The 144179-nt window shown below is 43.1% G+C and overlaps 4 protein-coding genes across 14 annotated transcripts; 2 read left to right on the forward strand and 2 right to left on the reverse strand.

The window, feature by feature from the left end:
* Positions 1-22712: 22712 nt before the first annotated feature.
* Positions 22713-53117, reverse strand: wdr43 (WD repeat domain 43). Its single transcript, XM_061843267.1, has 19 exons — positions 53005-53117; positions 52172-52469; positions 50816-50950; positions 50478-50599; positions 49462-49582; positions 49149-49267; positions 48947-49049; positions 47389-47453; positions 44220-44379; positions 42232-42318; positions 38368-38490; positions 38049-38201; positions 32448-32534; positions 32340-32371; positions 31596-31659; positions 31236-31349; positions 29864-29933; positions 23806-23864; positions 22713-23645 (listed from the first exon to the last, which is right to left on the reverse strand). The coding sequence occupies exons 1-19, from the start codon at positions 53115-53117 to the stop codon at positions 23505-23507; spliced, it is 2166 nt and encodes a 721-aa protein (XP_061699251.1). The 3' UTR covers positions 22713-23504.
* On the forward strand, positions 52486-64910 carry trmt61b (tRNA methyltransferase 61B). Of its 5 annotated transcripts, none has more exons than XM_061843271.1 (8): positions 52486-52652; positions 53381-54164; positions 55489-55591; positions 61375-61565; positions 61669-61760; positions 64386-64585; positions 64657-64722; positions 64799-64910. In XM_061843271.1, exons 1-8 carry the CDS (start codon positions 52600-52602, stop codon positions 64831-64833), a joined length of 1524 nt encoding a protein of 507 aa, XP_061699255.1. In that variant the 5' UTR covers positions 52486-52599; the 3' UTR covers positions 64834-64910. The 5 variants fall into 5 exon arrangements, with proteins under 5 accessions (XP_061699255.1, XP_061699254.1, XP_061699257.1 ...); XM_061843270.1 differs by having other exon boundaries at positions 52487-52652; positions 64654-64722; XM_061843273.1 differs by lacking the exon at positions 52486-52652 and adding an exon at positions 53107-53246 and having other exon boundaries at positions 64654-64722.
* Positions 64911-65261: 351 nt separating this feature from the next.
* On the reverse strand, positions 65262-74525 carry spdya (speedy/RINGO cell cycle regulator family member A). Of its 7 annotated transcripts, none has more exons than XM_061843277.1 (8): positions 74347-74525; positions 73113-73383; positions 72977-73035; positions 72668-72753; positions 69698-69869; positions 69429-69538; positions 69206-69344; positions 65262-65709 (listed from the first exon to the last, which is right to left on the reverse strand). In XM_061843277.1, the coding sequence occupies exons 1-8, from the start codon at positions 74500-74502 to the stop codon at positions 65539-65541; spliced, it is 1164 nt and encodes a 387-aa protein (XP_061699261.1). In that variant the 5' UTR covers positions 74503-74525; the 3' UTR covers positions 65262-65538. The 7 variants fall into 7 exon arrangements, with proteins under 7 accessions (XP_061699261.1, XP_061699266.1, XP_061699264.1 ...); XM_061843282.1 differs by having other exon boundaries at positions 65264-65709; positions 69256-69347; positions 74347-74497; XM_061843276.1 differs by having other exon boundaries at positions 65266-65709; positions 69206-69347; positions 74347-74520.
* Positions 74526-75870: 1345 nt separating this feature from the next.
* Positions 75871-80986, forward strand: pcare1 (photoreceptor cilium actin regulator 1). Its single transcript, XM_061844340.1, has 3 exons — positions 75871-78246; positions 78325-79169; positions 80521-80986. The coding sequence occupies exons 1-3, from the start codon at positions 75871-75873 to the stop codon at positions 80642-80644; spliced, it is 3345 nt and encodes a 1114-aa protein (XP_061700324.1). The 3' UTR covers positions 80645-80986.
* Positions 80987-144179: the final 63193 nt, after the last annotated feature.

Below are 144179 nucleotides of genomic sequence, written 5' to 3' on the forward strand. Positions count from 1 at the left end.
AACACTTCACTGGGCTCCAAGTCAAAGTATCCCATTGACTTCTTCTGGTGAGCTGTCTTTATAATAAGAGCATCTGGAAGTTCACCAAATATTACATCAACTACCACAGTGAAATGCATTCACACGTGACACAGCATTACTATCTTATATGAAACACCACAGTAACAGAAATCAACTTGGAGTTCTTGAGTAGTAAACCGTTTCCTCGGAATTCCTTTTGAAACCCATTCAATGTACAGTAGGTTAGAATTTTTTAACAGCTCAAACACAATCTCCAGAATTTGGAGATTTATGCTTTATTATATTTTTAATGTCACAGTGCAATCTTGTTTCATGCGCAATCATTGAGTTTCTTCATTGAACAACATAAGTTGTGACATGTTGCTTCCTCACATGGGGTTTAAATTTTTTGTGGAGTTCAATGTATGGTTCATAAGAAAACTTAATGAATATGTAATTGATCTCTTCAGTGCAAATCTTTGCATACGCTGCATTGTTTTTTAAAAATAGTTTCCTCTTGTCGAAAATGGCATAAAAGAGAGATTAAATGAATGTTTCCCAGAATTACATACATTTCCCAAAAGTCACAGCATTTATGTTGAAATGCAATAATCCGACACAAAAGAATATATCCACATTTTATAGTTTCTATCGAGACTTCCCCTGCTCCCAGGCTCCTTTACATCCAACAATAATTTGTTTACAAATGATATTAAGGATGACTCAGCAATTAGAGCCAGCCAAAGTGTGATTTATTGCTCAGGCCTGATGGCCAATATCTTATCAGAATGTATTTTAGAATACTGAGTAGCTTGTATTGATGCTGAGTCAGTGAGTCATCAAGTATGGAAAACATAATTCAATGATTATTAATAATGTTAACAAGCCTGAAAACGATGGCAGTTCATTTGGTGCATTTGAAATGAACTTTGAAATACAGTAAGTGCCGCTACCAAATGGTTGAGAAGTGACGTGATGGTGTTGAGGGGTAAAAAAATACATGATTTCATAAAAATAATAAGAAGAAATACAGTGTTTGACAAGTTTTGTTTTGGGATGATGAATTTATATAATTTTTCCACGCTGCTATAAATAAATTTGGGAGCTGTAATGCATGGAAATAATGGCAGATTACCATTATGACTATTTCTTTCTTGACTTCATCTGCGTAGGATGCAACACCACACAATTTATGATCTGAATGCAGTTGTTGTTGTAGCCAAATAAGACAGTCGTTATTCTGTATCAATGTCCAGAAAGTGAGCCACATCAGCCGGGGCGCTCCACAGATGTTCCACCGTCAGCGTGGTCGGTTTTTGAGCACAGTTGAAGAGATGATGCGTATCGTGGGAGGCGACGTCATGCAATGGGCATTTATCGATGATGTTGTTGTCGAGTCAATGCTGATAGTTTCATAGTATAGTCAAATTATGTACAAATTTGAATTCAGTCATGTGGTTCAGTGCAATAAGAAATGTTCAGAATGCAACGTTTTTTTAAACATAGTTATTCAAACATTTGCTCTGGCATCCATGATAATAATCCTAGGTAATTAAATATTTCTTGCACAATTTGGTATCAAACAACATAGTTTTATGAATGGTGGCACGGTAGCGCAGCAGGATACCGTTGGCCTCACAGTTCTTCGAACCGGGGTTCAAATCCCAGCAGCCCCTGTGTGGAGTTTGTATGTTTTCCCCTTGCCTGCGTGGGTTTTCTCCGGGCACTCCGATTTCCTCCCACATGCCCAAAATATGCAGCATTAATTGGACACTCTAAATGGCCCCTAGGTGTGATTTGGAGCTGTTTGTCTCTATGTGCCCTGCAATTGGCTGGCAACCAGTTCATGGTGTGCCTCTTGCCCGTTGACAGCTGGCATATGCTGCATCACTCCCATGACCCTTGTGAGGATAAGCACCTAAGAAAATGGATGGATGGATGGATAGTTTTGTTAATTTCTTTCTCAGTTAGCATGATATGGTGAAAATATACAGAACTTTTTACCACGATGGAGTTGAACAAGATTAGGATTTTCCTGTCGTCAGCACTAAGGTGATGACCCACAAAAAAAAAAAAAAAAAGATAAACTAAAATCACAGAAATTGGTTTTGTGTGGTTTTCCTTTTCATTGATCTTTCTGTCAGGTACAGTGTTAGAGACAGGTAAAGCTGACGGGCAAAAAGTGATGATAGATGAAGCAAGCAAGGATGCAGAACAAAAACAAATGGAACAACACAACTGGAGACAAAGTGGCAAACTAAATAGACTCTTGAGTGATGAGCCAATGTTGGTAGACCAAAAAGGGCCAGCAGGAAATGAAAGACAAGAGCAGGGCTGACAGAAACAGGTGAAACTAATAAACAGAAATGTACAGATTTATAACTATAACAGTATAGTTTTCTTGTGATGGCGTGTACTGCCATGATGGACTGCGACATATTTTGCTTCAGTGCTTATTGAGTGAAAAGAGAATCCTACCAACATCGACCGCCAACATGGTGGACAAACAATTACTGGTTACATGAAACACTTTTTTTTTTTTTTAAATCAAAATATCACATGGCTGCGCTCTTCACAGTTGCCCTGTGACTGATTATCACAAATGTTTTTAGCACTTATTTTCAAGCGTATGTATTTATTTTAGAAAGCAAAACAAGAATGTTATGGGGCACTTCAAAACAAAACATTTTCATAGTTTGAAGTTTGAATACTTGTTTTGAGTGATAGATTCACTAAAAATTTTAATGACAACAAAGATAGTTCAATGTAGTCAATAGTTTTATAATTTGGTGTGTGACAGACCCTCACAGAGCAATTTTTAAGCAAAAACAATTTATTTTGAACATTTTAATAAATGGTCAGAGGGGACACATTTGCAAAGTCAGGACAGCATGACAAGAAGAGCTTCCAAAACAAAGTTAAAATGCCAAACTGGTAAGTAAAATGAATAGTGATGTATTTGTCATCTGCAATGGGATGATATAAAGTTCTTGAAAAATAAAATGTCTGTCATGGTCCTGCCGGTCCAGCCCTGGTTGGGCAGGTCCCAGCACACCAGTGCTGATTAGGAGGCCTACACCTGCGCCTCATCCTCGCTTTTTCACCCCAGTATTTATAGGACCCAGGGGACGACTGGTCTTCGCCAGATTGTCGCAACTCATGCCTTGTTCCTGCACTCCCATATTCCTGATTGTGAACCCTGGTGTACCGACATCCGCCTGTCCTCCGACCGACCCCGTAAGCTTGACATCTTTGATACTCCTGCCTTCCCTGATCGATCTCCCGTGTACCGACCCCTGCCTGCCCGCAGACCTGTTCTCTACGCCCGACGTCCTGACTACCGCTGCTCCACTTGACTGTCTGCCTAATCCTCGACTCTGGAACGAATAAACACTTTTCCCAAACTGCCTCTGCGTCTCCGGAGTCCTGCATTTGGTTCCTCCTCCGTACCGATGGGTCGTGACAATGTCATGGATGTCTCTCAGATGAGTGATGACGGAAAACTAAAGATTAAAAAGGGGGGAAACATGATGATTTATTCCATTGTGTCAGCATATTGTAAAGCCTGATACCTGAAATAAATACAGTGCTGTACTGTAGACCCATTGGCCCAGTGGTGGGTGGAGCAAAGTTTTAGACAGAGCGTGTGCACTCCTTGTGAAATGCTGATGTTAGCCAGAAGTGTGGACATTTTTAAATCTAGGTTAAAAAGTTTTTTTCCTTCGCTTTTAAGAGCATTTCCACCATCAGATAAAACATGCGGTGTTTGAGTTGTATTTTTATTTTTCTCTTTTTCAATTCTATTTTGTTCATTTTTAAAATATTTACAAGGCTTTTGTTCATTTTTTAAAGGTCCACTATCATGAAATGCATGATTTTTAGTATGTTATTAATGAAAAAAACGGCAGCTGGTATGGAACCATCCGTTTCTTTCACCACAAAACGTGATTTTGACGTATATGGCTTCTTGTATCTCCCACCATGAAAATCCTCTTGAGTGATTTGTTTTTGAGAAGAAGCAGGAAGTGACGTACAGGGCAGTAGTGCAATTTTAGCTGCAGGAAGGTAGCTCTTTGTTCCTTCGTGTTAGCCAAAATGCCAGCTCGTTGTCTTGGTAGATATTGCTTGAACACTCGAGAGGATGGATTCGCTATTCATACTTTTCCATAAGACCCGGTTTGTCATGAAAAGCTGATTGCACAGGTGCAAAAGACGAGAGTTTCATGGGTTCCAAATGACAGGTCGGTGTGTATAGAGCTACTAAAAAAAAATAATAGTGGGGGGGGGGTTGATCCGTAAATCAGGGGTGCTAACTGAGTCAATGTGCCACACCGGCCAAAGTCGTGATTGGCTGACGTGGCGCCGCCGGGTGGCTTGTCGCGGCGCCGGGCCGCGTTGGCTTATCTCCGCCTAGGTGGTGGATCGGACGGGGAGGCGGGTTGGGAAGGGGTGTCGTCCTCGCTTGTGGTCAGCGTTGTTTGTCACCGCCGCAGAGGTGGATCGGACGGGGAGATGGTTTGGCCGCGGCGTTGTCATTGCTTGCGGGCGGTGTTGTTTATCACCGCCGTGGAGGTGGATGAGACGGGGCGGCGGCGTTGCATGTGGATTTGCCGTGATCCGCATATCATCTAAATATGGCTCGAAAAAATCTGGTAATATTGCGCCGGTCACTTCTTCTTCAAAAAGAGCTTCCGTGTCAGAAGGGCCGTTGGAAAAATCAGAATATCTCTGTTGTTTTTCTCCCATAGTTGGTGGCACAGCGTGTTTTCAATGGTGAATGTCCCAGTGTGACGTCACGGACAGAAGATGCAGCCAATATGGCTACCACTTGAATGTCGAATGAGACTTCTGCAACTTTGCGCATGGCTGACGTGCTCTCCGCTCATCTATATTTTTTCATATAGACATTGAAGTGAATAATGTCATATGTATTTTTCATTACAATGTCTATTGTACAATGTTTATAGGCAAGATACTTGACATTTAATGTTTTTTACCCATTTAAAGCACATCGTGTTACCTTGCGAAAAAATTCACTATATGAACGAATTTGCTTTGCTATATGCTTTCTTTATTGTTCCAAGTGGGAACTTGGTACAACACTCTCCTGCACCAGAAAAAAAAAAAAAAAAAAAGGATATTGTTCCATCTTCAGAGCTGCTTATCCTCACAAGAGTCACGGAAGTGCTGGAGGATATCCCGGCTGTCATCCAGCAGGAGGCAGGCATACCCGGAGCAGACTGCCAGTCAATCACAGGGCACATAGAGACAAACAAGTCGTACTCAAAATCACACCTAGAGGTAATTTAGAATGAATGCATGTTTTTGGGATGTTGGCAGAAAACGGAGTGCCTGGAGAAAACCCACGCAGACACGGGGGGAACATGCAAACTCCATACAGGCGGGACCGGGATTTGAACCGCAGTCCTTCAAACTGTGAGGCCAATGCTGTACAGCAGCAACACCGTGCCACTGAAAATGACAATAGATGTAGTTAATTACTTACTCAACTACCTCATAGGAACACTGCTCTAAAGCATAAAAAAAACAAGAAATAGCTAGCAGGCAAATGATTGATATACTGCGGAACGTGAATTGCCTAGTAAAATAGCTTTCCTAGTTTAATATTTATGTGTTTACAACTCTTACACCTGCTCTCTAGTATGTTTCATGTAATGCTAGAGTTATTTAGTGTAATTAATATGGTGAATAAAGTTTGCTGTACTAAAGACGGCAGGAAGCAATGACTCATGATAATAAATGCTTCAACGGGACTATAAAATATTTGCAGTATGTTTGCAGACAGTCACAATATCTGATGATTTCAAGATTAAACAAACATTACCGGTTAGCCTACAGATAAGAAGAGGCCTGTGGTAAGGAAAGATTAGTACGTCATGGGCTATCATTTCAACTTCTTAGACCATCAAAGAATCAAGGATTAGGTCTAGAAGTAATAAGTAGTTTCCTGTCCCACAGACGGACACAAGTACCATCAGCATCCAGACAACCAAATTTTATATATCCCCCAATACACAGAAATGTAAAATAAAAACAATTAACCTCTAATACATCTCTATGGGTGCGGGAACCATTCTCCACTTAACTTTACAAATAAACTGTATTAAATTTGGGAGTCATCAAAAAAAAACTGAACTCAGGAGGCAGGTGAATACTTTTTCCATGGGACTGTAAGAATTAATTAAAACCCCACATCACTGACACTGACATAGAGTGTGCAGTTCAAATTCTCACATTAGGATTTTGTGTTCTCGATGAATTTGCTGTGCTCAATTCATTTACAACTCTTTTGGATAGCCTCAACATTCAATAGACATGCATAATCCTATGATATCCATTACAAATGCTGTAAAATGTTTAATTCTGCTTTTGTAGAGGATCTCACTGGATTAGCAGTACCCACTGTTTTGCCCACTCAGTGTAATTTATACAGTACATTGTGACACAGTTTGGGATGTGGAGCAGATTACGAGTGAATGACTGAGGCAGGTGGATTTTTTTTCTCATCACTTAAATGTCCAAGAGCATGCCAAACAAAACAAAAATGCAGTAAAACACAAGGTTTATGTGTGCTATTAAACACATATGGTAAAGACCTCCATCCATCCATCATGCATCCATCCATCCATCCATCTTCTCCCACTTATCCAAGGTCAGATCCCGGGGACAGGAGTTCAAGCAGGGAAGACCAGACTTCCCTTACCCCAGCCAATTCCTGCAGCACTTTCTTGAGGACCCCAAGGCATCACCTGGTCAGCCAGGAGACCTAGTTTCTGCATTGTGTCATGTGTCATCCCTGGGGCCTCCTCCCAGTGGAACGTGACCGGGACACCTTCACAAGGGAGGAGTCTGGCATAGATACAAACCAGATGCCCGAACCACCTCATCTGGCTCTTCTCAATGCAGATGACCAGTGGCTCAACTCTGAGCCCCTGAAAACTTCTCATCCTATCTGTAAGGGAGAGCCAGGACACCCTGAGGAGGAAATTCATTTCCGCCGCATGTGTTCACAATCTTGTTCTATCAGTCAAAACCCGCAGATCATGACAATAGCTGAAGGTAAGAAGATAGATTGTCTGGAAAACATATAACTTTGCCTTTTGGAACAAATCTTTATTCACCAAGATATTACAAAACAGAATCCATTTCACTGCAGATGCTGCACCGATCAGCCTGTTGAGCTCCTACTCCATTCTTCCCTCACTCTTGAATAAAAGCCCAAGATTCTTGAACTCCTTTACGTGGGGCATGATCTATTCCCCAACCTGGAGACAGTACTCCACCCTCTACTGACTGATGACCTCACAATTGAAGGTGCTGATTTTCGCCATTTCACACTCAGCTGTGAATGGTTCCAGCGAGAGTTGAATGTCATGGCTTGATAAAGCCATCAGAACCACATCATCTGCAAAAAATGTGATGTGCAATGGGAAGGCAACCAAATTGGAACCCTTCAAAACTTTGTCTGAGCCTAGAATTTCTGTCCATTAATGTAATTAACAGAATCTGTGACAAAGGGCAACCTTGGAAGAGTCCAACTTTCATTGGAAACATATTCAAATTATTGCCAGCAATAAGGACCAAACTGCCCCCAGTTGTACAAGGACAAAAACGCCTTTATTAGGGGGTCCTGTACCCGATATTCCCAGAGCATCTTCCGCAGTGATCCCTGAGAGACACAGTTGAATGCCTTCTCCAAGTCCACACAACATATGTAGACTGATTGGGCGAACTCCCATTCACCCTCGAGGACCATCCTGAGAGTGTAAAACTGGTCACTATACCACGGCTCTGACATATGCAACGTATGCCCAAATGGCAAGAGCAAACATCAAGAGAGAGACAAAAAAAAGAGAGTTGGGATTTAAACATGCTGAGTCTCGTGAGGCAAGCTGGACCATGGCCAAGAGGGGCGTGGCCACTGCCCTGACCGGTGACACCTGTCACCGCTCACAGCTGTTTCACATTGGGACTGTAATTCGATGATGTATTTAAGTTGGAGTTTTGGTCACTAGCGTTCACCAGTTCATTGTTCCTTGAGTTGGTGAGTTGCATTCACTGTCTGTAGGAATCTCCACCACTGATACTAGTGTAGTGTTGCGCTATCCTTGTCATATTGTTTCTGTGGCACCTCAGTTTAGTCCTGTCTTAGTTTATGTTCCATAGTCAAGTCCTAGTTCGTAGTTTGTCTCCAAGTCATCGGACCTCACGGCATGTCTATTGGATCCTGCCTAGCCTAGCATTTTTGTACCCCTGCCTTCTCTGACTGCTTACACCGTATGACCTCTGCTTTGAATAAAACTATGCCTAACATCATGTCCTTGTCCCAGAGTCTTGTATTTGGGTCCAGCCCCGCACCGGAGTTTTGTGATGCTAAGCGTGTATCCAAAATAAGGAGCAATTGGGAGCAGGAAGACCACACCCATGTTTGTCTTAAATCTACAATTTAAACTATTCCAAGTTGAAAACCAAAGTAAGTCATTCCCATCATTTCTCTCATGCAAAGAATTATTTTTGCTTTGGTATGGGCAGATCAGTAGCTTACTGTTCAAAACCATATTTGAGGCTGCTTTAAGTAAAAATTAAGGCATAACTCTCAAAATCTGTTATTCAGAAAAAAATTGACAAAGTTTTATAGAGTTGGCACACTGAGACATAGACATTCCAAGCCGCTTATCCTAATGAGGGTCGCGGAAGAGCCAATCCCAGCTATCTTCGGGCAGGAGGCAGGGTACACCCTGAACTGGTTGCCAGCCAATCGCAGGGCTCCAATTAATATTGCAATGTTATTGGGATGTGCGAGGAAACCAGAGTGGCTGGAGAAAACCCACACAGCCACGGGGAGAACATGTGTGGGAGGGATTTGAAACTGTCATCAGAACGATGAGGCCAATGCTATAACCAGTTGTCACCAATGTTCATGAAATATTAAAACATTTTCTCTTCCATTGGCACAGATCATGCCGAGCTTGCAGTTCCTCTCAATGTCAATGGGTGTCATCCCGGGTGCGTGTTCCAGGAATCAAGATTTGACGAGAAGCTGCTAATTGGCTTCAGGTCCATCTGTCTTCTCAACCTTTTACTTGTTTGGGATTGGCGGAACCTTTGGAGAATCTAGACTTTGAGGGCAGGTCTTAATTAATTTTTACCTTGGGGCAGCAACGAAGAATGCATTTTAGAGCGTTGTGGGAAGTCTGTGTCACCTTAGTTAGCAATGCTATTTTCGCTACACAGTGGCAAATGTTTTCTGTGTTGGATGGCCAAATCGAATATTATATTCTGTTCTATTGGGACAATAACACAATTCTCATTTTTTACTCTAAATGCCACCACGATGGTTGTGCAATGAAAAGAACAAGATGTGCTTTAACTGGAGACTTTCAGATTTGATGAAAGGGCATGTGCATCCAAATCAGGTGAACGGCGCGGAAATTACAATGTTGCTAACCACTCATCCACTTCACCTGGGGTAAATTGCTTACTAATTTATTTTTGTAGAAAAAAGTGCAAAAGTTTAATGCTGAATTATTATTATTCTTGATCCGTTATTTGGGCATTGTTGTCTTGTTAAATCCCAGCAGGTAAAATGTCTTTGCATGGTGACCCAAAATAGTTGGATACAGTCACCAACGCTCTGGGCATTTTTTGCAAAGTCAAATCTCCTAATCTCAATACCACCGGTTCTTCAGCTTTGCAGAACACCTCATCAAGTTGAAGGATGAACACATTTCCTTTCCAGGAAAAATTAATTTGACTCCACTTTTTGTAAAGTAGCATGAATAGCATACGCCAATCGAGCCATGAAAAGATTTCTCAACTTTGCCTTCAATTCCCATCTTTTAAACACCAACATCACTATTATGTGCTAGATATCAGCAGTTGTTTTGGTGAAAATAACTCGAAATAAATGCAAATGTATTAGAATTCAAATAAAATAAAAGTTATTGAAAGTAACCAATATTCAAGTAAATGAAATAAAATGCAGTTTTGCAGGGGCCCTGTTTCTTGAGTCTCATGGACACTGCATGACATACAGTGAATGACTCGACCTGTAGTGTCAGTAAAATGATGTTCGACTTTGCTTTCAGTTAAGTTAAAAATGAATTCTATTTCAATCAAACCAGAAGGCTTCTGTGTTTCTTAAATGAATCCATCTCCTTCACAATTGACCCCTCCGTACAGGGCACTTAACCACGCCTCCTGAAGTGACGTCACGCCACGTGCACTGACGTAAGACAAACAATTTGTAAAAAATGGCAAATACAATACAATACATTGTTAACTGAGACAGACGCCATGCTTCTGATTTCATTCAATCATTCACACGTAGCAATGTTATGCTAGCGGAGAACGTCTCATTCATTTATACGAGACGTATATTAATAATCAAATTTAGGGCATATCTTCGTGCAAAAACAGTTTGGTTAAGCTTCGGCCGCGAGCCAGCAAGAAAGCAACACGTTTGTGCAGTCCAATCATCGCTAAATATCGCTCAACAAAGAATAAGTGTGTCAATCGTTCACACGAAGAACTTCGAATTCATTTATACGAGACATGTATTGAAAATCAAATATAGGGTATTCCTTCATGCAAACATATGTGTTCCGGTTGATATTAGGTGGATTTAGTTGATGATGCGGTCTTCCACAAAGTTTGATCCATCGAAGGCATTTTTCGTACTGGGTCTTCGGTTTTGGAAAGGGTACGAATTGAACTCCACCAACTAGTCTTTCAGGATACCTGTCGTCACTATTACAAAGGCCGTGACTACACCTCTTAACCATATTTTTTGTTAAATAACCCAAATACGAGATAAAACGCTAACAAAACTTATACTGGACCATGCAATGTTGTCTGAGAAAATGGCGGGAGCAAAAACGGGCTTTGGTTTATGCAGATCTCTGGCCTCTGATTGGTCAGTGACGCGGATTGCGCAATATCCACAGAGGGGTCAATTAGAGCATGATAGCTGCAAGCAACTCGCCTCACGAGTAATTTTGTCTTACTAATGAGGAAAGAGAGAAACAGAGAAGCAGCTCAGCTTTTGCTTTTTTATGCTTTTGATGAATGACTCCTGTCCCACATGCTTATGCCATCATTAGTTTGACACTAGATAGGAGTAAAGTCCTACCGGAAAAAGGAAAATTGATTTACCACAATTGTCATCTGAGGTAAAGACTTCATTCACGTAATCCTGCACAACATTGCGCAGCGCAATTAGAGAATTACCAGTGTGTGTTTCCTGATGCACTCATGTGGAAAGAAACCATTCTAATCAGCTTTTATCATCTTTCTTCAGTGTGCCGCACCCGTATTAATGTAATGTGGAAAAAAAGCCACCACAACTGCAGTCTAATTTGTATTCCTTGCCACGAGACTTTTCGGAAATCTGTTATAATTGTCGACAGATATGCATGGGATTCCTAAACGGATTGTTTTATTTCACCACTAGGGGAAGAATACAATACAATTATATCAAATTTATTAGGGGATATTGTCCTCGTAAATAAATTTAAAAAGTTAACAAGTAACAATCAAGTTTCTTGCAATTAGAAAAGAATAGAAAAATGACCTGAAATTATTTTTAATAGCCCTTGTTACACAAAAGAAAAGGGCACAGTGGTCAACAGGTAGGCACAACTGCCTCACAGTTAAGAGGTTGTTGAGTTTGTGTGTGTCAAAGCTATTTGATGTTTGCATGTTCTGCCTGAGCTTGTGTGGGTTTGTTCAAGGTACTTCCACGTTCTAAAAAACATGCATGTGAGGTTAATTGAATACTCTTTTTTTTTTTTTTAATGCAGATGTGTTTCTGCTTCATCAAGCTGCAATCTTCAATTCCCATTGGAGCAGTTCACGGTTGATCTTAAAGCAGTTGTTGTCATGGGCATTCAACATTGGTTGTCATCCTTGCCACTTACGTGGAGTGATTTCTTCAGATTCTCTGAATCTTTTGATTATATTATGGACCGCAGATGATGAAATCCCTAAATTCCCTACAATTGTACTTTGAAGAACATTGTCCTTAAACTATTCGACTATGTTCTCACTGCAATTGGTTTGTAGATGGATGTAGATGACAAAATTGTCCTGTGTATCCATCCATCCATGCATTTTCTTCATCGTTTATCCTCACAAGGGTCACGGGGAGTGCTGGAGCCCATCCCAGCTGTCAACGGGCAGGAGGCGGGGTACACCCTGAACTGGTTGCCAGCCAATCGCAGGGCACATCAAGACAAACAGCCGCACTCACAATCACACCTAGGGGAAATTTAGAGTGTCCAATTAACGTTGCATGTTTTGGAATGTGGGAGAAAACCAGAGTGCCCGGAGGAAACCCACGCAGGCACGGGGAGAACATGCAAATTCCACACAGGCGTGTCCGAGATTGAAAACGGGACCTCAGAACTGTGAGGCCAACGCTCTACCAGCTGATCCACTGTGCCGCCTTGTCCTGTGTAGATGGATGAAAATGATTACTAATTGTCCTCTGCCATGAAACTTTTTGTTAATGTTTGTCTATATGCACACTGTGAGTTGCTGGCACCCAGACTATGGTGTGACCCACCTCTCGCCCAAAGTCAGCTGGGATAGGCTCTGTAACGCTAATGAGAATAAGTGGTATAGAAAAGACATGGATGGCTGGATCGAAAGGGGGAAAAAACGACTAAGTCAAATCCAGGATGATGTTGTCAGAATACAGGAGCAATTACTTTTCAGCTCTACCTTTGACTCATTTTTCCCTTAGCCTTTTCAAAGAATCTACCAACTCCTCACATGTACAGACTAGGGAGACACAGAGCTACCTACAGATAAAAATTTATGGGTTGAACTTTCAAACAGTTGCATACAGCACTATTTTTTTGGAGATGGGAAGGGGTCAGAGAACAAAAATTAATGCTGAGATTAAATATGATGTGCTGCACCCCTTTGTGTGACCATTCTCAGCCTTCTGACTATATGGGATACTAAAATTGCAGTGTTGTTGCATCATAAAAAGCTACTTTATTGAACAGTATGATTTAAAAAAAAAATACACAAATGGTGTTTTGGTGTGTTAATAATCATGCAAGTAAATGACAAACTACTGAAAAAAATGCACACACAGTGAATTATTGTATTTAATAAACCAAGTAGTTTGGCACTATAAAGTGCTGCTTCTCCTTGTGAAGAACTGACACTGCCCAAGGTTTTAGTATCTAATTTTAAAGAGTTTCTGAGCCCAATAAAGAGAAGTCGGAGTTTGGAAGAACCACAATGTGGATCACTACATTTGCAACATTTGAGGTAAAACGTTGATAAAGAAAAGTGTCCCTTTTCCTTTGGTATTGCATATTCAAACCTTCTATCTTATACATTCTTTACCTTGACCATTGGTGTTCAGGGCACTATACTGAGACGATTACTTTTCCCTTTTCAAGTTCCTGGAAAATGCGATCTCCTATTATAGCTTCTGTTACTGCGGCTATTGTTGCTTTGTGGTTCTCCTGACACCCAGACGCAAGCCTACCAACTCAAATTTGTCTGTCTTGACAAACAACAGAGGGGACACAGAAGAATTGAACTAATTTGTGGAATCGGTATTAGAAACATTCATCTGTTAGTTAGAGCCTAGAGAACGTTCACAATAGGAAGTCGACCGATGTGCAAAATTATATTGTAACCTGCAAACCATTTCTTCAGTTTCTCTGACCACAGTCAACATAATAAATTTTTGACCAGTTCCTCAGAATTGTTTCTATTATTGAGAAAACTATTTCCATTACATTCTCCATGCCCCCTTGGTTTGTCTGTGAGCAGATCGAAATGACAGGTTCTAAATAATTTACATTTGTTTTTATACATTAATGTATTTCAGACATGCCCTGTGTGTGTGTTTTTTCCCCCCACACCTGCACTTCTTTTTTGGATTGTATTGGCTCTTCTGTGGGCCTTTGGACAAATTGGGTTGGCCAGGATTACAGATAACCACGAGCATGTTTGTCCTATTGGCAAAAGTTGATTCTCCAACAACAACAGTAGAACACAAATGTAAACACGGTAAACAAAACAAATTACAAACATGTAATTTGGCCAAGTGACTGAGAAAACAGGATTACTTGCTTCAATGGTGATTTTAGCCTTCTTCTTCTTCTTCCTTACTGCCAAAGTTTTAAAGTTGACGTGTTGGCAACATTTTGAAATTGAAATATTGACAAAGTAAGCAAGTCTTTAAAAACTTTCTTTTGATGCTGGTATACACTATTACTTGAAGTTATACATACTACAAAGAAGAAAAAGATCTCTACGAATTATCAATCGATTGAATTATATACAACCAACAATTCCAAATTCTATTACCTGATTGAATTCAAAACACCACAAATAATGTACAAGCCACACAACCAGCTACTTTGCCTCAGTATTCAGAAGCTGTTCGAAATCAGAGAGAGTTGTCATAGTTTGAGGAGTACAAGTCTCTTTAAAAATAATCTTGGACAAAACCAAACGTGAATAAAAGGTCTGTCTGTTAGTTGTTAATGTATGAAACAACTGAAACTGAATTTAAAACCAAATCACCTGGTATGTTCAAGAAGAGGTTTTAAAAAAAGTATATAACGGGTATAAATATGAGAAACTACAGAAATGTCAGAACTTCTAGATGTGTTACCTTGAGTGTCACGAAAATATATGTACTGTAGGTATAAATGTGTATGCAGTAGTACAAGGGTTATATGATAGTACGGTATATCTAGGATCAATACAATCAGCTGATTACCTTTTCAAATGATCTTGGCTCAATATATGATGTCTGGAAATGCAGATTAATGTGAGAATATAAATTGATACATTTATGTAGGGGACAAATTGTTACACCCCAAAGACATACCAAAGCATTTTCACTTGTCTTAATTTACTACAAAAAAGAAAAAGTGTCATTTCAGCTTGCATCTCAACTTGAATTTCAAAGAAATATAATGTTGGAAGAATGTCATGGCATCGCAAGGAGATTATCCATCATAACTGCATCGTATATTGTGTATGATCATGATCAGCTAAGGTTAATTCACACAATGTCAGCTATGATAAACCCCAGTCAACCAAGTCATAGAAATTGACGGATGCATTGTGGGAGATTTTAAAGCCAACCAGCATCATTTACAAAGCGTTGCGTTGTCACACTGCATTTGCTGGTCCAATGATTGTCCCAGGGTGATGGGGCAAGACAGTGTTACCCAAGTTTTAGAAAATGCAAAATTAACCATTGCACCATGAATGGATGAAATTAGATTAAAAAAAAAAAAAAAAAAAACGGTAAAAGTCACCTTCTCACCTCAAGCATTTTGATACACAATGCAAAACCCATGGGTTCACAGAAAACGCAGTTTCTCATCTTATCCGACATACTACACAAAAAGGTGAAGGCTCTCCAATGAATTATAAAGTGAGTATGCTAATTTAGACATCAAACATCAACATCCACCCATTTTGTGAGCTGCTTATCCTCATGTGGGTTGCAGGAGTACTGAAGCCTATGCCAGCTGTCATCGGGCAGGAGGCGTGGTACACCATGAACTGGTTGCCAGCCAATCGCAGGGCACAGAGAGACAAACAGCCACACTCACAATCACACCTAAGGGCAAATTATAGTCTCCTATGAACGCATGTTTTTCGGACGTGGGAGGAAACCAGAGTGCCTAAAAATTCCCACGTAGGCATGAGCAGAACATGCAAACTCCACACAAGCGAGGACAGGATTCAACCCAGGTCCTCAGAACTGTGAGGCCAACACTCTACAGCTGCGCCACCGTGCCAAACATTAACATTCTGTTTAGAAATTTGTTTAAGGTAGATTATTTCTGTGTTCTGTATAATAATTCTTCTCTGTGGATCAATTTTACGAGCCTGTGTTTTTGTCTTTTCAAGATCGCCTCGAGGCACTCTACCTTCTTCTTTTCCAAAATGCAGTACATCAGAGGAATCATGTCAGTTGCTAGGGCACAAGTTGTCCTTGCTGTGCTAATAAAAGTTCTTGTTTGTACATTGTGAGCTGGCAACAACTTCCTTCACCTCTGCTACGTACATATAAGATGCCATGTGAAGAATCAACTTTGTCTTTTATTTTTGTTTCATCTTTCAACGTGCACCAGTGTGCCGGAGGAGGTTTCTCTAGGTGGGGCTATATTAAGGCTGTTATTAAGTACTGCATATATTGGAATTACTGTATTTGATTCTGAAGACAACCTTCTTCTTTTTCTTTCGGCTTGTCCCGTTAGGGGTCAGCACAGCGTGTCATCTTTTTTCATTTAAGCCAATCTCGTGCATCCTCCACTCTAACACCCACTGTCCTCACATCCTCCCTCACAACTACCCATCAACTTTTTCTTTGGTCTTCTTCTCGCTCTTGCTCTTTTGCCTGGCAGCTCCATCCTCAGCACCCTTCGACCAATATACTCACTCTCTCGCCTCTGAACATGTCCAAACCATCAAAGTCTGCTCTCTCAAACCTTGTCTCCAAAACATCCAACTTTGGCTGTCCCTCTTATGAGCTCATTTCTAATCGTATCCCTCTAATGAGCTCATTTCTAATGCTATCCAGCCTGTTCACACCGAGCGAGAACCTTAGCATCTTCATTTCTGCTACCTCCAGTTCTGCTTCCTGTTGTTTATTCAGTGCCACCATCTCTAATCCTTGTATTATGGCCAGTCTCACCACTGTTTATTAAACTTTGCCCTTCATCCTAGCAGATATTCTTCTGTCACGAAGAAGAACAGACACCTTCCGCCTTGCACCAGTTAACATATTTTCCATCACTACCCTTAATCACCTTTACTTGCTGCACATCCTTCCCATCTTTATCCCACTGTCAACCTGTAGAGATTCCTTTCTCCTTCTTTTGTATCCAACCTGGTGTACAAGTTGTCATATGCGTATTGTTTAGCCTTTATCACCTCTACCTTTGCCCTACGACGTATCTCAATGTATTCCTTAAGCCTCTCCGTCTCCCACTTCTTCTTCACTAGTCTTTTTCCTTGGATAGTAAGTAGGTTTCTTTCGGCTTGTGCCTTTCGGGGTCGCCACAGCGTCTCAGATGAACGCACATGTATATGTTTGGCACAATTTTTACGCCGGATGCCCTTCCTGACGCAACCCCTCTCAGGGAGTGGAGGCCCCAGTGGGATATGAACCCACAACCCCTGGTTTACCAATTTGGGTATTAAGATTGCACAAGATGGTGATTTTAGTCCACTGAAGTCGTCGCCAGAAGTGTCCCACGTCGAGTATTCACAACATTCAGTCCAAATTCAGCAGGATTTATTGAATTATGATCGGGTTGGCCAGAGCCTCCTGTTTAAGATGCTACGAGTTTGAGAATCGGAAGCAAAAGCAGATTGATTCTGAATACAACCACATACCAGTTATAAGATGGTGTGCACACTTGTACAATCATATTTTCTCATTTTTACTTCGCCTTTCAAAGTTTGCATTTAAAATCCAATTGAATTTTATAGTTCATAGAAATTTGAACAGGGATGTGTATACTTTTTATATCCACTGTATATTAACTTGTATTTTTCCACACAAAAAATAATAATAATATTTGGGCTAGGAAAATATTTACATTTTCCTGCAACATGTTTGTGGTCAGGTTGATTTCATTCAGGCTTTCACAGCAACAACAACAACAACAACAACAAGCAACAGCAAGCGTAATATAATCAATTACGATCTAAATTAAATTAGTAAAAATATTTGTGGTCTTGAAATTCTCTGTTCTCTGGTCTTTGGCCTTTTGGGTGACATTTTTTTTTAACAAAGTTGTTTGTGGTGTGGCAGGAGGTCCTTCCACTCAACAATGCGAGCAGATTTTCATTTTCAGTTTCATTAAAAAGCGAGAATGACACTTGTCGGGGGTAAATTATATTTATCAATTGAAATTTACGATCATTGCTTTAAACAGATGAATAATGAATTTTTCTGTGACAAAAAAAATGAAATTTTTTGAAAAGTGAGTTGCAATCGCTAATGCACGTCATTATTATATATAGATTCATAATATTAATATAGATTCAGGCTGTCCATGTCGAGCATAGGAGGGATGTTGTGTGTTTTGATGTGAATTCAATTTGTCTACAAATGTATTGTCTAGTGAGCAAAAGCTAGAAAGAAAAATGGGCAGGAGCAGCATTCTAGGGCAGTTAGCGGTTGTTAACTTAGCTGTTAGCCCATTACTATAACTGTGCTCCGCATGTAGCCAACTGCCCCCACTCAGTCCTCTGTCAGCTTGAGCTGCTATGTGAATCTGCTGCTTCTTCATAGGTCGCTGGGTCTTGCCAAGAGCTGCCCTCCAAAGGATGCGAGCATTGTAATTAAAATTCTCAAAGTCATTAGATAATCATAACACTTAAATGATACGGCTCTTGTTATCGATCCAGTTATTCAATTATCGTTCCCCCCCCCATGTCGAACTGATGAATATCAGTCCAATAGTAGTTGTGCATTCATAATATTTCTATTATATTCCACTAACTGGCCATGGAGACCTCAAATTATCATAAAATAAAAGTGAAGTGTCTTACAAAATATCCCACTTGTGGGTGACAATATGTCGCCAGTGTGTGTCACCGTCTAAACTTGTTTTTTCACAGCTTTGATGCCAAAAGGATCAAATCGTTCAGTCCTTGAAGGCCAAAATTCTCTTGTCATTTTGTTTCTTTTTTGCATGCGTTTGTTTGTGTGCCTTTTCAGCAATAAAATTTAATCCAACCCAGACGCCCCCCCCCAAAAAAATAATAAAACAATTACGATGAAATTAATTACTTAGCATGTTTAAAACATTTTTTATGATACTTGTTTGTGTCAAGGGGTAATGCAACTCCCACTGTGATTTATCCGATTCAGACATGCAAGGGGAGATTCCGGTTGAAAGGGGCGACCAAAGACTGCTGCACCACTTGAGCTGGGGTGCTGGGGCGATGCTTTGCTCAAGAACATCTTAAGAATCCACCTGCATAGAGGTGGTGAAAAAAGGGGGATAATGAGGTCACGTACGCCTAGATATTTACTCTATGTGCTCCTAAGTGTATGATGTCCCCCCCCCCCCACCCCCCATTACTCAGCCACAATACCTTTTCACAGGAATGGAAAATCTCAAAAATTGTGCCCCAGCAGAAAGGGCACTTATCTGATCCAGGGCAAAAGGGCATGTGCTGGAGCACCACAAGGGATATGTGCATGTGAAATATACCTTTTAATCTTACTTTGACCTCATGATGTTTTCAACAAAGGTTAAGGAAAGCTAGTATAAAGGCTAGGAGATTTGACCTTCCCCGAGAGGCCCACGAGGTAAAGATTTGTGGGCCAAGACCAGAATGCATCCATCACTAATCAGAAAGCAAACTAATGAAACAACTTTACTCAGCATTCACGATACAATACTTACCCTCTTTGTTTTTCTTTTCCTTTCGGCTTGTCCCGTGAGGGGGTCGCCACAGCATGTCATGTTTTTCCATCTTAGCCTATCTCCTGCATCTTCTTCTCGAACCCCAACTGCCCTCATGGCTTCCCTCACCACATCCATAAACCTTCTCTTTGGTCTTCCTCTCGCTCTTTTGCCTGGCAGCTCCATCCTCAACACCCTTCTACCAATATACTCACTCTCTCGCCTCTGAACATGTCCAAACCATTGAAGTCTGCTCTCTCGAATCTTGTCTCCAAAACATCCAACTTTGGCTGTCCCTCTAATGACCTCATTTCTAATCCTATCCAACCTGCTCACTCCGAGCGAGAACCTCAACATCTTCATTTCTGCTACCTCCAGTTCTGCTTCCTGTTGTTTCTTTAGTGCCACCCTCTCTAATCCGTACATCATGGCCGGCCTCACCACTGTTTTGTAAACTTTGCCCTTCATCCTAGCAGAGACTCTTCTGTCACATAACACACCAGACACCTTTCGCCAGCTGTTCCATCCTGCTTGGACCCGTTTTTCCACTTCCTTACACCACACTCACCATTGCTCTGGATTGTTGACCCTAAATATTTGAAGTCCTCCACCCTCGCTATATCTTCTCCCTGTAGCCTCACTCTTCCCCCTCCAACTCTTATTCACGCACATATATTCCGTTTTAATTCGGCTAATCTTCATTCCGCTCCTTTCCAGTGCATGTCTCCATCTTTCTAATTGTTCCTCTGCATGCTCCCTGCTTTCACTGCATATCACAATATCATCTGCGAACATCACGGTACAAGGGGATTCCAGACTAACCTTATCTGTCGGCCTATCCATTACCACTGAAAACAGGAAGGGGCTCAGAGCTGATCCCCGATGCAGTCCCACCGCCTCACCATTGTTCTGCTGCCATCATACATGTCCTGTACTATTTTAACATACTTCTATGCTACACCAGACTTACGCATGCAGTACCACAGTTCCTCTCTTGGTACTCTGTCATAGGCTTTCTCTAGAGCCACAAAGACACAATGTAGCTCCTTCTGACCTTCTCTCCACTTTTCCACTAGCATCCTCCTCATCCCCCCAAAATAAATATACCCCAGATTTAGAAATATTTTGATTTATTTATTTAGGTAGTTCATGAGCGATCAACCAGCAGTGACTCTGACAAACCTGTAAGAAAGAACAGCTAGACTGCCATCGCTCTTCTCATAAAAGGAAGCATGTGAACTGTGAAGTCCAAGTCTCTTGGGGTCTTTATTGATGAGACGAGGGCAGCTGTAAGGACATATTGAAAGACAAAGTAAATCTGGAAACAGATGAGTAATTTGTAATAAGATGCAAAATGGTGCCTGTGCAAATTTACATTAGACCTCAAGCGTAATATAATCAAGCCTGATCGGGGTCGTCTCTCCTGGGATTTGTTGGAAGGGCAGAGTGTGTCCTTAACGAGCAAAAGTATCTCGTCATAGATGAGGACGGTCGCTGGGGGAGCAAGAACTCATGCTCCGACGACCCCATCATTGCAAACTCTCACTCACTGTATCCCTCGCAAACTGGATCCGGAGGAGACATAAAGAGGACCAAGAGATGATGACTTGAGGGGCCCATGACTGACCCTGAGAGCATGATACAGCATTTTAAATTTGTGTAGTTCTCCCCCCTAAATAAATAATTAGAATCACATACCAGGGAGGAAATAAATATCTCAACATTCTTCTCTCTCCATTTCTTATCTGCTGTTTCTGATAATAATATTAAAATAATACCAATACTAAATTTTCAAAAATACAGTAGATCCTAATGTTGCAGCTACTTGTAAGAGATGTCACATCCCAGGAGACATGATTCACATTATGATCATCTGCTGTGATGTTAGGCATAAAATTCATGCCATATGTGGGAATACCCATCTTTGGAGTAATATCTGACCCTCAAATAAAACAATTTATTGCCTTTGCCTTAGTGTGTAGAAGAATTTTGCTGTAGTCGAAGTTGCCATGAACCCCTAACGCCTTCTTATGGCTCAAGGGCCTCATATTACTCATAGACCTTGAGAAAATTCATTTTAATTCACGAGGGGGATTTTGAGATGTGGGATCTCAGAGCTCAACTGTGTTTGTATTTCGTAAGCACTTATTTCATGTATTCAGGACCTAAAAGATTTAGTGATTTATAGACCAGTAGCATAACTTTAAAATCTATTCTAAAACTGACTTTTTTTTTTTCTCTCCTTGGGATGTGAGGTTTTTCAAAGGCAGTATGTGGGGGACAGCTTTGTCACTCTATAGTCTTTTCTGAAGCAATTAAAAAAAAAAAAAAAGTTTGAATGACAATCTGCTGAACAAGATCCCAGAAAAAAAGATTTCTCCGCAGGGTGTGATTCAGGTGGAGCTCAGAGTAGAGCCAATGCTTTTCCACATTGAGGAGCCAAATGCCTCCCTGCGGAGGTGTTCTGGGGATGTCTCACCAGAGGGAGACCCACGGGACGACCCACGACACTCTGGAGAGGCTGACTCTTTGCTGGTCTAGGAACACTTTGGTATACCTCCGGAAGAGCTGGATGAAGTGACTGGGAGGGGGAAGTCTGGGTGTCGTTGTTGAAGGTATTCCTCCCGCGACCCGACCCAGAGAAGCGGTAGAAGATGGATGAATGGATGTATTGTACTTTGAATTTAGCTGAAGCGAGATCATCGCTTATTTGTGAAAGCCAGATCCTCCAATTGTTTCCCCATAACTATAACTGTGAAACATTACATCATCAGCATTTGTGTTTCAACTGCAATAAATCAAAATTATGTGATGCACTCCATGTTATTTTCCCCATTTTATAGTTCATCTTTGTTGGTTCTGTTCAAAGGCACATATTAATTGAATCAATTCTTGCTCAATCAAACTGAAAACTTCTGGACAATACATCTGCTTTTTCATGTAGGCTGTGTGATTTTATGCATGCATTTATCCAATCCTTGTGGAGAGTGGGGGATATCAGTAAGTGGGTGTTGTACCTGTTGGGGTCAGAAAATTTTATTCTATATGTAGTGCAAAGTTCTATTTAATTTTTTTTTAAACTTGAAATGTTGGACATATATTTCAAAAATATATATTTAAATACACAAGACATCACTTGCAGGGTTCTTGTGCAGTGTTTGGAAACAATTTTTGCATTACAAATAACATACCTATACAAAAGTATGTTTATCTTTTTTTTTTATCTTGAAAAACTAATTTAAATTAGTCATACCACCCTGCAAACAGTCATCATGTTAAAACCCCATTTATTATTCATCTTTTTGATCACAGTTCACTTTTTTCCTCTTTCATTTCAAGTTTGGGTTTATAAGACAGTGGACCTCAGAATGTCCTGACCTTACATTTAAAAAAGAAAATAAAGAAAAGCCTTGAGGAGACATTACTTACAAGAGTTCCTTTAATCCCAAGGACCTCTGCTGGGTAGCTGTAGAGGGAAGAGCTCATACAAACACTTCACTGTACACAAAAATTTACATTGTTTTGAGGGGGCATGATTTATGGTCTTAAGTCCGCCTCTGGATCAAATGGTATTCTTTCTGTACAACAAAGCCTGCATCCCAGCTCCCAGAACTGGGCACAAATTGGCCAACGTGGTTACAGTCAACCAGGAAGAAGGTATCAACATGTCTACTGCACAGCATAACAATATACAGTAGTATAAGAAGACATTTTCAATGCTAACCTGGAAACCCCTCAAATCGCCCCCAGAAATTTCCAACCTCATCGGGCTACAAAGAACTGGGATGCAGACTAAAACTGACAAAGTTGAACAGCATTGATCTAATGGTCCGTAATGTGTTGCCTTCTTCCGTGGGATGGTAGTCTGCTGACTGTAAAAGACAATGCACAAGATCTTTGCTAAAGGTTTAACCTAAGATGGAGACCAAACTGCTGTAATTCAGTCATGTCCCTCGATTTTGTAAAACCATACATTGTCAGAATAAAATCAAAAGCATGAAAATAAAATGAAAGTATACATATACATATATAACTGTTTTGGGTCCATTAGGGTTTGAATTCTCATTCTTCTTCACTCTCATTATCATGCTCCATGGGTTCCTCCCCATTCGCTTTGGAATCAGTCCTGCTGTCGAGATCTTCATTCTGCTCTATTTGCTCTTTCTTGTCATCCTCCATCAACTCCTCCTCCTCCTCCCAATTCTAATGATGAATAATAAACAGCACATAAGAGTCAGATTTGAAGCAAGAATCTGTTTCTAGCCATTATCGCAACTACACTGGAGATGTACGAATAAAACAGTTTCCCCAAAATGCATTGCTCATTTTAAATATTCACTTGGCTAATCTTATCAAAGCTTACATCAGAGTCTTCGTCCAGAAGACCTTCATCCCCAGATGCCTCATCTTCATCTGAAGATTCTATGAAAGGCAAGAAGAGGGGGAAAAACAAAGTAAGAATGGGATGCAGATCTCTATTCAGAAGAAACATCTGTGCCCTGGAGATGGCCTTATCCTGTTCAAAGGAGAGCTGTCAAAAAGATGGATTTCTGAATATATAAAAGATTTTACATCAAAATTTAATTATTCCTCAAGGCAAATTTGATCAATTCACGATCTTGAATCAGTTTGTTTATACGTGGCCTTTGATTGGCTGGCAATGAGTTCAGGGTGCACTCTGATGCAATGACTGAATGAGTATGTGCAAATACAAGAAAAGGTGGCAAAACTCAACGAGATTCTCTTTCAAGCGAATAAAGGTCTGAAAATGTTGAAGTCAAAGTAGAAAGCGAGTGTTCAGAAGGAAACATGTGGACAGAACGGAAACTGAACCACCTCAAGCATCACATTCAGCAAGTCATCTGAAAGCTAGAAAGTTAGAATTGTACCCAGATGTAAGATGGGAATCAGGATTGGTACTTCGATGGGGAAGTGCCAAAGACAGAAAAGGAACGAGCTGACACTGAGAAACAAATCGAACCAAGAGCAAGTTAAAATTCTCATCAGCAACATCCATCTAGCCATCAACAAGAATGCATCTTTGCTGTTAGTTCAACATTTACCATCATATGGCAAAGTACCTGAGTATACCACAAAGCTGACGTAGCAAAAGTTGCCTTTGAATTTTTTTTAATTCAAGCAATCAAATAGTGCAGGGTGAGACTGTGTGTAATGATAATAATCCACCTTGGCACACCCTCATTCCAGAATGAAAGCACACACAGTACAGTGCACAAAAAGATAGTACTTTATTTTAACAGAGGAATACTCAACTGATAGGTCATGTCATATGTACTCTACCTTGAAAATTTTAGGTTAATCTGATATTTAATGGTGTTTTGAGTAAATTTTTATTGGCAATTACGAATTTTCATGAGCGCCACCATTTGGGCGAGTCACATGACAGGAAGTTATGTATCCCATGCACAAACAAAGCAGTACACAATCACGGACAGCACTGATTTCTCAGATTTATCCTCATATGATGAAGAAATAGCAGTATGGGTTTATCAGGAAGATGGAGGAAGACGTCCATACAGACTTGAACTTGTTGCTATAAATAATGGTGGATATTTGAATCAATTTTCAGACAGGAATGACACAGAATCTGGCCCGCTAACTAACTAGAGGCGCATAACGGTCTAACTCTGATTGTGTCGGAACGTTAATTATGTAAACTTTTGACAAAGTTCGCTCAAAGAAAAAAAATATGAGGACCACCCAAGTTTTCAACAAGAATGGACAGCCTTTGTGGAGAGGGAGGGTTCTGCTGTGTGTTTAAATTCACAGATGGGGAGTATGCCAAAGCATTCGTACTCAACCTTCCCAATCAACATTTTGCCAATTTCGCACAAAGACAAGATAATGAAACGAATAAAAGACGTCTTTGTTGGCAAGAACTGTTCACCATTGTACCATCATTATGGCAAATCAAATTGAATTACGTTCACGATTAACGGATGGAAGCCTCAACGCCTGCAATGACGTATGAAAGGACAAGTCGCATTAATGGCGAGAAGTTCTTTTGTCATAATTGGGTAGCAACATCATAACAATGTTACTTAAAATAATTCATAGTTATTGTACTCTAAAAGTGTTGGTCTTAAATGCGCAAATACACCTGTACATATGTCGTACAGCTCAGGGCGTGTTTTTTTTTTTTTTTTACTGGGGAGAATATGCCACCCAGCCTTCCTCGGATTATTTCTATCCAAATTATGGCAAGATTTCACGATACAGTAGGGAGTTTTCACGTATCCGGTGGTTGTACTGCATGTGACTACACTACAAATGGGCCATGAGTTTTTTTGTTTACATACAGAATACGTCACATCCGCGTAAGTAGGTCATGTGTCTCGCCAGAATGACGGCACCTGCGAAATTCATAATTGCCGATAAAAATCTTCTGGAAAGATCGTTAAATGGTATCGGATTAACCTCAAATTTTCAAGGTACAGTACATTTGACATGACCTATCGGATTAAGGCTTTTCATTGTTCACTGGAGTATTCCTTTAAATACAGGTAGCAAAATGACATACCATAAAACTATTTGGGAGCATGCACTGCAAAAGATACTGCGCAAGCAATAATTTGGTTTTACACCAAGAAAAACATATGAGATTTCATTGTGAATTAAAAAAAAAGAAATAAATTATACATTATATTATAAATTATTTCAAACTTATAGTTCCTAGTTACCTTGGCTTGATTAGCAATGTATTTTTTAGTTGAAAGTACGTAAATTTGATATTTTCATTATAGGTTTGAAATACAAAACTGTTCGCATTAAGTGTTCTGATGTGAATGTAAATGCTGTTACCATATTCTTTTAATAAGCCGTGCCATTTCAATGGATAACACTGAATGACTTCAGTGACCTTGCCTGTCACCGCTGACAGTGGTCAAAAGGACCGCTAAGGAGCAGAGTCTTTCCTTGCTTAGACACACATAAAAATTAGAGAGAACATTGATGCTAGCGCTGACAATTAACCCCTCCGTAGAAATTGCGTAAGCCGTGTCGCTGACCAATCAGAGGCCAGAGATTTGCCTAAACCACGCCCCTTGTTGTCGTCCGCCATAATCTCTGACAAAGTCGCATGGTTCAGTAGAGCTTTTGTTTGCGTTTTATCACGTCTTAGGGATCCTTAACAATAGATATGGTTAAGAGGTGTAGTCACGGCCTTTGTAATAGTGACGACAGAAATCCTGATAGGCTAGTTGGTGGAGTTCAATTTGTACCCTTTCCAAAACCGAAGACCGAGTACGAAAAATGTCTTCGATTGATCAAACTTTGTGGAAAACCGCATGATCAACTGAATCCATCTAAAATCAACCGGAACAGATATGTTTGCACGAAGGTAAGCCCTATTTTTGATTTTCAATACATGTCTCATATAAATGAATTAGCAGTTCTTCGCTTGCATAACATAGCTACGTGTGAATGATTGACACACTTGATCTGTGTTGAGCGATATTTTGCGAGGACCTGACTGCACAAACGTGTCTCTTTGTTGGCGGCTAGCGAACTAAGCTAAACCGGACTAGCGAGTCCTAAAAGCCTTCGACGTGCATCGAGACACCAAGACTGAAGGAAGGATGCTTGAGGACACTAAAGTAGTGATTGTCGTACTTGGTCGGGACTTACGTAGGTTCGGCACTAATTCAAGAATCATTATTGTGGGGAGCGCGTGACGTTACACAAAGAAAACGAGAGAAACAACTCGTAAATCAAGCCTCGCCTTCTTCTTTTCTTTCATACGGCGGTTCACAAACGGCTATACAGATACACATACAGATTCTGCACACAAGTGTGATAGGTAACACGAAAATAGGAAACTGTCAATGACGAATTCGTCTTTGGGTTATAATATATTATGTGGCTTCTTGGTCTTCCTCTGCCTCTGGAAAGATCTCGCGCTAATATCGATGGTTTCTCCATCGATATGCATGGAAATAACATTGAAATACCCCTTGCTGAAATACTTGAAGCCCTGCTGTCTGCTCTTCAACAATATTTCACTATTTGGTAAGAATGCCAGTGAAAAATCAGCTGGTAAATCGGACAATTTCGCTCGACTTTTCTTCCTGCGACGCCATTTTGTCTAATGTTTGTCTGAGGTTAGCAACAGTGGGGTGACGTGACTTCAGGAGGCGTGGTCAAGTGCCTTGTACAGAGGGGTCTATTTACCCCCCACTTCTGTCATGACGCCATGCCCCCCAGTTTGAAAACCACTGCTTTAGGGTATCAGAACTCAAGCATCTGTGTGGTTCTTTGGTGCATTTTATATTATCTACAACATTTAAAGGAAAAAGGGTAAAAACAAGAATGCTACTGGTCGTGTTGCTGGGCAACAGGAGTAATGTTTGCATGCAGTGTGCACCTACAAATGTCTGGAAAATGACACACACTGAATCCAAAAATCTTTATGCACTCTTCAAACATGTAGCTGACTGGTTACCACATTTGCCTCACAGTTCTGAAAACTAGGATTCGAATCAAACCATGTCTGTGTGGAGTTTGCGTGTTCTCCCTGTGCTTGCATGGTTTTCATCAGGTAATCCTGTTTCCTCCCACATCCCTAAAATAGGCAAATAGTATAATTGAAGACCAAATTTATTTGTACTCCCCAACTGACTGGAAACCTGGTAAGGGTGTACCCCGCCTTTTGCCCAGTGTTAGATGGGATATGTGACAGCACACAACCCTATTAAGGATAAGCAGAACAGAAAATGGATGGATAGACTCAACAAGAAAATGAGTAAAGGTAGAAATAAGTACAGCCATTTACACCAGGAAACAGTGACCGCTTACAAAGGTGGCCTATAACTAAGGTATTCAATTTAATTTGGCAATACTTTTGACAGCAACTACTGCTTACCCCACCCATACATGTACTTTGATCGTGAGACCACCAAGCCCCGAAGCAACGAACAAACTCAATCAAGGAATGGCCCGATCCGATCACATGATCAAAAATCGAGGCAGATCACATGACTTTCAGCTGTTTGAGACTGGGTGAAAAAGATTGGTTTTATAATTTTTTTGGAGATATTAACTCATTCATTTCTTAACACACAATATGCAGGTTCAAACCAATCTATAAGTAGCGAACACATCTTAGAACTATAGTTTTTTGTACGGGTGGTTGACGAAGCTCTGACGCAGCTCCTCGGGGAATCCAGAGTTTGGAAAGAATTTTATAAAGGCGTAATCACCAGCAGAGGGCAGTGATGGACCATTTTAAATTTGGCAAAAAGCTCTCAAGAGCAAGACAACACTGCTAGCTGGTCAAAAGTAGTAGAAAGGACAGGCTGAAAGACTGACAAGCTGAATAATTTTTTTACAAAAACACTAACTACAGTTTTCACAGAATATTTATTTTTGTAGTGAGCACAAATATGTGTTTGTGTCAGAAATGTGTTATGAGATCTTACGAGGATTGCAGTCACACCCTCGACTTAATTTGGTAGATTTGTTTGATAAGCATAACTAAATATTCTGTAAGTCTTGAAAATGCGATAAAAATCCTCATAAACGGCTTTCTTTTCTTCAACGAACACTGATTGAGCGAAATGACGGTGAAAATATAATCCCCAAGTAAGAAAATCTTGCCAAATGGAACAGTGATAGCTTTTGTTTGATGTTAATGTCACCTTTTCAGGGAATTTTTAGTACTGGCAGAAAAGAATTCCATGTGTGTGTGCGTGTATGTGTGTGTGCGCACCGTCCCTGTTTTTCTTTACACTGTTTGATGACACCCCAGGTGAATGTAGAACTTTAGAACTTAACATGCAACAAAAAGAATGACGTACATTGTATATTAAAACACAGGAGGTGCTTATTTTAGATATAGCCAAGTTTGATGCTCACAGGCTCGCAGGAATTAGGCATTAATTTGATCACGGGGATGGCGGGGGTTAATATGTACCTACAAATAGTTATTTATACACAAACTATGTAGAGAAACACATAGGTAATATACAGCAACAATAGTCTCAGGCATATATTCTTCCAAATCTGTGAAAAACAACAAAAAAAATCTTGTAATATAACACTCTTCTATTCTTTTTCAGCTTCCTGTAATTTAGTAGCTCCATGCACGCATTAGACCACACTGCCCCTACGAGGCCAAGATGCCCACAGCAGGAACAGTAGTCATCCCCCCCCCCCAGGCGGTCTGACAGGAATTCAGACAAAAAAATGTCCTCTTTAAGATCATTTAGGATTACCAAAATTATGTTTGGTAAATGCTTAATATTTCTTTTTCCTCTCTATTTTATTTGCATGTACTCTGTATCACCAGATACTAACAAATCTGATTGGAACATCCCTATTACTTGAAATATTTTAAGCATAAGAAAAAAAGTTGTCAAGAAAGAAAAATCAACAGCAATACAAAATGAAGTACAAAGTCTTACCCTCTTCATACACCAACTTGGCTGTGTGGTCAACATCAGATACTTTGTTGCTGCAAGTATTTGTCGCCACCTAGCGGTAAACAAAATTTATGTTTTTATTCGTTCTTAAATCACAAAAATAAAGAATTCAACACATTGAGGAGCCCTGTTAAGTTGGTTTAGGGACACTGAACGCTGACATGGGAAAGTGTACGTAACTCAACTTTCACGTAGCACGAAAAGTGTAATTCTGTTACAATGGACTTACTATATTAAACATGGTTGTGATTAGGTGGAAACGTTATATCCAAATATGGTCAATTTCATTTTTTTCCCCCGACAAAGACATATTACTTCCCTGTCCCCATGTAGTCTATTATTTTCCCGCAATATTGAGCAATTCAAAGTGTTCAGGGATGAGAATGACCAATTTGGAAAAACACTGAAAATGTCTGTCGATGGGGTGTTCCTCCTGGATATTTTTTGCTACTAGTGGAACACAGAGTGCACAGCACTTTGCCGCGAATGTCCACTTTTTGTATGTGTTCGTTTAGACATGTTGATACAGTTTTCGGTCCTATCTGCACTGTTACACTTTTTTCAAGCCATGCCCATCTGAAACAGTTTTTGATTCCAGCATCCTTGTTAATTGCCCTTGCTCGATCGTCATCCTTTTTTTCTAACACTTTCGCCATCGTAAAACTTTGAACACACCGTCACTCAGTTCGCGCTAAGTCCCACATGCCGTTACTTGGCTAAGTAACAAGTTACACTGTGATTTCTGAGAATTGAGAACACACGTACATGGCAATGGTGAAACTCGATTAACCACTAACACGATTGGATTGTTATACTGTATAACTCTGTTGTCCAATCGAGTAATCTGCTGCAACAAGTTTTAAAGTTTATGTCGCAAAATGCAAATATTTACACTACCGAGCAAGTTACAAAGGCATATGATAATCGTGCTTGTGCTGGAACTAAGCTGAACTTGCAGCTCGGAGCCCACCACCGAGAGGCAGGCGCACGATACCCAAAACTCAATTTTCTCATCGGATTTCCACTTATCTCGAGACAGCACACAACCATATCAAGGATAAGCAGAACAGAAAATGGATGGATAGATTCAACGAGAAAATGAGTAAAGGTAGAAATAAGTACAGCCATTTACACCAGGAAACAGTGACCGCTTACAAAGGTGGCCTATAACTAAGGTATTCAATTTAATTTGGCAATACTTTTGACAGCAACTACTGCTTACCCCACCCATACATGTTTTTCTTTACACTGTTTGATGACACAACAGGTGAATGGAGAACTTTCGAACGTAACATGCAACAAAAAGAATGACGTACATTGTATATTAAAACACAGGAGATTTGCTGAAGCTAACCTGTGTAACAAGGAGGTAAAGCTTTCCATGTAATTTGGTTAGTTTGTGGAATATCTTCACTCTGCTCTCAATCATGTGATAAAGGACTCCTAGCTGGGAAACCAGGTCAGGCAGCTGTAGAGATATGCAGCAGAATTAGTCGGGTTTGCAATGGAAACAGAATGGAGAAGAATTGTCCAAACACTGGAGGTAAACTCTCATTAGAATGAGAATTCATGTTTTTGTTTGTAATTTAACGTTCTACAAACAAAACAATATTGCCACACATTATGATGAATTTTCTGACTGGCAGTGCCCCTGAAGTTAACAGAGTCATTTTGGATAACTCTTACTGCTCTGAATGAGCAACAGCTGACTCACCGAAGACAGGTACGAAGTGTGGTGCATTAGCACTGCTTTGAGCCACCGGACCATCAGAACTGCCCTGAAAAAAAGGAGGGAAGAATTTGTTAAAAGCCATTCCTTCATTAAATTTCTATTCCATTTCTGCTCACAGTTCCAGGGGACTTGTTGCAAGTCAGTCACAAAGTCAATGTGGATAAGTCATGTGGAAATTAAGACCATCCTAGTGCTAAAATGTTTAATATTGGCTTAATCCATAAAAGCCTGTAATAGACCCTTGTGATTTGAAAATGTCATCAAGATTTTATTTTAAAGTAAGGCAGAAATGTGGTGATGCGAAATTCCCGATTTGTCAAATTAATGCAGGTGCATCAGACTAAAATAATCAATGTGTAAATTGCAATGACCTATATGATTAACAATTATAGATGAATTTTTGTTTCACAAAATGACTTCTTGCATAATATCCAAAACAAGAAGTCTATTAAATATTTTGCATTACCAAAGGTATTCAGTTTTGATTGACATTGTTCGATGTATCAATTTTTGACGTTTCGTAGTTCATTCTAGTGAACATAATTTGCTGGTTTATACAGTGGACCTCCGTGATTAGGGTGGAGTAGGGAGTCAGGCAGACAAAACAGTGAAAATTTGTCAAGCCGGTGGGGGGATGGTTGGGCTTAAACCATCCCCACCCCTCATCATGACCCGCTCCCCAGTTTGAAAACCACTAATGTAACTACTTGCCATAGTTGTACTTACGTAAAAGGGTGCCCTTGGAGCCTCTTGGTAATCTTGAAAAAAGAAAAATGCTCATGTTAAACTTAAAGAGCTAGACTGCTGTAGTGCAGCATATGAACGGACACTCACCTCTTCTACCAACGGTAAAACAGCAGGGAGTGGCAGACAAGCAACCGTTTTCTTTATTATCATGTCTTTACGAGTCTGAAAAAGTTTCTGTGGAAGGAAATGGAAAAACTGATTAATAGAGTACAACTAAAATTGGTTTCTGAGAAGCATCATGACACTGATAAACGATTCAGAATAAATTAATGTAAATAATTCAATAATGCAATTGAAAATCTGGTGCGAAGAAGTAAAGCACCAACGTGGTGAACATAGCCATAGCACTCTGGCATATATCACACACATTTATATGGGCATTAATTTCATTGCATGATTAAAGAAAAATAAATATGCGGACGTTTGATTTCAATAGATGGTGTAACTACATCAGAGAACTCAGGTGCTAATGTCAGCCATCGAAGAGAATAAAATAATAATAGGCAAAGAAAAAAACATCTTGGTGAGTAAAAACAAACATACAGGTCAAGAAAATCACTCATCTCTCGTGGCATAATAAGAGACCCAATTCCTGCTTGTAGCTACTCTCACTAGCACAATCAATACATACACATGGACAAGAATGCTGGTACCCTATGTTATTGAAGAAAAAAACAAAAACAATACAATCACTTGAAACACGCAAAGATTTATCAAAAATTAACCAATGAAAATTAGACATTTGCTTTTGAATTGCAATTTAACAATCATAAAAAAATACAGCGGTATAAAAATTATAGTAACGCGAGAAAAGAGAAAAAAAAGTTTAAAGTTAAATTTAGGTGTATCCTCTAATTAGAATCACAGAAGTCTTCAAACAGGTAACCAATCAGTCGCCCTAATTTAAGGATGACCAGTAGTCACTGCTGTTTAGACATGATGCCGAAAGGATACTTAACACTCGCTCAACAACACCCGCATTGCATCACCTGGCCTACATGTTGCCCTGCACAGCACCTGTCTGCATAGCTCGTATGTAGCCTGCCAAGCACATGCCAAAAAAGTTGCTCAACAGCAACTGATCCCTTGTGATTGGCCAGTTTAAGTCACATGATATGGTGACATACTCACCATTCCTCCCGGCTCCTCATACAGTGAAGAAAATAAGTATATGAACACCCTGCTATATCTCAAGGTTTCCCACTTAGAAATCATGGAGGGGTCTGAATCGTAGGTGCATGTCCACTGTGAGAGAGATAACCTAAAAGGAAAAATCCAGAAATCCCAATGTATGATTTTTTTATTTATTTATTTGTGTGATACAGCTGCCAATAAGTATTTGAACACCTGAGAAAACCAATGTTAATATTTAGTATAGTAGCCTTTGTTTGCAATTGCAGAGGTCAAACATTCCCTGGTAGTTGTTCACCACGTTTGCACACAGTGCAAAAGGGATTTTGGCCCACTCCTCCACACAGATATTCTCGAGATCACACAGGTTTCTGGGCTGTCGCTGAGAAACACGGACTTTAAGCTCCCTCCAAAGATTTGCTCATGGGTTTAGGTCTGGAGACTGGCTAGGCCACGCCAGAATATTGATATGCTTCTTATGGAGCCACTCCTTGGTTTTCCTGGCTGTGTGCTTCGGGTCATTGTAATGTTGAAGACCCATCCACGAGCCATCTTCAACGCTCTGACTGAGGGAAAGAGGTTCTTCCCCAAAATCTCACAATACATGGCCACAGTCATCCTCTCCTTAATACAGTGCAGTCATCCTGTCCCTTGTCCAGCCCCATGGCATGATGCTACCACCCACAAGCTTCACAGTAGGGATGGTGTTCTTGGGATGGAACTCACCATTCATCTTCCTCCAAACACAGTTAGTGGAATTATGACCAAAAAGTTCCATTTTGTCTCATCTGACCACAAAACATTCTCCCATGACTCCTCTGTAACATCCAAATGGTCTTTGGCAAACTTAAGATGGGCCTTGACATGTGCTGGTTTAAGCAGGGGTACCTTCCATGCCATGCATGATTTCAAACCATGACGTCTTAATGTATTACCAACAGTCACCGTGGAAACGCTGGTCCCAGCTCTTTTCAGGTCATTGACCAAGTCCTGTTGCGTAGTCCTGGGCTGATTCCTCATCTTTCTAAGGATCATTGAGACCCCACAAGGTGTATACAGGGTTCATACTCAGTCGGACCCAAAAATTTTAAGGACTTTTTAGCGACATTCTTAGGGGCTGACACGAAAAAATTTTAGGGCCGACACGAAAAATTTAGGGCCATCGTGGGAAATCAAGAGTAAGGAAAAAAGACTCACCCAACGGTGCCATCGGCTGTTTTTGGTTCATCAAATGTTCCAGTACCTCAGTACCTGTGACAGTGATCACCTGTCGCCCCTTGTGGTAGTTCTCATTGATATGATTATTGTCAACGTCTTCACTTAACAGTATACAGGAAAACTGATTCTAACTACAATTGCAACTATATACACAAATGTCTTATACTGATGTCTGTCTCAGCACCCCTACTCTAGCTCCTTGAACCTACCCAGTGCCTCCTCTATTTGCTGCTGCAGAGGTGCCAAAGAGGCTCTCGTCCTGTGCTCGGCCTCTGAGTGCATTGGCCTTGGTGATAAACCTCAGCTTCCTTTTTTCTTCTGCCTCCTCACACAGCCTGTCAGCCTTCTCAATAAGCATAGCTATGTCAGTCTCTAGTCTGGCTTTTTTGGCTTTGAGGCTGTCTATCTCTGCCTTTACTGCCTTCCTTTTCTCTGCCTGTTTTGATGCATCCTTCTTCTTTTCCTCCTCTAGATGCTGGACGTAAATACTTCTGGCAGAAGACGCAGCAACCAACAGCTCCCTTGTGATAGGCACCATGTCAGGCCATCCATATTGCTGGACCACCTCCACTATTTGCCTCCGAGCAATCAGTGACTCCTTACTTAGGTTGTCCTCGGTGACCTCCTTGTATGTAGAGAAGCCTCTTTCCACAGATGCCTGTCCATGGGACAGGAGCAGCAGCTGCTTTATGACGCCCCATAGCTCCTGGAACTGCTGGCTTTCCTGCTGATGCAGAGTAGAGTGGAAGAGTGTGTCCATCCTTAGAGATGTTGAAGTCAGAGAAAGCAACCCTAATCTCCTCATCTTCTTGGATCTTTTCACTCAGTCTGGAATACTGGAACAGAATCCTGTCGCAATTGCTTTCCTCCACCCTTCTGTGATCCACCATGATGTGTAAGGTTTTTTGGAGTTTTTTGTTGTTGTTCTCTTTTTCATCTTTCATGGCAATGTGCCAGGGGTCCATCCAGCTTAGTAGGCGGACTAAACTGTATATGATGGGGGCCTTCTCCAGCAACTTTTCTATCATCTTTACCAGGAAAGTTTGGCAGCTCATTCTAAATTCCTGCTTTACACGGTCGGTTGCAATGCCAGATTTCAGAAGCAGTCCCTCAGCAGCAAAGACTATGTCTACTTTCGATAAATCCACCCATTGTGACTTGTCACCCACAATAATCTTGACAAGGCTGGTGAGGGAGGCTGCCTTTTCGTTAAGGACTTCAGGCTTGATGAACTTTTCCATCAGAGTCTTGATGAGGGTGCCCATGTCCTTTGCGATGAAGGGAAGCATAGGCTTGTCAGTCTCGTACAATTTCAAGAATGGCTCCACCAGCCTGGGGCACATGAGAAAGAAGTGAAGCTTGGCAACAAAGATGGGGTCCTGTGCTGCTTTCTGAACAACAGTGAAGGAGCTGTTGGTTGGGCAGGTCACCTTCTTCGTCCTTGCTGCCTCGCAGTAATCTCGCACATGTGGCATCAGGGTGATGGCTGGATGTGGAGACCGCAGCTTCCAGTCTGCAGCATAAGGCGGGTGGTCATGTTTTCTGTTTGTTCTTGAATTGATTTGAACAGCTTTCAATTAACATTGGGGCCATCCATCGAGAGCTGGAGCAGCTTTTGGTGACCGAAGTCACACACGATAGGGTCCAGATGCTCTGATGATCAGTTGCTGCTGAATGTCCCAGGAATTCAGAGGTGAGGTAGCAAGTGCGGACCCGGTCATCAATCCACAATCGCACATGAATGTCCAGCTCCTTCTTTTGCATCTCATGATTTAGAGACTCATCAAAGAGGAGGACATACTCTGATTCAGCCTTCACTTTCTGCCTCAGTAGAGATGAAAAGTGGGCAGTGATGCCAAATGTAGCCAGGTATGAAGTCTTCCTTTCCCCACAGTGGTAGTTTTTAGCAATGTCACTGTCTGGGAACATGACTGCAAACACTTGCGTGCGAACCCTGTGTATAGCTTCTTCCATTTTCTAACGATTGCTCCAACGGTGGACCTTTTTTCACCAACCTGCTTGGCAATTTCTCCGTAGCCCTTTCCAGCCATGTGGAGTTGTACAATTTTGTCTCTGGTGTCTTTGGACAGCTCTTTGGTCTTGGCCATGTTACAACTTTGAGTCTTATTGATTTTATGGTGTGGACAGGTGTCGCTATGCAGCTAAGGACCTCACACAGGTGCATCTGATTCGGGATAATACATGGAGTGGAGGTGGACTTTTTAAGGCAGAGCAATCGGTCTTTGAGGGTCAGAATTCTAGCTGATAGACAGGTGTTCAATTACTTATTTGCAGCTGTATCACACAAATAAATCGTTAAAAAAAAAATCATACATTGGTATTTCTGGATTTTTATTTTTAGATTATCTCTCTCACAGTGGACATGCACCTACAATGAAATTTTCAGACCCCTCTATGATTTCTAAGTGGGAGAACTTGCAATATAACTGTGTTCAAATACTAATTTCCTTCACTGTAGCAAGTAAGCCGCTATGGAAAGAAAGGCAAAAATGGCTTTAGGAAATGACCAAAATGTGCCGAGGAAACTCTACACTGTGTTGTCTTAGCCAATACCAGCTGTAGTAACATCTCTGACTTGGAGAAAAACTGCAGCACGTTTTCAAAACTCCATTCATGGGTTGCACTGGAGTATAAAGGCAAACTACGCATGAGAGAGGTACAGTGATGTCTGCGGGGTTGCTGCACGTGCGAGTATATTTCTGAATATCCATCCTTTTTCCGAGTTTTAAAAAAAAAAAAAAAAAGTCTTAAAACGCTGCATAGTGAATATCATTCAACTTGAACAAATTAAATACACGTTGCTGCATCATTGTTCTAGAAATATAATGGAATTGAACTAAAATTTAACTGGAGTTGATCCCTGACTCCGAGAGGAATATAGTCTGCCCCTTGCCCATTCAGAGTTCTACGTTTCTGGCCCCGTGTATTCGTGAATTATGGTCTCAAAGGTTTTTTTTTTGTTTTCACAATGATAGGTCAGAAATTCTCTTCTAAAGGCACATTAGACATGGCGCCTTACAGTTGTGCAGCCTATGTGCACACTGTGTTCCAACATGTGCTAATGATATTGTGCAAACTAGCCAACAAAGTACACTTAAACACACTGGTTACACTGTGAGCATGCATGCTCGCATCTGTTTAAGTGTGTATGTAAGCTACCATGTGATGGCACTAACGAGGCAGTGAAGAACAATTGCATTTCACAACTGTAAGATGAAGATTTTCATTGCCCAACACTCTGCCTGTGTAAGCAAGTTGTTATTTGTGGGCGTATAAGGAACGTAACTCCCGCGGAATACAGGAGAACACTGTACTTACATTTAGGATGCTACTGTCACTGCTCTCAAGGCCTTGCACCAGCAACACTGCATAATTGTCAGTTTGGAGAGAGGGCATCCCTTTAGGAGCTCCTTTTTCTGTGGAAGCTGTAGACTGCAGATGAATTTCACCAAGACGCTCCGCTATCGATATCTAAAGAGGGAAGATAAACTTCCTAAATGGGAGGTGGATATACATTCTGTGAATGTAATTCAATACAATCACAGTAGTGTTTACGCTGTTCTTTTTATAGAGGCAAAGACAAATACAACTTGGCATTCTGGTATTTGTTATTTCTGAACATGTACAGTCAACAAACCTCTTTGGAGTCAGAGTCTTTCTTCCTTTTCTCTGTTGCCATTGATCCCTTAACTGGGGCTTGATGACCAGGAAGCCCAGGAACCAGCACTTTGCTCTTTGCATTGACAATTGGGGTTCTCACCTGGAGACAGCATGAGGTAATTATTTTTATTTTTGTTCCTTCATCTAATAGACTATGGATTATTCGAGCAATTCACATTAAACAAATTCTGTAGTATAATCTTTAGTAATACACAATTAAGGTCTTATTCTTTAAACAAAGGCACATTAAGTCCTTTGTATATTACAGGTGTAAAGGAGGTCAGTGCATTTTTACAATGCATGCTTTTCCATTTATCTATTTTATACACATTGTACTCAAGAGTATTGTCACTTGAAAATAATGTGACTCAAGCAAATAGTAGTCCTCCAAAAATGTATTTGAGTAAGAGTAAAAAATAGTGTACACTGTACAGCACAGTGACATAATTGCTCTCAAGTATTAACTAATTGCTGAGTAACTTCAGATTTTTTTTTTTTTTTTAACCACAGCATAAACTGAAAGAATTACAATATAAAATGTAAATGTGCAAACTCTGATGTTGCACTGCAATAATGTGTGCACAGACAATCAAAACGACAGCAAAATGTGCAATTACTGTAGGGTGTTTGATAAAGTTACCGTATTTTCTGGACGACAGCGTGCACTGGTTAATAGGCCGTGCACAGTCTTAGTGGCATTTTTGTTTTGTTTTTTTCCCCCATACATGAGCCACAGTGGGCCATGTGCCGCAGATATACATACCAAAAGTGCCAGAACATTGTGAACTTCAAAAATTCTTACACACACACACACACACACACACACACACACACACACACACACACACACACACACACACAATAATTTGTAACATAAGTGTTTATTCACATACCTTGTTTGACTGAAACATGGCAGTAAAAGGGCTAAAGAATTTTTTTTACTTTTTTTATTCATCCTCCTCCTGTTCACTGAACCCACCCAAGTCCTCGTCTTGAGTATAGGAATTGAAGAGCCTCCTAATGTCGACATCACACAGCATTTTGGAGTCTCGGTTGCTCTCGTCATTTTCATCTCTAGGCAGTTATCGCTTAAGTTGAGTTGTTCTCCTTTAGTAGAAGTCCAGCCGTTCTAAATCCGTTTATGATGGTGGATACCTTCACACTGCTCCACACATTTCCACTAGCATACGTCAGAGAATGATGAGCTTCACATTCGACCTGTTGTGAAAGATTTCTTGCCGCTGCGCATCCAATTCTCACACTCACCTCGGAGCGCCACTTTAAAAGCCCAATTCCTGCTGATTTCCAGTGGCTTAAAAAAAAAATTGTACCTCCAGCAATCATGGCTGGAATGGAGTTTGAGCTCTTGATGGCTGTTTTCACAGAATCTGTTATGTGAGCCATCATACTGTCAAAAACAAGAGAAGAGCTTTTTTGGCGAAAAAAATCCTCCCGGGCACCTACTGTAACACTCAGTCAGCTATTCAGTCATTAAGTTTTCCAACATCCAGCCTTTTCTCTTACCGTATTTTCACAACAATAAGGCGCACCTAAAAGTCATACTCCCTCCAAAATGGACCAAGGTGCCTCATGTGTGCACACAGTTCCAAAATCTTTAACTTTAGCCATGCATGCTGCCTTATGTTTTAAGCTAATACACTGTACTCTGACTCTGAGGCTGGAGGGGCTCCCAGCATGCTTTCTCGTGCTAAATGTACGTAAATAGTGCTTGAAGTGCATGTTTTCTCAATTATTTTTCCGCTCATTGTTCTGGTTGTTTTGTTGTCAGCTGGTTGTGCTGTTCTCTTTGCTGTTGTGAAATGATTTTGGTTTAGTGTAACGCCATGAGTGAGGATGGCGTGTTGGCTGGTGACTTGCTTGCACGGGTTGTACAGGGAAAAAAAATTTGAAAGCTTGTTCTTCTGCTTATAAAAAAAAAATAAAATAAAGGTGGAATTATGCCTCTTTCTCCTGAGTGCGACCATGCTTGCGCCCAATAAGATGGCGCGTCTCGTGTATGTGTTAAATACTGAAAATGCACCCACAACTGAGACTGCGCCTTTTTACAGGGTTCATACTCAATCTGACCCAAAAAATGCAGGGGCTTTTTAGGGGGATTATTAGTGGCTGACACGAAAAATTTAGGGCCGACACGGAAAATTTTTTAGGGCTGACAAGAAAAATTTAGGGCCATCGTGGGAAATCAAGAGTAAGGAAAAAAGACTCACCCAATGGTGCCATCAACCGTTCTTGGTTCATCAAATGTTCCAGTACCTCAGTACCTGTGACAGTGATCACCTGTCGCCCCTTGTGGTAGTTCTTATTGATATGACCATTGTCAATGTCTTCACATAACAGGCTACAGAAAAACAGATTCTAACTACAATTGCAACTATACACAAATGTCTTCTACTGATGTCTGTCTCAGCACCCCTACTCTAACTCCTTGAGCCTACCCAGTGCCTCCTGTATTTGTTGCTGCAGAGGTGCCAAAGTGGCTCTCTTGTCCTTTGCTCTGCCTCTGAGTGCATTGGCCTCGGTGATAAACCTCAGATTCCTCTTTTCTTCTGCCTCCTCACACAGCCTGTCAGCCTTCTCAATAAGCGTAGATATGTCAGTCTCTATTCTGGCTTTTTTGGCTTTGAGGCAGTAGAGATGAAAAGTGGGCAGCGATGCCAAATGTAGCCAGGTACGAAGTCTTCCTTTCCCCACAGTGGTAGTTTTTAGCAATGTCACTGTCTGGGAACATGACTGCAAACACTTTCTAATTATTTTCACAAGATTTGTAACTGTAATGGTTACAGATCACTGTTAAAGTCCACACGATCTCTGCCTTTAACGAGTCCGTCTTCGTGTATTGAACTACGTTCATAAAGCCTGACTTCCGGCTGGTTGAAGTCGATGACTGGACAACTGTAGGTGCGCATGCACTGCTAGTACCACTGCCTGAAGTTGATGCTTCACTATCTTGATATTTTAGAAACAGATTCATACCAACGGAAGATGAGAGAGTCTTCGCCAAATCAGCGTGTCTCCTGTTTTTCCCGGTGCGACTCCAGCGCTTTGACGCCCATCTTTTCAAGCTGGTAAGTTTGCTTGCACAGATGGCAGTAAAACATGTGCCGATCTTTTGGATCTCGACGAACCCAGCTTCCGAACTCCTTACTTTCAACCCAAGCACATTGAAAAATGCACTTCCCCATGATACAAGTTGGATCAATGAAAGAACTACGCGACGTCGTAACAAAGACGAAGTGAAATACCTACTCACGGAAACAAACAATGGAATATCGACAAGATGGCGACAAGTTGTCAACACGGTGACTTCCGTTGACAAGTTCCGGCTGTTTTGGACACCAGACGGATCGCCATCTTTTTAAGAAGTGATCCGCGTATCATCAAAATATGGCTCGAAATCTCACTTGATTGTGAAGATGTTCTCTTCTTCGAAAAGAGCTTCTGTGATCCACAGCAAGTTGCCAATATGTGTATTCAATGGCAAATGTTCCGGTGTAACATCTGCGGATGATGTTGCAGGCAATATGGCGACCACTTGGATGTCGAATGAGACTTCCGCAACTTTGCACATAGATGCTAAACAATACTGGCACCCCATGGGTGCCTACATTTTTCGCCATGACTGTAAAAAAAGACCTTTTTTTCTCGACTGTCTAACATGAAATCAGAATATACTTTTCCTGTATTAGGTCAATTAGGATTACCAAAATTAGTTTTATTTGCTAAACTCCAGAATAATACAAAACACTTTTTTTTAGAAAAAAAATATATAATAGACAATAGTCAATGCTCAAAAAAAAAAAAAAAAAAAAACAATGGCTACCTTGGAAATGGTGGACGCGATGGAAAGGGACAATGTCGTCTGTGCATTCCGTGTCAGACAAACATGTCTATCAGCTGTGTTGATATCCTGCAGAGGAGGGGTGGGAAGGGAGGTTGTGATCAGGTCATTAAAAAGTTTGACCAATACATTTGACATAACTTTTGGGAGGTTACAAAAGGGGTTAACCATATTTTTACTCAAACAATGAATCAAAAACTAATTGAAAAGCTCATTATTGATTAGAAATACATAAAAAGGGGCAAATAAACAATAGCCCAAAAACATTGACCAGGACAACACAGTGCATTTAAAAATGTAGATTACAGGGAGTCCTTAAGTTACAACGTCCCCGACATACGACACTTAAGACTTTACGACACCCGTGTCTGGTCCACTATTTTGTCCCCAGCACTAAAGTGCTTCTGCTTAGCTAGTGCATATTCATTATTAAAAAAGGTTAACATCATCAAAAGATCGGAGAAAGGAGTAACACGGACAAACATGGGGAAATACTTGGGCTTCAGTCAGTCAAATGTGGTGATCATTATTAAGGACAAAGCCCGTATTTTAGCACACGTGAAGAGTTTCGCCCCTATGAGGGATGTAGTGATAACGAAGCAACTTTTTTCCGTAAAGAAAATTTTTTTTAAAAAAAGTAATATTCTTCGATTGTTGCCAAGATGGAAAGATTAGTTACATTATAAATCAAGGATCAGAATCAACGTAGGCTTAATATCAGCCCTAATTTTAATTTAAGTGTATGGAAGGTCCTCAATGCACCTTTTTTCAATATTATACAGTTTTTATGCAGAATTCAAATCTGAAATCCATTATGAAGGAAACATTTTTATTTTTAGATTATCGGCAAAAAATGATCACACATTGCTGGATCCACCGGAAAAACACGGAAACGAAGTGGAAATAGATGAGTAGGAACGTGACATCAGAACCGGTGACAACAATGGAGAGCACTGGAATACATTGTCAGAATGATGATGAATTTTCCGATATTTCGAGCGTTGAACACTATTCTGAAGGGTCCAACGAAGACGGTGAAGAATACGAACTTTATAAAGGCTTTAAAGGTTATCAATTTGAGCCAGTTAAGACAGCATACACGTTCAAATGCAGACGAAATAGCTGGCCATAAAGAAAGTGCCGAGCACGGCGGGAGCAGGATATGCCTCGTGTTGGAAACAAAGACTGGTCAGCACTTGTGAAGTTCTCGATTGGTTTAGTTAGTCATAAACTGATAAATAGTAAAGGCTTCGATATCCAGATTATATATACACGAAGTTTTCGGTGTTGTTTTAAAATTATGCAAATGCTGTGTCTTTAGTGAATAGGTACGCTGTTCATTGTACATAGCAATGGATCTACCTGAACTATCTGCAGTACGGTTTACCTGTAGCGACGTCACCCACGTGTTTTTTCAGACACGGGAAACTCGGTCAAAGTTTGCAGACTTAAATTGATATTTTTTTGGTAAAAAAGTCGAAAAGGTTTAACATTTTATATTACAGTTAAACATATATTTTCGTCTAGATAAGATCATTTACGTTAGAAACTAAGATTCCATACACTTTAAGGGAAAAGGCTCGGCTTATTTTCCTAACTTTGAAAGAGCATAAAGGCAAAGACGCTGAGGAGGAATTTACCGCCAGCAAGGGCTGCTTGCACATGCTTCCTAAGCTAAGAACAGCCTTATCTCCTTCTTTGCCATCCACCTCTCGCAGTAATGGTAAGATCAGAATTTTGTTTTATTTTAATGTATTTTCGTTTTTTTATACAAAGAACCCACACACACACCCATTTTCTGAGCTGCTTATCCTCATGAACGGTTAAATCTGACTTAACGTGGAAATTCAGGTTATGTCACCGGCATAAAACCAGATCTTGTTCATAGATCGAGGACTAACTGTACTCCATGAATCTGTTCAGCTATAAAACAGTTGCCTATGCAATGAAGCAGCCGCCAGTGTGCTCACCACTCTCTCCATTACAGGCTGTAGATAGTTCCCATAAGCCAGCATCACAGTCCGGGACTCAGAACCCAGGGCAGCTGCAAGGAGGGGGATTGGCATTGGGGAATCCTTTGTGTCTGACATCTGCACTGTGCATGAAGGTGTCAGGGGCTTCTTGCAGGGCCTGCATGACAGTTTGATAGATCTTATTCATGAGATAAGATGCATTAAAGTACAAATTAAAATCAAGAGCTTTTGCTTTGAGGACTATATTCATTAACTTAAGTAACTGTAAAAAATTAAGACTGGTGAACAGTCTAGAGTCGTACAATATAAAAACGATATATATTGTTGAGATGACATATGGTAGCATTTAGAATAATAGCAGTCCACTGTGACTAACCATATTAATCCAAGTTTTGAGTGTATTTTTTTTTAATGGTGCATGTTAAACAACTTACCAGTAGGTGCAGCAGATTCTAAGAAAATCACCAAGACCCAGCATTCATGATATACACACTTAAGCCTGTGCAATTGGGCAATTTGAAAACAAGCAGTCTGCCTTTGACTTTATAAATTCAAATCTATTTTGTACAGACTTTTTTGTTTCTAGGATTTACCAATCCTTTGAATCACTAAACTAATATTTAGCTGTATGACCATTTTTTTTAATAACTGGGTCACATGTGCTTGCCATGCAGTCAACCAACTTGTGCCAAATTTCAGCATTTATTCCACTCCGAGATTCCTTTAACAGCATTTCACAATTCATTTATATTTCTTGGTTTTGCTTCAGAAACAGCATTTTTTTAAGTCACTCCACAAATTCTCAATTGGATTGAGGTCAGGAGATTGGGCTGGCCACTCCATGACTAAATTTGTTTGTTTGGAACCAAAACTTTGCATGTTTAAGAGTGTGTTTGGGGTCATTGTCATGTTGAAACACAATTCAAGGGGATGTCCTCTTCAGCATAAGGCAACATGACCTATGGTTCATTCCTGGCACTTTTTTTTTTCTTTTGAGAGAGAATATTCTAATAAATAGAAGTGTCAACTTGATTATGCCTAAAAACTAAAGGCACAATGAAATGCCATGCGATCGCGCCACCGTGGGAGCTACAATAATAAGAGAAAAGCAACCAGTTTTGATATAAGATTTGTACTATTTTTCAAAAGTCTACAGCCTTTGTCAACGTGTTCAATGGCTACATTTATTACAATAATGAATAACGTTATACTTTATGGATTGTGAACACACCTGGGTCATCTGTATGCTGTCACATTTGTATTTTTGGGCAAATGGTTCTATAATTGCAAGATGACGTGAAACAGGAAATGTCCTATCGTGTTTTTTGTTCCCAACTAAAGTAATTAGATTGTGTTTTAAATGGATTTCATCAGGCTGAGGTTTTACCTTTTAAAACACATATCTGTTCTCACTTCATACAAATTTGACTTATCTTATCTTATTGGTGTGAACAGGGTCAATCTAAAATATTCCATCATCGTGGTGGCATGAGGCTTTGGAAGTAAGTTTCTTTCGGCTTGTCCCGTTAGGGGTCGCCACAGCGTGTCATTGCAGATGAAACGCTCATATTTGTTTGCCACAGTTTTTACGACAGATGCCCTTCCTGACGCAACCCCTCATTGGTCGTGAAAGTCACAGTGAGATATGAACTCATGACCCCTGGTTTACCAAAACAATGTTCTAACCACTGAGCTATGGGGCTTTCGAACAAATTCCATTAGTGCAACAATTTTTTTGAGACTGTTAAGCTACCGGCGTAGTGCACTCATACACTCATGGACAATCAGATGAAGATTCCCTGCCCTTCACTCTCTGTGCTTGGCTTAGAGAGCATGATGGGGTTCATATGTGCTTTCACGTCACAGAGGTTCCCCTCCACCCACTCTAATGGGCATCTGGTCACCCTGCACAGGTCAGATCTTATTTTCCCGTGTTAGCACCACCATAACTACAGGGACATCACCATGGCACAACGCGGCGTACGACAAAACGCTACAACCGACCGCTTGGTGGTCCCGTGCGGTTGACAATGGTCTACAGTCCCTTAGCTAATCAGGATGCAGAACACGATGCAGGTTTCCCTTAGCGAATCAGGATACAGAACACAATGTGCATTCATACACTAAAAATAAAAAAAGCCTGCTACAGTGTAAAGAATTACATACACAACAAAAATGTGTAATTGCAAGGCCGCGTAAAGTGAACCACGTTGTAACAAGGGAGCACTGTATCCAACAAAAGCAAAGGAATTGACCTTGCCTTTAAAACATTTGGAGGGGAATGTACATTCAAATATTACATTCCAAAGAATAATACAGTATTTACATCAGGGGTCTAAAACTCAATATACCTCAGGGCCATTGGAGGCAGCGACCGGCTAAGGCTGGGCCGCAGCCTCAGCCCACATGTACTCGGGGCCAATTTCAATTAGAAGTTTAAAAGAAAACCCAATTTTCTTAAACATCTTTAAAAAAATAATAATAAACACATTAAGATAAACTAGAAGGGAACACGGTGGAGCAATTGGTTACACCGTTGGTCTCACAGTTCTGAGGTCCGGGATTCAAATCCTGGCCCAGCCTATGTGGAGTTTGCATGTTCTCCCTGTGCCTGCATGGATTTTCTCTGCGCATTCCGGTTTCCTCCCACATCCCCAAAAACATGCATCAATTGGAGAGTCTAAATTGCCCATAAGTATGATTGTGAGTGCGACTGTCTCTATGCGCTCTGCGATTGGCTGGTAACCAGTTCAGTGTACCCCACCTCCTGCCAGATGATTGCTGGGAATGGCGCCAGCACCAGCGCAACCCTTGTGAGGATAAACAGCTCAGAAAATTAATGAATGAAAAAAAAAAAAGATAAACAAAGATGCTTGTGTCAACAAGTTGTGTAAAATAAAATACTAGTAAAACGCTACATGGCAACACTGCTGTAATTTTCACTCTATATATTTAAATATTTCTCTGCTTGCACGTGCCAGAGAGCCATATACTCCACCATAATTGGTCGGCTTTGCAAGCAACACTATAAAAGTGCCATTCATGTAAACCTTGGGGGCCCATTAACAAACTTTCATATTAAGATGGGGGCCGCAAAATATCGTCTTGCGGGCTGCAAATGGCCAGCAGGCCGCCAGTTTGACCGTGAAATGTACTTGAGGCTTACCCATTCAAGAAGTGCTCAAAGAGATGCAGTTGTCCATCTTTACACACCACTGCTAGCCTCACCGCCTGTGAAGAGAGAAACAAGATTTCTTTTTGTGCCATTTATTTACAAACGTGTGCACGTAAATATATTACACATTACAATCTCTTATCAGGTCTATCTATTTGATTTAGTGATACAATAATGCGTCGGTTCTAGACCACAATCGGTTCCAAAAAACGGTTCGAGAAGTGATTTGTTTGAAAAATGAAACAATGTTTCCCATTACAGTAAGTGAGTTTCTTTCAGCTTTTCCCTTTCAGGGTCACCACAGCGATCTCAGATGAACGGACATATATGTTTGGCACAATTTTTACACCGTATGCCCTTCCTGACGCAACCCTTTTCAGGGAGTAGAGGCCTCAGTCAGATACGAACCCACAACCCCTGGTTTACCAAACCAGTGCTCTAACCACTGAGCTACGGGGCCTCCAATGAATAAAAAAAGAAATAATTTGTTCCAAGTCTAAAACAATTGGTTTTCTTCCTGATAATAAACTGCATGGTAGAAATGTTTATTTTTTTGTTTAAAATGCTTTCGTAGTAGAGTAGGCTCGGTTTGGAGTGCATTGCCGTATCTGTAGCAACTCAGCCCGTAGCCTTGTAAACTTTTTTTTTTAATTAACAAAAGTGCTGAATAACTTTAAACAAGCAAAACTGAGGGGAAAAAACTTTTATTTTTACAAAAAATAAAAACATCCATAACTCGAGTTAACAAAAAAACACAAAAATGCTTCAACAACTTTATAAAATGTCTTCAGAGGGGAAGGGGTGTCTCGCCCCCTTTTCACTAAGAACGAATCCAATCTAAAAAATTTAAATTTTGCAATGCTCTGCTACATTCAGCTTTATTGGGGTGATTAAGTTCCACGAAATTATGGATTTCTTTCCATTCGGCTTTGATGTCAGCGTTTGGGACATCTTTCTTTTTGTCTTCCACCTCATCAGACGACATCTCCAACGTCTTCTTCTGCTACCCCTGAAGGTGTAGGAGTTCTTCGGTAGTGAGCTCGACACGATGCTCACAACCAACAGTAGTCACTACCGGGACACGTCTATGTACAGAGGCTGCGTTACACAGAAGAACAAAAGTGCGCTGCTTGCACCGTGCGCAATATGTTATTTCCGGGTTTTTTCAGGGTGCATTTGAATTGACAATAACAACACAGGTCGTGGGTGGGTCAGCTGCTTGCGCCGCGCGTATTATGTTATTTCCGGGTTTTTACAGGGTGCGTTCGAATTGACAATGACAACACGCGTCGTGGGTGGGTCAGCTAGTTGCACCGCATGCATTATGTTATTTCCAGGGTTTTTCGGCCGCGTGGGAATTCACAACAAAGCTCGTCGTGGGTTAGCTGGTCTGGCCATGCGCAATATGTTATTTCCGGATTTTTTCCAGCGGTTTTCGTTCGAAAACGGAAGCAAAAAAATCTCGATATTTTCATACGAAAATCAATTTTTACGAAAACAGAGACATTGAAAACCAAGGTAAAACTGTATACTCAGTCGGTTCTCTGACCTGTTCCTTGCTTTTGGATGAGACAAGGTCAATATGTTGAGGCTCATCAGTCACGGTAAATGACACTACCGAGTTCTTGTCCTTGCCACCTTCTCGTACTTGCCTGCAGTGAGACAATCTTATGTAAGTACCACAGCACGTTTAGTATTATGTAGTGTAATGTACAGCTCGTGATCTGAAATGTCACTGCGTGTGTACACACCATACACTGAGCAGTCGATCGTGAGCAGCGCCAGACAAGAAATAGAGACCACTGCTGTCAGGGGGTCGCGTGGTGGCAAAACGAAGGGTCGTCACAGCTGTGGCATGGCCAGTGAATTTCTGCAATGGGTGAGAAGCAGATAAGTTGCCAGTTCTGCTGGGGAACAGCTTTGTTTATTTGGTGCATAAAACAATGTTTCATAGTCAGGAATGTAACTGACAACTAACATGACAACCTTTTTAAAATTGGGCATTCTATATCACTTTAGTTTACTCCCGTCATATCTACACAATGCAAAATTAGTGACACTCACCCTGTAAACCTCTTTGGTTTCCAAGTCCCACATCTTGATAGTCTGTCCAGCTGAAAGCAATAGTTTACCATCTGGGCTCACACACAAACTGGTCACTGCAGCACGGTCTGCCTTCCACTTACTGTAAACAACAATTGTCCTTGTTATACTTATATTTGATCAACTACTCTGTGTAACTGTGATAGCCAACTAAAGCTGCTTCTTGCACATTTGATCACACATATTTTAGTATTTAGGTCCTTGATTACACTACTGGACATCAGCACCCCTTTTCCAATTATCAAAGGCTTTGTAGCAGCTTTAGAAAAAAAAGCCTAAAATGCCAAATGCCAGCCCCACCTGTGTGGAGTTTGCATGTTCTCCCCATGCCTGTATGGGTTTTCTCCCACACTCGAAAAACATGCATTCATTGGAGACTCTGAATTGACCTTGGATACGATTGTGAGTGTGACTGGTTATTTGTCTCTATGTGCCCTATGATTGGCTGGCAACCAGTCCAGGGTGTACCTCGCCTCCTGCCAAAAGATAGCTGGAACAGGCTTCAGCATCCTTGTGGATTAACACCCCGCTTCCACCAGTGAGGATAAGCGGCTCAGATAATGGAGGGATGGATGTAAGCATCACCACTTTGTCAAAACTTGTAAATCATCCTTCACATATTAGCATCTTATATGTTCAACAACCATTTTAAAAATGGTCAAACCGTGTGGTTTAGCTGTTCAACATCTGTTGTTGCAATCCAACACCACATACAGTGGTGTGGTATGGTTTCACTGTCCTTTCCAATGTAAATTTGTTCAAGTGAAATGAGATTTAGCAAAGGTTGAAAGTTAATTGCAGTTGGAAACACACTTGGGGTCAAAAGATTGCAAATTGCCGAGAAGCCACTGCTATCACAATATAAATGAATGGCATTCTACCAGCAGCAATACTCTGAAGTTGCTTTTTTGAAAAATAATGGCCAAAAAAGATGCAAAATATAATAGCAGATTTCAAAATTCTATATCTACACTGACCTCCGTGTTTTGCCTGTCTGCAGGTCCCATTCTACAATGTGTGTATCATCTGAGCCACTATACAATAAAGAGTCTTCAGGGTGCCAATGAACACAATTCACTCCTCCACTATGACCTCCATCCTGAAAAGGGAGAAAAATAAGAAAGGTAAATATAACTGGAATGCGTATTGAAAAGAACAGTATCTGGGTGCCAAAATAAGGAAACACCATTATCACACACATGAGAATGTTCAATGTGGAAGGTTCTCTAAAAAGGTAGGCTCATCTATATAAACTGCAGACTAAATGGAACTACAAATGAGAACAAGGATCACATCGATGTTGAGTGAAACTCACCAGGGTACAGTGCAGAGCTCCTTTAGCTGTACTGTAAATGAGCACTGTGCCTGCCACCGTCCCCATCGCCAATAGGTCCGCCTTTCCCTCCAGCTGCCCTGCTTCTGATTTCCTCCTCTTTCTCTGAGGACCCTCCTGAAAAACATGCCACATTGAGCTACATCAATCAAAAACATTTGTTTTAATGTAATAGAGATTGATAAGTAGGGAGGTTTGTTCTTGGGAGCAATATAATACTGGTATTTAAGAAATGCCAGGTCAGCCAGGCAACAGTCCAAAAACTGATCAGCAACAAAGTTGCATCACTCCATCAGTCTTACTATCCACATTATTGTGTCAGTCTGTAAGCACTTGAGCTTTGAAGACAGAGGACACAGGATCAAATCCTACAATGGACTAAAGTGTAAAAATGGCAATACTTGCCAAGCAGATGTTACTCTGCTTGCAGGATAATGTTGAGATCCCCTTGAATAAGTCACTGCCTCCACATCTCCAACTCAAGTGGTGCAAAACTCTTTGCTCACTTCTGAATCTCTCCTTGCATGTCTACTTGTTCTACAAAATAATGTATGTAAGTGAGGCTTGAATTTCCCCTAAAAGTACAAGGACTAAGTAGATTAAAAAAGAGGTTGGGAAACCCTGTGATGATTGATATCAATTGTATCATGTTTGCGCATTTTGAAATGAGCAAGAAAGCCCAGTTCACCTTCAAAACTGAGCAAATAATGACGTCTTTGGTGAATAGCACATTAGTAATCCACTTGAGATTGCCTTTTACGAGACGCATTGGTAATTCGTACAAAGCCATTCTACGAGATATGACGCCATGTCAACAATAGTTTAAGTCGATAGTTTGGGACAGTTAGATTTGTTATGTCAATGATATTTTTTAGGCGGTGTAAGAATTTCTAAAACCTCTGTCACTAATGGCATACCAATTTAAAAGCGTTCATGTCCGAACAACAAAAAAAAAAAGTTTTGTTTTTTTTTTCCCGAAACGACCGTTTGAAATAAATATTCTTTAGCTTTGGTATTTGTGTTGTGGCCATCTAGTAATTGCATAAAGCTAAATGCATGGCGACAGTCACTTTCTGAACAGAACCATGTGGGACTAACATGTGCGCCATGTGCCGCAGAACATTAGCCAGTTGCTAACGTGGCTATTTGGCTAAGGCTGTCACAGAAAACAGGGACCGTCTCTGTGCGAAGCAGGCAATTGTTGCGAGCTCGTCGCGCGCGTACCTTATCAAAAATCAACAATGATTATTTATCGGTGCGATTATGTGACGCAGTTCCAGCCGATCTGGTTTAGGCCTCGCCAGCGCATTTAGCTAACCGTAGAGTAGCCTTACGTACCTTCGCTGTCCGGCATGGTCCCCAATGTATGCACGTAGAAGTGGCACTCAAATGAGCTGAAGGCACGTATTCCTGGTGAAGTGTTTTGCTGTCTGTGTTCCAAATTCGAAGTCTTCCATCCTGAGCACACACTGCCAGGTACTGTTGTGATTTTGGTGAAAAAACGCAAGGTAGCGGGAGCGAATACATACTCTCCCCGTCCGCCATTTCTGAAAGCGCTCGAGTCTGCGTGCGTGGTTTACGCCAACCACGTGTGGATGCTTTTGCACATGCGCAGTGACTATCGTCTGCTGATTGGCTGCCAAGAAAAAAGATTCTAGTTGCTTTTACGTTTTTGTTTTCATCTTTATTAATCGCAATCGCAGGGCACATGTAAGCAAAAACTCAGCAACACTCACGCGCAATTTGTGGCCTTCAATGAACCTAAAATGCACGTTTATGGATTGTGGGAGGAAAACGGAGCTCCACACAGAACTGTGAGGTAGATACGTTCACCGCATCGTGTGCGTGTGTTTATGTAACAGCAAGTGGACAGTAAAGTATTGTTTAAGGCAAGAAAATATTTTATATGAGGCAGGGTGGAGCAACTGGTTAGAGCGTTGGCCTAACAGTTCTGATGACAGTCCCGGCCACCATCTGTGTGGAGTTTGCATGTTCTCCCAGTGCCTGCGTGGGTTTTCTCTGGGCACTCCCCATTGCCAAAACATGCATTAATTGGAGACTCTAAATTGCCGCTAACTGTGATTGTGAGTACAACTCAATGACGTAGAATAAAAAGGTGAAACTCTTGTCCGTCTTTATGTGCCCTGGCTGGCAACTTATTCCGGATGTACCTCCCCTCCAGCTCGATGATAGCTAGGATAGGCTCCAGCACTCCGAGAGTTGAGACCCAGTGTGAAAAGGCTTTCACGCAGTTGCAACACCGCTCTCTGCAGGAATAATTCATTTTACAACAGTCGCGCAATTATGACGCCATCTAGTTGCGTTTCAAGCATGGTGACCTGTTGATACAAATATGCTCCGGGGTACCGGTATGTAATGCTGCCGACACAATGATTTATTTCCATTTAGCAAGGTATGTTGTTATGTTTATTTTTTAACTGTTTCATTTTATTCTCGTTTAGTCATTTAGACGAGACCAAATCTACATCGTCCCTTCTAGTTTTCAAATTAGTGTTACTTAATGACATTACAAATGTCTTTTGCTAGATTTCTTTTGTCCAGACTGGTACGCAGTTCCACGTCGACCTTAGGACATCGCAGACGCAGATACGTTGTTTTGGAATTTAATTCAAGTCGGCTAGAAGTGAAACCTTTTTCAAAAAGCTGTGTGCAAAGTACCCATCACGAGGGCGATAGTGATGACAACGATAGCTCAATAACATCACTCTTGAACACGAAGCCTACAGCTAGACAATCGCTGCTGTCCAGGAGGAGATCCCTGTCTCCCCTCGAAAGGATTAGCAGCCTGCTTCCGCAGGATGCATTGAGTCTTGAGGTGACACAGTTGAGAGAACAGGACCAACCACATGAAGAGGATACATGGATGCAAGAAGAACTGAGCTACTCTGATCCTTTAGCCATTTTGTCCAAAGAACAGCACAGCACTGGTTTCGATGCAAACAATGCAGCAAAATATAATTCTGACACAACCAATGATGTGGCTACACAGTTCTATAGAGCAACGTCCCAGTTCAATGGAACACAGTGGATGTCATCTACTCACTTGCGAAAGACCACACTTGCATACGGGGAGCTGCTAGTGGCTGAGTATCATAGGAAAGGACATGTGGAGTTCAGGAAAATGTTTCAACTTAAAATTGGAACACGTCTCCAGAGCAGCTGGGGGATAATCCTGCATGATGATGTTGCTGGGCAGCCTGCAAGTTACTTCCAGAAGACAAGCAGAGGGGTTCCCATCTTCATACGGCGTGCCAGTTTGGATGATTATGTACTGTATATGAAGAGGGGCCCTGCTATCTCGTACCCAAAGGTATATACAATAAATGTGTTCATTTTTATTATACAAAGGACAACTCTTCAATGTGTACATCATATCAGAATTGAATACGTAGGAGAGGGCATTACGAACTCAATTGATTCACCTTTAATGAGATGAAAAATAAATTATAAAATTGAAATGTATTAAAAAGTCAAAATATTTGATTTATCTGTCGTGTATGATTTTGTGATGCTTCCAGCATGGGGTGCGCATATCTTTACCCGATGCATCCTGTTAAAGGTTTGACATGGGCTCTCATGTCTCCTCCACGGGGGAGAGAATCGTATGTAAACAGTTCTCTTGACAAGTCATATTTCAGTAGTTGAGACAAGATATTAATTCAGTTTAGTCACTTAAAACACAGTTTGAAGGAAGAATGTACCAGTAGATTAGCAGAACGATAGATCAAGGATGTACACAGCACTACACAATACAGAGGACAGGCTTTAGGGAGGTTGCTGCTATATTCTGCTTAGCCGCTGCCATTTTCAAATGTCAGATTCTGACCCAGCATGGATTTAGATAGGTATGACCATTTCTATAATGTTAATATAACATAACATATATAATATATGATGTTGCCCATGTCAAGTACAAGGCAGTTTGTGACCTTATACGACTGAGTGCATGTTACAAAATAAGACAACATCCAGTAGTTGATTAAGTATTACATTACCAACAGAAATGTGGCTTTAGTCAAGGTGGAAGGAATTATAAAGTGTTCCAAATAACTGTCTGTGTTAGCATAAAACCTTCAGAATTCCGTTAGAAAGATGAAGAGGAAATTCACCTTTTGGCATGTCATTGATCAAAGCCGCACATCCAAATAAACATAAGTTGTTTTAGTAGAAGTACGTAGCTAGGGGTCGAACTTGAAAATGATTAAATATCTTTTGGGTGATCGGAAAAAGTGTGTGCACATGAGATGCCTTGATAATCTGACAGATTAGATGTCTTTTTTGTAAAGAAGTGTAGGGAATTATTGCCTCATTAAGATTGTGTGCAGTAGACTTGTAACCAAAGTGCTCTAATAAAATCCAAAAGTGCGCCAACAAAGTGTTAGTTTGAGGGTATACATATTGTGCCACCAGGTTATGATTTATATTTTTCCTTTTAGTGTCAATTGAGTTATGCAGATTAGAGATCACACAACAGGAAAAAAAAAAAATCTGTCCATCACAAAAACTTGGAATTTGAAGAGGATTATGTGAAGACTTTTTATGTACTCTCAATGGTATTTGAAAATGATGACTTGTTGTTAAAATGCAGACCAAAGTGCTCACATATTTGATGTATTTTGTTTCTGATCATTCAGGATGCCAGCATAATGCTGATGATGATGAACGTCACAGAGGGAGACTATGTGCTGGAGTCAGGCTCTGGGTCTGGGGGCATGTCTCTATTTTTGTCTCGGGCAGGTATGCACCCATCATATAATGGCATCACAATTATGCCCCGGGGTTTTAATGAAAATTTGCGAATAATGGATGCAGTATTAATATACCTGTGCATGATATGTACCATATTTTTGCAACCATAAAATGCACTTAAAATGGAGAGCCCACTTTATGTGCATAATTGTTGTGTGACTTGTCCAATGAAGTACATTTGAACACAGGTTACACTGTCAGCATGCATGCCAGCACGTGTCGTAGCGTGAATGTAAGATACCATATGATGGTGTTCACGATGCACTGTGGAATGATTGCATTTCACATCTCTAAGAAGCTTACAATGCCCCACACACTGTCTGTGTAGGCAAATCATGGCTGACAATGTGGTACACACTCACGGTGTAACATCGCAACCCAAGCACGCACGGGAAGAACAGGCAATTTCCACAAAGGCAATGCTGGATTTGAACTCAAATCCTCAGACCTATGAGGCAGATTTGCTCACTAGTCGTCCACCACCATTTATTAAAAAAAATACTTTTCAGAAGGCCAATTCATACATAATTTCTGCATTAAACCAGATTTTTTTTTACTTGTTCTTTTCTAACATTCTCTCTAACATTCTAACATTTCATAAGCTGTAAAATATTTTTCTTTTCGCCTTGTCCTGTTATGGGTCGCCACAGCGTGTCGCCACGAGTGCCGTGGAGAAAGTAAAAAAGAGACCATAAAGAGAGCCAATCGCATACCCACATTGTCTTAACCCCTGGCTTGAGACGCTCCTCTTGTTGTCCTGTCCCACAAGCAATGCTTGTTATCAGTCGCCTGCGCTTTGAAAAGTTAATGTTATGAACAAAATGGTCCTCATATGCACTTGGGGGACGTGCAATTCTGATGAAAGATATCCGGCTAGGCTACAACAGGCCCAGTTGATTCAATTTCCAAAGCCTAAAAGACAGTTGACGACGTATCTACGATGGATTAAGGCTCGCAGAAGAGCGCCCAAGTAACTTAAGTGTGCACAATATCAACAAACACAAGGCTCTATGTTCGAAGGCAAGGGAGAAGTAACTTCTCTGAGTTTGATTTGATTATTATTAGTGCTTTATACATTGAATGAGAACAAATTTCACTTTGTTAGCGCATCACTGACCTGCTGAAGTGTTTGTTTTATGCTGAAGAGTCGAGTTCATGATACTGAATGCGCGATGTCATGCAAGAGAAATGTCTATTTGCCCATTTGTATCACATCAGACTTTTAAGACAGAGCGCTGGGTTCCATTACGAGCCAAGTCAAATGACTACACCCACTCACTTATAAAGACTACAATGATATTACTCATGATCTTTCCAAGTAAAAAGTACTCACCCTGCTTTACATGCGCAGTACGATTCCACTATTTTATCCTGTTCGATTTCAATATGAAGTTTGCGAGGCGTCAAACTTTTTTGCATCAATCGCCAACGTTTCGCTGTAATGCTGACATTTCGTCCTGCTCTGTCCAAAATCTTAATTCCGTGTACATATCCTTGCGTGAAATAGTTGAGACCTCTCTGTACAACCCTCTTGGACAAGTCTGGCACATTTGGCAAAAAACATACCACAATGTTACCGGGAATACGTGATAGAGAATCCACTTCAAACTTGTTCTGTTGAGTCGCCATTTTGGAAGATTGTGGGAGATGGCAACTATAGCTAAGGGGGGCGGAGCTGAAGATCGGCAGTCGAAAAGGTCCACTGTTCTCGGGCATTGTGAAAAATCTACTCCGGTTCACCGACTCCCGTACCGACGAGCAGCTTTGTTTGACCAGCAATCCATCGATCTTTTCAGCTGGTATTCCATAGAATGATATCTTTGAAGAACTGTCTCGTCCATTGTGAGAACCAACAGCACAACAGGTCTTGGGCAATTAGAAAAATCTCTTTCCAGGCATGAAACCATACGGTTCCTCGCAGATACTTAGTTCTGTCCTAAGTCAAGCCTCCACTACTCTTTCCCATAACTTCATTGTGTGGCTCATCAGCTTTATTCCTCTATCGTTCCCACAGCTCTGCACATCACCTTTGTTCTTAAAAATAGGAACTAGCACACTTTTCCTCCATTCTTCAGGCATCTTTTCACCCGCTAGTATTCTGTTGAACAAATAAATAAAATTCTGAGGATTGTGAAAAATAGTGGAGTTAAGGTTTTTCAATTTAGTTACTGAAATGCACTTTTAAAAAGGTACCTACAATGTAATTAATTTTATTGAGATGCACTGGTACAATTCTTGTTTTTTACCTTAAGTACAATATATTAGAGTTGAAGACATTTTTTATACTTTTTTAAATATCCTATTTCTGTTTATCTTATTTGCTGTACATGCTTATGCAATTGTTAAGTCTTGTTTTTTTTCGGTGTCCTATATTCAAGTGCACTGTCTGTGTAAAAAGGATAATGTGAAAATGACAATATTTATATATATATATATATATATATAAATGCAGCCCTATGGGGGCACAAACTAGTGCAATCTGTAGGCCGGTCCCAAGCCCGGATAAATGCAGAGGGTTGCGTCAGGAAGGGCATCCGGCGTAAAAACTGTGCCAAACAAATATGAGCGTTCATCTAAAGAATCCCATACCGGATCGGTCGTGGCCCGGGTTAACAACGCCCGCCCCCGGCACTGCTAACCTGCACGGCGTCTGTGGAAATTCAGCTACTGTGGGTCGAAGACAAAGAAGAGGAGGAAACCGGATCCAGCATCAGAAGAAAAAGAGGAATGCACAGAGCCTACAACTGAGTGTAGGGACTTTGAATGTTGGGACAATGACAGGAAAAGCACAGGAGTTGGTTGACATGATGATTAGGAGAAAGGTTGATATTCTGTGCATCCAAGAGAGCAGGTGGAAAGGTAGTAAGGCTAGAAGTTTGGGAGCAGGGTTTAAATTATTCTACCATGGAGTAGATGGGAAGAGAAATGGAGTAGGGGTTATTTTAAAGGAAGAGCTGGCTAAGAATGTCTTGGAGGTAAAAAGAGTATCAGATCGAGTGATGAGACTAAAATTTGAAATTGAGGGTGTTATGTATAATGTGGTTAGCGGCTATGCACCACAGGTAGGATGTGACCTAGAGTTGAAAGAGAAATTCTGGAAGGAACTAGATGAAGTAGTTCTGAGCATCCCAGACAGGGAGAGAGTTGTGATTGGTGCAGATTGTAATGGACATATTGGTAAAGGAAACAGGGGCGATGAAGAAGTGATGGGTAAGTACGGCATCCAGGAAAGGAACTTTGAAGGGCAGATGGTGGTGGACTTTGCAAAAAGGATGGAGATGGCTGTAGTGAACACTTATTTCCAGAAGAGGGAGGAACATATAGTGACCTACAAGTGCGGAGGTAGAACCACGCAGGTAGATTATATTTTGTGCAGACGATGTAATCTGAAGGAGGTTACTGACTGTAAAGTAGTGGTAGGGGAGAGTGTAGCTCGACAGCATAGGATGGTAGTATGTAGGATGATTCTGGTGGTGGGTAGGAAGATTAAGAAGACAAAGGTAGAGCAGAGAACCATGTGGTGGAAGCTGAGAAAGGAAGAATGTTGTGCGGCCTTCCGGAAAGAGGTGAGACAGGCTCTCGATGGACAACCGAAGCTCCCGGAAGACTGGACGACGACAGTCAAGGTGATCAGAGAGACAGGCAGGAGAGTACTTGGTGTGTCATCTGGTAGGAAAGGGGAGAAGGAGACTTGGTGGTGGAACCCCAAAATACAGGGAGTCATACAAGGAAAGAGATTAGCGAAGAAGAAGTGGGATACTGAGAGGACTGAGGAGAGGCGAAAGGAGTACATCGAGATGCGACGTAGGGCAAAGGTAGAGGTGCCAAAGGCTAAACAAGAGGCATATGAAGACATGTACACCAGGTTGGACACGAAAGAAGGAGAAAAGGATCTCTACAGGTTGGCCAGACAGAGGGATAGAGATGGGAAGGATGTGCAGAAGGTTAGGGTGATTAAGGATAGAGATGGAAATGTGTTGACTGGTGCCGGTAGTGTGCTAAATAGATGGAAAGAATACTTTGAGAAGTTGATGAATGAAGAAAATGAGAGAGAAGGAAGAGTTGAAGAGGCAAGAGTGAAGGACCAGGAAGTGGAAATGATTACTAAGGGGGAAGTCAGAAAGGCACAACAAAGGATGAAAAATGGAAAGGCAGTTGGTCCTGATGACATACCGGTAGAGGTATGGAAGCAATTTGGAGAGATGGCTGTGGAGTTTTTGACCAACTTATTCAACAGAATACTAGCGGGCGAAAAGATGCCTGAAGAATGGAGGAAAAGTGTTCTAGTTCCCATTTTTAAGAACAAAGGGGATGTTCAGAGCTGTGGGAACTATAGAGGAATAAAGTTGATGAGCCACACAATGAAGTTATGGGAAAGAGTAGTGGAGGCTAGACTCAGGACAGAAGTAAGTATCTGCGAGCAACAGTATGGTTTCATGCCTAGAAAGAGTACCACAGATGCATTATTTGCCTTGAGGATGCTCATGGAAAAGTACAGAGAAGGTCAGAAGGAGCTACATTGTGTCTTTGTGGATCTAGAGAAAGCCTATGACAGAGTACCAAGAGAGGAACTGTGGTACTGCATGCGTAAGTCTGGTGTGGCAGAGAAGTATGTTAAAATAGTACAGGACATGTATGATGGCAGCAGAACAATGGTGAGGTGTGCCTTAGGTGTGACAGAGGAATTTAAGGTGGAGGTGGGACTGCATCAGGGATCAGCTCTGAGCCCCTTCCTGTTTGCAGTGGTAATGGATAGGCTGACAGATGAGGTTAGACTGGAATCCCCTTGGACCATGATGTTCGCAGATGATATTGTCATATGCAGTGAAAGCAGGGAGCACGCAGAGGAACATTTGGAAAGATGGAGACATGCACTGGAAAGGAGAGGAATGAAGATTAGCCGAAGTAAAACAAAATATATGTGCGTGAATGAGAAAAGTAGAGGGGGAAGAGTGAGGCTACAGGGAGAAGAGATAGCGAGGGTAGACGACTTCAAATACTTGGGGTCAACAATACAGAGCAATGGAGAGTGTGGTCAGGAAGTGAAGAAACGGGTCCAAGCAGGTTGGAACAGCTGGCGAAAGGTGTCTGGTGTGTTATGTGACAGAAGAGTGTCTGCTAGGATGAAGGGCAAAGTTTACAAAACAGTGGTGAGGCCGGCCATGATGTACGGATTAGAGACGGTGGCACTGAAGAAACAACAGGAAGCTGAACTGGAGGTGGCAGAAATGAAGATGTTGAGGTTCTCGCTCGGAGTGACCAGGTTGGATAGGATTAGAAATGAGCTCATTAGAGGGACAGCCAAAGCTGGATGTTTTGGAGACAAGGTTAGAAAGAGCCGACTTTGACGGTGTGGACAAGTTCAGAGGCGAGAGAGTGAGTATATTGGTAGAAGGATGCTGAGGATGGAGCTCCCAGGCAAAAGAGCGAGAGGAAGACCAAAGAGAAGGTTTATGGATGTGGTGAGGGAAGACATGAGGGCAGTTGGGGTTAGAGAGGAAGATGCAGGAGATAGGCTAAGATGGCAAAAGATGACACGCTGTGGCGACCCCTAACGGGACAAGCCGAAAGGAAAAGAAGAAGAAGAAGAAGATATAGATACTTTTTGGGAATAAAACTTAATGTCTTGTTTTTAATAAAAAGGCTATATTTTAATGTTGGTCATTATGGTGGTAGTAGGAGAGCCACATCCTGTATTTTCTTAGTTGGTGTTTGACATAAAATGTTTTGAGTACTGCCATCCTCGTAAAATGTTTATGTATTTTCTTTAGTGGGCTCCAGTGGCAGTGTGCTCAGTGTTGACGTCAGAGAGGATCATCTCAGAAGAGCAATACTAAACTACCAGCGTTGGAGGGCCTCATGGAAAGCGTGTCAAGGGGAAGAGTGGCCTGACAACGTAGAGTTTCATAACGCTGACCTTTGTACGGCTTCATCTCTTCTCGCCTGCCGGGCATTCACTGCGGTCAGCGTTCACGTTTGAAGTCCCTTCAGTGTTTTCGAAGCAACGCTGAGGGTGGTAGATTTGGTGTTGACAGGTGTTTTACTGATTAAATTATGTCTTGCAGGTTGCTCTTGATCTGATAAACCCACACCTTGTTTTGCCCACTGTGATTCCACATCTGTACCCCGGAGCCGTATGTGCAGTCTACCTCGCAAAGTGTGTAATGTATTCCCCATAAAGAATGCTCTTTCACATAATTATTAATTTGCTAATTTTTGTATCTTTTTTTTATTTTAACAAAAAAAAATCCCAACAATTATACAGCCACCAAAGGAATACTTTAGGTGGCGTGAGGAAATATGTTTATTAGAAGTACTACTTTTATCCGAGGATGAAGTTCTAATCAAACTATCAACTCCATACTCTATCAGTTATCCATTTCCTTGGGGTCATGGCATGGGTGACCTGGAACCAACATTCCCCCCTAAATTTTTATGTATGAGCAAACACAGTAACCCCGAGTGCTCCCTTTGGGCACTGTGAGCAAATCAGACGTGTGTACTGTGGTCAGGCATATTGAAGTTACATGGTTAAAAAAATGCAGATTACAGCATTTACATCCCCATCCGATCCACTTACGCGGCGGAAATGAGCCATTGTGGCTCATCGCAGCCGGCCGGTTTGGCTTATGACAGAGCCAAGTGGTGCTACTTTAGGGGGTTGTTCATAGACGCCGCAGTACGCGATGAACAACACAATCTAGCCAGGGCGCGATACTGTGCGCTCTCTGCTGAGTGAGGCATTCTCGGCTGGGTTCTTCAGTGCTGCCCCCATCTGCAAAGCCCGACGCGCAGTTTTCGCAGAAGCCGTGAGCGCCGAATGCGGCGCCCCAGCCGGTGTGGCTGATTTTCGGCGCCGTGGTGGCATATAATGGAGCCGAGCCGTCCTGCTTTTAGGGGGATGTTCATAGCCGCCACAGTACTCGATAAACACTGTCGAGCCGGGGCGCATTACTGCGTGCATGGAGCTGAGTGAGGCTTTCTTGGCTGGGTTTTTCAGATTCGCCGCCGTCCGACGCGCACATCGACATATTTCATACGTGCATCTTTTGTTACGTTATTAGAGACCGATTACGTGGTCCGCCCCAAACTATTTTTTTTAGTAGCTGTATACACACCTACCTGTCATTTGGAACCCACGAAGCTCTCGTCCACTGCACCCGTGCAATCCATTTTTGATGACAAACCGGGTCTCTTGCAAACTTCTGAAGGGTAAATCCATTCTCCCGAGTCTTCAAGCAATGTCCAGCAATGCAATGAGCCGGCATTTTGGCGAACACAAAGGAACAATGAGCTACCTTCCTGTAGGTTAAACTAATGGAAACAAATGAGTCCACTTGGGGGCGCCGCTGTCCTTTACGTCACTTCCTGCTTCTTCTCGAAAACAAATTCCTCGAGAGGATTTTCATGGCGGGAGTTACAAAAAGCTGTATATGTCAAAATCATGTTTTCTGGTGAACAAACACATGGGCCCATATTGGCTGACGTTTTTTCATTAATAACATAATAAAAATCATCCATTTCATGACAGTAGCCCTTTAAAATAGCAGCATTTCTTTTTCCTTTCCCCATTATTGTCGAGAGTAAACATAAGCACCACATTTAGCTCGTCTTCGTTCTACGTGCCCAGATTTTGTTGCTAAGTAAAGCACAGATGGTGGGTGGTGCATAAGGTCCCTGTCATTGTAAACCACATTGATGGGCCACATAACTACTGTAGCATCTGTAATTATGAATGTATCCCTTTAGGAGTGGAGGGGGCCGGCGTAAGATAAACTTGTGTTCCCCACACCAAAGCTACATTGTCGCCACTTCCTGTCGATACGCAGACTGTGGTGTCATCTGTGAACTTTTGACGAACGAGTTTGACAGCCAAGTGCCTTGAGCTGCAGTTGTTTGATTAGAGCGAGAAGAGCAGAGGGGAGAGGACACAACCTTGGGATGCCCCAGTGCTGATAGTGCTTATGGATGAGGTGGTGTCCCCTAGCCTGATGTGTCCTGCCCATCAGGAAGTTGTAGATCTACTGACAGAGGGCAGACAAGATGATGAGCTGGAGAAGCTTGGAGGAGAAGCGTTTAGGGATTTTGGTATTAAATGCAGATCTAAATTCCACGAACAGGATCCTCGCATAGGTTCCCTCGCTGTCAAGATGTTCAAGGATGAAGTGCAGACCCATGTTGATGGCATCATCCACTGACCTTTTTGCTTGATGGGCCAACTGCAGTGGGTCCAGCTGCGGCCCTGTGAAGCTCTTGAGGTGGTCCAGCACAAAGTGTTCAAAGGACTTCATAACCACAAATGTCAAGACAACAGCCCTGTAGTCATTAAGACCTGAGACTGCAGTTTTTTTTTTTTTGGGACCGGTATTGTGGTGGAGTGTTTGAAGCAGAGTGGTACTTCACTCAGTTCTAGAGACCTATTGAAGATCTTTGTTAAGACAGGAACAAGCTGATTTCCGCATATGAGGCAAGATGGGGACTCAATGTCTGGGCCTTGCATTTTGTTGCTCTTTTGTTGTTTGAACACCTGCCTCACGTCCCATTTTGGGATGGTAAACGGGAGAGTTGGAGATGTTGAAGTGGACGGTGGTGCGACTTGGAGTGTGGAGTGAAGGTCTCCTTTTCAAAATCTGCAGTAAAAGGTGTTCAGGTTGTCATCTAGCCCACTATTGTTGTCTACTGGGGGGATCGCCACTTGTAATTACTGAGCGATTGTAATCTGTGCCATATTCACAATTTGTTCCCGATTTCTGTTCCTGCACCCCCAAATCCCTACCTTAAGTATAACACAGGTGATTGACTTACTGGAAGGTCTTCGATGCTCAGCGCTCCCCCTCCTCTGTGAACGCATCTTCGAAGTTCCCACCCGGGACTGGCTTGTTGGCCCAGCCCTTCGTAAAGATGGGGGCTATTGCTCAAAGAAACCATTGAACCTCAATGAAGTTCAGAGAGAAGAAACCACTTCAGATGATTCGGAACAAGGTGATTTTACAGCGTTTGCATCTCCAGGAAATCACAAGTGTAATTATACTACCCGTATTTATTTCCAGAAGAACATCCATCCTTTGGGAGTGTTCCATATATTGCCAGACCTCACCCAGAACAGTTTAGCCACACAGGTTAGTTACTTTGAGCAAAATTTAAATTTTAAGGTTTTTTTCTAATATACAAGTGTTCATTATCTTACATTTCCAGCATTCCTGGTGAAACTGAGGAAGTTTGTGAGATAGCTGCTCAGTCTGATGAAGAAAACATTGCATACTTCATTTTTTTTTTGTAATTGTAATTAAAAGAAAAAAAAAAACAATGCTTCTTGGTTATTTTTTCCTTACTGTATGTCAAACTAGAGATTTGAAGAATTTCAAAAATTATAACCACATAATGCCTTTCAAGTAAGAAAAGGATGAAATTGAAACCGGTGAAAAGAAAAAAAAAAAAAAAATCAGCCAACACATGCAGTAGGTCACTCAACCAGAATGGCGAGCACAATGCAGGCATTCTCCAAGAATAGCAATTTCAATCAGCCCCAAATTCTACACCTTGATAGATTGAAACCTCATGCATGTGCACCGCCCTCACCCTTATTGATTCATTATTCAGCAGTTATTTCAAGACTTGTCCTGTTTCACAATATCAACAAACATGAAAAAAAGCAAGTAGGAATCTTAGGTGTGTGTGTGTGTGTGTGTTATACTAGCAATTAAGAGAAAAAAAAAAGGAATTTCAGAAGGATAGTCTTTATTGACAATTCAAAACACCAACATCGAGTATGTGCCACCATATTGTACTATTCATGTTATATTATGTTAAACATTGTGCATGAAGCTTAATTACAGGTAGTTGTTGTACTGCAAGCATTTAAATAAATTTATGCATTCCAAGAACAGTGTGAGAGAAGCTTTTCAACCATATTATTTAGTGTTTTACAGACAACACTAATCTTGAATGTTAACACTCCCATTAGTGATGCATTTGCTAGAAGCTTTAATTGTGCCCACAAGGTGGGAAATTGAACGACGATGAGAACGATGCAGATGTGATGACAGCTTATCTGTTGATCCAGTCCATGGAAGTGTCGTTAACAGAGGAGTTGGAAGACTCTTTGACTACCAGAGAAGACAGAAACATCAACTAATAATTGATTGATTTTAAATAAATGAAACACTTGTGGTAATTTCTAGTTTTTCTGCTTTATTTTGGTGTGGGTCAACTGTGTCTCATGTAAATACTACGAAAGCCAGTGAGTGAGTAATGTGTTTTCCAGTTTTTAATTACACTTACTGTAACTCTTACTGAATTACACTGTATATTCATGTAGATATTTATGAGTGTTGTTTATGGAAAGGAGTACAGTGTTCCCTCATTTTAACATGGTTGTCACTTTCCAAAAAACACCCGCAATAAGTGAAATCCATGTTGTAGAAATTGATTTTTTTTCATTTTTGTTTTTCAGTTTCTTTCATTCACAGGACAGTTTTCCCATTCACAATTTTTTTTAATTTACACTGCATTTTTTTTAGTCATATACAGTATGTTTGTAGTTTAGTCATTTTTTTCCTTTCTTATATGTTTTAAGGGTGTTGAACCCCTAACCACAAACACTTTCTAAACTTTTCTCAGACAAGCATGAACATGTATTTTACAGTTCCTCTGGCCATGCCTCTCAATCCTGGCGTGGCTCTATTGGAGCATCTTTTTTCCACTGGTGGGGGTATCTTTTGAAGGTGTGAACAATATAGCTTTGGGTCGTTGTTGGTGCTCTTTTTTATTCTGGACGAGGATATTCTTATTACAGAGCTGCCATCTTCAGTTATATTTGAGAACTGTAATGAACGAAACATCAAAGGGTCCCATTCTTGTACAGCTCATTGAAGTCTATTGGCCATCATTTTCAAGCGATCAAGTGTTAGTCCATCCTTGTTTTTCCTCAACACTTATGTCCTCTTCAGCCCAAAAGAGCCTCACTGGTAGCATTGAACTACTGTATTGTGTAAATTAGGCAAACTGAACACATTCTGTACCGTACAGGACACTTGGCATGAAGGAGATTGATTGACAATGGTCTACAGTTCCTTAGCCAATTAGGACGCAGAACATGATGTGGGGGTTTTTCCTGAGAGAATCAGGATAGAGAACAGAACACAATGCGCATTCATATGCTGTCAAAAAATGGCTACTAAAATCTAAAAAAATTACAAAAACACCAAAATCTGTGATAGCATGGTTGTGTAAACTGAACCATGTTGTAGATAGGGAACACTGTATCCCACACCACAATAAGAAACAAGTAGCTCAAGATGCAGGTCAATATTAAATAAAGGATGTTTAAATTTCACTTTTTGCAAAACACCATTGGAACTAATAATATACAGTCATTCCTCTACTTACGAACGTCTCTACTAATGAAAAGTTCAGGTAACGAAATGCCTCCTTGGAAAAATGTTGTCTCTAGTTACAAAGGAAATCAAGAATATCTTTTCTTTTCGGCATGTCCCGTTAGGGGTCGCCACAGCATGTCATCTTTTTCCATCTTAGCCTATCTCATGCATCTTGGACCTTCCCCCTCCACCTCTCTCATTCACGCACATATATTCTGTTTTACTTTGGCTAATCTTCATTCCTTTCCTTTCCAGTGCATGTCTCCATCTTTTCTAATTGTTCCTCTGCATGCTCCCTGCTTTCACTGCATATCACAATATCATCTGTACCTCCGCTTTTGTATGTTGCTATATGTTCCTCCCTCTTCTGGAAATAAGTGTTCACTACAGCCATCTCCATCCTTTTTGCTAAGTCCACCACCATCTGTCCCTCAAAGTTCCTTTCCGGGATGCCGTACTTACCCATCACTTCTTCATCGCCCCTGTTTCCTTTACCAATATGTCCATTACAATCTGCACCAATCACAACTCTCTCGCTGTCTGGGATGCTCAGAACTACTTCATCTAGTTCCTTCCAGAATTTCTCTTTCAACTCTAGGTCACATCCTAGCTGTGGGGCATAGCCGCTAACCGCATTATACATAACACCCTCAATTTCAAATTTTAGTCTTATCTCTCGATCTGATACTCTTCACCTCCAAGACATTCTTAGTCAGCTCTTCCTTTAAAATAACCCGTACTCCATTTCTCTTCCCATCTACTCTGTGGTAGAATAATTTAAACGCTGCTCCTAAATTTCTCGCCTTATTCCCTTTCCACCTGTTCTCTTGGATGCACAGTACATCAACCTTAAAAAAAAAAATCAAGAATATGAAAAGAAAAAATTGGTGCTGGATTCAACCGAATGTAAACATCCTGTACTGTATCTTGGTTTGAAAGTATCATGATAGAGCTGCTCTCCCATTGGCTATCACCGTAGCATCTTCCTAGCATCACATTGGCAAGGAGGGATGTCAACCTTTAGCCATGATGCACTTGCTGTTTCTTGGTCTTGTGGCACGATAGAGCACTATCCCATTAGCTATCACCGTAACATCTTCGTGGCATCTTATTTCTCCATAGGCTAGGAGAGATGTCAGTCTTCACAGATGATGAACTTCCTGTAGCTTCGTCACCATTATCACACGCTCGCCCACACTCAAACGACGAAGTACAACTTCTTTGTGAATTTATTCATCTTTTTTCACCATGGGCCCTAAGAAATTGATGGCCAGTGCCAGTGAGACACAGTGACGGCGGTCATAAGTTGTGAGAAAGCAACCACCACATTTAATGAACTCCTGGAGAAGGATGCCAGCGAGGCAAATTCGGAACAGGAGTCACAGCCAGAGTTTAGGGCATCGCGTGGGTGGTTTGAAAAATTCAAGAGGACTGAAATTCACTCAGTTGTTCAGCCTGATGTGCAGATCAGAAATTGGCAAAATAATTTGATTGGAAAGCTGTTTGCGTGCCTCCTACTCTGTCTCCCATATTGCCTTTTGGTTGTCACGCACCCATTTCTTTGCATTGTTGCTTAATGCCAAAGGTAAATGCACATAATTTTTCTATTATTCATTACATTATGTACTTTGAATACTTTTTTTTTTTTTGGGGGGGGGGGGGTCTGAGGGCTTGGAACGGATTAGGCTATTTACATGTAAAATGAGTTTCTACTGAAGTAAAATTCAGGTTATGAAAGTACTTCCGGAATAGAATAATTTAGGGATTTTATATTCTTTATCAACCCATGATAAGTAAACTCTTGTATTGGAACTAGATAGCTTGTACTGGTGTTCATTACCCAATGTTGTAATTGAATAAAAACCACTGTTAATCCTGTTCAGGATCAAAGAAAGAATTGGAGCCTATTTCCATGACACTGAGATAAGAGATAGAGTCCACCCTGAACTGACAGGTTACTCCAGGTATCGTATACAAATAACAAACAGGACTAATAAATGGCAGCAGCTGTGAATTCCCAGTTTAAGAATAAAAAAAGTTAAACCTGCCCTTTGTTTCTGACCAGGGAGAACGGGGTTTTGTACTCTTTCATTAATAAAAGTTTCTCCATGCTATTAGCTATTAAGTAATGTTGTACCACAATAGGACACCCTCATCATACTATGTGAGGCATACTTTAATACCAATAATATGTGTGGATCCAGTTATGGCACCTACCAACTACCTCACTGCATTGGGAAGAATGCTGGGTTTGGTCACTGGTTTCAACTATACCCGTGCGAGCAGCCCTGACCCTGGGTAGGGTTTCCTCCAAACTCAGCTGACTGGTGAGAGGAAGTGTAGGGTTGCAGCTCTGCTCAGAGCTTCTAGGTAAAGAGAGGTGCAGCTGATGATTGAATGTGCTCTTGCAGCTGCACTGGAACCAAGGGATTGGAGAGGCTGCCGACCTGCGTGGAAGACAGGATGTCTCTCTTTCCTCATAATGCCTCTGAGCGCCACTGTGTTTCTCTGAGCGCTCTCGTTTCCACACAAAGTGAGATGGCATGATGGCCATCACCTGTAAGTACAGAAGCCTTTATCAACTACACACAAAAGAAAAGAACGAGTGGTAAAGCACTAATTAAAAATTGCAATTGATAGATCTTATGGTATGACACCAAATTAAAAATTCATGGCAACATGAATTTTGAGTCTGAACAGGTAATTCTTTGTTTACCTCTTCACAGCAATGCCTGCTGACAGCTGCTCTGAACTCAATGCGCACCCAAAACTTGTCCCGCTGCTTGATAAATTGTGGAAACTGCGTCCTCCAGGTCTCACCCAGTGCCCAGGAAAAAATCTCATATCTAATCTCCTCCGCCTCTTCCTCCATGGTGTTGGCAAGATACCTGCAATGTCAGCATATGAGTTGATTCCAGGGGCTCCATTTTGCTAAGAATATCAGTGAAGAATAAGTATTTGAACTCCCTGCTATATTGCAAGTTCTCAAACTTAGAAATCATGGAGGGGTCAGAAATTTTCATTGTAGGTGGATGTCCACTGTGAGAGAGATAATCTGAAAAGAAAAAATTATAAATCACAATGTATGATTTTTTCAATGATTTATTTGTGTGATACGGCTGCAAATAAGTATTTGAACATCTGAGAAAAACAATGTTAATATTTGGTACAGTAGCCTTTGTTTGCAATTACAGAGGTCAAACTTTTCCTGTAGTTGTTCACCAGGTTTGCACACACTACAGGAGGGATTTTGGCCCACTCCTCCACACAGATCTTCTCTAGATCAGACAGGTTCCTGGCTATTGCTGAGAAACACGGAGTTTCAGCTCCCTCTAAAAATTTTCTATTGGGTTTAGGTCTGGAGATTGGCTCGGCCACACCAGAACCTTTATATCCTTCTTACGGAGCCACTCCTTGGTTTTCCTGGCTGTGTGCTTCGCGTCATTGTAATGTTGAAAGACCCAACCACGATCCATCTTCAATGCTCTGACTGAGGGAAAGAGGTTGTTCCCCAAAATCTCACAATACATGGCCGCAGTCATCCTCTCAGAAAAACACCCCCAAAGCTTGATGCTACCACCCCCATGCTTCACAGTAGGGATGGTGTTCTTGGGATGGAACTCATCATATGTCTTCCTCAAAACACGGTTAGTGGAATTATGAACAAAAAGTTCAATTTCACATGTGCTGGTTTAAGCAGGGGACCCTTCCGTGCCATGCATGATTTCAAACCCTTGTCGTCTTAGTATATTATCAACAGTCACCTTGGAAACGCTGGTCCCAGCTCTTTTCAGGTCATTGACCAAGTCCTGTTGCGTAGTCCTGGGCTGATTCCTCACCTTTCTAAGGATCACGAAGTGATATCTTGCATGGGGTTCCACTCCGATTGAGATTGACCGTCATGTTTACCCTCCTCCACTTTCTAATGATTGCTCCAACAGTGGGCCTTGCTTCACCAAGCTGCTTGGAAATTTCTCTGTAGCCCTTTCCAGCCGTGTGGAGTTGTACAATTTTGTCCCTGGTGTCTTTGGACAGCTCTTTGGTCTCGGCCCTGTTACAAGTTTGAGTCTTACTGATTGTATGGGGTGGACAGGTGTCTTTATGCAACTAACGACCTCACACAGCTGCATCTGATTCAGGACAATACATGGAGTGGAGGTGGACTTTTAAAGGCGGACCAACAGGTCTTTGAGGGTAGGAATTCTAGCTGATAGTTGTTCAAATACTTATTTGCAGCTGTATCACACAAATAATTTTTTTTTAAAAAATCATACATTGTGATTTCTAGATTTTTCTTTTTAGATTATCTCTCTCACAGTGAACATGCACTTACAATGAAAATTTCAGACCACTCCATGATTTCTAAGTGGGGTGTTCAAATACTTGTTTTCTTCACTGTAATTGAATTGTGACATAATTGTGAAGGTTCATACATAAAAATAATAAGAGGATATTGAAACAAGCTGTATCTGAATAAATTGGATAACAATGTCATTCTATTGCAGTGGCGGCAACCTGCAGCTCTTGAGTCGCATCCGACTCTTCTGAAGCCATGCAACCATATCAAAGTTTAGTTTTTTTAATGTGTGAGTGTGATTTTCTTGAGTTTATTACGGTATTTGTGTGCGCGCTTTCCTTGACTTTATGACGGTATTTTTGCAAAACCGTCATGCGCACTGAATAAAAAAAGGTCAACGTTTTCCAGTTGCATTGTGATCTTTCAAGAAAATAATTTGTCAAATTTATTCTCAAAATGGCAGGAAAAAATGCGCAGTTAAATGAAAATATGTGGATGAACACAGGACATTTTTACCAGTGAGCTCATATTTTTTGTCAAGTGCAACTAGAGCCACTCTGACTTTTGTGAGATGTCTTTATCAAATTTCAAATCTTCAAGCGACACTTCATCTCACACCACGGTAACATCGACCTCTAATTTTCAAACGGGAATGTAATTCACAATCATAAGTTGAAAAGTTGATTTGAAAAAAATCATCGATCTATTCTGAAACCCATATGAAAGACAATAACTACTAGAAAAAAAAACTAGCCAGATTTGAAGCCTGTTCAAGGAAACGAATGTCAAAAGTAGCGATATTTAAAGTCAGATTAAAAGAAAAATACTATTTTTATTTATTATATTTTTGTTTTTGTTCTTGGTTGAACTGGTAGTTTGTCTGTGAAACCACACAATTCATTTTTTTAAATTACTGGCCTGTGGTCTTGGTACTCTGTCGGAGTCGATTTTTATTGTTATCATGTTGGTATGTTACATTTACAATAAAGGTATGTGTGTGAGGAAGGAATGATGTTCATGTGTATGATGTGGCCTTTTGCAGTAAGAGTAAAAAATGTGGCTGACCGATTCAGCACCCCTATTCTGTTGTATATTCCATTTGCAGTTTTTAATGCCAATATGTACTGTATCCTGTTATAATATGATGCTACTTGTGTCTGGAGTGAAATTGGGCAACTGACCATGCGAGTATCTGTGGGAAAATATGAGTGTATGTACAATTTGTAGGACTCTATCAGATTCTCCCACCTCACCCCCTTTCTAATAAATCAACTCAGCTGAGCTTCCCAAAATATTGTTATTTGACTTATACATAAATTACAGTTCGACAAAACTTTGTGCAGTTGTACCCAATTTTGTCTGGAGAGTCCAAATATTCTATGAACTTACAGTGCAATGAAAAAGTTCTTCTTGGTGTATTCTGCAATGGTCAAACGTGACCGTTTGAAATAGACAAAAACCATGGCCAGAAGATACTGCAAATTAGATTTGAAAGGGCGTTAGTTGGAGCATTAACAATAATTGAAGAGTTTGTTTTCAAAACGAGACATAGGCATTTTTTTCAGATTTACGAAACTCGCGCCAAAATTATCCAGCTCCGAATGGATAATTTTGGCGCGATTTTCGTAAATCTGAAAAAAATGCCTATGTCTCGTTTTGAAAACAAACTCTTCAATTATTAGAACAGTATATGTTTACCTTGTCAGTCATTCTACAGCAAGAGTCCATCAACAAAAAGTCATGGATTTGGTCGTCATCTGAAATGAAGTTCATCATGATTAATGTGAGGGTAGCTTTAAATGATGCAATGGATAGGGATGTTGATTATTCTCACCAAAAAGTTTAAAGTATGATTCCATTTCAGCTTGCTGAACGACAATTATTGGTTGCAAAGTCTTTCTAAGGCAATACATCTCATTGCTGCAGCAACACTTTCCTGGTTGACCCCGTTGATCCTGGATGTTGCTGGTTCTTTTAAGACTGAGTCCTCTCCTGGCCTGGAAGGAGATCTTTCTGGAGGTTACCCCACAGGGAGTCGGGGTTCGGCACCACTGAGTAGTCCGTTTCATCATGCTGCTGTCTGGGTTACTGAGATGAAACCCAGCCTGTTGTGATAAAAGGAAATCTGTGACATCAATTTAAATGAGGAGTTGCATTCAATTCTGATTCACTCAAAAGATAACATTTATACAGAGTCAAATAAAATAAAAGTTTTCAATATATTCAAGTCTATTCAATCCAAGCAAATCTTGAAACCTTTTACCGTGACAAACAACATTTACAGTCATATTCATTGGCATTTATTGTTTAGTTTGACATATTTAAAGATTCTGCAAAACCAGTTTCAGTTTAACAGCAGAGGGTGATGAAGGAGTAAGATTGTTTCTGCAAGTTAATGCCATACCTTTTTTTCATCTTAATTTAAAAACAAAATAGTGCAGAATCGTATAAATAAAACAACGAACATGGAAAAATAGCGTCCATAATATTCACACTAAAGTCACTGTAAACATGATAAAAGACAGAAACGAGCAAGGGATACAACCTTGAGAAAGACTACTGTCTTTTTTTTAAGTTTTAATGTTTTTTTTCCTAATACATAACTAATTTAATTTTTCTTTGGTCACATCTCCCTGAAGAGGCTAGCTATTTCACCACACTGCGATTTGTTAAGGACTAACTTGGAACATGCAATTTATCCCAAATTCAGTTTAAAAAGTAAGTAGTGTAATTAATATCAAGCGGGTCGGATTGTACTTAAAAGTACTGTACTGTGTTTGACATGGCGACGTGATTCTATCAGCTGCTCTCCAAAATGTCCTAAATGACCTGAACATGGCCTCACAGCAGAAAACATCGAATTGTGTAGGAAGCCATGACAAACGATATGTTAAATGTATTTCTCACCGCGGCACTACAGAAATACTTCCGAGTGACTTTAGCAGCTAGCGTTAGCTTGAAGAAACCAGAATTTCCAGGTGTCGCTTGAAGTTCAGTAAAAAGTAGTCTGAGAAACTATACGGCCAGAAAGATAAATAGAAACTCTGTAAGGAGAGGGAAAAGATTACTTTTGCTCGGCCAGTTGCGAGCAACACTCCCTCTGCCTTCAGCGGTGAGTTAATGGCGACGTTTGTGTGCGCGCAGTACTTCATGGCAATGCGGTTAGAACGCGGCCGCGCGCGTAGCCTTCTTGGTTCTCTTGCAAATGTCTTGAGTTTTACCATTATTATTCACAAATGTCAATTTCACAAGGTTGAACTAATTCTTCGTGTCTCTATAAGTATTAAAACTTTATTTATCGTCAAATATCTACTGATGTTAAAAAAAAAAAATAAAAGGTTGAATGTTTGTGTTTTCCCGGATGTCTGACATATTGTCAAATAAATATTGTTGGAAAAACATCAACAGCAATATTTAATCCAGGGGTTATTCAAGAATTACAAGTTTTAGGATGCTGACTGAAAGGCACGTTTTTCACCGTTTTTTTAGAACACAGTTGCATTCAAACATGCATGAGAGACACTTTTGGGCAAAGTCTGTGACTATACTATCAACTGTCATAAATGTGAATTAAATGTTGAACCACAGAAAAAAATATATATTGATTGGATTTATGAAACCTGGAATTCATTTTAATACAGGAGCACCTATGTACACTTGAAGAGTAATGCTCTTTAATCACAGGGCTATTGTGAAAGGGCATTGACCGGGACTTGTGTGTAAGAGGGAAGAAAGTGAATTACAACACGACCAATGTCTCCTAATAATAATGATAAACATACATGATAATAAAAAATGTGATTTCCTTGCTGCCCCCATACCTGGTGTAAAATATTTTCCAACTGCAAAGAAAGAATCATGTAATAAGAACTCTGGGAAAATCCATCCATCCCTTTCCTATACTGCTTCTCCACATTAAGGGTTGTCACAGCCTTACCTAGCTGACTTTGGGCAAGAGGCGGGGTATATCCTGGAACTGATTACAAGCCAGTCACATGGCAGGGAAAAAAAACTCCCAAGATATTTATAGCATCTCAGTCACACCCTCTTAATTAATATTACTTATTCAGATTTATTTCATTTTACTGTGGAAATGCTCAACTGTGAGCAGTATATTTGTGCCAACTATAAAAAGCCAGCTGAGGGCAACACTCATTACCCAAATGAGCTTATGTGCTTACAAGTAGGGGAGTTTTAGATGCTTTAACATGACATATGTACTTGCCGAGGGGTTTGCTGAAAGCCTCAGTAATCCTTTCAGCTGCTTGTCTTTGTCAGATAAACAGAGATCCGTTCAAACGCATGCAACAAGACATTTCCATAAACATGAACAGCAATCTGTGGATTTATTTTTCCCTTTTCTGACACTTGCAAGGGTTACGTCAAAATGGATTTATCAGTATTTTGGTGTGGTTGCATCCTCACGGAAAGAGCATTCATCAAATTCATCAGATGTCTCTTCCTTCTGGAGATAATGGATACAGCAAATGGCTAAGGACACTGGATATTCTCTGCATCATTCACCACTTAATCTTCTGTTATGATGTCACCAAGATGATGGATGTATAAAAAGATCATTATAAAGATCAAGAATGGGATCCTCACCATCCAAAGGTAATAATTTAGTGACTCTGGGCTCATTGAGGAGGAGAAGAATGTTACCCCCTGCACCCCAAGATCAGCCCAGGGAAGTTAATTTTACAGATGGAGATAATCATATGTGTACTGGTGCTACTGATGCCGATACTAAAGAGAAAAGGACAAATGGACAAAAACTGATCTTTCAAAGGGATGTAAATATGGTATCAGAAGAAGATAAATGTGCTACTGTGCCCACCCCAGAGCCAAATGAAAGAGATAAATTGAAAAGTCAAAGAATGAACAACAGCACTGTGATACAGAAAGAAGACAAAAATGGGGACAAGCAGGAAGTAACAGAGAAAAAGTCAGGGAGAAGAACAAGAAGAAGTTCCAGAGGTGTGAAAGTGCTGAAAAAGAAAGAAAGGGAAATGCCAAAAATTGAGTTTCCAGAGCCTCTGGTAAAAGCTCACCAAGCTGCTTACGCCTTTTTAAATCCTAGCATCAACAAATTTGATGCTGTACTTGGTTTACTGGAACAGGCAACTCAAACTCAAGTATCTCTGCAGCCAATGGTTTCTTTTATTGCTTTACGTTATGAAGAAATAATTCAGGCTCTGGAAGAAATTATTGATGAAGGAGAAAAAATGCTAAAAGAAAATAGTGAACATCTTGCTTGGCCAAGTCAAATGAAAAATATCTCAAATGCTGCACCTTTAAAATCTGGCTCAGCTATTGAACCCCCACCTGATTTGTTACAGCAGCTGCTTCAATACACCACGCAGAGAATGCAGAATGTGAGTCAGACAGTTGGAGGAATTGGGGACTCTGCCCTGGAGGAGGCAGTGGAATACTTTTCTTCAGTCTCGGAACTTTTGGAGGAGAAGCTGAAAATCAAGCGTTTAGTTGAGTCTAGGTTAATGCGACTCACATCTCACATTGAATTGGCATCTCTTCGCAAACCTGGGCCTGAGGACTCTGCTCTCTTTAGTGAGGACAGCGGTATTGGGGCTGAGAGTGAATCCCTTGCTGGATCAGAAAAGCACCTTAGACGTATGAGTTGTGAATCTAGTGGAACAAATAGAACTACTCCTTTCAGTCCTTTGGTGTATACCACCATGGCAGGAGTATCAACAAAAAATCTTGCATGTCAAATAAGTCCAACTGCTTCCCTTACTTCATTGAACTCATTAGCTTCTATGTGCACAATGATGGCAAATGTCCAAGGGGACTCGTTACTAGGATCAGTCTCTTTAGATGAAGGTGAAGAAGATCATGAGAATTATAAAATGGGCAGAGAGACTAGAAATGGGCAAGTAGGGATAAGAAAGCAATTTAATGATTCACCTGTAAATTGTGAACTACAGAAGTCACGGCGCTTACCTTCCAAGTGCATTAAAAATCCTAAAATTGTGGAAATGACAATCAAAATGAAAAATGCTTTGAGTGGAAAAATGCAGTTTGTTCAGCCACCAAGTGGTGGTGTCAAACAAAGGATAGCAGGCAGTCCAAAAACTGGAGGTGGCCAACGGGCTGATGAAAAGGGACCATCTCTGAAGAGATCTCAAACAACTATTCGAAGGAGTGTCGTTAAAACAACACCAGTGGTGAAAGAGAGGCGTTCCCGTTCCGTTGAGTTCTTGCACAGCAAAGGGGAGAATCCTACTTTCCTTGAACTGGAAAAGTCTCAGAAAAAAATAGGCCAGAGATTACAGAAAATGAACAAAACCAAGGAAACCACAAAAGGAGGAACAAAGTCTACATCTAAAGAAAACCAGAAAACTTCACTTCCTGATTCTCCAAAGATAAACCAGAAGCACCCATCTTTGGAAAATTCTGGCAATCTACGTGAAAAGGTAGCGCTTATGAAATGCACTAATATGGAGGAAGATGATAAAGAGAAAGGTAAGGAATCGTTGACGGGCCTTGTGAAAGCAACACCACCTCCAAGTCCCCCTCAATCACCAAGACCATCTTCAGCACTGTTTAGAGGCAGAAATTCTGTGAAAAAACTCATTGATACCTTTAGTCAAGGAATAGAGGAGATGGACAGCCCTAATGTTCTGGGTCCACTTAGAGGTGTACGGAAGTGTGGTGTTCCAGTGTTACCAGGTTTAGGAAATGTCACAGCTGTCCTTAGCACTGGGAAAACTAGTTGCAGATCACAAAGCACTTCAGGTGAAAAGGCTGATTATTCAGACCTGGATAGTCTTCCTCCACCCCCATTAGAAGTGATAATGGACAATTCATTTGAAGGCACCCTTTCAGTTGGTGTAGAGGCGGAAGAGGTATTAAAACCTGTGAAATCACCTATGGTAAAGAGGGTTGGACTGTCACAGCGACTACGGGCATCAATTCACTCTGGACCAGTATTACCTAGTAAAGGCAGTGTGGCTAATTGTTGTAAGGGAATTTTTCCTGTTAAAGTGGATTATCAAGCCACAACAGCCCATGCAAATGTGAGTCAGGCGGATGGTAAAACAGACTTTGACCCTATCAACCAAATTATTTCCACTCCGTTGCAGCAATTCAGAAAAAAGAGATACCGAAAACATTCCTCAGATTCACAGTCTGAGCAATCTTTAACAAATTATGATGCATCATGCCAATCTGCCACTCAAGAGGACTCAACAAATATACAGGATAATGAGAACCTCTTAATCCCTGGAATAAACACTACAGTCTCTAATGTGCCTCCCTCATTTGAAGCCAGTCATGAACTTACCACTTCACTGCTGTCTAAGGGGCGAATATTGCCATCTACACCTCCTACTTCAAAGTCTTCCCATAGAAGACTTCCGAGTCCTCAGAAATTAAAAAAATCCCCAACACCACCATCTTCAGCTAGTTCCCCAGTTAATAACAGAAAATCCTCCACTCCACTAGAAGGTCACAGTAGACTCCCCAGCCCACCAGTTAAGCATAACATTTTGAACTCACTATACCCTTTGAAACCACCATCTCCACCTGCTTCACCAAAAGTGCAACGATGGTCAAGAGAGAATAGCTTGGAAGAATCTGCTCGGTTGATCAATAATGCGCGTTCTGTTTTCTGCCCAATTTCTCCATCCTTGTTTGAGGCCCAGCCCTGTAAAGCTGCCCAAATTTCTCAAGCCTGGACCTCTGTTGGAGGTTCTTTTCGATCAAATACCTGTGGGATTCGTGGCAGGGACTCTGTGTCAGTCCATGGACCTCAACCTTTTATCCGTCGAAGTCTTTCAGAAAGAAGAACAACTTTAAACCTTCAACCTCGATCCCCAGTCCTCTCTGTGGCCAAGACATGTGGAAGTGAACCTTCAATATGCACACAGGGGTGAGATTTTTTTTATTATTTTATTTTTTAAATTATTGTTTTGTTAAACATTCTAACTCTGGCAGTCTAGTGGTTAGTCTTTCAGTCTCATAAGTGAAAAGCTTTTGGTACAAATCTCATGTCAGTCCTTCCTGTGTGATGTTTCAAAGTTCTCCCCTGTTGCTTACATGGCTTTTCTCTGTGTATGAATGGCGGAACAGCTGTACAGTGTTGGCCTCACAGATCTGAGGACCTGGGTTTAATCCCGACCTCGCCTGTGTGGAGTTTGCATGTTCTCCCCGTGCCTGCGTGGGTTTTCACTGGGCACTCCAATTTCCTCCCACATCCACAAAACATTAATTAATCGGACACTCTAAATTGCCCCAAGGTGTGATGGTCAGTGTGACTGTTGATTGTCTCCATGTGCCCTGTAATTTGCTGGCAACCAGTTTAGGGTGTACCCTGCCTCCTGCCCGGTCACAGCTGTGATAGGCTCCAGCACTCCTGCAACACTTGTGAGGATAAGTGGCTAAGAAAATGGATGGAACTAACATTGCATTGTGAAAATTAGAAAGCTATTTTCAATGCTTTTTATTGGTAATTAGTTTGAAAAAAAAAATCAAATTTGGGACCTGCCTGATCAATATTATTGATTTGAAGAACATAAAACTGAGCACAGGCAGCACGGCGGAGCAGCTGGTAAAGTGTCGGTCTCACAGTTCTAAGGACCCGGGTTCGATCCCGGACACGCTTGTGTGGCGTTTACATGTTCTCCCTGTGCCTGCGTGTGTTTTCTCTGGACACTACGGTTTCCTCCCACATCCCAAAAACATGCAACATTAATTGAACACTCTAAATTAAAGGTGTGATTGTGAGTGCGACTGTTGTCTGTCTCCAGGTGCCCTGCAATTGGCTGCCAACCAGTTCAGGGTGTACCCCGCCTCCTGCCTGTTGACAGCTGGGATAGGCTCCAGCACTTCCTGCGACCCTCGTGGGCGGCAAAGAAAATGGATGGATGGAAAACTGAGCACATTTGTACCTACAGAATTTCATCTCGACACCAGCGACGAGCACAGACCATTAGAAGATAAAGGAAATTCCAATTTGTAAATTTCCCTCAAACATCTCCAGCACTCCCACTATACTTGTGATGACAAGCGGTTTGGAAGATAAAGGATGGATAAAATTTTTTTCCATTTGTTTATTTACTCAAAACTGCCAATACAAAAACTGAAAAGACATTACAAAAAATGCTAAGCAGATTTGCTTGTTTGTTTTTACAAGCATGATAACCTCAGACATCCCCCATCCCTCCACCCGATTCAACATTTTACGTTGAAATTTTACATTTATTTTCGTCTTCTTGTCATAGATCTGATGATGAACCAGCAAGAAAAGAGGAATCCTGGGGGAGCCAATCAGACTTCAGAGCAACTCCCCGTTCTGCATCCCAGCCGGACCTTTATGTTGTTGGACAGGCCTTACACAAAGAGTAAACTGACCAATGAATTACCAGTGTCATTAAGGACTAAGAGGCTTAAGAGAGGATTTAAGGTGATGGTGCTTCACTGGTCCAAAAGAAGGAACCAACACTTTCCACCTTCCTGCTATGCGACACCTCAACAATAATTGTTTAAACACTTGCACTGTTTGAAAAAATAAACGTGATGTGTCAATGTGGCATGTTCTTTTTGTATTATAAATACAAAATATTTATCAGCAATTCAGTTTATCTTATAATCCAAGAACAACCAATTAATAAATGAAATCCTATTAAAACTCAGCTGTAAAAAGAGTCTTTGTGTGCTGGAGCCTATCCCAGCTGTCACCGGGCAGGAGGCGAGGGACACCCTTAACTGGTTGGCAATCAATTGTAGGGCACAAATAAACAACCATTTGCACTCAGAATCACATCTATGGGAAATTTAGAGTCTCCAATCAATTTTGGGATGTGGGAGAAAACCGTAGTGCCTGGAGAAAACCCACGCAGGCACGGGAAGAACACAGAAACTCCACACAGGCGAGGTTGGGATTTGAACTGCAGTCCTTGAACTGTCAGGCAGATGTTATTACCAGTTGCTCCACCGTGTCGCTGACTTGTTTTTAACGAGCCAAAATAATGCATCACATTACTTTGAACTACTTGTAACCTCTTCCTAATCCTCTCAATACTTTATTTTTTTGGGGGGAACTACAAAATCCTAAAACTTGGCCCTCACCCCCACATACACCCAAATGATTTGGGGGAGTCTGAACAATATATACATATATATACATATATATATATATATATATATATATATATATATATATATATTATATATATATATATATATATATATATATATATATATATATATATATTTGGGGGGGGGGGATGAAACAACGAGCAACACTTGGGCAAGTGGCTGGAGGGAACTGATCGGTTCACACAAGGTAGGAGGTTCACAGACTCAGGGGGACACAGCTAACTGAATGACCACACAAGACATGGTAAACATGGAACACAGGAAAACATAAAAGAAAACCAAACAGACCATGACAATATGTTTGCATTTTAGAGATGGAATAGAAAACTATGTTGGAAATTAAATTTAGTATGTGCCTATATCATCCCTTTTTCTAGTGGATCAAGGCAGGCACTTAATGTCATTCATAATTGTAATTAGAGGCTTGTTGGAAACTGTCTTGCTCCTCCCGGTCCCACCCCTGGCGGTCCAAGTCCCCTGCAAATCTGCGCCTCATCAGGGATAATTAATCCTATTATATATAGGACCCAGCGGACGGTCTGGCTTTGCCAGATCGTTGCCATCCATGCCTCGTTCCCACACTTCCTTGTTCCTGATCCTGAACTCCTGTGTACCGACCTCCGCCTGTCCTCCGACCAACCCCGTAAGCTTGACGCTCTTGATACTGCTGCTCTTTCTGACTGACTCAACAGCTTACAACCTTGGAACGAATAAAGACCTAAGTTAAGTTCCTTTAACTGCCTCCCTGTCTACCGAGTTGTGCATTTGTGTCCACACTAGAGCTCTGGTTATGACAGAAACTGTGCTATAACACTTTTACCTGACGTGATATTAGTGGCGATATTGGATTTTTTGGGTTAGTTGTGCAAAAGAGGCAAATAATGTTCAGAATGTAGAGAGAATTTGTTACAATCCCTATGGTCCCTCTAAACCTACATTAAAGGCTTTATTTCAATTATTGTGTTAGTATAAAGAAGCACATTGCATTAGAATTTGTATTGTGATGTCAGAAATTCAAATTTCCCCAACTTTTTATTCCAAGCAGTACCACACAAATGAAATTAAGTTGTGTATAAGATACCACAAATCTCCCTTAGCTAGCATATGGCGACAGAAGCCAGAAATAAATACCTTTTGAAAGGAAGAACCTCGATCAGGAACAGACGTAACATTTAATGTGTGTAGTGTTGATCTGCTTAATTTCACATGAAATAAACAGCGACATTATGGGTGCCTGAAATGTGAAATGTGGAACGGCATCTTCGAACTGTTTATGGAAAATATGACAGTGTTGCGCCAAAGAAATGGTGTTGGAGGCAGAGTGTCGAACACAGGAACAAACCATGTTTTAATGGTACACATCCACAGACTAACCGAATTACGGCGGGAACTCACTACTTCCTAACTCTGGAAGTGCAACAACAAAAACAATCCCTGCAGAACCCAACAACCCAACTCGAGGTCCCGCAGGTGAATTATGTAAACACCACACAAGCCCCTCCAGAATTCACTCAGTCAAAATCCCCGTGCCGTGGAGGGACGATGACCCGACCCTGGCGGGTGTGCACTCCAGGGGCTGAGGGGGGCGGGGCCTCACTGTCCATTGAGTCACGGGACAAGGGCCCTGGCGGGGTCGAGGGCACCCCGGCAGGTGCAGGGCAAAGGGGGACGACCCCAGTGCGGGGTAGGGCAAACCCCAAAGGCTGGGTAATGTCCAGGTAAGCGGGTTTGACCCTGTCCACGGAAACAGTCTCGGGTCTCCCGCAAATGTCCACGAGCAGGCTCTTATCCCAACAGCAGGGGTCCAGGGTGGGCGTCATCTCGAATTAACACAAAAGCGAGCGCAGCCAATGGGGCAGCCGGGGTGCCATGTTGCGACGTGGGAACCAGCGCGAACCCTTTGGCAGCCTCCAGCAGGGAGGACCGTTGTCTGGCTGCAGACCAAGGTGCCATGGCGTCTGGGATGAATTCGCCGAGGACCCGCAGCGGCTGGCCGTAGACGAGTTCGGCACACGAGGACATCAGGTCCTCCTTGGGGGCGCACCTGAGGCCGAGCATGACCCATGGGAGCTTATCCAACCAGTTGCCGTCCGTCAAGCCAGCCCGCAGGGCTGCTTTCATGGAGCGGTGGAACCGGTTGCAGAGACTGTTGGCCTGGGGTTGATAGGCGGTAGTGTGGTACAGCTTGATCCCCAAACTCTCAGCGACTGCGTTCCAGAGTTCGGAGGTAAACAAAGTCCGACAATGTCGTCGAAGAAAGGGGAACAGCTTTGGGCCAACGGTCTCTTGTCAACCATGGTGAGTAAGTAGGTGAAACCGTGCAAGGGAGGGAGCGGACCCACCAAGTCGAGGTTGACGTGGTCGAACCTCCTCTCGGGGACAGCTCTAATTGGGCTTTTGTGTAGCGATGCACCTTAGCATGCTGGCAGGCCACGCACGAGTCGACCCAGGCCTGCAGATCCTTCTTAAGCCCGCACGACACGAACCTCTGAGCCACCAGCCTCACGGATGGTTTCCTGCTGGGATGGGAGAGGTTGTGAACCCCCGCCAGTTCGCAGGGACCAGCGGCCAAGGCTGGCTAGCCGAGAGGTTGCACAACAACCTGACGCCCGAGTCACCAACAGCGACTTCCTCCAGGTGCAAACCCGTGTCAGAACTCTTGAGGGCCTGCACCCTGTGGTCCGAGGCCTGGTCTGCGTTCATGCGGGAGTAGTCGAGACCTAGATAGACAGTGCCGACGACCGCCCTGGAGAGGCAGTCCGTGACCACATTGGATTTGGCGGCGATGTGTTGGATGTCCGTAGTGTACTCTGAGATGAATGACAGTTGGCGTTGTTGGCAGGCGGACCACGGCTCTACCACCTTGGACATGGCGAAAGTGAGCGGTTTATGGTCCACATATGCCGTGAACTTACGGCCTTCCGATAGGGAAGGGAAGTGGCGGATCGCCAACCAGAGGCCGATGAGCTCGAGCATGAGTTCGGAAGATTTGCTGTCCCCCAGTCCATTAATAGCCAAAACATGTCGGGCACGCATTGGCCGTCAAAGCTCGAAAACCTTGAGGAGGTGAGCCTTGAGCCCGGCATATTTATCTCGGGCCGGGGGAGATGTGATGAAATTCACTGCTCTGGCCGCCGTTGAGCTCCCGAGGGCTGAGACAACGTGGTAATAACGCGCGGTACCATTCGAGATCCCGTGGAGGGTGAATTGAGCCTCCGTCTGTGTGAACCACGCTGCCGTGGACATCTTCCAAAACTCCGCCAATTTGAGGATGGCGGTTGCCATGTTCGGTTCAGTCTCGGAAACACCGGGACTGACGTCGGGGTCACCAGTGTAGCGCCGAAGAAAAGGAGTTGGAGGCGGAGTGTCGAACACAGGAACAAACCTTGTTTAAATGTTAGACATCCACAGACTAACCGCATTACGGCGGGAACTCACGACTTCCCAACTCCGGAAGTGCAACAACAAAAACAGTCCGTGCGGAACCCCACAACCCAACTCGAGGTCCTGCAGGTGAATTATATAAACACCATAACACCAACATTCCGCTGAAAAGCGAGTTAAGAATGATAAAAGTGAACGATATAAAATCCTAATTGGCCGCACAGTAGTCACTTTTCACACAAACAGCGAAAGCCGCCACCATCATTTCCGGGTTCGCCACATCACACATAAAAGAGATCTTTTAAAAATAAGGTGGAAATATTATCTTCAATAAAATCTCTGCAGCTGTTAAAGAGTACAGTTACACAGCACTGTGAAGCCATTGCTGATGTGTGGAAGGACATCGGCGATTGTGAGTGTTTCTCACTGCAGTTGGACGAATCCGCTGACATGAGTGACACAGCCCAAGTGCGCATTTTCTTTCATATGGTGTTTAGTGATCATCAACTCAGACAGTTACAAAAATCGTTTATTATGTTGTATAAAAATGTTAATTATGTTGTGTATTATTGGCTCATGCGGTTATGCAAGGCACAAAACATACATTTACACATAAAGAATCCTCAATATACAAGAAAGATGAATGATGAGTTCCAACCCAAGAACACCATCCCTACTGTGAACCATGTGGGTGGTAGCATCATGCTATGGGGGTGTCTTTCTGCACAATGGACAGGATGACTGCACTGTATTAAGGAGAGGATGACTCTGGCCATGTATTGTGAGATTTTGGGGAACAACCTCTTTCCCTCAGTCAGAGCATTGAAGATGGGTCGTGGCTGGGTCTTTCAACATGACAATGACCCAAAGCACACAGCCAGGAAAACCAAGGAGTGGCTCCGTAAGAAGCATATAAAGGTTCTGGCATGGCCTAGCCAGTCTCCAGACCTAAACCCAATCCCCCTTTGGAGGGAGCTGAAACTATGTGTTTCTCAGTGACAGTCCAGAAACCTGTCTGATCTAGAGAAGATCTGTTTGGAGGAGTGGGCCAAAATCCCTCCTGCAGTATGTGCAAACCTGGTGAACAACTAAAGGAAACATTTGACCTCTGCATTTGCAAACAAAGGCTACTGTACCAAATATTAACATTGGTTTTCTCAGGTGTTCAAATTCTTATTTGCAGCTGTATCACACAAAGAAATTGTTAAAAAATCATTCATTGTGATTTCTGGATTTTTCTTTTCAGACTATCTCTGTCACAGTGGACATGCACCTATGACGAAAATTTCAGACCCTCTCATGATTTCTAAGTGGGAGAACTTGCAATATAGCAGTGTGTTCAAATACTGATTTTATTCACTGTATTATTTTATATACCTGACTAAAATTGTCCATGTCGGTTCATCCAGTAAATGTTCCGTTCGTGCCAGCAGTTCAGAGCATGTAGAACAAAAACTGGATTTGTTGTTAGGAACTCCACAGAGTACATCAGTTAGTTTACAATTGCAGGGAGATTCCAAAGATACTGCTACAAATTTGTCTGACACAACCATTACTCTCTGTTGCTCAGATGGTATTGCATAATGCATGGCCCCAGAAAATAAATGCAAAGACAGATAAAGCCAAACATTTATATATTAAAAATAGTGAGAGTTGGTCTGAATAGCCTATGTGGGCAATTTCAAATAAATATTTTGTTTGCTTTTCTTGGGTAAGATTCAAGCAAGTTCAAATAGGTAGATCACTTAAATTGGAATGACAATGGCTTGACATTAGCATCTGTTTGGCACGCAAACAAATTCTGCAGTATGACAGGAGCAACTGAGTTCCACAGACCAATCAAAGTCTCACATATAAGCTTTCCATCTCACTATACTGGGCCCACATTTTATTTATGACTTCATTTGATTCCATTTATACAGGCTCACTCCTCTGGATGGCTTAAAGTTATTGATCTCCCAGGTCCAATGGGCCAGATAAAAAATAAAAAAATAAGACCCACGGATGATTTTTATCAAGGCACTGAGCCCAGTGCAGGTTTGGACATGACAGCTCACAGATAATACTTTCAAGGTGAGCTTCAACTGGACTGCATTGGTCCACCTGCAGAATTGCCGAAAACTGGCATGACATGAAGTGTCAACATTTTCAGAGATGAATAATTTAGTTACTGTTTGTATTCTTCAGAACAGATAAAACCTCCCCTTCCCTCATGCATCAGACAAATCAGTTCAAAATTTGTAAGTTAGTGTCCGTGTGAGTGCATGCATCCTGTTCCTGTAGGTCAGAGATAAGAAATGACATTGACTTGCTATATTGATGCACAGCCATTATCATGAACAAGACCATGTACATTTAAAAAAAAACCAACTGTCTAACGCCATGACTATTCTAAGGCATCAATCATATCAATAATTTAAAATAAGAGAAACTCTCCCACTCTTATAACAATGATTGCACAGTGGGTTGTTATTTTCATAAAAATAATTGCTATGGCGGAGGTGCGGTGGGCGATTGGTTAGCACATCTGCCTCACACTTCCGAGGACCCGGTTTTGAGTCATGGCTTGTGTGGACTTTGCATGTTTTCCCGGTGCCTGTCTGGGTTTTCTTCAGGTACTCCAATTTCCTCTCACATCCCCAAAACACGTGTGGAAGGTTGACTGAACACTCTAAAACTGCCCATAGGTGTGAATGTAAGTGCAAATGGTTGTGTACCTTTGGTATGGTTATATTTTTCATTTATTATTTATTTATTATTATTATATCATTTATTGGTTAATTTGTTTCGTTGACTATCTAAAAAGATGTAGACACTAATACTCTCTCAAATTCAGTTGGGTTAGGTTCCCTAAAGAGCAGATGGTGGTGGACTTCGCACAAAGGATGGAATTGGCAGTGGTGAACACTTATTTTCAGAAGAGAGTGGAACATAGAATGACCTACAAGAGCGGAGGTAGAAATACGCAGGTGGATTACATTTTGTGCAGACGGTGTAATCTGAAGGAGATTACCGACTGTAAGGTTGTGGTGGGGGAGAGTGTAGCTCGACAGCATAGGATGGTGCTGTGTAGGATGACATTGGTAGTGGGTAGGAAGACTAAGAAGACAAAGGTAGAGCAGAGAATCAAGTGGTGGAAGTTGAGAAAAGAAGAATGTTGTGTGGCATTCCGGAAAGAGGTGAGACAGGCTCTAGATGGACAGGAAGAGCTCCCAGAAGACTGGAATACAACTGCCAAGGTATTCAAGAGAGGCAGGCATGAGAGTACTTGGGGTGTCTTCTGGTAAGAAAGAGGAGAAGGAGACTTGGTGGTGGAACCCCAAAATACAAGGAGGAGATAAGAGATTAGTGAAGAAGTGGGACATGGAGAGGACTGAGGAGAGGCATAAAGAATACATTGAGATGCGTCGTAGGGCAAAGATAGAGGTGGTGAAGGCTACACAAGAGGCATATCACGACATGTACTCCAGGTTGGATACGAAAGAAGGAGAAAAGGAGCTCTTCAGGTTGGCCAGACAGCGGTATCAAGATGGGAAGGATGTGCAGCAAGTAAAGGTGATTAAGGATAGCGATGGAAATATGTTGACTGGTGCCAGTAGTGTGCTAAGTAGATGCAAAGAGTACTTTGAGAAGTTAATGAATGAAGAAAATGGGAGAGAAGGTAGAGTAGAAGAGGCAAGCGTGAATGACCAGCAAGTGGAAATGATTAGTAAGGGGGAAGTTACAAAGGCAGGGAACAGAATGAAAAGTGGAAAGACAGTTGGTCCTGATGACATACCAGTGGAGGTATGGAAGCAATTTGGTGAGGTGGCTGTGCAGTTTTTGACCGATTTATTCAATAGAATACTAGCGGAAGAGAAGATGCCAGAAGAATGAAGGAAATGTGTGCTAGTCCCCATTTTTAAGAACAAAGGCGATGTTCAGAACTGTGGAAACGACAGAGGAATAAAGATGATGGGCCACACAATGAAGTTATGTGAAAGATTAGTGGAGGCTAGACTCAGGACAGAAGTAGGTATCTGCGAGCAAGAGTATGGTTTCATGCCTAGAAAAAAAAACTACAGATGCACTAGTTGCCTTGAGGATGCTCGTGGAAAAGTATAGAAAAGGTCAGAAGGAGCTACATTGTATCATTGTAGACCTAGACAAATCTTATGACAGCGTATCAAGAGATGAACTGTGGTACTGCGTGCGCAAGTCTGGTGTGGTGGGGAAATATGTTGGAATAATACAGGATATAATATGAAGGTAGCAGAACAGTGGTGTGTCGTTGGTGTGTCAGAAGAATTTAAAGTACCGGTGGGAATGCATAAGGTTCCGCGCTGAGCCCCTTCCTGTTTGCGGTAGTAATGGATAGGCTGCCAGACGAGGTTAGACTGGATTCCCCTTGGACCATGATGTTCTGAGGTCCCGGGTTCAATTCCAGCCCCACCTGTGTGGATTTTGGAGGTTCTCCCCGTGCCTGCGTGGGTTTTCTCCGGGCATATGGGTTTCTTCCAACATCCCAAAAACATGCAACATTAATTGGACACTCTAAATTGTCCCTAGGTGTGATTGTGAGTGTGGCTGTTTGTCTCTATGTGTCATGCTCCTGGATTCCAGCCCGGGCTGGGCGTGGCCAGCTAATCAGAAGGTGCACACCTGCGCCTCATGAACACTGATTAGACCCAGTACATATAGGACCCGGGGGACGACAAATACTACGCTTTATCGTTGCTCTTGATGCCTCGTTCCCGCACTCCTGCTTTCCTGACTTCTGATCTCCGTGCACCGACCCACGCCTGTCCACTGACCACCCTCGTAAGCACATCCGTACTGGTACTTCGGATTGTTTGGACTGTCTACCTGATCTCAGACCTCGGACCGAATAAAGGTTTCCTCTGTACTGTCTGCTGTCTCTGGAGTCGTGCATTTGGGTCCACCCTTGAGCCCCGCATCGTGACAGAACGATCTAGCCAGAACATGGACCCAGCCGACTCTGAAGCCATTCGCCGTGCGCTGCAAGTGCAGGGCAAACGCCTGGGTGAGCAAGAGGCTGCTCTCCAGGGTATGACTCACCAGATCCAGGAGCTCTGCGCCCAGCTAGCGCGGCCGCTCCTGTGCCTCCCCGTGCCGCCATCACTCCGCTCTCTCGACCAGAGCGGTTCTCAGGCGACTCCGGTAACGTAAAGCCTTTCCTGGCGCAGTGCGATCTCCACTTTGAGCTGCAAGCGTCCGCTTTTCCCACGGACCGCTCCCGGATCGCCTTCGTCATTTCCCACATGACAGGGAGGGCGGAGGCATGGGCCACCGCCGAGTGGAGCCGTAACTCGGAGACCTGCCGCTCATGGGCGAGCTTCGTCTGCGCGCTCACCCAGGTGTTCCAGTACGCGGCTCCGGAACGCCAGGCGGCGTCCTCGCTCATGACAATTCGCCAGGGACGTCGCCTTGTGTCCGACTACGCCATTGAGTTCCGGATTCGGGCTGCCGAGAGCCGTTGGAATGAGGAAGCCCTCCATGCGTTTTACGAGGGACTGTCCCCACAGATCCGTGGCCACCTCGTTGCCATGGATCTTCCGCCTTCGCTTAACTCCCTCATCGCATTGGCCCTCAAGGTGGACCAGCACCTCACCGTGCAGAGGCAGATGGAGGGCCTGAGGGAGGAGGAGAGGGAGAGTCTCAATCCGGTTGCTTCCGCTTCCCGGCCACCCGTGTGGTCGGCTTCATCGGAATCCATGCAAGTGGAGGGGCTTGGCGGCTCAGCGGAGGAGCGCTTACGTCGGCGACGAGAGGGACGCTGTTTTTACTGCGGGCGTTTGGGACACTTGATCGCCCACTGCCCGACTCGACCAGAGCACTCTGACATCAGGATCTCTACTCCGGTGAGTGTGCGGTACACCGCGGCGGGGTCAGGGAGGTCCCTTCTTCACCTCACCTTGGGAACGGACTCCCGTTCATGCACTGTGACAGCTTTCATAGATTCTGGGTCGGAAGCAAACCTGATAAATCCCCGCGTGGTCGAAGAGCTGGGGGCAGCAACCTTCCCCACGCAACGGTTTCGTCACGCCTATGCCGCCAACGGCAAGTTCCTTTGTCGGGTTACACATCGCACTCAGACGCTACGTATGAGCTTTCCGGACTCTCACTCGGAGCGTATTAGCTTCCATGTCTTCAACGCACGTAGTAGCGACATCATCTTGGGCAGCCCGTGGGTCAAAGAACATAATCTGCGCATAGATTGGACCACGGGTCAGATCAAGACTTGGGGAGAGGACTGTCTCAGTCGCTGTTTCGCTGTCCGGGAAGACAGTGGTATTCAAGTCGCGCCGGTTCGGCTAACAGAACCTAGTACCGCCCCGGACCTGACCGCGGTGCCCTCCTGCTACCATGACCTACGGGAGGTCTTCTCTGAATCTAAGGCAAAGTCTCTGCCGCCACATCAGTCATATGACTGCGCGATTGAACTCCTGCCAGGCTGTTGGGATTTGCCAATTTCTATAGGAAATTCATAAGTAACTTCAGTTCCGTGGCCGCTCCTCTGCATTCGCTCACCTCGCCACATTCCACCTTCGACTGGTCCGGGACCTGCCAGGAGGCCTTCAGCAGGCTCAAGGCAAGTTTCACTACTGCGCCCGTTCTCATTGTTCCGGACCCAGATAACCAGTTTGTGGTGGAGGTGGATGCATCGAATTCAGGAATCGGAGCAGTATTGTCGCAGAGGAGTCCCAGGGATGGAAGGATCCACCCGTGCGCGTTCCTGTCTAGGAAGTTGACCCCGGCAGAGAGGAACTACGACGTGGGAGATCGGGAACTGCTGGCGGTCAAGAGCGCGTTGGAGGAGTGGCGGCACTGGCTGGAGGGCTCGCAAGTACCGTTCGTTGTCTTCACGGACCATAAGAACCTTGAATACCTGAAGTCTGCGAAGAGGTTGAACGCCCGTCAGGCCAGGTGGGCCCTATTTTTCACCTGCTTCTGCTTTAAGGTGTCCTTCCGCCCAGGCTCCAAAAACGGCAAGCTGGATTCACTCTCACGGATCCACGAGGGAGGGCGCATGGATTCAGACGCCACTACTATCCTGCCAGCGGTGTGCTTCGTGTCCGGTTTCACCTGGGCGATCGAGTCGCGGGTGAAGGAGGCCCTGGGAGAGACGCCGCCACCCACGGATTGTCCGTCGGGCCGCCTTTTCGTCATCCCATCTCTGCGGAGAAACGTCATCAACTGGGCCCATACCAACAAGACGGTCTGCCACCCGGGTATGGCGAAGACGCGTTCAGTGGTCGAACAAGGGTTCTGGTGGCCTAACCTCAGCAAGGATGTAAGGGAGTTCGTCAACGCCTGCCCGGTGTGTGCTGCCAATAAAACTTCCCGCCTACGGCCTGTTGGTGAGTTGCGACCTCTGTCCATCCCCTTTCGTCCGTGGTCACACATCGCGCTGGACTTCGTCACCGGCCTGCCGCCTTCACAAGGGAACACAGTGGTGCTGTCCGTAGTGGACCGTTTCTCCAAGATGGTCCACTTCGTGCCGCTTCCGAAGATCCCGTCGGCCAAGCAGACAGCCCAGTTGGTATTAGACGAGGTCGTCCGTTACGACAGCCTACCCCAGGACATCGTTTCGGACAGGGGTCCGCAATTCAGCGCCCGTTTCTGGAAGGAGTTCTGCAACCTCATCGGCGCTTCGGCTAGTCGGACATCGGGTCATCACCCAGAGTCTAATGGCCAGACTGAGAGGATTAACCAGGAATTAGAGACCGGTCTTCGATGTCTGGCATCCAGGGACCAGAGCACGTGGAGCCAGCACATCAAGTGGGTGGAGTATGCCCACAATTCCCTACCCTCCGCTTCAACAGGTATGGCTCCACTCCATGTCGTGCATGGGTATCCTCCTTCCCTGTTTCCTCCACTGGTCACAGACTCCGCGGTCCCGTCAGCCCTGGCCGTGGTGCGACGCTGCAAACGGACCTGGGAAGCAGCTCGGAGGACACTGCTGCGCATGAGCAGCGCCTACAAGGCCGCAGCGGACCGCAAGAGAAGGGCCGCACCAGAGCTCAGACTGGGACAGCGAGTGTGGTTCTCCACCAAAGATCTCCCGCTGCGGACGGAATCCCGCAAACTTGCTCCCAGGTTCGTTGGCCCGTTCCCGGTTTCCAAAGTTATTAACCCGCTCGCCGTCTCGCTGAAACTGGCCAGGTCGATGAGGGTGCACCCTACGTTCCACGTCACAGACTTCGCCCGAATTGCACGTCGTCGCTGGCTCTTCCGCTCAAGTCCCCCCCGCCCCCCGCATGGTCGACGGTGGGTTGGTGTATACTGTGCGCTGGTTGCTGTCTTCCCGCCGCAGAGGAAGGGGGGTCCAGTACCTGGTGGACTGGGAGGGATATGGCCCGGAGGAGCGCTCTTGGATCCCCTCCCGCTTCGTCGTGGACCGCTCCCTCATCAGGGACTTTCACGCGGCTCACCCTGATGCTCCTGGGCCGTCCAGAGCCGGCCGTTGAGGTGGGGGGGGGGGGGGTACTGTCATGCTCCTGGATTCCAGCCCGGGCTGGGCGTGGCCAGCTAATCAGAAGGTGCACACCTGCGCCTCATGAACACTGATTAGACCAAGTACATATAGGACCCGGGGGACGACAAATACTCCGCTAGATCATTGCTCTTGATGCCTCGTTCCCGCACTCCTGCTTTCCCGACTTCTGATCTCCGTGCACCGACCCACGCCTGTCCACTGACCACCCTCGTAAGCCCATCCGTACTGGTACTTCGGATTTTTTGGACTGTCTACCTGATCTCAGACCTCGGACCGAATAAAGGTTTCCTCTGTACTGTCTGCTGTCTCTGGAGTCGTGCATTTGGGTCCACCCTTGAGCCCCGCATCGTGACACTATGTGCCCTGCGATTGGCTTTCAACCAGTTCAGGATTTACCCCGCCTCCTGCCCGTTGACAGCTGGGATAGGCTCCAGCACTCCCTGTGAACCTTGTGAGGATAAGTGGCTCTGAAAATGGATGGATGGATGGATGGATGAACATGGTTTCCATGTCATTACCGTATTGAGATTATCAACTTGGATTTTTTGTAATGAGACATTATGTAAGGTAGAATGTCTATGCTGATTAAACTCAAACGTAGCAGGGTTAATGTGACCCGTACCATATACTGCAGTTGCTGGAGGTTTGCATCTGATAAGCATCAACAAATTACAGACTACAAATATAGAAAATTTTATACCTTCTGTATACATTTTTCATTCACCAAGGAAAATGTCTTATAAATCAATAAGACATTATTATTAATGTATTGTGCTGATATACTGGAAGAATATGCATATTTATAAAATTGAGAGGGAGAGGGTACACTATCTTCCAAGCACGTTCTGCAGCTTTGCATTTCCGAACACATTTTATACAAGGCACAGAAAATACATATATTCATGAATCCAATGCAGGGTTGTCAAGACTATGGTTAAAAGAAAATATTCTAATCCAAAGCAAAGACAGTCGAATTTTAAAAAATCAAGTCATTACTGTCTTGTTACGTGACAGTAATTTCACATTACCTATGTATACAATAATAGATACTGCATTTGAAATTGAAAGGTACAGTATCTACAAACAGTAGAAGTGGTGGACTGCATTTTAAATGAACCTACTGTATGAGGATTTGGATTGTTAAATTTAGAGAAATATTCATACTCAAATACAAACCTATAAACATGATTTGTCTGTCTATGTTGTATTGACTAAGCTCTTAGTACAGACCATGTGCATGCATTTCTGGTCTTTGTACTAACCAGACGAAAACTGAAGTCCCTGCACAGCTGTAGTATGCTCTGCATCTCAATGAAAACATTAATATTCAAGGTCTGTACATTCTGTTGAACCCAGTCTCAGTCTCATTTAGACACTGATATTTAATTGTGGTTTACTCACATATGTCAGCTGAGGGTAACAGCTTTAATTACGTTTCTCTTAGAGACTACAGTGACAAGTTTGTCGTTGATCTCGATTACGTTTATTTTCATTTTGGTGCGAACTTGTGTTTAAAAAAAAAAAAATGTAATAAAATATATGTACACATGGTGGCAGTGTTAGCAAATGAATATTTGCTGTGGCACTCTCTTATCTGTTGGTGATTATAAAAAAATAAAAATAATAGTCATGAACTATAATAGTTTAGGTTGCAGTGATATTTACATATGACTATAATTGCATTTACATTTCTTGATACAAATGGTTATATCTGGACATATTTGATGGACAAATTCACAAAGATGCAAACCAGAGGTGTGCAAATGAATAATAAAATTAACATGGAGATGGGATCACTACATTGTATGTGACAAGCACACGTTGCAACTTATATTGTTGACAAATACTATTGGGACGAACTCTGACACTTTTCCCAGACAGTGTTGGTGGAGCCTTCGTGAAAGGTCAGATAAGCAGCTGTGATATTGTTCTGCTCACTAAATGTCACAATGTCTCAGGTGGATCTGGTAGATAAAAGACCTTATCTGGTGGAATAACACTGGTGGAGAACAGTACAAGGGGTCACTGGTCATTTATTTGGTCTAGGTTTATAAAGTGGCTGCATCCAATGTCAACCTATGCGCCATTTGGGCTTTGGCACACGTTGTACATTCTGTATCCCATGCTATGTTGACAAACAGAAATTAGTCACTTGTCTTGTTGTTGGAGTCAACTGCAAAATGATGAGAAAAAAACATTTAAATGTCTAGATTGCATCTATTGTCAAGCAAGTCAAAGGTACGCATTGTTTCTTTTTTTGTTCATTGCCCCACTTACACAAAAAACTACTAAATTTGTATTCCAAACATTTTGTTTGATGGCAGGGCTAAAAAAAAAAAAGCTATTTCTTTGCTAGGAGGATAGACCCCTAACTTGAAATTTTAGGGGCACAAATAAGAAAATCTAAGGGCAGATGCAGTGTAAATCGCCTTCCCAAGGAAATGTTACCTTTCCCTCTCATTTTCACAGCTTTACCGATACAGTACATACTCTGACAATACACGCAGAAACTGTGTGTGAACTGTGAAACTAGTGGCAGTATTTTCCACAAATTTCTCGTTTACACAGTTGTTGGGAGTATTGAGAGCAGAATTTGCAGTTCATTGACTTTGTCTCTGTGAAATACCTCAGCCAGCTGAACTTGCACAGTCACTCATCCCTTACACTGAATTTCCTGTATTTTTTTCTTTTCCTCACAAAATGAGCTGGACTTTGTCCCCTATGTGACACCAGCTTGATTGCGGATAAACGTAAACACTGATTGTCCTCTTTGCACAGTGCTACAGTATGTGAAACGTACATATTCATGACTTCCCCGAGACCCTTCTCTTTTCACGCATCAGCCAATGAGAATATTCAATCGTACCTCACTTGCACAAACATTGGGCTGCTTTCTTATTCTGTGGTTTGTTTCCTTTCTTCATCTCTGGGAGTTAATGTTGGTTGGCAAACCAACTCATTGGGGCATCATCGCAAGAAACTGGGCTGAAGTGTGGAATACAATCTCATCATCATCATCATCATCATCATCATCATATATTATTTTACAAATGTACTGGTTGCACATGTGCAAAGATGAAAAATTTACTCGCACTCAAATTTTAGTGTGATAATACCACCATTTAGGGGCAATGTGGGGCACTTAATGGTAATACTAAGCTCTAGTACTCATTAAAAAAAATATTTTTTGGGGGGAGACATCTCGAGAAAAGTGTGGATTTAGGAATTGCATGTCATTCTTTGCTGATTTAAGTTAGTATAGGATTTTTATCCCTGAATTAAAATGGGGACCATTAACCACTGACGTCTTGGAGTTACCAGCAAACAGTAAACTGTCATGTGTTCAGAACCGGCCCTTGATCAAAATCTGTGGGTAGGCAGTATTTTAAGAGGCTTTTTTTTTACCACTTCACTGTTGGTAAAATCTTATCTCATAAACACCAGCCCGTTAACTAAAACAGTACTACAACTACAACTAAAACAGATGAAAAAGTAAGCAAACACCAGGCTTGTTTCATTTTTCATTGTTAAGTGTTTGGCCAAGGTGTTGATCTGCTGTGTATTATTCTATCTGCCCTTGGTTCATCATATAGAGTTGTTATTGTTCATATTTTCAAACTGTATTCAGCTGCTATGATTTCACATTGTTTACATACTGTGACTCACATATATTGGCATCATGCTGTGACAAATTTGATTAAGCAATCTATTTTCAAATGTATTGATACTAATTATAAGTACAAGCACAAATTCAATTTCACATGTGAAAACACATTACACACATGCAAAGATGCAAGGACTGTAGACAGTGTAAGCAGTACTGTTCTGTATTTTCACGAACATAAGGCGCACTTAAAAGTCTTAAATTTTCTCCAAATTGGACAGGGTGGCTTATAATGTGGCCTTATTTGTGCACTGAGTTCCAAATTACGTAAATGTTGTTGTGTGACTACTCCAATAACGTACAACCGAACATACTGGTTACGTTGTTAACATGCATGCAAGCGTATGTTTTAGCATGCATGCAAGCTACCGTACAGTGGCGCTTACGAGAAAGTGAAGAACAACACTTTTATATTTGTAAGCAGAAGATCGAGCTTACATTCCCCCACACAATGAAAGTTAGAGGCAAGTCATGGTGTCAAATCGAAACTAAAATGATCACATCACAGCAAACAGAATAGCATAATTAGGTAATAATCAGAATCAGCTTTAATGGCCAAGTGCGTAAAATACACAAGGAATTTTTCTCCGGCAGTCGGTACTGCCCTGGTACAACAATCAGAACAAAGAACAAGTAACAACATAGCAACAAGAACAAAGAACAAGAGACATTTCTGTTTATAGGAACTATTCCTTATAAGATGTGCAAGATGTAAAATCTATATAGATAAGTGTGATAACAATGTCAATTGTGCAAAGGGAGTAGTTTAAAGTGATGAATTGTGCAGTCTACTATATATATATATATATATATATATATCTCACGGCACAAGGCAGAAAAATAGTCGGTTCGCTGATCATGAATTTACTGATTTAATTGCCAGAGGGGAAAAAAATGTTCGAATGCCTGCTACTTTTGACATTCTTTGATCTGTATCGTGTTCCAGACGGAAGGAGCTGGAAGAGCTGGTGGCCAGGATGTGTGTGTGTGTGTGTGTGGTGTGTGTGTGTGTGTGCGTGGGGTGGTGGGGATCCGAAAGAATCCTGCCTGCTCTGGTCCTAGTTCGCGTTGCACGCAAATCCTCGATTGTGGGAAGCGTGGTGCCAACAATCTTTTAAGTGGTTTTAATTGTCCGTTCCAGTCTGAGTTTGTCCTTTTTTGTGGCGGCCCCAAACCAGACTGTGATGGAGGTACACAGTACTGATTGTATGACCGTTGTGCAGAACTGTCTCAGCAGCACTTGTCACAGGCCGTGCTTCCTCAGAAGTCACAAGAAGTACATCCTTTGCTGTTTTTTTTTTTTTTTTTAGGATGGAGTTGATGTTTGTCCCCCAAATTCAGGTCCTCTGAGACTGTAATTCCCAAGAACTTGAAGGTCGTGACAGTTGACACAAAACAGTTAAACAGTGTCAGGGGCAGCTGTGGTGAAGGTTACCTCCTGAAGTCCACAATCATCTCCACAAGCTTTAGAGTGTTCAACGCCAGATTGTGTTGACCACACCAAAGCTCCAGTCTTGCCATGTCCTGTTGATACGCAGACTCGTCGCCGTCTTTGATGAGGCCGATGACTGTGGTGTCATCTACGGACTTCAGGAGTTTGACAGTTGGATGCCACGAGGTGCAGTAAACAACGAAAATAACAAAAGTGCACTTTAAACGTTATTTATATCCTTAGTACTGCAAAGCATGTTGGGAGCGCCTCCAGCCTCCCAGTGATACTACATTATTGTACTGTATTGTATTGTAGTGCTCCCAAAGGTAAAAAAACAACAGTGCAATTGTTCCTCACTGCCTTGTGAGTGCCACAGTAAGTTTTAAGCTTTCGTATGTTCTACCATGCCTACCCCCAATAAGACGGTGCACCATGTCTATGTGCTCAAGACAGAAATACTATCCGTAATTGAGACTCTATCTTAAACAGTGAAGTTGCAAAAATACGGTTTTCTAACAATTTAAGCTTCACTTGACCCATCTCATATCATGCTTTATGTATGAAACATGACAAAAATATTAAAAAGTATATGCTTAATTGTTGAAACTAACAAACATTACCTTCCTTGTCATACTTAATTAAAACTTAATTAATTTATTATTGTATGCTACTCCCCGTAATTCTTGTTCCTGCATGGTTATTGAAAATATTGTTGTTCCTCCATGTCATCTGAATTTTGACAGTAACAAGCTCTGAAAGCTCCAATAAAATTAGATGTGCTGGTCATTATCTTTTTATTCAGGATGCAATATTTATAATCCCTCGGGGAGTTGTGGCTGCAAATGATTTTATTACCAAGTGATTAAACGAGTCTGCCCCCAATGCATTTCCTCATGATTTTCATTCTGTCCTTAAAATTCCTGGTGAACTTGAGCTGTGTTAAAAACTGTGAATTCTGAGACAGTCGCTGAACTTTTCGACAATTGCACCTGGAAAATCTCAAATGTCATGAATGCTGTCACCCGTATTCAAACTAAGACAATCTTGAGGTGACCTAGAACACTATTGAACAGCACAATGATGGTATAGAGATCTAAATCAAAGAGTGGGAAATCAGAATTCATGCAGAGTGTCACGGACGAGACTCGGGGGTGGACCCAAATGCACGACTCAGGTAGGAGGTAAGCAGTGCGGAATAAGCCTTTATTCGTTACAATGTCGGTTACCAGGGAGTCAGTCCAAACAAGCAGCAAGATCAGTAACGGCAGGCTTACGGGGTAGGTCGGGAGACAGGCGTTGGTCGGTACACGGGAGGTAGACGTCAGGAGTACGGTAGTGCGGGAACGAGGCATGAGAGGCAAAGATCTAGCAGAGTCTCTGTCGTCCCCCGGGTCCTATATGTACTGGGTCTAATCGGAGGTGTGACCCTTCCGATTAGACGGCCACGCCCAGCCCTGGCTGGAATCCAGGATCATGACAGTACCCCCCCCTCAACGGCCGGCTCTGGACGGCCCAGGTGCATCAGGGTGAGCCGCGTGAAAGTCCCTGATGAGGGAGCGGTCCACGACGAAGCGGGAGGGGATCCAAGAGCGCTCCTCCGGGCCATATCCCTCCCAGTCCACCAGGTACTGGACCCCCCTCCCTCTGCGGCGGGAAGACAGCAACCGGCGCACGGTGTACACCAACCCACCGTTGACCATGCGGGGGGGGGGGGGGGGGGCACTTGAGCGGAGGAGCCAGCGACGACGTGCGATTCGGGCGAAGTCTGCTGACGTGGAACGTAGGGTGCACCCTCATCGACCTGGCCAGTTTCAACGAGACGGCGACCGGGTTAATAACCTTGGAAACAGGGAACGGGCCAACGAACCTGGGAGCAAGTTTGCGGGATTCCGTCCGCAGCGGGAGATCTTTGGTAGAGAGCCACACTCGCTGTCCCACTCTGAGCTCTGGTGCGGCCCTTCTCTTGCGGTCTGCTGCGGCCTTGTAGGCGCTGCTCATGCGCAGCAGTGTCCTCCGAGCTGCTTCCCAGGTCCGTTTGCAGCGTCGCACCACGGCCAGGGCCGACGGAACTGTGGATTCTGTGACCAGTGGAGGAAACAGGGACGGAGGATACCCATGCACGACATGGAGTGGAGCCATACCTGTTGAAGCAGAGGGTAGGGAATTGTGGGCATACTCCACCCACTTGATGTGCTGGCTCCAAGTTCTCTGGTCCCTGGATACCAGACATCGAAGACCGGTCTCTAATTCCTGGTTAATCCTCTCAGTCTGGCCATTAGACTCTGGGTGATGACCCGATGTCCGACTAGCCGAAGCGCCGATGAGGTTGCAGAACTCATTCCAGAAACGGGCGCTGAATTGCGGACCCCTGTCCGAAACGATGTCCTGGGGTAGACCGTGGTAACGGACGACCTCGTCTAATACCAACTGGGCTGTCTGCTTGGCTGACGGGATCTTTGGGAGCGGCACGAAGTGGACCATCTTGGAGAAACGGTCCACTATGGACAGCACCACTGTGTTCCCTTGTGAAGGCGGCAGGCCGGTAACGAAGTCCAGCGCGATGTGTGACCACGGACGGAAGGGGATGGACAGGGGTTGCAACTCACCAACGGGCCGTAGGCGGGAAGTTTTATTGGCAGCACACACCGGGCAGGCGTTGACGAACTCCCTTACATCCTTGCTGAGGTTAGGCCACCAGAACCTTTGTTCGACCACTGACCGTGTCTTCGCCATACCCGGGTGGCAGACCGTCTTGTTGGTATGGGCCCAGTTGATGACGTCTCCCCGCAGAGATGGGATGACGAAAAGACGGCCTGACGGACAATCCGCGGGTGGCGGTGTCTCTTCCAGGGCTTCCTTCACCCGCGACTCGATCGACCAGGTGAACCCGGACACGAAGCACCCCGCTGGCAGGATAGTAGCGGCGTCTGAATCAGTGCGCCCTCCCTCGTGGATCCGCGAGAGTGCATCCGGCTTGCCGTTTTTGGAGCCTGGGCGGTAAAACACCTTAAAGTGGAAGCGGGTGAAAAATAGAGCCCACGTGGCCTGACGGGCGTTCAACCTCTTCGCGGACTTCAGGTATTCAAGGTTCTTATGGTCCGTGAAGACAACGAACGGTACTTGCGAGCCCTCCAGCCAGTGCAGCCACTCCTCCAACGCGCTCTTGACCGCCAGCAGTTCCTTATCTCCCACGTCGTAGTTCCTCTCTGCCGGGGTCAACTTTCTAGACAGGAACGCGCACGGGTGAATTCTTCCATCCCTGGGACTCCTCTGCGACAAGACTGCTCCGATTCCTGAATTCGATGCATCCACCTCCACCACAAACTGGTTATCGGGATCCGGAATAATGAGAACGGGCGCAGTAGTGAAACTTGCCTTGAGCCTGCCGAAGGCCTCCTGGCAGGTCCCGGACCAGTCGAAGGTGGTATTTGGCGAAGTGAGCGAATGCAGAGGAGCGGCCACGGAACTGAAGTTCCTTATGAATTTCCTATGGAAATTGGCAAATCCCAAGAACCTCTGCACGTCCCTCCTGTTGGTGGGGGTAGGCCACCGCAGCACCGCGTCGACCTTCCCGGGATCCATCCGTATCTCTCCCTCAGCCAGGACGAAGCCCAGGAAGGACACGGATGCCTGATGGAACTCACACTTATCCATATTCACGTATAATTGGTGCTGCTGCAGACGCCGGAGCACCTCTCGGACTTGTTGAATGTGAGAGGTTAGGTCTGCTGAAAAGATGAGAATGTCGTCCAGGTAAACAAAGACAGATCTTTTCAGGAACTCCCGGAGCACGTCGTTAATGAAGTTCTGAAAGACGGCCGGAGCGTTTGTCAGTCCAAAGGGCATCACAAGATACTCATAGTGCCCTGTGGGGGTGTTGAACGCCGTCTTCCACTCATCCCCTTCCCGAATCCGCACCAGATGGTAAGCGCTGCGCAAGTCGAGCTTGGTGAAGATCCGGGCTCCCTGGAGGAGTTCGAATGCTGTAGAGATAAGCGGCAAAGGGTACCTGTTCTTGACTGTGATGTCGTTCAGTCCTCGGTAGTCGATGCAGGGTCGCAGCGTGGAGTCCTTCTTGACAAAAAAAACCCCGCACCGGCTGGTGAAGATGAGGGGCGAATGAGTCCGGCTGCCAGCGAGTCCTCGATGTAGTCCCTCATGGCTTGATGCTCTGGTCCTGTTAAAGAGAACAGTTTCCCTCTGGTAGGAAAGGTGCCTGGCAGGAGTTCAATCGCGCAGTCGTATGACCGATGTGGCGGTAGAGACTTTGCCTTAGATTCAGAGAAGACCTCCCGTAGGTCATGATAGCAGGAGGGCACTGCGGTCAGGTCCAGGGCGGTACCAGGTTCTGTTAGCCGAACCGGCGCGACTTGAATACCCCTGTCTCTCCGGAAAGCGAAACAACGACTGAGACAGTCCTCACCCCAAGTCTTGATCTGACCCGTGGTCCAATCTATGTGCGGATTATGTTCTTTGAGCCACGGACTGCCCAAGATGATGTCGCTACTACGTGCGTCGAAGACATGAAAGCTAATTCGCTCCGAGTGAGCGTCCGGAAAGCTCATACGTAGCGTCTGAGTACGATGTGTAACCCGACAAAGGAACTTAACGTTGGCGGCATAGGCGTGACGAAACCGTTGCGTGGGGAAAGTTGCCGCCCCCAGCTCCTCGACCACGCGGGGATTTATCAGGTTTGCTTCCGACCCAGAATCTATGAAAGCTGTCACAGAGCATGAACGGGAGTCCGTTCCCAAGGTGAGGTGAAGAAGGGACCTCCCTGTCCCCGTCGCGGTGTACCGCACACTCACCGGAGTAGCGATCCTGATGTCAGAATGCCCTGGTCGAGTCGGGCAACGGGCGATCAAGTGTCCCAAACGCCCGCAGTAAAAACAGCGTCCCTCTCGTCGCCGACGTAAGCGCTCCTCCGCTGAGCTGCCAAGCCCCTCCACTTGCATGGCTTCCGGTGAAGCTGACAACACGGGTGGCCGGGAAGTGGAAACAACCGGACTGCAACTCTCCCTCTCCTCCTCCCTCAGACCCTCCATCTGTCTCTGCACGGTGAGGCGCTGGTCCACCTTGAGGGCCAATGCGATGAGGGAGTTAAGCGAAGGCGGAAGATCCATGGCCACGAGGTGACCACGGATCTGTGGGGACAGTCCCTCGTAAAACGCGTCATGGAGGGCTTCCTCATTCCAGCGGCTCTCGGCAGCCCCAATCCGGAACTCAATGGCGTAGTCGGACACGCGGCGACGCCCCTGGCGAACTGTCATGAGTGACGACGCCGCCTGGCGTTCCGGAGCCGCATACTGGAACACCTGGGTGAGCGCGCAGACGAAGCTCGCCCATGAGCGGCAGGTCTCCGAGTTACGGCTCCACTCGGCGGTGGCCCATGCCTCCGCCCTCCCTGTCATGTGGGAAATGACGTAGGCGATCCGGGAGCGGTCCGTGGGAAAAGCGGAAGCTTGCAGCCCAAAGTGGAGATCGCACTGCGCCAGGAAGGGCTTGACGTTACCGGAGTCGCCTAAGAACCGCTCTGGTCGAGAGAGCGGAGTGATGGTGGCACGGGGAGGCACAGGAGCGGCCGCGCTAGCTTGGGAGGCTAGCCACGGTTGCAGCTGGGTGCAGAGCTCCTGGATCTGGTGAGTCATACCCTGGAGAGCAGCCTCTTGCTCACCCAGGCGTTTGCCCTGCACTTGCAGCGCACGGTGAATGGCTTCAGAGTCGGCTGGGTCCATGTTCTTGGCTAGATCGTTCTGTCACGGACGAGATTCGGGGGTGGACCCAAATGCACGACTCAGGTGAGAGGTAAGCAGTGCGGAATAAGCCTTTATTCGTTCCAATGTCGGTTACCAGGGAGTCAGTCCAAACAAGCAGCAAGATCAGTAACGGCAGGCTTACGGGGTAGGTCGGGAGACAGGCGTTGGTCGGTACACGGGAGGTAGACGTCAGGAGTGCGGTAGTGCGGGAACGAGGCATGAGAGGCAACGATCTAGCAGAGTCTCTGTCGTCCTCCGGGTCCTATATGTACTGGGTCTAATCGGAGGTCATGAGGCGCAGGTGTGACCCTTCCGATTAGACGGCCACGCCCAGCCCTGGCTGGAATCCAGGATCATGACACAGAGAAAAACTTAACTCCCACTTAAGGATGTCCTCTATTTTCTTTGTAATTTTAACCAAGTTAGTCAGGGCTACACTTTTCTGAAATAGTCAGTAGGCTCTTCAACAATACTTGCACTCGTTTTGCTGTGGTTGACAAGGTCACAAGCTACCCACCCCCCACCCGCAGATGATAAAAAGATTGAGTTTGCCTGTTATTTTATTGAAAAAAATACAATCCATCAGGTTAGTTATCATATTTGCAATAGGCAAAATGATGAAATGATACTACATCTGAAGTCACTCATGGATCCATTACAATGTCAGAATTTGATAGTTGACAAAAAAAAAAAACTGTAGAGAAAAGAGCTCGGCACCTAATAACCATCAACAAACTGTCTTGACTCAAGACCATATTACTTTTTCAAAGCTATTTTGAAGTCTGGTAGTTGATTTGCAGCCAATAATCAATTCTTCAGAGTTTCCAAAAGCTCTTAAAATAGTGGCCATAAAACCTATTCTCAAAAAAGAGAACACTATACGCTTCCATATTAGCAAGCTATAGACCCATCTCAAGCCTTCCTTTCATAGCCAAGATTGTTGAGCTATTTTTTTATTATTATTTTTATCAACTCAGTAATTTCTTCAACTTAAATTGACTTTTTGACAAATTTCAACACATCACAGTAAAAAATCTGCTCTTATTAAAGTGTTATAAGATACCATTTTTTTTCCAGCTTGTCCCATTAGGGGGTTGCCACAGCATGTCTTCTCAGATGGATGCTTATATTTGTTTGGAACAGCTTTTACGCTGGATGCCCTTCCTGACACAACCTCTCTTGGGGAGTGGGAGCCCCAGTGAGAATTGAACTCATCACCCCTGGTTTACTAAACGCCCACGTTGCTGTTTCAACAGATGCACTGCAAGCTCACGTGGCAGTGGGGACCGACCCGATGCCGCCTCACGTTGCTATCCAGGAGGTGGCAACGTCTCCTCAGCCGCTTCTCGTCCGTGCTCTGGAGTACCACCGGCGACCGGGCCGCGGACGCTCCACACTCCTGCTCTGTCGGCGACGGGCACGCCCATACGTTCCCGTCCAGGAGGTGGCAACGGTGACACTGACGCCGCCTTCTCACCTTGCTGTCCAGGAGGGGGCGATGGTGTCGCCGCCTTCTCACATTGCTGTCCAGGAGGGGGCGATGGTGTCGCCGCCTTCTCACGTTCCTGTCCAGGAGGGGGCGATGGTGTCGCCGCCTTCTCACGTTCCTGTCCAGGAGGGGGCGATGGTGTCGCCGCCTTCTCACGTTCCTGTCCAGGAGGGGGCGATGGTGGTGTCACCGGCTTCTCACGTTCCTGTCCAGGAGGGGGCGATGGTGGTGTCGCCGCCTTCTCATGTTCCTGTCCAGGACGGGGCGATGGTGGTGTCGCCGCCTTCTCACATTCCTGTCCAGGAGAGGGCAATGGTGGTGTCGCCGCCTTCTCACGTTCCTGTCCAGGAGAGGCGATGGTGGTGTCGCCGCCTTCTCACGTTCCTGTCCAGGAGGAGCTGGGGAGTTCTGTGAAGCCACCCTGGAGCTGGAGAGACTTCGGGATGGTGGCGGTCATGGCTCTGGTCCTTCTCTCCATCATCCTATTCGCTCCAGATGGCTCCCAGCTGCTTCATGACCTGGCCTCGTTGGTGACCAATCCACGGCTGCCTACTGACCAAGCCTCGGTGGCGACCAATCCCTGGTCGTCTGGCAACTACGGCGTGGGAGGTTCTCGTCCGGAGCAGTGGCCTGCCTCGTTCTGGTTCCTGCTTCGTCGTTTGGTTCCTCACAGAGGTCGTCCGCCTGAATCGCCCCTTGGGGAATCTGGTGCTTGGTGTCCGGGTCGTCCTCCTGACCTGTCCACCCGGACGCCTTGTGTTTGGTGGCCTGGATGGCCTCCAGACTGGGGTTCGGGGGGGGGGGGGCGTGCCCTCCTCCGGACACCCCTTCCGCCCACCCCTGCCTGTGTTAATTATTGTCTGTTTTTTCGTTTAGGCACGTCTGGGAGCCGTGCCTTTGAGGGGGGGGGGGGGGGTACTGTCATGATTCTGCCGCTTCAGCACGAGACGTGCGGGTGTCCGCGCAGGTGCGCTGATTGGAGGGTGCACACCTGCGCCTCATGCAGCCTGATTATGCTGTGGATTTATATGACTGCGATGACAACTGTCCGGCGCCAGTTTGTCTGATCTTCATGTCCCGTTCGTGTGCTCTGGTATCCCTGATTGAACCTGTGTGTACCGACCTTCGTCCGTTCTCCGACCAACCTTGTAAACCTGACTCCTTCGTTACTTCTGCCTGCTTTGATTGTTCTCCTGTGTACCGACTCCTGCCTGTCCGCTCACCTGCTCTCTTCGCCCGACGTCCCAACTACCGCTGCTGCACCGGACTCCCTGCTCGATCCCCTACCTCTGCATATAATAAACGTGTCTCTTCTTGAACTACCTTGCGTCTTCCGAGTTCCTGCATTTGGGTCCTACCCCTGATCTGATGGGACGTGACACAAATGCGCACTTGTAATATAATCCAATTAGCACTTGGCCAGAACCTTGTCAAATTTGTTCCCATTAGTTACTGTATGTTCCTGTGGAAAAAAAAAATAACCCACTATATTCATGTGGAATGTCTCTCTTCATTAAAAAAACAAATCTAAACAAATGTCTACTTTATACTAAAAATTTTAACTGGGTATAGGTTGCTGTCAAATATAGTCAATATTATTACTCTTCACAAGTTTGTAGATGCAAAGACAATCGTGTTTGGTCTATCCTAAGCCTGTCGTGATGAGCGGTGGGGGTACATATTGTACTGGTTACGTTGGTTACAATTAAGTGACCTTGTTGGAAAATAATATACCTTTTAGAATTACAAACACAAATGACAAACTGATAACAATACGTGATGAAATGTGAATGCGTACATGGTGGATGGATGGATGGATGGATCTCTGTCTCTCTCTCTATATATCTATATATATTGAAGACTATTTTACTTTTATTGCACTTTCATTATTTGTGTAAATATGACCTAATACATGTAATCAACAGATAAAGTGTTGTCCATTTGCTAATCAGACATCTGGCTATCCTGCCAGAAGACACATGTCTCGTGTGCGGCAGATACCCAGATAAGACCCGGACGTCTGTATTGCACATTCCTTTGTAATAAATCCATTTGCTGTTAAGTTTTTGTAATCATTGGTCATATCTTCCTCGATTATCGAACACGCGTAGGGTCCAAACTTGCAAATCCCTACAATATATATATATATATATTATATATATATATATATATATAATATATATATATATATATATATGATCCATCCATTTTCACAGCCTGCCTGTGTGGAGTTTGCATGTTATCCCCACGCTTGCGTGGGTTTTCTCCGGGTTTTCCAGTTTCCCCAAAAACATGCAACATTGATTGGACACTAAATTGCCCTTAAGTGTGATTGCGAGTGTGGCTGTTTGTCTCTATGTGCTCTGTGATTGGCTGGCAACCAGATCAGGGTGTACCCTGCCTTCTCCCAATGACAGCTGGGATAGGCTCCAGCGCTCCCCGCGACCCTCGTGAGGATAAGCGGCAAAGAAAATGAATGGATGGATGGATATATATCCTCTCCATGCCTGCGTGAGTTTCATCCCACATCCCAAAAACATGTATTAAATGGAGACTCTAAATTGCCCCAAGGTGTGATTGTGAGTGCGACTGATGTCTGTCTCCATCTGCCCTGTTATTGGCTGGCAACCAGTTCAGGGTGTACCTCATATCCTGCCCGATAACAGCTGGAATAGGGTCCAGCACTCCCGCGACACCTGTGAGGATATACTGCTCAAATTATGGTTGAATGGATAGATGAATATATAAGTGTGTCTGTGTGTGTGTGGATGTGCATGTGCATGTTTGAGGGTGTGTGGGTGTGCGTCTGCCTGTCTGTGTGTGTTTTGTGGCTGGACTGCAGCCCAGAGTCCAGACTGGGATGTCGGACAATCCCCAAGTTGAGATGGGCAATATTAATTACAGATAACGTGCTTAAATTCTGATTTTGGTGCAATGGCCAAGGACTGCCAACAACTGATGGCGAGAGCTGCAAAATGACTCCCGGTGTGAATTTATGAGAGCAACTCTTGGCAAACACAGAAGCGTGTCTGGCAACACTTACCTTCATGGATTTTACAGTACATAACACATTCATTAAACCATCAACCAATGTAAGGTTTGTACCAATGTTGCCATGAATTAACAGCATTGGTCACTTATCCCAATATTATTGTATGTTTCTACAAATGCAATAATATCTTTATCCAAAGTCTTAATGCTGAAAAATAATAATTATTGATTAAGTTTGAAATTCAATCTAACCAAATAAATGGCAAAGTACATTATTGTTTTTCATTTCGGCTGTCAAATTATTTTCATCCCTTGGGGAGCTGGGTGGGCTTAATCAAGGGGCCATCTGGCTTCACCCACACACCTTTCCCATTTTCATGCTTGACACCATATCTCACTCTTTATGAGGTAGGGGAATGGTTGCCAGTGGGGAACCCGTCAAACACAGATATAGGGTAATAGACAGGTACACAGAAGGCTCATGGCATGACTCCTGGTCTCTGGCCCCGTCTGTTTGTCTGCCCCCCTGCCTGCCCACCCTCCTTCCCATGCTTTTGGTCTCATTCTGGGCTCCCATTCACCCTCATTTCCAGCTAGCGTAGGTCTGTGGTTCACTGGTTTAGAGCGGTCGCCCTCTCAAATGGTTACTGGGCTTCACATCAGCCCCTGTTGATGGACCCACTTGTGCTCTTGGTTGATTTTCAAGGTTTGGTGGTAGGTTGTGCTGAGTGGAGGTTGAGTGGGGAAGTGGTATTGGGGGCTGGTCGTGTTTCAGGTTGAGATCAGTGTCAGTGGCAGAACATGTCCGATGGGAGGACAATTAGTTGGTGTCAGGGGCAACATTATATCACTCCAAAAACTCGCACGTGCACCACCTGTCTCTCTTCATTAGCATGAAAACATGACAGTTAACAGTAAGATGAGGCTTTGAAATCATGGATTTAATTAGTGTTATATGGAAGTAAATACGTGCCACCAGGATTTAAATTTGAAATGCCACAGAAAACAGGATTTGAATTTGAAATATAAAGTGATCAAATTTTTAATAGTTGTATTTCAATGTAACTTTTCAATGTTAAGAATTCAACTGGCTCCAATTTGTTGTCTGAAATTCAAACGGCTACAATTCGCTGCCTGAAATTCAACTAGCTACAATTCGCTGTCTAAAATTAACTCTCTGTGCCACCAGGCAGGGTTACGTCAGGTCGGAACCAAACAGCCAGCCAATCCAGTTACTCTTTATTAGTATGTGACCTCATGTGACTAAGAAAGCGTAACTGCGATTGGCTCGATGTTCGGTTCTGACCTGAAGTAACCCTGCCTGGTGGCACAGATGGTAAATTTTAGACAGTGAATTGTAGCCAGTTGAAATTCAGACAGCGAATTGTAGCCGGTTGTATTTCAGACAGCAAATTGTAGCCAGTTGAATTGTTAACATTGAAAAATTACACTGAAACACAACTATTGAAAATGTGATCACTTTACATTTCAAATTCAAATCCTGTTTTCTGTGGCACTTCAAATTCAAATCTTGGTGGCACATATTTTCTTCCATAGTATTAAACCTTGTATAGGTTTCATGAAATCCGCTTTATGAAATAAGCCTGTTATTCGTCTTTTGGGTGCATTTAGGAAATCTTGGTCCAGGAGTGGTTTTAGCAGCACCACAATCTTTTGAATCAACAATATTTTGTTGAGTTTTGTGGTTAATTTGACTCTTAAAATTACTCAGCAAATGCATAAACTTACTCCATGTACATCTGACTGAGTCGCAGGAGGTAGCCTTAAATGTAAGAACATAGAGGAGAGGAGAAGGAGGGGAAAGGGGAAGAATATGTGTGCCACAGATCAGCAAGGGGCACATCTCTTAAGTATTCAAGTTAATCTCCACCAGATATCGAAAACACTTCAGGGGGAAAATGTTGACGGAGTTTTATATATATATATATATACAGATTTTCTGAGCCGCTTATCCTCATGAGGCTGGAGCCAATCCCAAATGTCATCGGGCACGGAACTGGTTGTCATTCAATTGCAGGGCACATGGAGACAGACAACAGTCACACTCAAAATCACACCTAGGGACAATTTACAGTGTCCAATGAATGCATGTTTTCGGGACGTGGGAGGAAACCGGAGTGCCCAGAGCAAGCATGGGGAAAACATGCAAACTCCACACAGGTAGGGCCGGATTGAAACCTGGTCTTCAGAACTGTGAGGCCAATGCTCTACATCTGTGCCACAACTCACCCATTCATACCTTGAAGCAATTTAGAGTCTTCACTCTACTTACCATGATTGTTTTTGGTATGTGGGAAGAAAGTGGACGGCCCGGTGAAAGCCCATGCAACAACGGGAAAAACATGCAAACACATCCGGGGTTAGGATTTGAACACCAGTCCTCAGAACTGTGAGGCAAATGGTCTAACCGGTCACTCCACTGTTCCACCAAGAGCACACCCCATACTTAGAAAACAATCTGGTATATATTGTCAAGTGCAGTGAGTAAAGCACTAATGTATTTATTGGTGAAACCAAGCAGCCACTGAGCAGGCACATGTCACAGCACACGTGTGCCAATTCTTCAGGTCTAGACTCAGCTATCTACCTGCACCTCAAAGAGACAGCTTTCTTTTGAGCACAAAAATAAGCATATTCTAGACAGATATAGACAGATATTTTGAAAAAAGCGCGAGGAAGGCCATCCACTTGAAGGTTGAAAGACCATCTCTGTAGAGAGAGAGGAGGTGGCTTAGGACACCCTCTATCTCCCGCGTACAAATTTGTCCATTCCAAAGATACTTAATAATTCTGCCTCTAACAAAAACAAAGGATAAACACAATCTCTTATGGACTTCAGACAGTGACACATCAGCTGAATGGAATATTAATGAAGGCGTTTCCATCCAACAACTACTGTTGGACGGAGAGTGGCCTCTCTGCAAGGCATCTTAATGACTGTTGTTTGCATTCAAAATAGAGTGATATCATTCTTGGTTAGGGCATGTCTCCAACCTAGAGGATAAATACTTGGGTTTCCGCATAAACACTCAAGCTAGTGTTCATAAACCTGATGATGCCAGTTCATATGAGCCCAGTCTTGAGGGAGTTGTCTTAAGTACTGTTCTGAAAGAAGCCAAGGAATCTGATGACAATATCAGTATGGAGATTCATTTCAGTTGCTAATTAGCTAGAGTGTCAATTGAAACTGAGTACCTAAAATGTCAACAATAGCAAACACACTTGATACTGCGAAAGTAGGTGGAAACACTTAAAGATAAAGCCTCCTGTTTTGGTGCTCATCAGTAAATTATTGTGGGATATCAAAACAAAATACACTCACAGTCCACAACAGGTACTCCTAAAAAGTGGTACTTGAATGTCAGAGAGGGGAATGACTGAAAAGTATTGAGCTCCCAGGCTACTTAGTTAAGATGCACACATTTTAATGTAAAATGGCTTTTAAGTTATGTCACCTTAAATATATATACCCATCCATCCATCCATCCATCCATCCATCCATCCATCCATCCATCCATCCATCCATCCATCATCCATCCATCCATCCATCCATCCATCGATTTTCTTAGCCGCTTATCCTCACATCAGTCGTGGGAGTGCTATATCCCAGCTGTCAACGGGCAGGAAGCGGGGTTCACCCTTAACTGGTTGCCAGCCAATCACAGGGCACTTATAGATAAACAGCCGCACTCACAATAACACCTAGGGGAAATTTAGAGTGTCCAATTAATGTTGCATGTTTTTGGGATGTGGGAGGAAACCAGAGTGCCCAGAGAAAATCCACGCAGGCACGGGTAGAGCATATAAACTCCACACAGAGAGGGGTGGGATTGAACCCGAGTCCTCAGAACTGTGAGGCCAACGCTTTCCAACTGATCCACTGTGCCACCCTAAAAAAAAAATCTTTTTTTTTTCCATGTCCCTTTAGGGACTCCATAACTAGCAATACAGAATGCTTCTGTAAGATGTTTATGATTCCCGTAAAGCGTCACATCACCCCATTTCTGCACCAGCTTCCTATCTGACAGAATCCAATTTTGGACTCTCAGAGCACTGAGTGGCCAAAGCTCTTCATATGACACTGACCTTTATCTACTCCAATGCTTTTGCTGCTCCCTTTGATCTAATAGTCTTCATTATTTTCTGTCCTTCCCACTTATCTTATGACCTACAATGCTCAGTGCCTACAGGCTGGAGGACATCAATCTTTACTATTTACATCATGTAGCCATCTTTTACTGAACGTACCCAACACTTTTATGTTTGTTGTGACTCATGTCTCACGCACTTAGATACTTACTTTTCATCACGGGAGTAATAATACATTACAAAACTCTGTGTGTTTTTTCAGCACACTCAAAGAAGAAGACTAGACTGAAAGTCACAAATCCCTTAATCCTCTTTTCAGTCTTGATAGGCTACACTGGTAATTAGTTAAAGTGCACTGGAATTTATGGTATCTCTACACTGCACATAACTTCCACATTTATCTTGCACTACATACATTTTCTTTACACTTTACTTGTTTTACCATAACATACTAATTCACACCAAAATCAGAGTGTATTTTATTTTTCCTTTTAATATCCTTCCGTTTTTATATGACATCTACTCAAGTTCAAACATTTTTTGTGGTGTTAATTTAAAAAAAAAAGATTTAGTCACAGACATCATGGGATCAAATGGCTTAAAATAATCAACAAATACAAATACAAATACAAAATCTCTCCATCAAACTCAAAAGTCATTTTCATTTGAACAATTTGATCAATAAGAGCAAAGAATGAGCCTATTGAATTTCACTTTCAACATGAATTACTAAAAACATTAATTCTTTTGACGTGTCCCTAATGAGTTTAATAATCAATCAAAAATATCATTAAAATCCCAAATGGATCTAAATCTATCTATCTATCTATATCTATCTATCTATCTATCTATCTATCTATCTATCTATCTATCTATCTATCTATCTATCTATCTATCTATCTATCTATCTATCTATCTATCTATCTATCTATCTATCTATCTATCTATCTATCTATCTAGTGATTTCCTTTATCAATCTGAAAATAGGCATGGGACACGTAGAACCTGATCTGACCTAATCTACTTTAAGTATCACCTCATAGTACCACCCTTTGCCAACGCAAATGGACAAGCAGCAAGTAAAACCATGACTTATTGTAGACATAGTAGAAAAAGGGTACTGATGCATTTTCAGGGTACATTTACTAAATGGGTGGTTTCCTTTGAAGGTACTGTACTACTTTCTTTATTATTATTATTATTATTATTATTACCCATCCATCCATTTTCTATCTATCTATCTAAAGAGATACCACACTGAATTTCATTTTGTAGAACTAATAATTTTAGTCGACAAAGCAGGGGCGTTTAGCGGCCGGTTGCCAGTCGCCGACGAAGCTTGATCTGATTTCCCTCCATCCTCGGAACTCAAGCCCTCAGCACTACGTTTCTGAATCCTGTTCTTGGGGAACACGCATGCTGAAGGCGCTCTGGTAGGTTCCTCCTCAAACGCCAATTCCACCCTTCTACGACGGTCGCGGAGACGCCAGTCACCACCGCGACGTAGGTGTGATGCGGCGGTGAATCCATTGCCACAGCGACGTGAAACTTGCTTGGTAGCGGGTCTGTTGCCACTGCAGCGTGAACGAGAGTAACCAGAGAGTCCGTTGAAACCGCGACATGGCCGTGTCTTGAGAGTGGATACATTGCAACAGCGACATGAGCCTTGCTTGGTACCGGGTCCGTTGCTACTGCGATGTGCGCGTGACTTGTCCGGGAGTCCGTTGCCACAGCAATGTGGACCTTGCTCGGTAGCGGATCTGTAGCCACTGCAGCATGAACCTGAGTCAGCAGCGAGTGAGTAGCAACCGCGACGTCATCGTAGCTCGGCTGGTTCTCTAATCCTTGCCGGAACTGGGCTGTGAGCTCTATTTCCGCCCGCATTTCACAAAAGAAGACCTCGTGATTTAGCGGCCCCTCCTCCCTCTGGGCTGGAAGCTTCGCCACAACCTGCGGGTCTGCTTGTTTAGCCGTTGCCGGTGAGGATTCGGTGGATGAGGACGCCGTCTTGGTTGCCGCGCAGCGGGAGGCACAAGGGAGCACCTGGCCTGGACGTCTCCTTTGGCCGCCACGCGGAGGACCCAGGTAGATGGCCAAGTGGGTTTCCAAAAACGGATTGGAGGACTCGGACATACTGGGCGAAGACACTTGGGAGCTGGAAATGCGGAGAGGTGAAAAAAACTGACTGGGATTAAAAATCGGGCAAAGAGATTCATAGTCAAAATAATCCGAGTCGTAGTCAGGCAGCCGGTCATATAAACCAAGGTCCTCCTCATAGTCCGAAAAATCAGAGTCCAAAAGAATATGAGGTGCTGGACAGGTCATGGTCGGGACATATTCATAGCTCGCCGGCGGAGCGTCTGACACAGAAGCGGAGGACATCATGGAGCCTACCCGGATCGGACAGGCTTGGTCCTCCAGCAGTCAGTCTACCTTGCGTCAGTCCCGGCGACGCCGGGTCTTTCCTGCTGGGTCCTGTTTTGGCCTGATCATTCTATCACGACCCATCGATACGGACGGAGGACCAAAATGCAGGACTCGGGAGAGGTCATTCGGGAAAAACGTTTATTGTTCCAAGGTCTGGAATCAGGCAGCTAGTCAGCTGCAGCAGCGGTAGTCAGGACCTCGGGCGTAGAGAGCAGGTCCGCGTGCAGGCAGGAGTCGGTAAACGGGAGATCGATCAAAGAAGGCAGAAGTGTCAAAGGAGTGAGGCTTACGGGGTTGGTTGGAGAACAGGCGGAGGTCGGTACACATGGGTTCACGATCAGAGTTACGGGAATGCAGGAACGGGGCATGAGTTGCAACGATCTGGTGAAGGACCAGTCGTCCCCAGGGTCCTATATATACTGGGTGTCATTAGAGTTCATGAGGCGCAGGTGTATGTCTACTGAATTGCTGGCCACGCCCAGCCTGGGCTGGAAGCCAGGAGCATGACATCAAGCTGTTTTTACCATTTAATACCACTGGAAGGAGCCTCATTATGTTGTTGAAATACATCAGAGAGATCTGTGATCTGGATCGTCAGGATCTTGCAGTCATTTTGCATTCACAATAGATGGTGTTATGTCTGAGTTATGCTTGAACTTGTGAAGGTGTCAGAACAGTTGCATCTCTCTTCTATTGCCAAACATACACATTATACCATTTTAATTGGGATCATTTGACTCTTTCACCTTCAAGGAGATTATTGAATAGTGAGTTAGACTGAATATTTTTAAATTTGATGAATATCAGTTGTGAAATATATGTATATAGGTATTTTCCTTTCTGTCTGTGGTGCAAGCTGGTCGCAGGGGACCGCTGACAAGTTATGGGTGGCTCACTTGTTTTTCTATGATGGACCTCCTCACATATGTGGACATTATCACAGTACTATGATTAATGCAGCCCTATGGGGGCACAAACAAGTGCAATCTGTAGGCCGGTCCCAAGCCCGGATAAATGCAGAGGGTTGCGTCAGGATGGGCATCCGGCGTAAAAACTGTGCCAAACAAATATGAGCGTTCATCTAAAGAATCCCATACCGGATTGGTTGTGGCCCGGGTTAACAACGCCCACCCCCGGCACTGCTAACCTGCAGGGCGTTGGTGGAAATTCAGCGACTGTGGGTTGAAGACAAAGAAGAGGAGGAAACCGGATCCATCGTCAGAAGAAAAAGAGGAATGCCCAGAGCCTACAACTGAGTGGAGGGACTTTGAATGTTGGGATTATGACAGGAAAAGCTCAGGAGTTGGTTGACATAATGATTAGGAGAAAGATTGATTTTCTGTGCATCCAAGAGAGCAGGTGGAAAGGTAGTTTAGGAGCAGGGTTTAAATTATTCTACCACAGAGTAGATGGGAAGAGAAATGGAGTAGGGGTTATTTTAAAGGAAGAGCTGGCTAAGAATGTCTTGGAGGTGAAAAGAGTATCAGATCGAGTGATGAGACTAAAATTTGAAATTGAGGGTGTTATGTATAATGTGGTTAGCGGCTATGCCCCACAAGTAGGGTGTGACCAAGAGTTGAAAGAGAAATTCTGGAAGGAACTAGATGAAGTAGCTCTGAGCATCCCAGACAGCGAGAGAGCTGTGATTGGTGCAGATTATAATGGACATATTGGTAAAGGAAACAGGGGCGATGAAGAAGTGATGGGTAAGTACGGCATCCAGGAAAGGAACTTTGAGGGACAGATGGTGGTGGACTTTGCAAAAAGTATGGAGATGGCTGTAGTGAACACTTATTTCCAGAAGAGGGAGGAACATATAGTGATCTACAAGAGCGGAGGTAGAAGCACGCAGGTGGATTATATTTTGTGCAGACGATGTAATCTGAAGGTTACTGAAAGTAAAGTAGTGGTAGGGGAGAGTGTAGCTCGACAGCATAGGATGGTAGTGTTTAGGATGACTCTGGTGGTGGGTAGGAAGATTAAGAAGACAAAGGTAGAGCAGAGAACCATGTGGTGGAAGCTGAGAAAGGAAGAATGTTGTGCGGCCTTTCGGAAAGAGGTAAGACAGCCTCTCGATGGACAGCAGAAGTTCCCGGAAGACTGGACAACGACAGCCAAGGTAATCAGAGAGACAGGCAGGAGAGTACTTGGTGTGTCTTTTGGTAGGAAAGGGGAGAAGGAGACTTGGTGGTGGAACCCCAAAATACAAGGAGAAGACGTAAACTCCACACAGGCAAGACTGGATTTGAACAGGGGTCCTCAGAACTGTGAGGCAGATGTGCTAACCAGTCGATCACCGTGTATTTTGCTTCACTTTTATTTATTACATGTACATGCTTGTATCAGGATATGCTTGTATCAGGATAACTAATCTGTCAATATTATAATGGAAAACAATAAGTTAAGGAAAAAATGACTAAAAAATAGCATTAAAATGTATAAAAACAGAATTAATCTGCACAAATATCAAGGAATGTGCTTCTGGATTTCTGTACTTCCAGTGGGTAGAGTCTAGCGTCCATGTTCCAGGAACTAAGATTTGACGGGAAGCTGCTGCTTGGGTTAAGGTCTATTTGATGTCTCCCCAGCCTTTTACTTGGTCCAGAATGCTTGCACCTTTGCAAGTCCAGACTTCAAAGGTAGATGTAAATTAGTTTAGGACCCACCAAGACTATCTTATCGCTGATTCGTGGGAATTCTGTCACCTCAGTTGGCAGGGCTTTATCCGTTACATGGTTGTTTGTCAGTACTGTATATGGAAGTCACCTTGGATGGGCTCTAGCACACCAACGACCCTCATGAGGATAAGTGGTAGAGTGGACAGATGCATGGATAACAACAAAGCATAACCTGTTTATCAATGTAAAAAGATTGCTGTGAGACTGACTGCATTTCTGACATGCTATGGATTCGTATGACTGGACCTGCTAGACATTCCTTGTATTTCTTTATTCACATTACAAGCTACCAAAATCCAACCAAAAGTGAAATTGGCCCAGAGTAAAAAAAAAAAAAAAGAAATTGCAATGGGGCTTGAAAGAGGTTTAATTGGTCCAGAATATATCAATTTTTATGTGTCCACAGACTATTTTGCGTGCACTTCTTATTTAGTTATTCATTGTTTGTCCTGCATTTGACATTTTTTCTTGCATCTCCACTAATCAGCTTTCTCTTGACAAAGTTCATCTTATTACATTGAAGTCTCGTTCACCATGGGAGATATGTTCCAGATGCACCGTTATTAGGTCTCCATGCTTTAAAAATATGATATTTTGTATCTATTTTTATATGTGGAGTTTTACCTCTACCACACTCTTGAAACAAATTTTAACTTGCGACTCCTCAATCTGTTTATGTATTTGAGTGCATTCACCAAACAGCCAAAAGTGCTTTTCTTATTGTGACTCTCCTTTCTCAAAATGAAAGGCATTACATATTTGGAGTGGAAATTTGCCATAATAGTAGATATGTTCCATTGAAAAAATAAAACTCTATTGTTGCGGTGGGGGGTCCGTTTTGTTAGCTGCTTTCTGTTTGAGAATGTCTTTGTCTTACAGTATGTGATGACTCTGTTCTCTTGGTCATTGTGCTTCTGGTGTCTGTGGTTTTGGGATCCTGCTCCTTCAGTGAGTTTGTGTTTTGTGGAAATAAATCTCCTGTTGGTGGCATAGTGGGGCAGCTGGAAAGCGTTGGTCTCACAGTTCTGAGGTCCAGGGTTTGATCCCGGCGCCGCCTGTTTGGAGTTTCCATGTTCTCCCCGTGTCTGTGTGGGTTTTCTCCGGGCACTCCAGTTTTCTCCCACATCCCAGAAACATGCAACATTAATTGGACACTCTAAATTGCCCTGAGATGTCATTGTGAGAGTAGCAGTTTGTCTCTATGTGCCCTGCAATTGGCTGGTGACCAGTTCAGTATGCTGCCTCCTATCTGTTGAGGGCTAGGATAGGCTCAAGCAGTCCCACGACCCTTGTGGGGAGAAGGAGCTAAGAAAATGGATGGATGGATGGATGGATGGATGGATGGATGGATGGATGTAGTCTCCTGTAAGTTTCCTCTCTGTCCTCATGCTTGTCATCCTGCATTTGGGTCAGCTTGATTCTGCCCCCACCATTTGGCCCATGACAAACTATAGCATTGGTCATAATGGTTTGAATTATCCTGAGTAGCAATGCAAGTCAGGTAATGACGGTAACACAAAGAAACAAACAAAACTACAATATACGGTATACTGCAATGCACAACAATGACTGGGGTGAATCATGAATTTAAATCCCATCATCTAGTTCATCTCAATACATGGAAAAATGGGAGAATCTTCAAATGGCTCAATAATGAATGCTAATTAGGATTATGTATGATGAACATATATTGTGAACATCTCAATTAGAAACCATGTTGGTGGAGTAAAATTAGTTTTTCTTTCTTTTTCTCTGTTCTGGAAAAAATTTGCATGCAGACAATGTTTTTAAAAAGGATATCCATTGACATGCATATGCAAAAATACAGCGTCATTTGCATACGATGATTGATCAAGTGCATGACTTCACGGTATTATCCAAAGGCATATTTCCAATGCTGGACTCAAGCAGGAATTTGAGCCACGATAATTATATCACTGCTTGTGTACACTTTGCTGGGTGAGCATTAGCGAGCTTATTATCTTGACGAGCATACGGTCAACAGAATCGTTCATGAATTAAGATGCATTGATAATGCATAAATGGATGCACACATTGTTTGTTTTAGAAAAAAACGAAACGGGAATGAGAAGGCTAACATTTTTTAAGACTTCCACTTTAGGATTTGTCATGCTCCTGGCATCCTGCCCAGGCTGGGCGTAGCCAGCCAATTAGTCGGCATACAACTGCACCCTGTTTCGGCTGATTACACTTGGTACTTATAGGACACGGGGGACAACTAGTCCTCTGCCAGATCGTTGATTCCCATACCTCGTTCCCGCACTCCCCGTATACCTGACCTACAGTGTACCGACCCTCGCCTGTTCCCTGACCATCCTAGTAAGCCTGCCTCTTCTGATACTGCTGCTTCTCCTGACTGACTCGCTGATCATTGACCACGGACCGAATAAAGGCTTTCTGTACACTACCTGCTTGCCTCTGGAGTCGTGCATTTGGGTCCGCCCTCGATCCTCATTCGTGACAGAACGATCTGGCCACAACACACAAATATTTGTTTACAATATGTCACTTTTTAGTGTGATTCAATGATGCCAGGTTTGGTGTGACTGCAAGTATCTTATTTGATAGTTCGCAGTGTAGTCGCACTGGCAGATGTTGGATTTTTAATGCATATTTGTTACATCATTGTTCTCCACCCCATTTCCACCCACCTCATCTATACGCTGCCACGACTCATTTTCCAATTCTGCCAATCACTTGAATCACATTGGGAAAATCCAGCCTTACCATGTCTTATGAAGGTGAGCCTACACTGGTGACCCCGACGTCAGTCCCGGCGTTTTCGAGACTGAAACGAACATGGCAACTGCCATCCTCAAATTGCCGGAGTTTTGGGAGACGTCCGCGGCAGCATGGTTCGCGCAGACGGAGGCTCAGTTCGCCCTCCGCGGGATCTCAGATGATTCTACGCGTTACTACCACGTTGTCTCAGCACTCGGGAGCTCAACGGCGGCCAGAGCAGTGAACTTCATCACCTCTCCCCCGCCCCGAGATAAGTATGCTGGGATCAAGGCTCACCTTCTCAAGGTTTTTGAGCTTTCACGGCTGGAGTGTGCTCGACGTCTGTTGGCTATTAATGGACTGGGGGACAGCAAACCTTCCGAACTCATGGAAATGATGCTAAACCTGCTGGGCACGGAAGAGCCCAATTTCATTTTCATGGAACTGTTTCTCAGGCATATGCCACCGCATGTTCAGACGGCGCTCGCGAACAGTACTGTCGCTGAACCCCGGGCCCTGGCCGAGGAGGCCGACCGTTTCTTCCTGGCAACCCAGCGGTTCTCCCCTTAGACGCTGGCCGCGACGCGCAGTTACTCGCCTCCGGGCGCGGGGGCGGCATCCAGCAGGGGCCCCATCACCACCGACGGCCGTGCTGGCACAGGCTTGTGCTACTTCCATGCCCGTTTCGGTGCGAAAGCAAAGAGGTGCCGCGCCCCTTGCAACTACGACGCTTCGGGAAACGCCAAAGCCCACGCTTCGCAGCGGCCGTGAGCGTGGGCGCGAAGAGCCGGCTGCTGTTCGTCAAGGAGAACCTTTCCGGGCACAAATTCCTTTGCGACACCGGCGCCCAGAGGAGCGTCCTGACGGCCACTGCGGAGGACGCCTCTGGCGGGACTCATGGACCACCCCTACTGTCCGCTAATGGCTCCCCTATCTCTATCGCTCTTATGGCATGAGGACTGTGGACTTGTGTTTTGGGAGTCAGCGCTTCACATGGGACTTTGTCACTGCGGATGTCTCATTCCCTCTCCTCGGCGCTGATTTTTTTTGTGCACACGAGCTGCTGGTGGATGTTAAGAGGGGCCGTCTGGTGGATGCACTGACTTTTTCCACGGTCGCCTGCGTCCGCAATGAGGCGACTTATGGTGGTCTCTCCAGTTCGCTATCGGACGGCACCAAGTACCATCTCCTCCTTGGTGAGTTCCCTGGCTTGACACGGCCTACTTTCTCCTCTGCCATGACTAAACATGGGGTCGAGCACCACATTGAGACCAAGGGCCCCCCGATTCACGCGAGGGCCCGACGGCTTGACCCCGAGAAGCTAGCAGTCGCTAAGTCCGACTTTGCCAACATGGAGCACCTGGGCATCGTCCGCCGCTCGGATAGCCCGTGGGCCTCGCCACTACACATCGTCCCTAAACCGAGTTGCGGGTGGCGACCGTGTGGTGACTACCGCCGCCTTAACGACGCCACTACGTCAGGACTTCTCAGCCCACCTGGCAGGCAAAATCTTGTTCTCCAAGGTCGACCAGGTGCGCGGGTATCACCAGGTTCCCGTGCACCCCTCAGACGTTCCCAAGACAGCTGTAATCACTCCGTTTGGACTGTTTGAGTTTCTGAGGATGCCGTTTGGTCTTAAAAACGCGGCACAATCTTTCCAGCATTTAATGGATTCTGTGCTCAGGGACTTGCCATTTGTGTTCGTCTATTTGGATGACATCCTCGTCGCCAGCTCCTCGGAGGATGAACATCTGATGCACCTCCGCGACCTCTTCGCAAGACTTGAGCAGCATGGCCTGATCATCAACCCGGCGAAGTGTGTTTTCGGGGTGCCCTCTATCCAGTTCCTCTGGCACCTCATAGACAAGAACGGCGCCGCCCCCCTTCCGGCAAAGGTGGAGGCCGTCTCTGCTTTTCCCCGACCTCGCTCGGCTCGGGGCCTCCGGGAGTTCCTGGGGATGGTGACTTTCTACCACCGGTTCATCCGCCGGGCGGCCCACATCATGCGGCCGCTCTATGAGGCTCTTAAAGACAAGGCCCCCAACCGGGACATTGAATGGACGGCCGAGAGGATGGAAGCCTTCGAGGCTACAAAGGCCGCGCTGAGTCGTGCCGCTATGCTGGCCCACCCGACCCACGGGGCCCCTGTCGCTCTCACTACCGATGCATCGGACTACGCTGTTGGAGCCGTATTCGAACAGTGGGTCGGCGGCGCCTGGCAACCGCTTGCCTTTTTCAGCCGTCAGCTGGTCCCCAGGGAGCGCAAATACAGCACGTTCGATAGAGAGCTCCTCGGCCTCTGGCTGGCGATCCGCCACTTCCGCTCCCTATTGGAAGGCCATGAGTTCACGGCATATGTGGACCATAAACCCCTCACTTTCGCCATGTCCAAGGTGGCCGAGCCGTGGTCCGCCCGCCAGCAACGCCAACTGTCGTTCATCTCTGAGTACACTACGGACATCCAACACTTCGCCGGAAAATCCAATGTGGTCGCGGACTGCCTCTCCAGGGCGATTGTCGGCACTGTGCATCTGGGTCTCGACTACTCCCGCATGAGTGCAGACCAGGCCTCGGACCACGGGGTGCAGGCCCTCAAGACTTCTGACACGGGTTTGCGCCTGGAGGAAGTTGCTGTTGGTGACTCGGGCGTCAGGTTGCTGTGCGACCTCTCGGCTGACCAGCCTCGGCCGCTGGTCCCTGCAAACTGGCGAAGAGCTGTTTTCGAGGCGGTCCACAACCTCTCCCACCCCGGAAGGAAACCGTCCGTGAGGCTGGTGGCCCAGAAGTTCGTGTGGCGCGGTCTCAAGAAAGATGTGCAGGCCTGGGTCGACTCGTGTGCGGCCTGTCAGCGGGCTAAGGTGCATCGCCACACAAAAGCCCCCTTGGAGCCCTTCGCTGTCCCCGAGAGGAGGTTTGACCAGGTCAACGTCAACTTGGTAGGTCCACTTCCTCCCTCGCACGGATTCACCTACTTGCTCACTATGGTGGACAGGACGACCCGCTGCCCCTCAGCCGTTCCACTCTCCTCGACAACGTCATCAGACGTGGCCCGGGCGTTCATCGGCACGTGGGTTGCACGCTTCGGGACACCGTGCGACCTTTCCTCAGATCGTGGCCCTCAGTTTACTTCTGAACTCTGGAACGCAGTCGCTGAGAGTTTGGGGGTCAAGCTGCACCGCACTACCGCCTATCACCCCCAGGCGAACGGTCTTTGCGAGCGGTTCCACCGCTCCATGAAAGCAGCCCTGCGTGCCGGCTTGACGGACGGCAACTGGTTGGATAAGCTCCCGTGGGTCATGCTCGGCCTCAGGTGCGCCCCCAAGGAGGACCTGTTGTTCTCATCCGCCGAACTCGTCTACGGCCAGGCACTGCGGGTTCCCGGCGAATTCATCCCGGACGCCACAGCGCCCTGGTCCGCAGCCAGGCAACGGTCCTCCCTGCTGGAGGCCGCAAAAGGGTTCGCGCCGGTTCCCACGTCGCAACATGGCACCCCAGCTGCCCGGCTGCCCCGTCACCTGCGCTCTGCGGATTTTGTGTTTGTTCGTCATGACGCCCACCGTGGACCTCTGCCCCCCCCCCATACGACGGGCCGTTCAGGGTCCTGGAGCACAGGGATAAGAGCCTGGTCGTGGACATTGGCGGCAGACCCGAGACTGTTTCCGTGGACAGGGTCAAACCCGCGCACCTGGACATTGCCCAGCCTTTGGGGTTGGCCCTCCCCCCGCGCCGGGGTCGTCCCCCTTTGCCCTGTGCCCCTGTGCCTGCCGGGGTGCCCTTGACCCCGCCTGAGCCCTTGTCCCGTGACTCAATGGACAGTGCGGCCCCGCCCCCCTCAGCCCCTACAGTGCACACCCGCCGGGGTCGGGTCATCATCCCTCCACGGCACAAGGATTTTGACTATGGGTGAATTCTGGGGGGGCTTGTGTGGTGTTTACATAATTCACCCGCGGGACCTCGAGCTGCCACGTATTTAGAAATCATCTGCAAACTATAGTGACATCCAATGCATCGAAAATGGCTCCTGTAAAATGCAAATTTTACAGTGGATGCAGTTTATGCAACTGTAATAGGCTGAGTCAGATATGCACTCTGAATAGAGCAATCCTAAAATGTGGGTTTCCTAAAATCTGGCCCTCAATGCATAATGTAATGATTCACCTGTGGATTTAAGCAGTTTTCTGCTTTTGGGAGTGTGCAGAGATCTGTCCAACAAAGGTGTTGGATTTGAGACCTTCACTTGAATTAATTTTAGATGGAATGTTTTTTAGTTGAAAGGTTAATTCACAGGCGGCCTATAGAGTGAGAAAATACAATTATTCTGAGGATGTGACAACTCTGCATAAAACACAAGTTGGGTCTGTAATCTAGCTAAAACAGGCACACACACACATGGGTGCGCACACACTAAACTATGCCGAGTGTGGAACACCTTGACAAATTAAAGCAGTGCTTATGGCTCAATGGAAAATTATATCTATGCTAAGAATGGGGTCAGATTGTGCTTGTAGGGACGGGTGAGTCACGGGAGACAGCCAACCGGGTGATGTACTATGTCACCCACCAACTATTAGCACACAGATAGACTGTTGAGCTATGCTGGGGGTGTGTGGGTATTGAGAAATGATGTGTGAGGGGGTGACAAGATGTTTAAGCCTTTGGCTCGGAAGGTTTGTCTTTTCCCAACCTGCTGAGTAAAAGGGAGAAAGTGATGATGTTTATTTGCCCAAAAGGTCATATGGGAACAACCTTTGAAATATTGTCCCATATCTTAATGATTTTATCTGTACCTACGGAGAATGACATGCGATTGATTAATCTATTTTTACAAAATACAACACAAAACCACGGTGGCATGACTGGTTAGAGCGTCTGTCTCAAGGTTCTGAGGGCCGGGGTACAAATCCTGGCTCTGCCTCTGTGGAGGTTGCATGTTCTCCCAATCTCTGTGTAGGTTTTCTCCGGGCACTCCGCTTTCCTCCCAGATCCCAAAAGCATTAATTGGGGACTCACAATTGCCCTTCGGTGTGATTGTGAGTGTGAATGCCTGTTTGTTTTGATGTGCCCTGCAATCATTTCATTAGTTCAGGCTGCACCATGCCTCCTGGCTGAAGATAACTGGGATAGGCTCCAGCACTCCCCCAACCCTTGTGAGGATAAGCAGCGCAGATAATGTATGGATGGAAAAAGCAAAACTGTCATTACATTTAATGGAAATGGACCCGCAAACTTGTGCCACAGCATATTGATGCAAAACTGCCTCATCTGGTCCTGGACCACCATAGTGCATTGCCGGATGCACTTTAGGATTAACTCACACTTCCTCAGCCCTCGAGGCTTGTCACTTAAGGAAACCACCGAAGGGGAACCAACCACGAGTCAGCCTTAAATTTACTCTTCCCATCCCTGCTCCCTCTGCTCCCAACAGACACCCACCCACGATATCTTTCAAATGCTGCCATGGGTAAACTACAGATTTTGGGGAACAGGTGGAATAAAAGACTTGTTTTTTTTTTCATGATAAAAATTATTTATCTCATGTGTATTTCGAGCGTCAGTCTATACAAGCCTTGTGACCATGGATTCTCTACAAATACATTTAGTAATGGAGATGAAATTAATGAATACAACAGGCTGGTGTGGGTCGTGTATTGGTATTCACTGGTCAAAAGCCTATGCACATTTACGCAAATTAAATTAAACCTGCCGACCTGTATACATTTTGCTCAGAGTGTATATTTTTGTCTCAAAGTACACTCCTATAATACAGTTCTAAATAGTAACTGCCAAGTATGCAGCACAGTGTGCTAAAAAAAAAGTAAACAGAAACACGCACAGAGAGAATATAATTGATTTCAAAGGCAAATGAATGACCTTTACATGTCTTGAGGAAATTGAGGTGAGCTATTTACCTTAAATGATTGTCACTGTCACATTGAAATTATTTTTTTTTCAGACTTGGTCTTGTTGATACTCTCCTGGAATGAAATTATTATCAGTTTACAGACATCACATTTGATTAAATAATGTTTCTGAAATAATTCAAACAATCTACGGCAGGCAATAGACATAAAATGCATGCAATTATAGAAATTACAGAATAGTGAGAAAAGAAGCAAATCAAATTTAATGATTTAAAGGAAGGCTGGAGAAGTTGTTTTAGTGTAACTGTTGTATCACAGTATTTATTTTCAAACTAAAAATAATGGATAATGCAAACAAAATACAGTACAAATTCCACAATCCTCAGAGGTACACCAATAATCAGTAAATGATAGCTTAATTTCCACCATCAACAAGATTTAACTGCAAACACTTCTGACATTTTTCTGTGTGCAACGGACTGTAGGTCCGACTGGTGGCCCATATCTCACTCGCAGACAAACCAAAAATGCATTTTTCTGAGTAATGGCTGCAAGAAATGCCAACTACTATAGAGATGGGGGATGCAGTTAAAACAATATTTACTCTGCCTAGATAATTTAAAAAGCCATCTCTGTAGGTTGAAGTTTAGCATGAGAATATTTCTCAGTCAGATTCAAAAGGCCATGCGACGTTGCTTGGTTTAGTTAATGTGGCTTGGCTGCTTTTGGAAGGTTCTAGCTTTGGGCCCTGTTTTTGGCCCTCCCCTGTAAAGCTACCCTCAGGTCAGGCATATAACTCCACTTGGTCCTGTTTACCTGTGTGTGTATGTATATATATATATATATATATATATATATATATAATATATATATATATATATATATGATTTTGACGTATACAGCTTTTTGTAACTCCCGCCATGAAAATCCTCTCGAGGGACTTGTTTTCAAGAAGAAGCAGGAAGTGACGTACAGGACAGGACAGCCCTCAAGTGGACTCATTTGTTTCTATTAGTTTTACCTCTGGAAAGGTAGCTTGTTGTTCCTTCGTGTTAGCCAAAATGGTGGCTCGTTGCATTGCTGGACATTGCTTGAACACTTGGGAGGATGGATTTACCCTTCGTAAGTTTGCAAGAGACCCGGTTCAAAATTATAGTTTGGGGGGGACCACGTAATCTGTCTCTTATAACTTAACAAAAGATCCGCATACGTATGACAGGCATGCTAAATGTGTCGATGTACACGTCGGACGGCGTCGGGCTGGTGCGTCGCTTTGCCAGCAAAGGCTGCGCGTGGGGCTCGCGGAGGGCGGTGGCTCCTAACAACGCTGCCGACAATGCAGCACTTCAGCCACGTGCAACGACAACGCCGGAAAGCGCCCCGGCTCGACAGTGTTGTTCATCGCGGACGGCGGCCCCTATCCAGCAGGGGAATTAGGAAAGATGATTTTCAAATTCCATTAGTATCAGAATGCACCACAGAAGTTTGAAACTTTACAAGCCTAACTTTTCTGAAAAGAATTAACAAAACATTATCACAACAAATTGCTGAGAAAGGGAGTTACAATCGATCGTCATGATATTCTGCAGTGTGTTGCCTGTTGACTTCTTTGATGCATTGGCTGTTATTCTGACCTTGGTCTTTCCACTCCATATATTAACTAGCTATGAGCACATAACGCAAAAGATTGTGAAAAATTAATGATTGCAAAAGTGCCCTCATGAATGTTCATAAACATAAATTCTGTCCGGATAAAGAAGCTCCACTGGGGGCCACAGTCATGGAGCTATTACAGTAGTAAAGTTCCCCTGTAGCTCAGATCAGTTTTGTTCTGCATTCATTCTGCTAAGAATTAAACTCAGCAGTCCATATAGCAGAGGGCTATAACATTCCTGATCCAAATGAGTCCACCCCCTGGTCTTTAATGGAGGCCTCCACAACTAGGAAATGAATCAGGAAACGAACATGGAAGTCAGAAGGAAACATTACAAACAGGAATATCATATTGCCCAGATCAGACTAAAGAACTAACACCCTCCAATAGGCCTCCAAATTCCATTATCATCGTAATGGAATGAAATGCATGAGAGGAGAGAGGATGGGTACAGAACAGGAAGAGGAAGATGGTGAGATGCTCCTTTTTCTCATCTCTCCCTTTCTCAGAGTTAGTATGCACGCAAACAAGCACACACGCACACACATCTCTATCCTATTGCCACAGCAACACAAACCAAGAGGGTGACATTATGTCAAATAACTTCCACTGGAAAGAAGTAAAATCGAGAGGAAACAGGTGAGTCTATATCTTACTCAAAGCATGGTTCAAGGCTACGATAGTCTCAGATCAGATCAGCACAGTCATTACAGCAGACACAAGATTTACAGCAAAGTAAAAGATGGAAAGTATTGCGGCCCGAGAAAATTATGATGAACTAGGTCTGCATCTTCTTTTATCCAAACAAGCACATGTTGTGTTTGGACATATAATTTGGTTCTCTACTCTGGACTAAAGCACAAGTATTACTTCGTCTTGGTTCACTGATCATGACAAACTGGTGTCTTTTTTTTTTTTTTTTTTAAAGTTGGATCAAGCCTGTAACACAAAGAGGAATTAAAGTTAATGAGTCTGATGCATTCCACCCAAATTTGTTTACAAGACTACTTATGGATTTGGTTGGGGTAAAAGTGAATATGATTGATGATTTTTTGGATAAAGAACCATTTCATGAAATTATTTGCAAACACGCAGGAAAAGGAGAAGTATCAGTGTTGTGAGGTCAGACCGTGATGCTGCGTTTGGGCGAGGGATTCACTGCCTTGTTCAAGGCACTTTAACAGTGCTTGTTCATTCGACCAACCATTCCAATCTTACACAATTTCCATATATTTTTGTTCTCGTAAGATTAGTATCTGAGGCTATCTGGTCCTACTTTGATAGCCAATGATGTGAGAAACCAAAAACTACAGGTTGGGTCAAATCAACAAACAAAATGCATGTTCAGCTGATTAACAAAATGGATGTAGAAGAGGCAGCTCATATCTGAAATTAAGGGCATTCAATAACCTACAGTTTTTAGTTTTGTGTGAGAGAGACTAATTAAAAGGCAGATAGCAGACTGCAATGACCTAAACTGATAAAACGATACCAATTCCATAGAGGGGTCTGACCTTTAAGGACTCAGCCAGGAACTTAAAGCCTTGGTACAGATGGGTCTTCCAAATGGACAATTAAATGAAGCATACTCCAAAATTGGTTATAAAGTGAATTCAGAATAACAAAGTCGATATTTTGGAATCACCAATAACAAAGCCCTGAACTCAGTCCGATTGCAAATCTACGGGAAGACCTAAAAAAGCACGTGCAGGCAAGGTGACCAACAAACTTTGCTCAGTTACACAAGTTCTGTCAGGAGGTATTAGCCAAAATTCCTTCCAATTATTGTGAGAAGCTTGTGGAATTCGATACAAAATGCAGCACTGTAAAAAACAAATTTGGATGGTGGTAAATATATCCATCCATCCATTTTCTTTACCGCTTATCCTCACAAGGGTTGCAGGGAGTGCTGGAGCCTATCCCAGCTGTCAAGGGGCATGAGGAGGGTACACCCTGAACTGGTTGCCACCCAATCGCAGGGCACATGGAGACAGACAGCTGCACTCACAATCACACCTAAGGGCAATTTAGAGTGCCCAATTAATGTTGCATGTTTTTGTCATGTTGGAGGAAACCAGAGTGCCCGAAGAAAACCCACGCAGGCATGGGGAGAAAAATTCACACACAGCTACCTAAAACCCATTGGTACAGCCTTGGGGTAATTTTTGTAGGCCGGCCAATATCGGAACGGTTCACACCTTTCATGTTTTCTTCATTCGTGGATAATAGCTGTCACCATGGTTTGGTGGAGCCCTTGTCATGATCCTGCCGGTCCCAGCCCTGGCTGTGCAGGTCCCCATCACACCTGCGCCTCATCAGGGATAATTAACCCCAGTATATTTAGGATCCAGCTTTGCCAGATCATTGCCATCCATGCCTTGTTCCCGCACTTCCTCGTTTCTGATCCTGAACCCTTGTGTACCGACCTCCGCCTGTCCCCTGACCAACCCCTTGACTGTCTGCCTGATCCCCGACCTTGGAGCAAATAAACACTTTTGCCAAACTGCCTCTGCGTCTCCGGAGTCCTGCATTTGGGTCCTTCCCTGCACCGATGAGTCGTGACAGCCCTAAAGCTTTAGAAATGGCTTTGCAACCCTTTCCAAACCTGATTTATGTTAATTACTTTATTTCTCATCTGTTGTTGAATTTATTTAGATGCTGTCCTTGTTGCATTTTTCTGAGATTTTTTGGGGCTCACTTAATTTTGTCAAACAGGCTTGTTTGAAGTGTTTTCTGGATTGAACAAGTTTGGAGGTAATCAGGCATTGCTGTGGTCATTGAAAATTAACTCAATTTTCTCAGAAATGTGATTAGCCAGAGTTAATACTGTACATGATTTAACAAGACAGGAAATTACTTTTTGCACACAGGGCTGGATAGATTTCATTATTTTTTTCCACCCGTAATAAATAACATCACCATTAAAACTCTTATTTTCAGTTTTTCTTTATATGATATTTACATTCACTCTTAGATGTCAGAAAGCAGAAAAACTATGCAAATTAACAATACTTTGACAAGGGGGGAAACTTTCACACCATTGCAGAGGCAGGGTGGTATTTGGGAATTTTCATACAAATCCGGAATGCCTGATCCAGAGTTTTGATTTTGGTTTTGTTTAGTTTTTTCTAAATATGCTAAATCCTATATAATTTCCAACAAACACAGGCATATTTTGAATAAAACTGAACTAGTAATGGATAAAGTCACCAGGGGGTGGGGGGGATCTTGGATGCCCGCGTCACTTCTAGTTTGACGTAATTTTTTGATTTTACGTTGATGAATCAACACGTCACTTGTTTTCTGTGAGTAACATTGAGGAAAAATAATGAGAAACCTTTTTCTTTTTATTAACTGTTGATCAATCTCATAACCCTTGAAGTTTTGCTACAAGAAATCCATTCATGTTCTCCTTTACAGTGGCTCATCGATTCTCCTCACTCCAATACAAAAACAAGGATGCACATAGTGAATTTTATAGTTTTAATCATAACTAACAGGGAATCTAAAACAACAGACAAGATAAGACACTACACAGCACAAAGACAGATAAACATTGGTTTAGGAAGCTGAGTTGTGACGTAAAAGGGGAGCCAGTGAGCGTAGGATGGTCAGACGCAAAGTAGAAGTTACTGTTCTATTTGATTTAAAGTTTCAGTGGCTGGAAGGTTGCACTTACAAGAGTTGATCAAGATCGAGGCAGGTGGAGCTTCCGGTTTTAGTCCGAGGACACAGGACCTCACAGGAGGTTCAGAGTCGGTGCATTGTGCCCGTTTCTATCTGCTTCAAGTGCAGGCATGTATGGTCTTTTCTCTGATGTTTTTGCTGGCAAATCCACTTTACGTTGGAGTGCCACAACTAATGTGCCATCTCCTTGTCCTTCCATTCCTGTGGAACCATGGGCTGGGCGTGCTAAACTGCGGGGTGTCATCTTCATGTCTCATGTTCGCTACACTACTACTTAACAAATACAAGATGACTTATAGGATAGCCTGTCGAATGTCAACAAAGCCATGGACAGATGCACCTCACCTACAGCATGCACACGACTGGCCAAGTGGCCCAGCTAACAGCCACAATACCGCCGGTAGGGACTACAGTCTTTAGGCTGCATCATGAGATTTTGATTTGTGACTTTAATGGACTGTTGTTGTTGTAGCATGTGCAAAAAACCTCAGCAGCAGGTTAATAAACCCCGAGCGTGTCATCTCCCCACCCCTCACAGACTACTTTGGATTCATCCCCATTTGTGCCGAGATTTGATTGACTCAAGTTTATCTCTATTTCCCAGGCACTTACTAAAATAGTGCGAGGTAGCGAGGTGAGAATGTCATAAACAAAGAAGACAGGTGAGAAGGAAATGCATGACAGAAGGCAGAATCCAACAGCATAACTTCAGGTCAGCACGGCTAGTGGGAAAATGGCGAAATATGAGCTCTAGGAGACCATGCATTTCTCATTTGAATGATTTGATATACAAAATTCGTAAATACTGTCACGATTCAGGCCTGTGTGCGGGACCCAGATGTGGGGAGGAGAGGAAGGGTAGGTTGTGAACAAATGATTACTGTAGCTTGGCAATAAACAAAAGACTCTTAGAACTATATCCGGGATTAGCAGGGTTCCGAGGAAAACTAGTCTGACAAGGTACGGGTGTGGGTTGTCAGTGTGACACAAGAGGTGAGCGCTGGTTTGCGGGGAGCAAGGGCAGACAGCATACTGTGGATAAAGAGCAAGGATGGGTTAGAGAAGAGAGTTATAATCTCTTTGGGAAGCAAAAGGTGGACAAGACAGCTAGGCTATGAACTTGACATAGAGCATTCATAGTCTGGCGATGTGTTGGAGTCCCACAGGTTCTTGAGAGCAGTCGTGGGTGAAGGTCACTGGAAGAGGAGTTATTGAGGGAGTGAGCGACCCAGTTATAGTGGATGTGAGGAAGTGGTCCTGGTCTTCGAGAATGAGAAAAAAGATAAGGTGGTCTTATAGGAGGAGGAGGTGTTTGGGGTTTCGCTGCACAGCAGGAGCAACAACAACAACAACAAAAAATTGCTCTTTAGTCTTGCGTAACGGGGGACTTTCCATTTCAAATTCCTGAGCTGAATTGGTCCATCCTTGCTTCACTGTGTGTTTGTATATGTGTTGATGTTTGAAATTATGTCGCCACAGGCCAGTGAGCTTCATGGGTCTTTAGCCTGTTAGCTCACAGGCTAGCAAATGTAATAAATAATGAACTTTTCCTAAAGTTTCCCAGTTGTGTGCATTTACGGCGCAAACACTATTCTGCCAATGTTTTTTTTTTTTTTTTTTACGCCAAACGCATTTTGTGTGTGAAAGGAGTGCTAACCTTGTTTGGGTCATGAATTTGTAAATCTGACCAATATCATACGTCACTGATGAGAATGTTTTCTTACATTATGGCAATTACAGGAAATCCAGGAGAGGATTTTTTTTCTCAAGTCCAGCCTAGTGCGTCGTCCTCTTTTAACGAAAGTATAATGCCTTTTGAAGTAGTACCTTGCTGTATATGGGATAAAATTATGTTTTAATTCCTGTAAAATGGTACATCAAAATAAAGGTAATCATAATGATTAATTATTTCCAGTCATTGATTAAACAGTACACGGTAGATAGACACTAGCTGTTCGTGCCCCTTTCGCTTTTTAGGCCATCCTGCTGATTAGACTAAAAGGGCAGCTGACTGGCCAGATTGTCATTTTTCTTGAAAAAGTAAACGTTAAAATAATTCAGCAGACACGCAATACATATTTATTTTCATATTTCATGTACCAAGTCATGTACCATGTAAAAACAATAGCCCTTTGTTGAACCTGAAAACAACCCTGTGAGGACTTATTATTTCATGAGTCATGCACCTCCTCCTCGGAAAGCTACTGCTATGGGTCCTGTGAAGTATACCACAAAAACATTTTTTTTTTGCCTGTATGAGCTGGAGCTCGGAAAGCTACTGCTATGGGTCCTGTGAAGTATACTACAAAAACATTTTTTTTTTTGCCTGTATGAGCTGAAAAGAAGAAAGAAAGAAGACAAAATGAGGACCACGTACTCTGCTCTCTAACAGATTGGGCCTGAGGAAAGCCGCGACATCCCGCCTCCTTTCAGGCCACAAACCAAAAAGACTCTCAACTACTTCCCCTCCTTGTTTTTTTTTATCACAAAAGAAAATATAATTGACCTTACAAATGCAATGAAAATTGCTATACTGACTTTAGCATAAATGTCAGCAATAACAAATGATAATAAAGAACAGAATTGACAACACAAGAAACACGTGTTGCAATAACACAGTAGTGCTTTTTTATTGGTAAGATTTGTCTTTCAAGTTGCAAAACTGTATAAAAATGGTCCATACGGGTACACAAATGTTCTAAAATGTACCACACTAGTCTTAAGCATTCAATCCTTTTTAAAAGGCTTTGGTACCTCAATTTTAGAATGTGTGATAATACAGGTAATTGTATTAATTTTCGTCATGATGTCAGTGATGTGAAATGTTCATTGCTTAATCTTTTGTTGTTAGTCAGCTGGGATTGGCTCCAGCACTCCCACAACCCTCCCGAGGATAAGCGGCTCACAAAATGGATGGGTGGACAACGTTCCAACTTCATTGGTTTGTATAACAAGGAATTTCCATTATTGCAAGCTTACCTTAGCTGAGTTGGGCAGACTTGGTAGATAGGATGGATGGATGGATAGTTCAATACACTAGTTCAGACAGCAAGTGTCCTCTTTGTTCTGATCAAATTCATGCATTTTGAAAAAGTACAAAAGTCACTTGTACCAATTTTCCAAACAAGAATGAAATTGCCTGCATGAATGAGAAGAAAACCAATTTCTTCCCAGAACTATGAGCAGACTGGGACACAAACGAGACAAGTGCAAGTGGAGTTCTTTTGTTTGTTCTTTTGCTTCAAACTGAAAATGATAAGGATCACTCAAAGCCTTGCTGACTTTTGAAGAATGTTAAGTCTCTTCATATAAAAGCATACATAAACGAGCCGCTTCACAGCCATATTGATGTATTATTTCAGAATACTGCATGGAAGTCACTGATAGTGTAGTAGTACCCTCGCCTCACTTTGGTACTAGCAGAGTGGCTGCATTTCCCACTCAAAGACGGTATGAATGCGAGTGCAAATGGTTGTCTGTGTCTATATGTGTCCTGTGACCGTGTGGGGGCCACTTCAGGGTGTGTTCCTGCCGTTCACCCAAAATTCATTGGGATATGCTTCAGTACCCCATGTCCCTAACCAGGCCAAGCAGTGTTGATAATGGATACATAGCTGGCTAGATATTTCAGGGGAAAATATACATTCCTCACCAGACATGTGAACTTTTTTCATTTTTCACTGATAAAAGACAAGATACACTGCCGCTGAGACCTTTACATGAATTTGTCGCACTAAGAAATGGTGTGATATTGTACATCCAGGTGTAATTGTTTACAAAAAAATAGTGATAGGAAAGGTCAATGAAGATGAAGAACAGCTCTGGTTTGAAGAAAATTATACCACCTAGGCTGAGTGTATGAAAAAAAGACAAGATATAAAGTCAGCTGTGACATTCAAGCGGCCAAAGTGATTCATTTGGAAACAAGATCATAGATTGTTGAAGACTTGGCAAAAGAAACAATATCCATTCCGTAATGTTTTGGCTCAATTAGTTATGGTGTTCTTGTATAGTCCAGTGAACAAACCAGTTGTGTCCGTTTTTGCACTTGGAGTAGGTGATAATTCTCAGTTTTGATTGAGGGTGTGAGACATGGAATAATTATTTAAAAAAAACATTGTCATGTGCGGTGTACTGCTATAAATAAAGATAAGTATCCTAAATTATCCAGATATACTGCCCCCCCCCTTTATTAACCAGAATAAAGTAATGAATCATTCTCAATTTGACAAACTGAATGCTGAGACAACTGATGAACTCACAACGCACAGTGATGGTCGAGAGCTCTAAATCAAAGTGTAGGAAAGCAGAACGCATGTGGAGGAAAACTAGACCCCAAATTGACTGTGACCTCTACAGACAGCGTCTTTGTAATTTTAACAAGAGTTAGTCAGAGCTAGAGATCAACGCTTTTCTGAAATAATAGGTAAGAACCTCAACAATACAGTGTTTCATCAAAGGCATTCCAGAAGTTTTTTTTTTTTAAAAACATCAACTTCCTATTTGCTGTTAATCTTCCCTTTCTGCACCTGATCCATAACCAGCCCTGAATGTGATCAGGTTATGTGTGATAAATAACCAACTGACAAACTATAATTAAACTAGTTTGCGGAGCTCATTTTCCTCAATTAAACCTCCTCATTATTTAAGGATTTTTTTTTTGCCTGCAGTCTAAAACATACACAATCTTTGTGATTAAAACAAACTTGTACTGAGCAAACAACTCTGCCAAACACTAAAACTGTCAAAATTGTTGTCATCTTGAGAAAAAAAAATCTCTCATTCTGAAGAACTTCACAAAGCTAATTAAAGGATTTATTACGCTTGAAATCTAAAATCTTAAACCTCTCGATATCCATCTTGAGAGGCCAGCTATTGATCATTACTCACTTTGTCAAATGGGGAGTCTTGTTACTGACACAGTCAGTTGTGAAATAATGAACCTCCATCAATCCATTATCTAAGCTGCTTCTCCTCACAAGGGTCCCGGGATTGCTGCCTATCCCAGCTATCTTTGTGCACCCTAAACTGTTTGCCAGCCAGTTGCAGGGCACATAGAGACCAACAACCGCACTCACAATCATACCTAATTTAGAGTCTCCAATGAATTATTAATTAAGAATTAAATCATGAACCTATTCAATTAATTAGAGAATAACAGAAAGTTCTCGACCCCTAATCTAAGTCAGATCAGTAAAACGTGTCCTACAAGAAACATGACTAGTTTTCAAAAGCATGCAATTTTAATGTTGTTTTTAGTAACTGGAAAGGACCTCATGTTGAATGCCTAATTGTCAGACATTTTAATGTTTCTCCCTCAGACAAAATGAATCATATTGATGCTAATTGAAAAGCTACAGCAATGGAAACTTGTACAGGTTAAAGGTACGAGTATGTTGTGACCAGCAGCTTCTCTGACCAATCAGAGCTGCTGTATCTTACGGTCTGTCCATGAAGTTTGCCCCTCTTCTATCAGGGATAACAGATCTATATTATGATTGTTCCCTTATATTCTAGAAGAACAGGTAATACAATCACAAACAATTTAAGATGAAGCAACTTTCAAAGCCTTGCTCTAGTTTGTTCAAAAACACATTTTGCTATCACCATAAACAGACATCATCGGTGAATGTGGATCATCGTGGACTAGAGCAGTGTTGTTTCATGAAGCATGAAAAAAATTACATGAAAAATACTATTTATATAATAATATTTGTACAATGATGAACAGGACCAGCAACATGCAGTCAGGGGAGGTAGATTCTCACCTGCATCATGCAGGTTAAAACAAAAAACAATTATTCAATAGATTTTAAATCTTTAGTACTCATCTCAGCATGGTGAATGACAAGTTAGCACATCTGCCTCACAGTTCTGAGGACTTGGGTTCAAATCCGGGCTCGACTGTGTGGCGTTTGCATGTTCTCCCCGTTCCTGTATGGGTTTTCAAAAACATGCATGGTAAGTTGATTGAAGACTCTAAATTACCCGTATAAGTGAGTGTGAACTATTTTTGGTTTACATGTGCCCTGCGACTGGCTGGCAACCAGTTCAGGCTGTTCCCCGCCTCTCACCCAGAGACAGCTGGGATAGGCTCCAGCTCCCCTGCGTCCCCACTGAGTCTAAGCGGTATGGAAATTGGATACAGTATTTGGCTTTGCTTACGGCATAAAATTGCAGACAAAAATAGTGCAAAGTGAGGTGGACTCACAGGTTCACCGTGCTGTTTTTCCATGCAGCTGCAGCAGATTTAAGTTTCCCATATAGTACTTGGTTAAATTATTACAGAAGTAGAACAACAACGCTGTTACTGGGCAGAGTAACATGCAAGCTGCGCCAGTAAACAAACAACTGTGAGGGGTGCAGTGTTGTGAGTCACCTACCATACAATACAATACTGTGGCTTTGCTGGGAAGCTGGAGGCGCTCCCACCATGCTTTGCGAGAGGAAGGATGTAAATAACGTTTAAAGTCCATGTAATGTGGCAATTATTTCTTCAGTCATTGTTTTAGTAGCTTTATTATTTACTAGTTGTGCTATTCTGTTTTCTGTGGTGTGATAATTTTAGTTTTGATATGACACTGTGATTGTGTGTGACATTAACTAATAACTTCCCTACACGTGTCATGGTGTGGGAGAATCTAAGCTTATTGTTCTGCTTACAAAAGTGTAATTGTTCCTCACTACCTTGGAAGTGCCACCGTATGGTAGCATGTATGCTCACAATGGGACCAGTGTGTTCAGTTGAACCTCACTGAAGGAATTTAAGACGTTTAAGAGTGCCTTATGGTTGTGAAAATGTGGTACAGTATTTATTTGGCGTTCATGGCATTTTGGTTCCCTATTATAGATTTTGGTTATATTTATTTTTGGTAGATTCTCAACGACATAATCCTTGTAGGGTGGCTGATCGAGGTTCGTATGGGTGACTTTCATGGTACGAGTGTGGGATCAATTACTGCTCACAGACCATAACTGTGAGCAAGAGTATAAATTCCTGCCTCAATGCACCATGTGAGTGGTCAATCCAGGGTGTTTTCTGCCTTTTGTCAGGATATGCTTAGTCAAAGTGGCGGGCTCTGGTTTTCCTGAAACTATGAAACAAAATAAGGGATATAAAAGTGATTGATAATTCTACAATCCCAATTCCAATGAAGTTGGGGCATTGTGTAAAATGTAAATAAAAACAGTATAGAGTATAGTACATTGATTTTGCAAGTCATTTTCAACCTACGCCAATGTGCCAAAGGTCTCGCTCAGCTGCCTTGACTCCCATCTGATTTTAAGTGATATGCTATTCTAAATCCATATGAATTAATATGATGTTGGTCTCCCCTTTGCAGCCGTAACAGCTTCAACTATTTTGGGATGGCTTTCAATTTAGTTTAAGATGCCCACTATTTCAGAAGCATACTTGAGATCTCACACATTGATGTTGGATGAAAAGGCCCGGGTCACTGCCCATACGAAATCAACTCAAAGGTTGAGGGCAGGACTCTGTGCAGTCCAGTCAGGTTCATCAATACCAAATTCTCTTGTCTCGTCTCATCTCTCGTTGCTATGAACCTCGCTTTCTGAGATGCAGAAAGATATGGACAAGAGTTGACTACTATTTGCTTCAGCCATTTATTAAACAAACTGACACAAACGACACGTAGTACACCTTCCGTAAACTAAAACAGTTAATGATGAAATCATCAACACTCCTATTGCTTGCATTCTATTCCCACCAATGTTGGGCTCAAAAACCACTTTGTTTCATTTGCCATCTGTTGTCTTAACCCCCTCTGACAACCTCATTCCACTTCATTAACTCCTGTGGCTAATTTAGCCATTTATTTACTCATGTTATATACACACGCACCTACCTACGTACATGTTCTGTCCAATGTCAAGTTGTACTTATGTGTAGATTTTCGATACGGAACACATTTTTGGAAAAGCTTTTCTGCCATTGTCTTAAAAGCCTAAAATTGTATTTAAAAAAGTTGTTTAAGCCTTCAGCAACAGTTGAATTTTTGTGTATGGGAGAAAAAGTTTGTCCATTTTAGTCACATTGAAGATAGTTCAACAAATGCACAGCACGTGTACTAAACAGAAAAGTGTCATGTAAAGCCTTTACAACAATAATGTTACATTCAAATAGTATGAATAATATTTTTGTCACTGACATGTCATTCACACACCAGCCCAAATACTTCTGTGTTCGTCCACCCATCCATTTTCTGAACCACTTATCCTCACAGGGGTTGTGGGAGTGCTAGAGCCGAGCCAACTTCAGGCAGGAGGCGGGCTACACCCTGAATTGGTTGCCAGCCAATTGCAGGGCACATCGAAACAAGCATTCACACCTAAGGGCAATTTAGAATCTCCAATTAATGGATGTTTTTGGGATGCAGGAGTGAAACTGAAGTCCCCAGAGAAATCCAACACAGGCATGGGGAGAACATGCAAACTCCGCAGAGGCGAGGCTGGGATTTGAACCCAAGTCCTCAGAACTGTGAGGAGAACACTCTCACATTTGCACCACTGTGCCACCCCTAATGTGTTTGTGTTAGTGTTAATTGCTCTTCTGTCAGTAAAAGACTATTGATACAATGAAAGTGTGACTTATTAAAAAAAAAAGAAAAAATGTGACACTGAAAGACAAAGACACAAAGATTGGTGCCATACTGAGAGGAAATTTTACAGTTCCCAAATGCCAAAATACCATCTCAGTTAATCCCCCTTTAATTTTTTTGTCAGCACTGGGGTTCAAATGTTAGTGTGTACCCTCTTAGTCAATCAGTGACAGCTATTTTCGGGTTCAACAAAAAACAAGTGCAAGAAAAGGTAAACTTCAATATTAACCGACAAAGTCTCCTTCTGAGGTGCAGTCTTTCCAATCCTTTATTTTCGTTAGCCCTGTATCTTTGTCACACAGCAATTAATCGAAACAGACAGGTTAATAGTTGGCTGCTCATGCTGCCAGTAATAGATTCATTGACATGGAGAGGCCACTCTAATGACTGCTGTTTCATGCCTGCTAGTTTTTACACAATTTACGAACGTCCGATGTGAAGCTCCCTCCTCATCGCTTATCGCTCCCATTGTATTGCAGGCTGTGAATTAAATGAAAAGGCTTTCTGTATTTTCGAAATTTCTCTTCTGAAAGTGTTTCCTATAGTTTATGTGCAGTATAGACATACACTGTGTACTGCTGAGGAGGATAAGTTACAAGGTTTCACATACATAAAGGGTTAGTTAAAGAATACACAGTCCTATCCTTCCTCAATCCTATACTTTTGAAGATTACAAGGAATGCCAAGCCTTCTGAATACACACACACATACATACAGTAAAGAAAATAAGTATTTGACCCATATATATATATATATATATATATACATATATACAGCTTGTTTCAATATCCTCTTATTATTTTTATCTATGAACCTCCATAATTTTGTCACAATTCAATGATAGTGAAAAAAAACAGGTATTTGAACACCCCATTTAGAAATCATTTAGGGGTTGGAAATTTTCATCATAGGTGCATGTCCACTGTGAGAGAGATAATCTAAAAAGAAAAATCCAGATCTCACAATGTATGATTTTTTAACAATTTATTTGTGTGATACAGCTGCAAATAAGTATTTGAACACCTGTCCATCAGCTCAAATTCTGACCCTCAAAGACCCGTTAGTCCGGCTTTAAAAGTCCACCTCCACTCCATGTATTATCCTGAATCAGATGCACCTGTGTGAGGTCGTTAGCTGCATAAAGACACCTGTTCACCCCATATAATCAGTAAGACTCAAACTTGTAACAGGGCCAAGACCAAAGAGCTGTCGAAAGATACCAGAGACAAAATTGTACAACTCCACATGACTGGAAAGGGCTACGGAGAAATTGCCAAGCAGCCTGGTGAAAAAAGGTTTACTGTTGGAGCAATCATTAGAAAATGGAAGGAGCCTAACATGACGGTCAATCTCAATTGGAGTGGAGCCCCATGCAAGACATCACTTTGTGGGGTCCTTAGATCCTTAGATCCTTAGAAAGTTGAGGAATCAGTCCAGGACTACAAAACAGGACTTGGTTAATGACCTGAAAAGAGCTGGGACTACCGTTTCCAAGGTGACTGTTGGTAATACACTAAGACGTCATGATTTGAAATCATGCATGGCATGGAAGGTTCTCCTGCTTAAACCAGCACATGTCAAGGCCCGTCTTAAGTTTGCCAATGACCATTTGAATGATACAGAGGAGTCATGGAAGAAGTTTTTGTTCTCAAAAATTGAACTTTTACCGTTAAACATTTAAAAGGTGATCATAAACGAAGGTATGTGGAAAAATGAAAGACACTTGGTATAGAGGATATATATTTAATGCCGAAGGCGATGTTTTCGCCACTAAGAAATTGGACTATTAACCAGCTTCCGCTTGTCTTGATCAAATGGATCTACACATCTATCTGGTGAGTAAGTCGTCGATATTTACACGGAAGAGTTTGCAAGCGTAGAAAAGTCTGGACACACACAAATCCTTCATTGCTAGATCTGTTCTCAATCAAGAATATATCCCGCATAGTGATGGAGCCACTCAGATTTTTTCAATACTTCTTCTTCTTTTTCTTTCAGTTTATTCTGTTCGGGGTCACCACAGCGTACCATCTTTTTTCCATCTAAGCCCATCTTGTGCATCCTCCTCTCTAACACTCACTGTCCTCATGTCTTCCCTCACAACATCCATCAACCTTTTCTTTGGTCTTCCTCTCGCTCTTTTGCCTGGCAGCTCCATCCTCAGCACCCTTCTGCCAATATACTCACTCTGTTGCCTCTGGACATATCCAAACCATCGAAGTCTGTTCTCTCTAACCTTATCTCCAAAACATCCAATTTTGGCTGTCCTTTTAATGAACTAATTTCTAATCCTATCCAGCCTGTTCACACAAAGCGAGAACCTCAGCATATTCATTTCTGCTACCTCCAGTTCTGCTTTCTGTTGTTTCTTCAGAGCCACCGTCTCTAATTTGTTCATCATATAAACTTTGCCCTTCATTCTATCGGATACTCTTCTGTCAAATAGAACACCAGACACCTTTCGCCAACTGTTCAATCCCGCTTGGACTCGTTTCTTCACTTCCTTACCACACTCATCATTGCTCTGTATTACACTCACCATTTCTCTGTTTTGTTGACCCCAAGTATTTTCAAGTATAAGTCCACCCTTGCTATCTCTTCTCCCTGGAGCTTCAGTCTTCCTCTTCCGCCCCTCTTATTCACGCACATACATTCTGTTTTACTTCGGCTAATCTTCATTGCTCTCCTTTCCAGTGTGTACCGCCATCTTTTTAATTGTTCCTCAGGCTGCTCCCTGCTTTCACTGCAGATCACAATATCATCTGCGAACATCATGGTCCAAGGGGATTCCAGTCTAACCTCATCTGTCAGCCTATCCATTACGACCGCAAACAGGAAGGGGCTCAGCGCGGAAACCAGATGCAGTCCCTCCCACACCTTAAATTGTTCTGACACACCTACGGCACATCTCACCGCTGTTCTGCTGCCCTCATACATGTCCTGTACTATTCTAACATTTTCCTCCACCACACCAGACTTGCACATGCAGTATTTAAATAAATGACCCCTGGTTTTACACAAACTCGCATTCATACACTATGATTGGAAAAAAAAAAGACAGCGAGTCGGATCTTCCATACACGAAGCGTGATGCAGCCACACGTTAAACATTGATAAAGTCCTTAGTGACAGAAGGTTTTTTTTAAAAAAAATATGCATTGTTCTCAAATGAGTCCAATGCGTATTTTAAAAAGAAAATAAACGGCTGGGATAGGGTTCAGCCCCCATACACGGAAGCGAGTTGTGGCCACGCGTTGAACTTCGGTAAACCTCTGTGTGACTGACAGTTTATTTTTTTATTTTAAATACCCATTGGACTCATTTGAGAACAATGCATATTAGAAAAAAAAAGTCTGCCAAAGATTAATGTGTGGCTGCATCACGCTTCGTGTACATTGAATACGACTCCCTGTTGTTGTTGTTTTTTTTTTTAAACGCATTGTTCTTAAATGAGACAACTTGGCATTATAAATACTTCTTGGGAATTTAACATTCAGAAGAATAATTCCTACCTGAAGTTATCGCTACACAGTCGTGTGTATTTGGTTGGGTACCATCCATCACGTTTTATTGCCGAAATCCATTACTCTTTTCTTGTCTTTTCAGCTGGTATTCCATAGAATGATCTCTTTGAATATCTGTCTCGTCTGTTGTCACAACCAACAGCACAACAAGTCTCCAGCATTGTGCATATTCTGCTCTGGTTCAATGTCCCCCACACTATCGAGCAGCTCTTTTTGACTGGCAATATGGCGTCATGAAAATGGTGATGTCACATGCACGACC

The sequence above is a fragment of the Syngnathoides biaculeatus genome, chromosome 15, assembly GCF_019802595.1.
Source record: "Syngnathoides biaculeatus isolate LvHL_M chromosome 15, ASM1980259v1, whole genome shotgun sequence".
In the NCBI taxonomy this organism is placed as follows: Eukaryota; Metazoa; Chordata; class Actinopteri; order Syngnathiformes; family Syngnathidae; genus Syngnathoides; species Syngnathoides biaculeatus.

Excerpts from the sequence above, each read along its gene's own strand:
- trmt61b (XM_061843270.1), top strand. The coding sequence starts at position 52,600 with ATGCACGTTTATGGATTGTGGGAGGAAAACGGAGCTCCACACAGAACT. Across the intron at positions 52,653-53,380 it reads GCTCCACACAGAACTGTGAG|ATTTCTTTTGTCCAGACTGG; the intron begins GTAGATACGTTC and ends GTCTTTTGCTAG. Across the intron at positions 64,586-64,653 it reads TTCAGATGATTCGGAACAAG|AAGAACATCCATCCTTTGGG; the intron begins GTGATTTTACAG and ends ATTTATTTCCAG.
- wdr43 (XM_061843267.1), bottom strand. The coding sequence starts at position 53,117 with ATGAATTATTCCTGCAGAGAGCGGTGTTGCAACTGCGTGAAAGCCTTT. Across the intron at positions 49,050-49,148 it reads GATCGACTGCTCAGTGTATG|GCAAGTACGAGAAGGTGGCA; the intron begins GTGTGTACACAC and ends GTCTCACTGCAG. Across the intron at positions 38,491-42,231 it reads TCGCGTCCACCATTTCCAAG|GTGAGAACCCCAATTGTCAA; the intron begins GTAGCCATTGTT and ends TGCTGTCTCCAG.
- spdya (XM_061843275.1), bottom strand. The coding sequence starts at position 74,502 with ATGGTAAAACTCAAGACATTTGCAAGAGAACCAAGAAGGCTACGCGCG. Across the intron at positions 73,036-73,112 it reads ATCATACTTTAAACTTTTTG|ATGACGACCAAATCCATGAC; the intron begins GTGAGAATAATC and ends ACTTCATTTCAG. Across the intron at positions 69,870-72,667 it reads AAGAACTTTTTCATTGCACT|GTATCTTGCCAACACCATGG; the intron begins GTAAGTTCATAG and ends CTGACATTGCAG.
- pcare1 (XM_061844340.1), top strand. The coding sequence starts at position 75,871 with ATGGGATCCTCACCATCCAAAGGTAATAATTTAGTGACTCTGGGCTCA. Across the intron at positions 78,247-78,324 it reads TATTACCTAGTAAAGGCAGT|GCGGATGGTAAAACAGACTT; the intron begins GTGGCTAATTGT and ends AATGTGAGTCAG. Across the intron at positions 79,170-80,520 it reads CCTTCAATATGCACACAGGG|ATCTGATGATGAACCAGCAA; the intron begins GTGAGATTTTTT and ends TTCTTGTCATAG.